This window comes from Bos indicus x Bos taurus, chromosome 2 (genome assembly GCF_003369695.1).
Source record: "Bos indicus x Bos taurus breed Angus x Brahman F1 hybrid chromosome 2, Bos_hybrid_MaternalHap_v2.0, whole genome shotgun sequence".
NCBI lineage: Eukaryota > Metazoa > Chordata > Mammalia > Artiodactyla > Bovidae > Bos > Bos indicus x Bos taurus.
The window spans coordinates 121,917,256-122,028,765 of record NC_040077.1 but is presented as its reverse complement, the minus strand read 5'-3'; the positions used below and the strand labels follow the sequence as shown (position 1 = coordinate 122,028,765).

At 42.7% G+C, this 111,510-nt stretch overlaps 3 protein-coding genes and 1 long non-coding RNA gene across 7 annotated transcripts; 2 read left to right on the top strand and 2 right to left on the bottom strand.

Moving 5' to 3' along the window:
* Positions 1-19,608: 19,608 nt before the first annotated feature.
* SNRNP40 (small nuclear ribonucleoprotein U5 subunit 40) lies at positions 19,609-45,478 on the bottom strand. Its single transcript, XM_027517856.1, has 10 exons — positions 45,233-45,478; positions 42,278-42,407; positions 40,534-40,627; positions 38,663-38,828; positions 37,501-37,623; positions 29,430-29,550; positions 27,140-27,222; positions 26,002-26,063; positions 20,644-20,747; positions 19,609-20,111 (listed from the first exon to the last, which is right to left on the bottom strand). Exons 1-10 carry the CDS (start codon positions 45,374-45,376, stop codon positions 20,062-20,064), a joined length of 1,077 nt encoding a protein of 358 aa, XP_027373657.1. The 5' UTR covers positions 45,377-45,478; the 3' UTR covers positions 19,609-20,061.
* Positions 45,479-45,594: 116 nt separating this feature from the next.
* ZCCHC17 (zinc finger CCHC-type containing 17) lies at positions 45,595-97,349 on the top strand. Of its 4 annotated transcripts, XM_027517807.1 has the most exons (9): positions 45,600-45,697; positions 53,987-54,087; positions 54,288-54,408; positions 63,158-63,215; positions 72,309-72,409; positions 73,842-73,933; positions 81,645-81,745; positions 83,720-83,865; positions 96,439-97,349. In XM_027517807.1, the coding sequence occupies exons 3-9, from the start codon at positions 54,343-54,345 to the stop codon at positions 96,598-96,600; spliced, it is 726 nt and encodes a 241-aa protein (XP_027373608.1). In that variant the 5' UTR covers positions 45,600-45,697; positions 53,987-54,087; positions 54,288-54,342; the 3' UTR covers positions 96,601-97,349. The 4 variants fall into 4 exon arrangements, with proteins under 4 accessions (XP_027373599.1, XP_027373623.1, XP_027373608.1 ...); XM_027517798.1 differs by lacking the exon at positions 53,987-54,087 and having other exon boundaries at positions 45,595-45,697; XM_027517822.1 differs by lacking the exons at positions 53,987-54,087; positions 96,439-97,349 and adding an exon at positions 94,559-95,668 and having other exon boundaries at positions 45,595-45,697.
* Positions 97,350-98,010: 661 nt separating this feature from the next.
* Positions 98,011-105,819, bottom strand: FABP3 (fatty acid binding protein 3). Its single transcript, XM_027517835.1, has 4 exons — positions 105,460-105,819; positions 101,812-101,984; positions 99,819-99,920; positions 98,011-98,328 (listed from the first exon to the last, which is right to left on the bottom strand). The coding sequence occupies exons 1-4, from the start codon at positions 105,530-105,532 to the stop codon at positions 98,275-98,277; spliced, it is 402 nt and encodes a 133-aa protein (XP_027373636.1). The 5' UTR covers positions 105,533-105,819; the 3' UTR covers positions 98,011-98,274.
* LOC113877604 lies at positions 105,706-109,037 on the top strand. Its single transcript, XR_003506776.1, has 2 exons — positions 105,706-106,069; positions 108,256-109,037. It is a non-coding gene; the product is annotated as an uncharacterized LOC113877604 (long non-coding RNA).
* Positions 109,038-111,510: the final 2,473 nt, after the last annotated feature.

Below are 111,510 nucleotides of genomic sequence, written 5' to 3'. Positions count from 1 at the left end.
CTGTTTCGGGACCCACTGAGCTTCCCAGGCTAGGGAACAGGCAGGCTCCCAGGGGCATAAGCACAGAGTTGCCTGATGGCAGAGGTCTGCCCAGGGGGCTGTAGTCCACGTATCCCAGGCAGCAGTGGGGAGGGAGTGAAGGACTTGTCAGTGGAAACTGCCTTCTCCAAGACACCCCCCTTGAAAAGCACTCAAACTCTCAAACACATCCCCAATCCATTTACTCATTCCAGCACCACTCCTAACTTCTTACCGTCGTCTTGAGGACTAGCATCACTCAAGTGGGTATCTCTGCATTATCCTCGGGGGCTTCTCTATCCCATCTGACCTGTCATTATATTCTATGAACTTACCTTCCAGCTCATATCTATGGAATATCTACTAGGTACCAGGATCTCCACTGGGGGATAAGGGGATGAACCGACCTCTGCATTCACTGAGAGAATAGTCTAGAGACAGATTGTCATCAAAACCAGAAAACATACAAATACATAATGACAAATTCTGATAAGTGCCTTAAAAGATAAGGAAGAGTAAAAGAATAAGGAGGCTGTAATTCACGTTTGGAGACCAGGAAAGCCTCCTTTAGGACATGGCATTGATACCCAGATTTAGAAGGAAAGGCCAAGGTGAAGAATAGTGTTCTGGAAAAAGAAACAACGTTTTTTTTTTTTTTTTTAAATTTATGTATTTTTGGCTGCATCAGGTATTAGTTGGGGCACTGCAGGCTTAGTTGCCTGAGTGGCATGTGGGAGCAATCCCCTTCCTTGCAAGGCAGATTCTTAACTATGAGACCACCAGGAAAGTCCCCAAGAATGAATGTTTCTTATTCTTTCACCCTTTCTCCAGTCTCACTAGCACTCTGGACACAGAAGACACAATGACATAGACCTTAGAAGACCTATGCTTCTGGACCCAAGCAGCCTGGCTTCCAGTTGCAGCTCTGCCACTTTTGTGCAGCTTACAGAGTGAAGGACAGGGAAGCCTGGCATGCTGCAGTCCACGGGGCTGCCAAGAGCTGGACACGACTGAGTGACTGAACAACAACACAGAGTGAGCACTCAAATGCATAAGTTCTCATATGACTGGTGAGATAATCTGTGGAGTCCAGTGCAAAATGAAAATGCAAGGCTCCTATGGCTCATTAGGAATGAAAACACAGCAGAGCATGAAAACAAGCACAGGGTGTGTCCCACGTGATGCAGAGGACACATGCCCCCGAAGCCAGCCCTGTCTTCTTCCTGGATTATCAGAACGGTCCCCTCACTGGTCTCCCTCCTCTACCCACTTGTCAGCATGCCACTAGGTACTTTAATTTATTGTATTTTTTTGCCACATAGTTGTGGTTTTTTAAACTGCACTATACAGCATGTGGGACCCTAGTTACCCAACCAGGGATCAAATATGTACTCCTTGCATTTGCACTGGATCACCAGGGAAGTCCCAAAGTTAGAGTGTGAAGTCGCTCCATTGTGTCCGACTCTTTGCGACCCCGTGGGCTGTAGAGTACAAGGCTCCTCCATCCATGGGATTCTCCAGGCAAGAATACTGGAGTGGATTGCAATTTCCTTCTCCAGGGGATCTTCCTGACCCAGGGATCAAACCCTGGTCTCCTGCATTGCAGGAAGACACTTTAACCTCTGAGCCACCAGGGAAGCCCCATTTGGGAAGTCCTAAGCACACAGCATTTAAGAGGGAGGGGATGTAGGTATACATCCTATGGCTGAGTCATGTTGATGTTTGGCAGAAACCAACACAATACTGTAAAGCAATTATCCTTCATTTTAAAAATAAATAAATTTAATTATTTTTTTAAAAACCACACAGATTATTGGTAGATTTGAAATTATGTAGATGGGTGAATGAATTGGGAGATTTAGATTGACATACACACATTCCTGGTGGCTCAGATGGTAAAAGAGTCTGCCTGCAATGTGGGAGATCCAGATTCAATCCCTGGGTTGGGAAGATCCCCTGGAGAAGGAAATGGCAATCCATTCCAGTATCCTTGCCTGGAAAATCCCATGGGCGAAGGAGCCTAGAAGGCTACAGCCCATAGGGTCACGAAGAGTCGGACATGACTGAATGACTTCACTTTCACTTCATGTATAAAATAACTAATGATCACCTGCTGAATAGCACAGGGAACTTACTTAATGCTCTGTGGTAACCTAAATGGGAAGGAAATCTTAAAAAGAGTGAATATATGTATAAAGTTAAAATGTGAGTTGCTCAGTCGTGTCTGACTCTTTTCAAACCCATGGACTGTGGCTTGCCAGGTTCCTCTGTCCACAGTATTCTCCAGACAAGAATACTGGAGTGGGTAGCCATTTCCTTGTCCAGGAATCTTCCTGACCCAAGGATCGAACCTGGGTCTCCTGCATTGCAGGCAGTTCCTTTACCATCTGAGCCACCAGGGAAGGAGGAATAAATGTATACATATAATTGATTCACTTTGCTGCACAGTAGAAATTAATACAACACTGTAAAGCAACTACGTGTGTGTTCAGTCATGGCAGTCGTGTCTGACTCTTTGCAACTCTATGGACCCCAGACTCCTCTGTCCCTGGGGGGCTCCAGGCAAGAATACTGGAGTGGGTTGCCATTCCCTTCTCTAGTCAAGTAACTATACTCCAACAAAAATTAATTGTAAAAAATTTAAAAAAAAAGAAAGAAATTATGTGAGGTGAGGTTTTCACTTAGAATAATAAGATAAGAGTGGGTTCTTTTCTCAGCCATGCTTGGCAAATAACAGCTGTGTCCAACCAGTTTCCATGACTAAACAGGCCTCCAGGAGTCTGGGAAGTCCCTGAAATAATACACAAATCATCATCTGAACAGATGTGTCTTTTTCTTGGGAGAAGGTCCACAGGTTTCATCAGATTCTCCAGAGTCCATTTCCTACAAAAGAAAAAGAACCAGCCTGGCAAAGTCTTAGCCCAAATGTAACGGTTCTCTAGCAGATCCTCTCTGGAGCCTCTTCCACATACAGCATCTGCCAGTTCCCTCGTGACACTCAACAATGCAATTCAATAATAATAACAATAATAGCTTCCATTTATTGAGTGCTTGCTTTGAGCCAGGTACTTGACATACACTATCTCATTTACTCCTAATAACAGCGGATTCCACTGGGGCTGTGACCTGTGCTTGCCAGGCTCTTGGCTGTATCACGTTATGCCTGTGACACCCTGCTCAAGGACAGACTGACTGACTTTTAAATCTGTCCTATGGGACCAGGACTGATGGCCTGACATCAGCAGAACTAGCCTCTGCCCTGGGTCATTCCATTTAGACAAAGTCTTGCCCACACCGCACACATACCACACCATCACTTACTTCCATGTTTTGCGTGTGTTGTTCTGTCTAGAATGCATCTCCCATCTGATGCTCAGGCTGGAGGCGTCCTATTCAAATTTCAGCTCACTTGTTACTCCCCCCACCCAACCCAGACCTTCCTTAACACTACGGCCTCAAGGAGGCACCCTCCTTTGGGATGACCAGTGTTATCTCCATGACACTTTTTACTGGGATTTACTGTCCTTGTTTGATTTTGTTTCCCCCCATAGACTGTGAGCTCTATGAGGACCATGTTCAGTTCAGTTCAGTTCAGTCGCTCAGTCGTGTCCAACTCTTTGCGAACCCTGTACCCCAGCATGCCAGGCCTCCCTGTCCATCATCAACTCCCGGAGTTTACCCAAACTCATGTCCATTGAGTCGGTGATACCATCCAACAATCTCATCCTCTGTCATACCCTTCTCCTCCTCCTTTAATCTTTCCCAGCATCAGGGTCTTTTCCAATGAGTTAGCTCTTCGCATCAGGTGGAATTTCAGCTTCAACATCAGTCCTTCCAATGAACACCCAGGACTGATCTCCTTTAGGATGGACTGGTTGGACCTCCTTGCAGTCCAAGGGACTCTCAAGAGTCTTCTCCAACACCACAGTTCAAAAGCATCAATTCTTCGGCGCCCAGCTTTATTTATAGTCCAACTCTCACTTGACTACTGGAAAAACCATAACCTTGATTAGATGGACCTTTGTTGACAAAGTAATGTCTCTGCTTTTGAATATGCTATCTAGGTTGGTCATAACTTTCCTTCCAAGGAGTAAGCATCTTTTAATTTCATGGCTGCAGTCACCATCTGCAGTGATTTTGGAGCTCCCCCCAAAAATAAAGTCTGACATGGTTTCCACTGTTTCCCCATCTATTTCCCATGAAGTGATGGGACCAGATGCCATGATCTTAGTTTTCTGAATGTTGAGCTTTAAGCCAACTTTTTCACTCTCCTCTTTCACTTTCATCAAGAAGCTCTTTAGTTCTTCTTCACTTTCTCCCATAAGGGTGGTGTCATCTGCATATCTGAGGTTATTGATATTTCTCCTGGCAATCTTGATTTCAGCTTGTGCTTCCTCCAGCCCAGCGTTTCTCATGATGTACTCTGCATAGAAGTTAAATAAGCAGGGTGACAATATACAGCCTTGACGTATTCCTTTTCCTATTTGGAACCCATCCGTTGTTCCATGTCCAGTTCTAACTGTTGCTTCCTGACCTGCATACAGGTTTCTCAAGAGGCAGGTCAGGTGGTCTGGTATTTCCATCTCTTTCAGAATTTTCCACAGTTTATTGTGATCCACACAGTCAAAGGCTTTGGTATAGTCAATAAAGCAGAAATAGATGTTTTTCTGGAATTCTCTTGCTTTTTCCATGATCCAGCGGATGTTGGCAATTTGATTTCTGGTTCCTCTGCCTTTTCTAAAACCTGCTGGAACATCTGGAAGTTCACAGTTCACGTATTACTGAAGCCTGGCTTGGAGAATTTTGAGCATTACTTTACTAGCATGTGAGATGAGTGCAATTGTGCGGTAGTTTGAGCATTCTTTGGCATTGCCTTTCTTTGGGATTGGAATGAAAACTGACCTTTTCCAGTCCTGCGGTCACTGCTGAGAGTTTTCCAAATTTTCTGGCATATTGAGTGCAGCATTTTCACAGTATCATCTTTAAGGATTTGAAATAGCTCAACTGGAATTCCATCACCTCCAAGCTTTGTTCGTAGTGATGCTTCCTAAGGCCCACTTGACTTCACATTCCAGGATGTCTGGCTCTAGGTGAATGATCACACCATTGTGATTATCTGGCTCATGATCTTTTTTGTACAGTTCTTCTGGGTATTCTTGCCACCTCTTCTTAATATCTACTGCTTCTGTTAGGTCCATACCACTTCTGTCCTTTCTTGAGCCCATCTTTGCATGAAATGTTCCATTGGTATCTCTAATTTCCTTGAAGAGATCTCAGGTCTTTCCCATTCTATTATTTTCCTCTATTTCTTTGCACTGATCACCAAGGAAGGCTTTCTTATCTCTCTTTGCTATTATTTGGAACCATCACTATGTCATAAATTATCTCTATATCCCACAGAGCTTGGATTGTGTCAGGAGTCAGCAAATACGTGGTGAAAGAATATTTCTGCCTCAGACTGTAGCATATCCATGCTCTTTACCACCTGGAAACCAGGATGTTAAGGGGGAAGGCAATCTAATTGTAGAGACAGAAACATCTTTGGCAAGAAGTTGCGGGTGTTAGGAGCTGAGGATGATGTCAGGAGGGGTTTGGAGTAGTTGACACAAAAGATGACTAACCCTTGGACTAGGGAAAGAATGTGGAGGAAATAAAGCAGGATTTAGAAATAAAGGACAGAGATGATTCAGAATATACCCACGCTTCCGGAGTGAGAAGGCAGGATCATGGTCAGCCTCAGAGAGAGATGAATCAGGAGCAGCTAAAGTGAGGAAATTTCTGAGGTGTTACATTCTTCCCTTGACCTAAAACAAGCCTAGATGCTGTGTTTGAATCTTCCACCATTAGTACCTCTGTGGGTTGAAACACTGAAGGTTTCTGAGAAAGTTCATTCACATGATAGAGGAAATGTTATTAATTTTTCCCTCCAAGTTAGAGGACTGAACATGCTCACCAATTACAGTTTCTGGGGTGTTTTCTGACACCAACCAATTCTCCAACACCAGCTGATGGTCCAACAATGTAATCCTGACACTAACTACCCAGGTTGGCACAGACCCACAGCATCAAGGTTCAGTCCCACAAGACTGCCTCTCCTTCAGACGCTAGTTGCAAATCTCTAGCCTCACTTACTTTTGACCAACCAGCTATACGGTGGTCTCCCCAGGACTTCCTTCTCAGGTTGGATAATTTGTCTATGAACAGTGCATAGAGTTCAGGAAGGCACTTTGCTTACTTTTACTGGTTTATTATAAAGGATACTAATGAATGGCCAGATGAAGAGGTGTATAGTGTGAAGTCCGGAAGGGTCCTGGGCACTTCTGTCTTTGTGGAGCTGGAGTGCACAACCTTCTCAGATGATTCACCAACTTGGAAACTTCTCAGGATCTCAGTGTTCAAGAGTTGTTATCGAGCTTGGTCACTGACTACTGCCTCTCCTTCCTGGAGCTCAGTGAGAAAAGAAAATGAAGTCGCTCAGTTGTCTCCGACTCTTTGCAACCCCATGGACTGTAGCCTACCAGGCTCCTCCGTCCATGGAATTTTCCAGGCAAGAGTACTGGAGTGGATTGCCATTTCCTGCTCCAGGGGATCTTCCCGACCTGGGGATCGAACCCAGGTCTCCCGCACTGCGGGCAGACACTTTACCATCCGAGCCACCAGGGAAGCCCTGGAGCTCAGTAGGAGGGGCTAAAATTTCAGTCTTTGGTCACTTGGTCTTTCTGGTCTGTCTATGGGTCTCATCCTAAGCCACCTCATTAGAATAAACTCAGGTGTGATCAAAAGGGACTTGTGAATAAGAAGAGACACTCCCTATCACTGAGGGCACTGCAAGAGTTTTAGAAGTTTTGTGCCAGGACTAGGGATGAAGACCTTAATATGACACAGTAACTAACACCTCTTAAGCATTCTGCGCAGGCACTGTTCAGAGCCACTTCCATGAATTAACTCATTAAACCTCACAGGAGCCCTTTGAAATGGGTACTGTTATCACCATCTGCAGTTTCTAGGAGACGGAACTGAGGCTCAGAGAGGTTAGATCACCTGCATGATATAACAAGAAAGTGGAAGAATCAGGATTTGAATCCAGGCAGAACCTACTGCATTCCTTATGGTTTTCAAATTTTTTAGCAGCAGACTCTTCTCTTCAAAAGAAATCATACATTTCTAAAACTAAAAAAAAAGAAAAAAAAATAATGTGGGAGCCCTCTGGTTGTATGGAGAAAGAGGACTGGCAGCTTGCTGTCTCAGTTTGCTCTCTCATCTTGTGAAGGCCCCAGATCAGCACCTCGAGCCAAAGTCTGTCAGGAACCAAGTGAAAAATCCACCGGCTGAGATGATCTGCAAAATGCCTTTTTTGAAGAGGTAATACATAAAGAAACGGAGATCCCTGGAATTCCCTCACAGTCCAGAGGTTAGGACCCTGCGCTTTCACTGCCTAGGCCCAGGTTTAAGCCCTGGTCAGGAAACTAAGATCCTGCATAGCCATATGGCTGCCAAAAAAAAAAAAAGAAACAGAGAACCTGAAAGACAGAAGGGCAGAGAGGTTGAGTGAGTTTTTTTATGTCACACAGCACATTAGGGTAGAGTTGGATCTCAAGAACTCCAGGTCATTTCCATTACAGTGTCAGGCACTGAGCTAGGAACTGTGGAATCAAAGATGAATCAGGTAGCCCTGATAATCCTTGGGCTAAAGTCTGGAGGGTTAGCACCCTGGCCTACAGCATGACATCGTACAATGCTTATTTCCCTAAACCCAGCAGCTTCACCCATTTGCCTTTCCTCTCTGGGCCCTGATGGCATCTGAGTTTGTGACTCTTGGGCCTGTAGGTGAGGCAGACAAATAAAGATTATTACGAGCGATACACAGAATAGCAAAGTGCCAATGAAGTACAGAAAATTAATAGTGGAAAAAATGACAAACTCTGCTTGGGTACAGGCAGTGATGGAAAACTTCGAGAAAAGCTGATGCCTGAAATGTGGGCTGCTAGAGAAAAAATAAGTCCCAGCACAGAAGTGTTCAACAGCAAGTTGTGTTTAGGAGATATGATCCCTTCTCTTTGATTTCTACACATACTTTTTACTGCCTGTTGCCTCCTTCCTATCACCACTCCTTTCCAACCAATTTCCTGAAAGGAAATTGGGTGGAGGAAAAAAGAAAAATCTCTGATAAGAAAGAATGGTTGAAAAGAAAGGAAGAGGAAGAACAGGGTGTATATGAACAGGCAGGGTCTAGGTCAGGAAACCCTAAACAGCTCTGACGGCAGTAAAGCTTATAGAAAGTTGACTTTCCTTGTCTGGGCCCAGAATCCTAGCACAGAATCTGCCAACAGCCAAGACTAATCTCCCTTTTCACTAGCCCTTAGAGGCCACATGGGCTTTCAGTTAAAATCTGCCCTCAGGCCAGCTGAGCTGGGGACATTGAGAGATGGCAGGAGGCTCTCTCCAGTCGGCCCCATAATTCCCTGGGCCTTTATTACGCTGTGCTGGGTTTGCCCAAGGGCCAACTGGGGATAGGAAAACAGACGGGGTCAGCTCAGGCCTGGCCCCTCCTGCAGGTCCCAAATGCTCTGATGGGATTCTCAATTCCTCATCATTTTCCATAAGCCTTCAACTAGACAACCTTTCACAGCAAACAATTCACTGAATTCTAAAATTACCATCTTAGGTAAACAGCATGTAAAATCATAGAACAGTGGAGTTGGAAAGGACCACAGTGGTCCTCTGATCGAACGGCTCCCAAATGTTAGTGTGCAGACCACCTGCACCTCGATCAGGGCCCCACACCAGCTCAACTCCAACCAAATCTCTGCAGGTGGGACCTGGTTACAGAATATATTCCCCAGGGATTCTGATGAGCAGCTCTAACTATCTCAATCAGTACAACACAGACATTCCTGTCAAATGGTCACCCAGCTTCTACTTGTATACTCCAGAGCGGAGGACCTCTCCACCGTTCTGTATGTGGACAGGTCTGAATCAGCTGCTTTCTTTGTTGAGTGTAAATCTGCATTCTTATAATCCACTTGTCTTGGCTCTGCATTTTGAGGCAACCTCAGGAGTGGCTGACCTCCTATGCAGAGAGTACCAAGAGACCTTTGCTGGTTTCCTTCCCATAAAATGAAGCCCAAAGCTGACCACCTGGTTTTTAGACTCCAACACTTCCCAAGGTTTCTCCTCATCTGTCACTCCCCAAATAAGCTGTTACCATCACCACGCGCTGTGTGTCATTTTTGATCACATCAGTTTGTTGTCTGCTGCCCGGACAGTACTTAATCCCCCTCTCAGATCTCTCCCCCTCAATCTCCCATCTTCCTTTAAGATTCACTTAAAGCATCATTTCCTCAGTAAAACCTTGCCTAAATTCTCCATAGCCACTGCCTCCTAGTTTGCAGGCGTACCTCTGACAGTATGTATCAGACTGAATTTGAATTTCTTATTTATATTTGTCTCTAAAACCAGAACATGAGAAGACAAAGCAGATATAAACGTGGCACATCTTCCTGGGGCGCCGGCTTTACCTGCTTTCTCATTTAACATTCATTATTGTAAAACCAGCACAGCTATATTACGAAGCAGCATACAAAATCATATACATTTAAGTAGTCAGTTTCACTGGGGGAAAAATATGGGGGACTGTTCTAGATTAAGAGACACTGGAGAGAGAGAATACCCCAAAGCATAAAACTTGATTGATTCTAGATTGAAAAATTAGCTATAAAAGATACTTTAATGAGGAAATTTTAATATGATCATTAGATGATATTATGGAATTGCTGTTAATTTTCTTAGATGTGGTAATTGTATTGTGGCTGTGAAAGAGAATGTTTTCAGGAGATACCTACTGGAGTATTTAGGGATATTTGGGAGTAAAGAATTATGATGACTGCATCTTATTTTCAATAGTCATTGAAAGTTTTTTTTTTAATTTGTTTAATTGGAGGATAATTGCTTTACAATGTTTTGGTTTCTGTGGTACAACAGCATGAAGCAGTCATAAGTATACATATATCCCCTCTTGAGCCACGCCTTCCCTATTCTACCTTTCCAGGTTGTCACAGAGCACCAAGCTGAGCTCCCTCTGTTATTCAGCAACTTCCCACTAGCCATCTATTTTACACATGGCAGTATATGTATTTCATAGCTACCAGAAGAGATGATTGAATCTAGGTGGAACATATATATATATATATATATATATATATATACTAATATTTCAATTTTTATGTTCAGAACATTTTTAAAAGTTGAGGGGGAAAATCATACATTTTTGTAGTTTCAAGGTGAAATTTCAAAGTTATTAATTTTAGGAGTTCTTCATTCCTGCTCCAGTTCATTCTCCTCTGCCATTAAGGCATTTATGTGGATAAGTTTGAGAAGCATGATTTTTGTTTCTCTCCCCACTGTTCTGCCCTGTGAGTCTTCAAAGATGAGGTTATGACTCGGTCATTTCTGTATTCTCCGGGCACAGCACAGGGCCCACCACAGAGGCCAGTTGAATTAATGTTTCCTGAATGAGCAAAACCTCTAACTTAATTCGCATGTGACCTTGTGTAAAGGATATATTTTCAGTTTCTCCTTCTGCAAATGAGGTTGGATTAGATGACCTAAGTACCCATAAGGTCCTTTCTGGCTCTAGTGCTTTTGGATGCTATACTTTGAAGGAAAGTCACAGGTAATTTTTCTGCACAAAGCCAATTTCTAATGGACTGTTTCTGCCCAATAGTCAATTAGACACAGATGACCACAGTGGGTCAACTTCTGCTTCCTGGCCAAACTTGTAAGTTTCAGCTTACTTGGTCTCTGGTTCCTCTGCCTTTTCTAAATCCAGCTTGAATATCTGGAAGTTCTAGGTTCATATACTATTCAAGTCTAGCTTGAAGATTTTGGACATTACTTTGCTAGCACGTGAAATGAGTGTAATTGTGCAGTAGTTTGAGCATTCTTTGGCATTGCCCTTTTTTGGGACTGGAATGAAAACTGACCTTTTCCAGTCCTGTGGCCACTGCTGAGTTTTCCAAATTTGCTGGCATATTGAGTGCAACCCTTTCACAGCATCATCTTTTAGGATTTGAAAAAGCTCAGTATTGAAATTCCATCACCTCCACTAGGTTTTATCCTAGTGATATTTCCTAAGGCCCACTTGACTTCACACTCCAGGATGTTTGGCTCTAGGTGAGTGATCACACAGTGATTATCCGGGACATTAAGACCTTTTTTTGTATTCTTGCCACCTCTTCTTAATATTGTCTGCCTCTATTAGGTCCGTATTATTTCTGTCCTTTATCAAGCCCATCTTTGCATGAAATGTTCCCTTAGGATCTCCATTTTCCTTGAAGAGATCTCTAGTCTCCCATTCTATTGTTTTCCTTTATTTCTTTGCACTGATCACTGAGGAAGACTTTCTTATCTCTCCTTGCTATTCTATGGAACTCTGCGTTCAGATGGGTATATATTTCCTTTTGTCCTTTGTCTTTAGCTTCTCTTCTTTTCTCAGCTATTTGTAAGGCCTCCTCAGACAACCATTTTGCCTTTTTGCATTTCTTTTTTGTGGATGATTTTGATCACCACATCCTGTACAGTGTTACAGTTTGATCACTGATCATTGCCATACAAATTGCCTCCATCCATAGTTCTTCAGGCACTCTATCTAATCCCTTGAATCTGTCACTTTCATTGTACAATCATAAGGGATGTGATTTAGGTCATACCTGAATGGCCTACTGGTTTTCCCTACTGTCTTCAATTTAAGTCCGAATTTTGCAATAATGAGTTCATTATCCCAGTCTTATTTTTGCTGACTGTAGAGAGCTTCTCCATCTTTGGCTACAAAGAATATAATCAATCTGATTTTGGTATTGACCATCTGGGTTCCAAATAGGAAAAGGAGTTCGTCAAGGCTATATATTGTCACCCTGTTTATTTAACTCATATGCAGAGTACATCATGAGAAACGCTGGACTGGAAGAAACACAAGCTGGAATCAAGATTGCCAGGAGAAATATCAATAACCTCAGATATGCAGATGACACTACCCTTATGGCAGAAAGTGAAAAGGAACTCAAAAGCCTCTTGATGAAAGTAAAAGTGGAGAGTGAAAAAGTTGGCTTAAAGCTCAACATTCAGAAAACGAAGATCATGGCATCCAGTCCCATCACTTCATGGGAAATAGATGGGGAAACAGTGGGAACAGTGTCAGACTTTTGTTTTTCTGGGCTCCAAAATCACTGCAGATGGTGACTGCAGCCATGAAATTAAAAGATGCTTACTCCTTGGAAGGAAAGTTATGACCAACCTAGATAGCATATTCAAAAGCAGAGACATTACTTTGCCAACAAAGGTCCGTCTAGTCAAGGCTATGGTTTTTCCTGTGGTCATGTATGGATGTGAGAGTTGGACTGTGAAGAAGGCTGAGCACCGAAGAATTGATGCTTTTGAACTGTGGTGTTGGAGAAGACTCTTGAGAGTCCCTTGGACTACAAGGAGATCCAACCAGTCCATTCTGAAGGAGATCAGCCCTGGGATTTCTTTGGAAGGAATGATGCTAAAGCTGAAACTCCAGTACTTTGGCCACCTCATGCGAAGAGTTGACTCATTGGAAAAGACTCTGATGCTGGGAGGGATTGGGGGCAAGAGGAGAAGGGGACGATAGAGGATGAGATGGCTGGATGGCATCACTGACTCGATGGATGTGAGTCTGGGTGAACTCCGGGAGTTGCTGATGGACAGGGAGGCCTGACGTGCTGCAATTCATGGGGTCGCAAAGAGTCGGACACGACTGAGCGACTGATCTGGTCTGATCTGATCTGGTGATGTCCATGTGTAGGGTTGTCTCTTGTACTTTTGGAAGAGGGTGTTTGCTATGACCAGCGCATTCTCTTGGGAAAACTCTGTTAGCCTTCACCCTGCTTCATTTTTGGCTTACCTCATAGCTCAGTTGATAGTCTGCCTGCAATGCAGGAGACCTGGGTTTGATTCCTGGGTCAGGAAGATCCCTGGAGAAGGAAATGGCAACCCACTCAGTATTCGTGCCTGGAGAATCCCATGGACAGAGGAGCCTGGCAGGCTACAGTCCATGGGGTCCCAAGAGTTAGACAACTTAGTGACTAAACCAACACCACCACTGCTTCATTTTGTACTCCAAGGCCAAATTTGCCTGTTACTCCAGGTATCTCTTGAGTTCTTACTTTCACATTCCAGGCCCCTCTGATGAAAGGGACATCTCTTTTTGGTGTTAGTTCTAGAAGGTCTTTTAGGTCCTCATAGAACAGTTCAGCTTCAGCTTCTCTGGCCTTAGTGGTTGGGGCATAGATTTGGATTACTGTGGTATCGAATGTTTTGCCTTGGAAATGAATGAAGATCATTCTGTTGTTTTTGAGATTGCACCCAAGTACATTTTGGACTCTTTTGTTGACTAAGAGGGCTACTCCTTTTCTTCTAAGAGATTCTTGTCCAGTTAGATATAATGGTCATCTGAACTAAATTCACTCATTCCCCACCCCTTATGACAGAAAGTGAAGAGGAATTAAAGAGCCTCTTGATGAAGGTGGAGAGTGAACAAGCTGGCTTAAAATTCAACATTCAAAAAACCAAGATCATGGCATCCAGTCCCATCACTTCATGGCAAGTAGATGGGGAAACAATGGAAACAGTGACAGACTTACTTTTTCTGGGCTCCAAAATCACTGCAGATGGTGACTGCAGCCATGAAAGTAAAAGACGCTTGCTCCTTGGAAGAAAAGCAATGACAAACCTAGACAGTGTATTAAAAAGCAGAGACATTACTTTGCCAACAAAGGTCTGTGCAATCACAGCTATGCTTTTTCCAGTAGTTGTGTATAGATGTGAGAGCTGGACAATAAGAAAGGCTGAGCGTCGAAGAATTGATGCCTTTGAACTGTGGTGCTGAGAAGTCTCTTGAGAGTCCCTTGGACAGCAAGATCAAACCAGTCAACCCTAAAGGAAATCAACTCTGAATATTCATTGGAAGGATTGATGCTGAAGCTGACTCTCCACTACTTTGGCTACCTGATGTGAAGAGCTGACTCACTGGAAAAGACCCTGATGCTGGGAAAGATTGAAGGCAGAAGGGGACGACAGAGGATGAGATGGTTGGATGGCATCACCGACTCAACGGATATGAGTTTGAGCAAACTCCAGGAGATGGTGAAGGACAGGGAAGCCTGGTGTGCTGCAGCCCATGGGGTTCCAAAGAGTCAGACATGACTGAGCAACTGAACAACAGTTGCTTCTAATGTGCATTCAAGGTTAAAAGTCACCAAGCCCTACACTGTGGTGATAAGGTAAGATTTCCAGTTGGATTTATGTCTTGGCTTTGCCACTTATCAGCTGGTTGGTCTTAGTTGTTACTCCTCCTCTTTGAAAGTTTTGTCCCAGATGTAACAAGTGAGATAAACCACATAAGCCAAAAAGAACAGTTACATAGTCAAAGACAACTATCACTAAGTAAACAGAAGTCTGGATGGCTCTCCCAGGAAAGATGAAAACTTTCTGAGACTACAGCAGTGGTTCTCAAACTTGCATCAGAGTCAACGAGTGTGTGCACGCTAAGTCACTTCCGTCGTGTCCTACTCTTTGCAATCTTATGGAGTGTAGCCCACCAAGCTCCTCTGTCCATGGGGATTCTTCAGGCAAGAATACTGGAGTGGGTTGCCATGCCCTCCTTCAGGGGATCTTCCTGACCCAGGGACAGAACTCTTGTCTTTTATGTCTTCTACACTGGCAGGAAGGTTCTTTACCACTAGAGAATCACCTGGAAAGTGAAAGTGAAGTCACTCAGTCGTGTCCAACTCTTTGTGACCCCATGGACTGTAGCCTACCAGGCTCCTCCATCCATGGGATTTTCTAGGCAAGAGTACTGGAATGGGTTGCCATTTCCTTCTCCAGAGGATCTTCCCAACCCAGGGATTGAACCTGGGTCTCCCACATTGTAGGCAGACGCTTTACCATCTGAGCCACCAGGGAAGTCACCTGGAGGACTTGTTAAATCAGATTGCTGAACACCTTCTTACCCTGAAGTTTCTGATTCTGTAGGTCTGAGGCAGAGCTCTTGAGTTTGCATTTCTAGTACATTCTCAGGAGATGCTGATGTTAATGTTTGAGACCATAATTTGAGAATCATGGCTCTGGAGCAGGGTTTCAACAGCATCACTAATAACATTTTGGAGCACCTACTTCTTTTTTTGGGCTTCTCTGGTGGCTCAGAGGTTAAAGTGTCTGCCTCCAATGTGGGAGACCTGGTTTCGATCCCTGGGTCAGGAAGATCCCCTGGAGAAGGAAATGGTAACCCACTCCAGTATTTTTGCCTGGAGAATCCCATGGATGGAGAAGCCTTGTGGGCTACAGTCCACGGGGTCACAAAGAGTCGGACATGACTAAGTGACTTCACCTTCACTTCTTTTTTTACAAAAATAAAAAACGTTTACTTATTTATATACTTACATATTTATTTATGGCTGTGCTGGGTCTTCCTTGGACTTTCTCTAGTGTCAGCAAGCCAGGGCTACTCTTCTTTGCCCAGGCTTCTCATTGCAGTGGCTTCTCTTCTTGTGGAACTTGGGCTCTAGGCGCAAGGGCTCAGTAGTTGTGGTGCACAGGTTTGTTACCCTGCGGCCTGTAGAATCTTCCCTGACCCAGTATCAAACCCGTGTTCCCTGCTTTGGCAGACGGGCTCTTAACCAGTGGACCACCAGGGAAGGCCCAAGCACCTACTTCTTTGAGCATCTCTGGCCTCTACTCACTAGATGTGCACAGCGTCCCTCCAGGTGTTGCCAGGAGCCAGAAAGCTCCGCCCGTGGCAAAGGTCATGAGGAAGGCGGCTCGGCATACACAAAGGTGGGATCGAGCCTCAGGAGTCCCCCTGGAAATTCTCAAACATCTACCCCCCAAACCAGAGTCTGCCTACTTTCTGCTTTGTGCTCTCACCTACACCTCTGACTTTACGGGGGGCTGTCCCCCACTACCTCTCTCTGAAAAAAGAGTTAGCTTACAGCTCCAGTTAGTAATTCCTGGGTGTGACAGTGTTTCAACCTACAAACTCCTTTGGAAGTCCTCTAGCCTGTCTGAATAGGTTTTTCCGGCCACATGTGATTGTTCAGAGCCTCCCAACTGTGAGAGGCATGAGATGTTCTAAACTGTCTAAATACAGATTCCTTTGAGCAGTTAAAAGATTGATTAGAAATTGTATTGGTGAAGGGTTTTTCACTTGTTGGGCCAATGTTTGCTGCTAAGTCTCCATATCCCTTACCTACTGTGTCCCTGGCAGTGTATTGATTACATTCAGGAATGTAAGCAGTAGCTTTAATGTTTGTAACCTTGGACCCTTGAGTTAATTCTTTTTCTTGTTATAGCCCACCACACCTTTGCCCTATAGGAATGCAACTTTATCCAATGCTTTTGGAGGGTGGCGCCTGACTAATCACCTTTAGAGAAAAATAAGTTTTCTGAAGAAAGGGTCTTAAAATGTTAACAGGCCAGAAGATGATGCAAATCACCTAAACTTTTGCGTATGGTAAGTTTACAGGAAGAAAGCCTGGCTTACTGCATGACTCTACCCCTTCCCCCATTATCCTCTATGCATAACTTAAGGTATAAAAACTACTTTAGAAAATAAAGTGTGGGCCTTGTTCACCGAAACTTGATCTCCCCATGTCATTCTTTCTCACTTTCTGGCGGAATTATTCAGCCTCTTTTCTCCACTAAATTTCCTCACTGAGCTATCCTTATTCTATTACTCTTTATATCCTTAATTAACATTTAATTAAACAATTGTTTCCTGATCCTTGCCGACGCCGTCCCCACTTCAAATTCCCTAGATCCACCGGGGCTGGACCCCGGCAAGGTGTGATGGTTGAAAATGTCCCAAGACACTGAAAATGTCCCTTGGGTAGCAAAATTGTGCAGAGTTGAGAACTACTGTTCTAGAGGATATAAATTAGAGAAGAATCTAAGAGTGTAGGTGAGTCACGGAGGCAAGTGAAGAAAAGAAGTTGAAGCCTAGAAGAAAGGAGGAGTTTGAGATAGCTCAGGGTTGGTGTGGAGAGGCTGGATGCCCATCCAGGGCTATTTTATTGAAGAAGGATCATTATGGGTCTGCAATTTAGAGACAATTGACCAGAGGGCAGAGGGTAGGCTCATCTGGTCCCACAGGAATAGGGGCTATCTTTTAAGTCTGGTGCCTTCTGTCCTGGGATACAGCTAAAATCTCTTCTAAGGCCAAATACTGTCCTAATTCAAATGGCCTATCCCTAGGATTCAACTGCCTGCAGCCCTAAAGTGCTCAGGGCTCTCTCTTATCTCACTTTCCTATTCACACACCTTAAGATTATTAACAAGCAGCAGATTTTAGGTCTATCAGGAGAAACAAATAACTCTCTAGTTTTGTTGTGAAGAAGTAACTCTGTTAAGAGTCCTAACCTGTCCAAATTCACCTCCCCGACAATTCAGCTCACAAAATTTAACCACCCAGTGAAAAATACAGTTGGCTCCTTAAGTGCCAATGGTATTAAGTGCCAGAGACTGTGGAAGTCATAAAGGGAAATTAACTGAAAACCAGAGATGCCATTACTCATTTGGGAGCAATCTATCTCTCCCAAAGTGAGAATACAATTTGCACCCTCTAGGGATGTTTTACACTCAAAACTTTATTCCCCAGGCTAGGGCCTATTCCCCACAAATTATAACTGGTGCTGCTGTTTCCTGCTAATGGCTTCTATCCAGCCTTTGAAGAAGGCTCTTGGGAGGAGTGAAGAGGCTAAGGTTAGAGGAAAGCCCTTGAAGTCTCCACGGCCTTGGTTCTTCCCAATCACTGCCAACTTCTCAAGGGATTGGTAGGTTTTTAAAAGAGCACTGTCAAGGTTCAAGTTTTATCCCAAGCCAAGAAAGATGAAGGTGGGTTGAGGGAACTAATTCTGAGGTATGTAGACTATGTATCTATAAGGGATTAGTGATAGAGGTGTGAGAAGTAGCTTGCAAACCATCTTTGGCCAAGTCTCTTCTGGCAAAATGCAGAAGAGATATGACATTATTATCATATGTAATAACCACACATATGATTATTGCTTACATCTGAAATCTAAGTCACCGTTCCTTTTGACAATCCCTCTATACTTAATAAACGTTCTAAGCATTCCTGAAGTAAAGAAACCTGTTTCAGTTTATTTAACCAAGTGTTCGTGAAGTCATTTGAGCATGGCATCTTTATGCCCCAATGTTTCTAACATACCTGGGAAACAGTGTTCTGTGGAATACACTTGAGGAAACCTCAACCTGTAAGATCAATTACATGAAGTACAAGCTCTCCAGGATGTGGCTCATACTTAATTTTGCAACTCCCCACCACTAACCATACTGAAGTTCTTTTGGTTCATAAAATACACCAATCTTTCAAACTTACGCCTGCTGTTTCTTAGAATGCACATGTTTTATGCCCACCTGGCAAAGTCCTACTACTCAGTCTCTAAGTCCCAACCTAAGCATAATCATATAATCTGTGAAATCCCCTTAATTGTCAGAAACAATAAAGTGGTTTCTGTTTCCAGTGTACTTTATTCTCTGTATTAGAAGTAATTGGTTTGACAGGTTTATCACCCTGCTGGTCGCTTCATTAACGAGTTAAATCTTGAACATATGCTCAATTAAAACTATCCTCTTTCTTGGACTTGCCTGGTGGTTCAGTGGTTAAGACACTGTACTTCCACTGTGGGGGGGCATGAGTTCAACCCCTGGTTGGGGAACTAAGATCCCAAAAAACCCCCATCCTCTTTCTAACTTTATAATAGATGATTCCGTTTGTGAGCTAAAAGTATAATACCAAACATGTTCAGAACAGGCTGGAGGTGTGAAGACCTCTATATTGAGACAGGAGATTCAGAAAAGAAGACTCCAGTCCCCAGTGCCAGATGGGCTTCATTAGTGCTGGTTTTTGTATGCTGGGCATAGTCACCCTGCAATCCAGAGACAGCAGTAACCTGCCGTGGGGGTAGAAAGTAACTAAGTCTTAGACAATGTCATGGCTCAGTAGCACCAATTTTTAAAAAAGATTTCCTTCTTTTTGGCTGCACTGGGTCTGGTTGCTCCATGCAGGCTTTCTCTAGCTGCAGAGAGCGGACGCTGCTCTCTGGTTGTGCACTGGCTTCTCACTGTGGTGGCTTCTCTTGTTGTGGAGAACGGGCTCTAAGCATGTGGGCTTCAGTAGCTGTGGTGTACGGGCTTAGCTACTCTATGGCAAGTGGGATCCTCCCAGACCAGGGATGGAATCAGTATCCCCTGCATTGCAAGACAAATTCTTAACCACTGAATCACCAGGGAGGTCCTCTCATATTCCTTCTGAATTGAGCCATTCCAGCCAATGCTATTGCTACCGGCTGAGAATGCTGCAAACCTGCCCACTTTAGGAAACCTGAGGGTAGGGATTGCTGCTCAGAAAAGTGCTTTTGGCAGTGTAGACACAGACCATGTTCAGATTCTCTGAAGTTTAAGTGGATTGTATGTATCCCCTGGTCACACCATGCTCTCAGATTTATAGTGATCAAGCTTCAGAGAAAAGACAGCAATAAATTCAATCCACATGGCTTCTGTAAAAAGGCATCTAGTTGGCTTTTAATACAAAATGAGTCAGAGAAACAAAGAAAGAAAACATACAAGCTATTGAACTAAACAAAAACCCGATAAATACATTTCAGTCACGTTCCCTGTCTTCAGCCTAGATTAGGAAACAGGAAATGATGAACCAACCAATGTCTGTCCTTTTGAAGAAACCTTATTTAAAAAAAAAAAAAAAGAGGAAAAAATAAAACAATCCCTAAAATCTGGCATGTGGTTTTAAGAGGCCACTGGAAGCTTGCCTTAGTCATCGTGGTGAACTGGGACACTGGTGGTTTGGAACACAGCTACCTCCTCCTCATTTCTTGCTACTAACAATCTTCATCTGAAGGGAGGATGCTGGCTTGGACATCATTAGATGCCACTTACGCTGTCTGAGGTCTCAGGGTCAAGCAGTCTTGTGGAGTCTTCCATTCCGTATCTTCACTGAATCTCCCCCATGTATAGTCTCTTGTCACTGGATGCTGAGAGAACTGAGGTGAAGAGAACAGAGAAGATAACTGGAAGTAATGAAGGCTCAAGGAGACTTGGTGTTTAAGGGCTCTTATGTCAAGAGGCAATTTTGGTATAAAAGAGCAACTGGATTTAGCTTACATTCCCCTCCTCCTAATAACCATTCACAGGAAACTATAGCTTGGCTTTTCAATCCAAATTCTTTCAAAACCATGAGGGTGGACCGTGCTATGGGAAATACATTATCAGGGTCTAAATCTTGATTTTCCTTGTCAGTCAAGCCTTAAGAAAAAGATCTCAGTCATTCTAGAAGAGAAGAATCAATGTCTATGCTAGTCATTTTGTAAATGTGCTTCTGCTTATTATTCTTAGCCCTGGAAAAAGTTATATTTTCTCAGAAATTCAAGTCCCATTATTTAGCTTAGCTAGCCAATAAAAGGTAAGTTAAGTTCTGGTTTATATCTGAACATTAAGAAACATCATTCTTTTATCCAACTATATCACTGAATCATAGACCTGAAGCAAGTAAACTCCCAGTCAGGACAGACTTACTGATGGGTTCATCGGGGTGGAAAGCCACTTCATTGATGGAGCCAGCATGGCCCGGTAGCTTATACAAAATCCTCCTGCTTGTGGTATCCCAGACGTAGACGAACCTGCAAATATCATGAAGAGTAAGGCTAAGGCATCCTGGAACTAAGGGTAAGGAAGAAGTATGGCTTTTTAAGGGAAGTGGAAGCAACCTTTTATTTAGTGACTCCATACTTACTGAACTGTGCTCTGATGTTTAGAAATTAGGAAAATAGATTACAAATAAGGCATGGATCCTGCCCATGAGCAACTGAGTGGAAAAACAGGAATAGCTAAATTATTGGTATTTTCTAATACAAGCTTCTTAAATAGGAAAGATCACAGAGAAGACAGACAAATGGTTCTTCCTATAGCTCCCACACAGAAATCTTTAAAGAACACCCAGGGACTTCCCTGGTGGTCCAGTGGTTAAGAATCCACCATCCAATGCCAGGACCATGGGTTCAATTCCTGGTTAGGCAACTAAGATCCCATATGTTGCTGCTACTGAGCCTGCGTGCCACCACTAGAAAGGAGCCCACATGCCACAGTGAAAGATCCCGAGGGCCCCAACTAAGACCTGATGCAGACATAAATAAATATTTTTAATAAAAAAGAGCACCCAATATAATTAGGGTGTAGTTAACTTCTTATATACCTAGGAATGTCTTAAACCCAAATATACACTCGATCCAGATCTTGCACTGAATTCATGGGCAGAAAAATACTTAATGCTAGCATGGGAAGGGGCCAACAGATATTAGCTAAACTTATTCTACAGAAAAGAAAACTAAGGTATAGTGACTTCTCCAAGGTTACACAGTTCATCAGTGGCAGAATTAAAATTAAAATTCTTAATATATATTCCAGTATTCTCCTTTCTCTTACTACCTTCAAATGCCTTGCGTCCCTTGCCACCTCTCACTCCCTCTACCCCTGCCAAAAGAAGTTTCTTTGACCTTCAGCCTTGTTTGGGTCATTTTAAGCTGAAAGTAAAATAAATAGATATTATCTTCACATGACCATGCAAAGAAAATATGCTGGTACATTTAAAAGGCTGATGATTTTCAAATAGGTTATACCAATTATTCACATATTTGTTTTGTTCAATCAACACCTAAAGGGTATACTCACCAGTACATGATTATAAAATGCCTAGTTCTGAACATTACATTTTTAGTTTAAAATGAAGATAAAAAAAAAAAAGAACTTCTTAATTACAGTGTAGCTCACAAGGTTTAGGCTCCATAAAGTCAAAGTGAAAGTGAAGTTGCTCAGTCATGTCCAACTCTTTGCGACCCCGTGGACTGTAGCCTACCAGGCTCCTCTGTCCATGGGATTCTCCAGGCAAGAATACTGGAGTGGGTTACCATTTCCTTCTCCAGGGGATCTTCCCGACCCAGGGACTGAACCCAGGTATCCCGAATTGGAGGCAGACACTTTAACCTCTGAGCCACCAGGGAAGCCCATAGGAAATAAATAAAAACTCCATGCAAGGCGGAGGAGAGGGAACCCTGTCTGTCTCTAGACTCCTTGGCTCTAATGCTCAGGTTTTCCCCAGTGTCTTGTCACACACAGTAACTGTCCTCATTAATCCAGCTAAGGCTATGTGGCATAGTGAAAAAGTGTGTTAAGTTCTGGGTTCAAGTCTCAATTCAACTATTTAATAGCTAAGTAGCCTTTAGACATTTACCTAACTTCTCTGAGGGCCTTATGATGGAGTAATGATGGAGACAATGCTGATCTCATAGCTTGGTTGAGAGAAATGAAATAATGAAATAATGTATGCCAAGTGCCCAGCACACAGAATTTATGATAGCTATTGTTATGATGATAAAGTGCCCGTCTACAATGCGGGAGACCCGGGTTGGATCCCTGGGTTGGGACGATCCCCTAGAGAAGGAAATGGCAATCCACTCTAGCACTCTTGCATGGAAAATCCCATGGACAGATGAGCCTGGTAGGCTACAGTCCATGGGGTCGCAAAGAGTCGGACACGAATGAGCGACTTCACTTTCACTATTGTTATGATGAATAAATAGTTATCAAAACAGAATCACATGAAATCAATACACTGAATAAATCACTCACAGCAGAGACTGACCAGTCATTTCATAGTCCTTGATAGGAACTCTTGAAAGGTTTCAAATCTGAACAGGAGTAGCTAGGTGAACTACAAGTAGGGAAGAGAAATTTGCCAAATTCAGGCCAAGCTGAAAAGCAGTTTTCTGAGAAGGATACATTATCCAGGCATATAAAAGCCAGCAGAAGTCCAGATCTCCAAGGGTTTACTTTAAGGCCTCACTTTCCATGGCTGCCAATTAGATGCTAAATTTAGAGGGGCCTTATCCTCTCCTTATTCTGGGATGGCAACATTCGGCAGGAATCAGGCTCCTTATGTAACAGAGCACTGTTGACTTGAGGCTAATTGGTGAGGTGGCCTGTGAAATGTGGCCAACCCTCAGCAGGTAGACAGACAGGCTTTTCCCTAGACCAGAGCCATGCTTCCACATGCAAGGTTTAAAGGAACAGTGGGGAGGGAAAGAGGGAAGAGAGGACACCGAAAGCTAGAAAAGAGCCAGTGTCAGAAACAAACTGCTCAGAATAGCTAGGTAGACATCATTTAAAAGCTTAATCACACAGGAAAGATACAGCTCTACTGAAAATCATGTACAAATACCTAGAAAGGTTCTTACTCTGTCAGAATGTAAGACATCTGAACCGTGGACCTGTTTTTCACGGTCTTCTTTAGAAACCCGGCAACTGAAAATCTTTTAGATTCCCTCTCCAAGGTAACCTGCTAAACCACCAGGACTCAAACCAGCAATGTGGCACAGTTTTACCTGGGTCCTTTCCCCTGCCATAAAATACTCAAATATTCACCCATTTTCCCCTGGCGTTAAACATGCCAAGGAAAAAAAAAATGGATTCTGGAATCTTCTATTCAGAATTGTTCACAGGTCAGAAAGGTGTGGGACAGATCAAAGTGAGGCTTCTTTATGGTTGTGCTAGAGCCCCAAGTAGGAGAAAACTCCAGAATACGCTGAAAGCCCAAGCTAGCCTGGGAAAGGCTTACTGCTTATAAGATGATGCCTGTTTTCATTGAGTAGCAGGAAAATCTCTAAGTTGGGAGAAAGATGGGGTTAAGCAGAAGAGGGCTAATAACGTTTCCCAATGGGAGCTAAACCCAGAGTCTACCATCCGAGTGCCTCGTCATTCTTTTTTTTTTTTTAATAAAATAGTTATTCTTATTTGTTTGGCTGGGCCAGGTCTCAGTTGTGACATGAGGGATCTTTAGCTGTGGCATGTGGGGTCCAGTTCCCTGACCAGGGATCAAATCCCGGCCTCCTGCATTGGGAGCAGAGTCTTAGCCACTGAGCCTCCAGGTAAGTCCCCAGGGCCTCGTCATTATTTACCATCCCATACTGTGGCCCAAAAGCCTGGGCACTTGAACATCCCTATTCAACATCTGACTCCCTCCCAAATAACGTCACCGTAGGCATACCAAATAAAATAGCATCTCACTAAAGAATTCTCTACCTTCTCTGTTTCTCATTCATCATTTAATTCCTCAGGCAGTTTAAACTGATTCAGCTCAGGGTTGGAAAATATCTAGCCCGCATTCTGCCACATCCTCACCAAGCAATCTTGACACTTTTCTCACTGAACTCAGATCCAGCTCTGAATCATTCCCAACACAGTTGGGTATTATTAATAGCTGAGCTGATATGCAGGACAAAATCTGACTATCCTTGAGCTAGGAATTCATTCATGCAATATTGCTTAGAATTGGTCAAGCACTGCCCTGGATTCAGAGATGAGTAAGATTCATTCCCTGATCTCTAGGAGCAAATAATTTAGCAGGGGTTGCCCCACTATATTTGTCTTACTATAAGATGCAATCATGAGAAATGCTGGGATGGAAGAAGCACAAGCTGGAATCAAGACTGCCAGGAGAAATATCAATAACCTCAGGTATGCAGATGACACCACCCTTATGGCAGAAAGTGAAGAGGAACTAAAAAGCCTCTTGATGAAAGTGAAAGACGAGAGTGAAAAAGTTGGCTTAAAGCTCAACATTCAGAAAACGAAGATCATGGCATCCGGTCCCACCACTTCATGGGAAATAGATGGGGAAACAGTGGAAATAGTGTCAGGCTTTATTTTCTGGGCTCCAAAATCACTGCAGATGGTGACTGCAGCCATGAAATTAAAAGACGCTTACTCCTTGGAAGGAAAGTTATGACCAACCTAGATAGCACATTCAAAAGCAGAGACATTACTTTGCCAACAAAGATCCGTCTAGTCAAGGCTATGGTTTTTCCAGTGGTCATGTATAGATGTGAGAGTTGGACTGTGAAGAAAGCTGAGCACCGAAGAATTGATGCTTTTGAACTGTAGTGTTGGAGAAGATTCTTGAGAATCCCTTGGACTGCAAGGAGATCCAACCAGTCCATTCTAAAGGAGATCAGCCCTGTGTGTTCTCTGGAAGGAATGATGCCAAAACTGAAACTCCAGTACTTTGGCCATCTCATGCGAAGAGTTGACTCATTGGAAAAGACTCTGATGCTGGGAGGGATTGGGGGCAGGAGGAGAAGGGGACGACAGAGGATGAGGTGGCTGAATGGCATCACTGACTCAATGGATGTGAGTCTCAGTGAACTCCAGGAGCTGGTGATGGACAGGGAGGCCCAGTGTGCTGCGATTCATGGGTCGCAAAGAGTCGGACACGACTGAGAGACTGAACTGAAGATGCAATGACTGCTAATAAAGGTTAGGTGTATATAATGTGATTACAACCCAGAAAAAAGAGCAATTAGTAATGCCCAACAGGTAAGGGAGAGAGAGGGCCAGGTAAGTATATAGATACAATATAGGTAGATTACTAGGGAGATACAGGAGTTTGGATAATGGAGGCTAGGAAGGAATGTAAGAACAGGAGAAGTTCCACGTGAGTGAAGCACTGTGGTGATTGACGGTGGGGGAGGAGTATGTAATAACACAACATGTATGTGAATGAACTGAAGCATGTCAGAAGAATCTCATGAAGAGAACTGGAGCCAGATTAGGAGTCTGAATTTTATTTCACTGGCAAAGGCAATCTAACAACCAAAAAAACGGTTTACCTTCCAGGTTTAAAATGTATCCAAAGAGGGTAGAAACGATGTATTTGTCCACAAGATCTTTAAACCCTTCAGACTGCACTACATACAGCTTCATCTCTGAGTACAGCTATAACTCAATGTTTGCTCTGGCTCAGAACTGGCACTTCATGTATTAAACAAGAGAAGATACCTGCATAGCTACATCATTCTTTACCTCATGTCCAGTAATCCTTACCTGTCAGCTGAGCCAGCTGCTATCTTGCTTCCATCAGGTGACCAAGAACATCTCAGAAGATTCTATAATGATGAACAGGCAGGAATCCAATGAATACAGTACTGTACCAAATGTATGCACCCCTCTTGATTAGACTATAGCATCACTAAGAGATTTTAAATGCTTAAGTACAGTTTTTTGTTTTCTGGTTTTTTTTTGGGCTGTGCTGCATGGCCTGCAGGATCTTAGTTCCTTGACCAGGGCATGAACCTGTGCTCCCCTCAGTGGAAGTGTGGAGTCTTAACCACTGGACTGCTAGAGAAATCGCCCTCTTGAGCAGAGTTTTAAGTATTCTCTGCAACATATAATCAACAATTGTCTTATATTCTGTGGCCCAAGACAGCCTATTTTGATATATTTCAAACCAAAACTGCTTAATTTATAGTAAATTAACAGTGGACCTGGCTGTAAAATTTTGTTCTGCCTACTAATGGGGGCTTCTTTTGCTCATTTATCTGGATTCTCATTAAAATTTTTATCTTGAAGAAAATAAAAATAAAATCAATTCTAACAAAAGATAAAATTTGATTTATCTTTAAATAAAATTCTTTTATTTTGAAATCAAATAAAAGATTCAGTGAACCTTAATGGATTCTCAAAAGGAAAACATTAGTCTATATTAACAAATTGTCTGGAGCAAAAGCTGCTTTGAAGAGCTCATCTGAGAGTTTTGGCAAAATTTCAGTCTCTCAGAGCTTGGCCTGTGGTTCTTACTGAGGGAAGGGATGTATCTGAGGACTCTAAGAGCTGGTCACTGGGAGGGTGAGGGAGGTCATCTGGGTAGCAGCCACGGGAGTCTGAGTCCCATATGGAACACTGACCTGTGAGAGTCAAAGTTCCCAAAGAATTAAGAAAACAGAAGCATCTTGTTGAAGTGGGAAGTCCTAAATTTGAGGACTCCATCACCATCTGCCTATGAGTGCCTCCTTGCCTATGCTGCTGTCAGTTTTATTTCTGGCAAGAGCAGTTTTGCTGGACAAAAGTGTTACTGGAATGCTGCTCCTTCTAAGGAGAGCTATTAATCTCTATATCCTTAGCATCATCTTAAATGTCTTTGAATCAAATGGACAGTAAAATTCCTCTGCCATGCAGAACTCACCTTTTCAAAGTTGTGCACATTTCCTTGAAATATCTTCACACACCGCTCTTTGGGAGCAAATGGCCGGACATCCCAGACCCGCACTGCAAATTCAAACAAAGAAAACAAAACAGTTATCAGACAGCGGTTTCCTGAGAACCCAGCTGAAACCAGTATCATGTCAATGACAGATGCTATTTAGTGGGTGGAGAAAGACCAACGTGGTACAATGCTATTTAATAAGCCTTTTTTCTTTTACTAACGGGAATGAAATGCATTCAAGTTCCTTAACAGGGACTAAAGACACTGAGAAGGTAGGAAGGGAAAATGTCAAACACACTGCTGGTATTTGCAACAGAAAGTAGTTGAGTGCGATACTGATTTCAACAAAACATATTGCCAATGATTCCTCTGTAAACCTGAGTCCCATCTAGCAAAGTTTCAACATGACAATCTAAACACCACTGACTACTGTGACAATCAATCTATAAAAATCAAACTCAGGACTAAGCTTTTCCAGTTATGCTCACAGGAAAATCTGACAATTTAATTGTAATCAAGGCCAATATAGAAAAAGTGAACTTTGAATCCAGTTCTAGCTCTGCTATATATATGGGGAAAATATCAGGAAAACAGTGAGATTCTCTGTGCTTTGGGTGCCTTTGTAAAATGAGAATGCCATTTGATCTTTTTTTAAAAAATATTTTAAAGGTCAAATAAGATGATACATAAAAGGGCTTTAAGATTGGCAGCAATAAACAATAAAATGAATTTGTAATTTTTATTATATACCTATAATGAGAAATTCTTATTTTTATTTTAAAAACCATTTAGGAAATCTCACCCTTCCTTATAATGACTTCCCTGGTGGCTCACATGGTAAAGCGTCTGCCTACAATGAGGGAGACCCAGGTTCGATCCCTGGGTTGGGAAGATCCCCTGGAGAAGGAAATGGGAACCCACTCCAGTATTCTTGCCTGGAAAATCCCAAGGACGGAGGAGCCTGGTAGGCTACAGTCCATAGGGTCACAAAGAGTCAGACCACGACTGAGCGACTTCACTTTTTTTCTTTTTTTACCTTTCCTTTTAACAAACAATGCTAGAATTAGACAATCAAAAATCTACTGAAATAGGATATAAATACCCACAGTAAGCAGTGGCCACAGCCATTGTTAACTAAAGCTAAATGTACAGTGAAATTTGAGTGCTGTAATTTTACTTGAGTATGGGAAAAAAGCCAACAATCCTTGAAGTTAAACAGGCATAAAAAGGTGAAACTACACATGAAAATTTGCTATTCAGCTGAGAATACAGCCAGAAGGCAAGGATGTTCATTCATTCAGCAAGTATTTATTGAGCACCCCTTGAGGGCTAGGCTTCCCTGATAGCTCAGTTGGGAAAGAATCTGCCTGCAAAGCAGGAGATCCTGGTTTGATTCCTGGGTTGGGAAGATCACGTGCAGAAGGGATAGGCTACCCACTCTAGTATTATTGGGCTTTCCTTGTGGCTCAGCTGGTAAAGAATCTGCCTGCAGTGTGGGACACCTTGGTTCAATCCCTGGGTTGGGAAGATTCCTTGGAGAAGGGAAAGGCTACCCACTCAAGCATTCTGGCCCAGAGAATTCCATGGACCATGGCCTGTCCAGTCCATGGGGTTGCAGAGTTAAGACACAACTGAGAGACTTTCACTTCACTTTGAGGGTTAGGCACAGTTTTCATTACAAAATGTTAGTGAAAACATTTTAGTATACCAGAGGGGCATTTCCAAACTCCTTCAGTATTAAGCATATAATCCAAGATGTCATCTTCCTTTTCTGCTATGGAAAACACATCCTCCCACCCAACAACTCAAAAACAAGTGAAGAAAGGACAAGTGTGTTAGTGTAAATCCAGAAATCGAGGTGTTTTAATGAGGACCTCTTGTCACATTGATGCTTTTGGAGTAGGGAGGGAAGATAGACTGGCAGAAAGAGTACAAGTGAGATATCAATAGGTCTGTTGATCATCTGAGCTTGGAACTCTCTACATTATCAGTATAGAAACTGATGCCCAGAAAGAACAAATGCTATGTGTAAAGATGTTCAGGGATTAGATGGAAGATTTGGGACTATCATCATGGCTTCTTGACCATCTCTTCTAAAGTTTTTTCTATTACAACCTGTTTTCCTAATTGCCCTGGTGGACACCTGCAAGCCATCCTGGGCTCTTTCCTTGGACTCTCTTTTACCCCAGCACATATTTCGAGCACCTAACGCCCATTTTATTTAGGGTCTACAGCGACTGACATGGAGAGGTTTCCTTTCCAAAGTTACCTGTATTGTCCATTGCATTGGACAAGAGGTAAGAGCCTTCAGAACTTAAACTCAGGCCAGTCACTGAATCTGCATGACCTCTCATCGTGTAGGTCAGCTTATTTTGGCGCAGGTCCCAGACCTACAGAACAAAACAAGGTGACACTCCCAGAAATCAAACTGTGAATAGCAAAGAAACAGTTATTAAAGAGTCGACCTGGGAAAATTGGCATCCCCTCTTAATCTGCCTCTGGGCCAAGCACTACTTTACCACAAAATATAGAATTTCTATCAAAGAAGGAAAAACTCCTGTCTTTCTAAAAACAGAGTTAAAGTTACTAAGTTTGGCTAGAAAAATATAAACTAATGAATGTCAAAATATTAACAAAACATAAGAGGATTTAAAGAGGTTATTTTCAATTCATAACAAAATGTATTAGGAATTAAAAAAACAAAGTAGCTTTTAAAACACAATCTATGATTCTTTTTAACTAGAAACAAACTATTACAAACAACTATATAAACACAGTTAAATGACTTCATTTGAAAAAGGCATTTTGATTGCATGTAAAATGTACATAACACAGTAATATGCAAAAACAGAGGTTTAAAAATGTTCATTTAATGTCATAATACATATACACACATACGATGGAAAACCACATTAAAAGAAAAATAAAGTTTAAGTTCACGGTTTTCTGGTTAGGAAAGCTAAGAGAAACACTTCAGCTGAAAATAACCTAATGTCAAACAGAAAAAAATAAATGGTTTATTAAGTTATGGCTCATAAACACACTGTAACACTACGGGCGCTTATGCTAGACTTTGAAGACCAAAGTGGAATGCATGAGGGTTTAGGGCCAGACTGAATCAGTCACTGCAACTTAATGAGTTATGTATTGTATTATTGGGCCACTAACCCTTCTGAGCCTGTTTCTGGCCTGTAAGATGGGGATAACATTGACTTTTTACGGCTTTTGTGAGGATTACAGACAGAATGCCTGGTACACAGCAGGCCCTCTAATTGGTTGCTATTATTAAGCAAATCCTAAAAACATTCTGAAGATCAAATGTAAAAATGTTTATAAACAAACTATTATTAAGCAAATAAGAAAAATATAAAAGTTATTTATAATTACATAAAAGAAATACATTAAAGGCAACAGAAATGGTCTGGAATGTCATGTGGCAAAAGAACAGCAGTTCTGTTAAGGTCACTGTTGTTATACAAAATTTCATCCAAATTTGATTTAATATTGCCACAGTTTTTCTAACTTAAATTTTCCGCTGTCCCTTTAAGGCACTTTCCTCATCTAGAAATGAGTTTGTCAAAGCAATACATACGGCAGACAACTCCACTTTCCCCATCAATAACTCATTCATGTGTGGAACCCAGCACACTTTATACACAATGATTTTTGTGTCAGGATGTTTGCTGCCTCAATAATCAGGAAAGCTTGAAGTGGCTGACATTTTTTGTTCAAGCCATTGTTCCTTCTCTTCAGAGAAGGCATTGTTGAAACCTTTAGCTCTTTAGGAGAATGAAATTCATCATCCTTCACAGCACTTGGGAGCTATTTCCAGACTTTCCACTTTGGGGCCTGCACACGTTGTTTTGTATACCCAAAATGTATCCGGGATTTGCCAGAGGAAGAGTGAGTAGGGCAGTAATTTAAGCAAAATATTTTGCAGATGTCCTAATCAGCTGTTCAGTGATTGTGGCAGGCACTGTTGGAGATAAAAGAAATGTTGTTCTGTTCTCAAGGAGCTAAACAAGTGACGAGAGGCCTGCACAAGGGGCAACAGCCAAGAGGGCAGAGGGATTAATGTTGCCATGGTACACGGATGGGAGTGAGAAAGGGAAGGTTTCACAAAGAATAAAGCACTTGAGCAGGGCATGGAAAAAGAATTTACTGATTTATTCCCATGACACGCAGTTTGTGGAATCTTAGTTCCCTGATCAAGGACTGAACCCAGGTCCTTGGCAGTGAGAGCAGGGAATCCTAACCAGTGGGCTGCCAGGGAATTCCCAAGAAGTACTTCTTTATTTAGACAAAGTAGAAGGTTATTCCCAGGCAAAGATGATGCATGAAAGCAGAGGGACAGGAAAAAATTGCTGGGTTGTAGGGAAATGGGCAGAGAGGAAGCAGACAATGCCTGAGTGATAGGCAGGCAAAGGCCAGCTCATGAAAGGTTTTGAATGACTGGCTTGGACTTTACCTCCCTCACTGGGGAGCCACAGGAGGGTAGAGTAGTGGAATGAGTTGATCAGATTCTAGAAAGAGCCTTCTGGTCCAAATAATTGGAAAGGATGAGAACACAGATGGGACTATGTTAAAAAAATAAATTAAAAAAATTCACCAACTGACCTCCCATTCTGACTAGAGCTCAAGATTATAAGAAATGCCAACCAGATCTTCAAGCCACCAAACAGAAGCACATTTTCTTCTTTTATTCATTTTCCTCTGACTCCACAATCCTATACCCAGGAAGAAAATCTCAAGAGCCTAACAGGAACTGTGTGTTTGTTCACAAATATAATCAGAATTTGCTCACTCCAGATTTTAAGAGGGCCTTCCATTCCCTATTTGTTCCTCCTGTCCCAGAATAGGCAGTGCTCTCTGAGAGACTGAGAAGCAAACAAAAACCAGGCTCTTCAGGAGTACTTCCTAACGTAGTAAGGCAGTGCAGGGATTTGTCAAGCAAGCTCAAGAGTGGTAAGCCCCTGTCTGCTTAAAGGATACTTGTTAATTGAGTAGAAGCAATATGATAGAGTTGTAAGACTACTGGCCCTCTGGAGAGTCCTGGCTCTACCACAGACTATTTGATCTTGGCCAAATCACTTAACCTTTTAGGGCTTTGCTTTAGTCACTGTACAATAAGAGAGATGACGAGATGTCTAAAGTCCCTTTCAGGTTTGACATTTTCTGAGTCTATTTCTGATGGAAAAGGAGCCTCCCTTTTGCATTTTAAAAAGAAACTTATGAGGGCCTGCGTACTATTCAGAGTCTTTCTGGGTCCAAGAACAGTTACTCATCCCTAAGCATGTCAGAACAGGATGCTGTTAAATAGGGAGAAGACTGAAATTCTATGGATGGTTTCACATTCCTCTAGCATACCCCTTAGTTATACAGGAGCAAAATAAAATAACTAAAGCAACCTAATTTCAAATACCATCTTTATTAACTGCTATCATCAAAAAACAATCTGACAACTGTATCCAAAACATGAACTATCCTTATATTTGCTAACACACTGATTTTCATCTAGAAATCTATTCTAAGAAGTAATTAAATATGGAAAGCTTCACACGCAGATATATTGGATACACTGCATACAGCAGCATAATTTGTGATAGTGATACATATGAAAAGCCTGTGCAGCAACGAAGATCCAGGACAGCCAAAAATACTAAATACATCGCCTGCCCATGCAGGGGACACAGGATGGATCCCTGGTCCAGGAAGATTCCATATACCATGGAGAAACTATGCCCGTGGGCCACAACACCTGAAGCCCATGCGCTCTAGAGCCTGTGCTCCACAACCAGAGAAGCCACTGCAACGAGAAACCTGGGCACAACAAAGAGCAGCTCTGTTCACCACAATTAGAGAAAACCCGAGCATAGCAACGAAGACCCAGGGCAGCTGGAAAAAAATTAAAAAGATATGTCTGAGCTCATACTTAGAGAAAACACTAAGCCAGTCATGGCTATATCCAATGTTGGGGATTCTAGGCAAAGGACTAGCCACATATATGTGTGTGTATATATATCCCGTATGTGTGAAATCTAAACTATGCCACAAGTAACCTTATTTACAAAACAGACTCACAGAGATAGAAAACAAACTCATGGTTACCACAGAAGAAAGGGAATGGGGAAGGTATAAATTAGGGGTTTGGGATTAGCAGATATAAGCTACTATATGCTTCCCTGGTAGCTCAGCTGGTAAAGAATCCACCTTTAATGCAGGAGACCCTGATTCGATTCCTGGATCGGGAAGATTCCAGGAAGAAGGGCATGGCAACCCACTAGGCTATCCACTTCAGTACTCTTGGGCTTTCCTGGTGGCTCAGTTGGTAAAGAATCCACCTGCAATGCGGGAGACCTGGGTTTGAACCCTGGGTTGGGAAGATCCCCTGGAGGAGGGCATGGCAACCCACAGGCTTCCCTAGTGGTTCAGACGGTAAAGAATCTGCAATGTGGGAGACTCGGGTTCAATTCTGGGTCAGAAAGATCCCCTGGAGAAGGAAATGGAAACCCACTTCAATATTCCTGCCTAGAGAACTCCATGGACAGAGGAGCCTGGTGGGCTACAGTCCATGGGATTGCAATAAGTTGGATATGACAGAGTGACTAACACACACATTATATAGAAAACAGATAAACAATGAGGTCTTACTGTATACCACAGAGAACTATATTCAATATCTTGTAATATAACATAATGGGAAAGAATATGAGAAAGAATACATATGTATAACTGAACACTCTATTTTATACCAGAAACTAGTACAACATTGTAAATCAATTATACTTTAGCCAAAAAAAAAAAAAAAAGCCTACAAGGCTATGATGAAGAGTCATTAAGTGCTGTACTCATAGGACTCTATTTATATATTTCTCATATTTGAGATAAATTTGGATTTCAGAACAAAATTGGTATATATCAACAAAGACTGAGATTAGCTATGTGAGGAAAAAACTGATCCAAGAGAAGGTACATATATGTATCTGAGAAGACATGGAAAACCTTCAAAACCTAAAAAGAAACTCAGTCCCTTCAGAACTAAAGTACAACTGAATATATTTGTTTATGAAAGTTAAAAGTGCTAGTCACTCAGTTGTGTTCAACTCTTTGTGACCCAATGGACTGTAGCCCGCCAGGCTCCTCTGTCCATGGAATTCTTGTCCAGGCAAGAATACTGGAGTGGGTAGCCATTCCCTTCTCCAGGGGACCTTCTTGACCCAGGGACTGAAACCAGATCTCCTCCATTGCAGGCAGATTCTTTACTGTTTGAGCCACCAGGGAAGCCTACTTGTTTATAGAAGGTCCCAAAACAGAAATTTAGACAAAGAGCCCAGAATAAGCCACACTATTTGTTTTAAGAAGGACTTACTAGCATGAGATTATTATTCTTAGGCTCGTCTATCCCCACAGTTATGAAAAGATCAAAATTCTCATAGTTTAAAAAGTCAGTCTCAGATGGTCATACATGGTATGATTCTATTCATATGATATTCTGGAATAGAAACTATAGGACAAGAAAGAGATCAACGGTTTGTAGGGATTAGGAATGAGTAGAGGGTTTGATGCAGAACAGTACTATAAAATTTTTCTGGGTGATGGAAATTGTTCTGTCCTGTCTGTGGTAGTTACATGAATCTGCATAAGCATTAAAATCCACAGAACTGTATACTAAAAAGAGGTTAATTTCATATGTGTCCCCAGTCACTCAGTTGTGTCCAACCCTTTGCAACTCCATGGACTGTAGTCTGCCAGGCTCCTCTGTCCATGGAATTTCCCAGGCAAGAATACTGGAGCGGGTTATCATTTCCTACTCGAGGAGATCTTTCCAACCCAGGGATTGAACCTGTGTCTCTTGAGTCTGCCGCACTCGCAGGAGGATTCTTTACCACTGTGCCACCTGGGAAACCCAGGGGAAAGGCTACCCTGACTGGGAACTGAACTCTGGCTACAACAGGGAGTACACCAAATCCTAACCACTAGACTACCGGGGAGCATCTAATTTCACAGTAGGTACATTTTTATAATAATAACTTAAAAGTATGAAAATTACCATGGCTAGATGACACCAGTCCACCTCCAATGTATTAGAAGCTGTCTAGTGATTCTAATGATAGTGGGTTCCCAAACTTCACTCAGGGAAATAATGCATTTGCTGTTGAGGTGATCTAATTAAGCACCCACATTCTGACTGTAGTCTCCAAAGAGTCATAGGGTGGAAAAGGGACGTGAAGTTGAATTTTGGAAATGGTGAATTTTTAGGTACTCCAAATGGGGATGCTGAGTAGCTGGCTGTATATATGGGTCTGGATCTGAAGATGTGGGTTGAGAACATCGAGTTATCTGCATAGAAATGACAATTAGAGTCACAGAATTAGATGGGAATTGCCCAGGGAAAGGAATATAATAAGAGCACTGAGGAAAGAACCTTGGGGAATAACAACATTTAAAAAATGCATAGACAGAATAGCTTGCAGATGTATCTGACGGCTATGCCTGATGAAAAGGGTAGGGAAGTATACTGTCAGAGCAAGTTTAAAAAAAACAAAGACTAAAAGGATCTACTAGATTTAGTACCAGGGAGATCACTGGTGACCTTGAAGAGAACAGTGTTAATAAAACAACGGAGGCAGAGCCAGACTGATGAGCAGTGGTCAGGAGACATGGAATCGAGAAATGAAAGGGAGATAAGGCATTAAAGACAGTGAGTGTAGAAAATATTCAGGGGATTTCTCACAGGTAATAAGAGCAAGACTCTGGGCCCAAACCCTGGGTTTTGAATCATTGGTAAAATGGTATTGTGTGTGTGCTCAGTTGCTCAGTCCTATCCGACTCTTTCCAACCCTGGGAAGCCCATTAACAGCACTTATTTCATAGGTCCGTTGTGAAGCTTAAAAGAATTATAACGTAAAGCTCTAAGAACAACAGGTGGCACAGTGGTAAGCAATTCACCTGCTGATGTAGGAGATGCATGAGATGCGGGTTTGATCTCAGGAAGATCCCCTGGAGTAGGAAATGGCAACCCACTCCAGCATTCTTGCCTGGAAAATTCCAAGGACGAGGAGCCTGGCAGGGTCCGCAAAAGAGTTGGACCCAACTTATGGACAAACACGCACAGCATACATTGAGAACAGTGCCTAACACACTTAAGTGTTAGAGGATGATGATAACAGTATTATGATTGTAACCACTATCACCATCTTTAAAGAAGTTTGGCTGTAAAGGGGAAGACTGAAAGGGCAATAACAAGACAACGTGGAACTGAAGGCAGACTCTTTCCCCAACAAGAGAAGACCTGAGCATGATGAAATGCTAATAAGAAGCAATACAGTTGGTTAAAAGGATAGGATTTGGGAGAACTGACAGCATAAGGTCCCAGAGACAGGAAAGAAAGGTTGAAATCTTTCCATTTAAGGGACTACCTGTAGATAAAATGACATTCCATCCATAGTAACAGCAAAGGAGGCAAGGAGAGATGGGAGTACAGTACGATTTCTAGGTAGAAACAACATAAGAAGTTGAGTATTTACCCAATAATTACTACTCTCATGATAAAGCATAAGGTAAAAGTCTTTGAAATACCTAAGGAAGCCAATAAGTAAAAGCAGAGACAAACGGAGTCGCTGCCCCCTCCCCCCACACCTTTCATACTTACTGGCACCTGCTATGTCCAGAAACTCTACTCTACTGCTCTACTGCATTCGGCTCATTAATACCCAAGACAACTCTACGCGATAGATATTGTTAACCCCTACTATACACATAAAACAGAAGTTGAAAGAAGTTAAAGAACTAGCGTGAAGTCACAAAAAATTAGAGAACAGTAGAACTGAGATTAGACCCCAAGTCAATTACTTGAAAGCTTGAGCTATATTATACTATCAAGAAGTCTATTGCCTCTTTTCGTCAACATCACTACCTTCTCACATTCTTAGCTACGGATCCCCCAAAACTTCCTTTCTATAGTTTCAAAAACAAAAACACACTGAAAGATTAGGGTACAGAATCACAAACTGATTTATTGCTATCTCAATGAAGGCAATGCAGGTTAAAAAAAAAAAGTTTCAAATGCTGTTACTCAGGGAATACACCCTTCATTTTTCAGAGTTCCCACACAGGGACTTCTCACTTCATATAAACTGCCTGGTCCCTGATGGACAGGGACCATATAAGTTGTAATGCAACCCTGACACAGAAGTCAATAAAGACAAGACAGAAAGAAAACAAGTTCTAGTTTATCTTTCACTTAGGTGGTATAAAGTGCAAAGTTAAGAAGTTGGAAAGACTTACCTCTGTAAATGGAGACAGGTGAAAAGTAAATATAACATAAACATCTAAAATACCTTGATATCATTGTCTATTCCACCAGAAATAATCTGATCACTTGTATCATTGAAAGTCACAGCTAAAACTTGGTAGGTGTTCTGAAATGTCTGGATGGCCGCTTTCTTGCGGATATCCCAAAGCTGAAAAAGAGGACAAGACAGTCTAACATCACTCTAAGAAACAACTGCACAGTACACCCATAAATCTAAGGACTGTGGAAGTGAAAACATCAGTAAAGGGACCCTGTTCAGAAATTTGTCTGATTATCCCATCAACATGGTGAGAACTGACTATAATTTTGCCAATATATCTGAATGCTGGTAGAATAAATCACTTTGGTTATATTTTCAGACTTCTTTGTTAAAAGTCTGAATACATGTGGTTAATTAAATGCCTTTAGAGTGGACATCTTCACCATGTTTATTAGTTCATTTGTTCTACACAAAGGATATTAGACCAGTGTTTTGAAATTGTAGACCTTAATTCATTATTCGGCTACGACTTACATTAAAAAAAATATATAGAGATACATATGGAGAGGAGGTTACATCAGTGAAAATGGCAGAGTACTGAGTGCCCAAAGATTGTCCCTCTACAAAAGCAGAAAACTGGCAAAACTCTGTCAGAATCAACTGCATCAGAACTCTAGAAACTACAGTTTACAGCAACCAGGTAAATACTCACTGAGGATGAAAACCAGCTGGGTCCTAGTAAGAGGGCTTTCTAGCACTTTAACTTACCCTGGCTCCATCCTCACTCAGCAGCTTTGAAAACAACATGTACTGGCCTTTTTATACACTGACTGAAATTTCAAAACATCCTTGTAAGACATGTATATTACTGTCACTAAAGACTGGGAAACTGAAGATCAGAAAAGTGACCTAAAGTCACATAATTAAGTAAACACTAAGTCAAGAATCTAATTATTCTTGGATGGTGGTCTACTTTATTCCAAGTGACAACTGTTCTACATGGTTGTAACAGTCTGTAGGATTCATAAAAAAAGAAAAAAACCTCAACTGCTTATTATCTGAAATGTATTTTAAAAAGAGTCTGTTTTGGGAAATGTGTGATGAAACAAAGTTGTGGAGAGAAGGGTATAGCATAGGTGGGAAGACAAGGTAAGTTTCACATTTTGTCGCCTCAGAAACCCTCAACACAGAGACAGACAACACCCACCTTGACTGTACCATCGTCACTGCCAGTGCAAACAAGCTGGGGGCCCCTCCTGGCTGGGTAACAGGAGTTCACAAAGGAAGTATGCCCCTTCAGTCTTTTAACCCTCTCGCCTGTTTCACTATCCCACACCGCCACAGTTTTATCTGTGGATGCTGAGAAGAGCATACTAGAAAGCAAGAGGAAGAAAAAAAAAAAGTGAAGACAAGGAACAGCAATCTGTCTTCCTTACTCGTCAAAATGCACCCGAGTCTTCAAGATCACTAACATGCTGTGCTCTGACAGTTTGGCACCTGCTTCGGGAATGTCTCACCCAATGTACCAAAATCCTAATAGTAGTCTAGACCCAGTTATAAGGTCTACTCTAATAAATGTAAAAAAAATTTTCCCTTTGTCAGTCCCCATGACATGTTGTACATCTAATACGGCAGTCTTCTCAATCTTTCCCTCCTCTGTGATATACTACATTTCACACATCCTTCCACTTGAAAATGTATAATCACTCCCTGCTGCAGAAGTAAGACAGATAGTAGCAATTCCTGGCTCAGTAAATCTAACTCTTTCTCTAAAAATCAAAGCTTTTATTTTGCCTCTGAGAATGACTTCTAAGTTATGATTGATTTTATAATGATTTCTTTACTCAAACAGGAAAACCACACAAGGCTATGTACCTAGTTATTCAAGGAACTCTAAAATAGAGGTAAGAGCTGTAAGACAATAAATGTTTACTGAAATACTGAATGGGATTAATTAATTTTGTAGAATTACATTTTTATATAATCCATGGTTATTATAAAGTTATTCAATTGTTAAAATATTTATAATAAATGTCATAAACATAATGAAAGTTGAATAATGTTAAGGGTAAAAACAGCAGACAAGATTATGTTGTATAAGAGCTTTTTTTTTTTTTTTTTTGACTGTGTGGCTTACAGGACCTTAGTTCCCCAACTAGGACTGAACCTGGGCTATGGCAGTAAAAGCGCTGAGTCCTAAACACTGGACTGCCAGGGAATTTACACAAGTAGTTCTAATACATACATAAAAATCAAACTGTTTTGAATAGGAAAAACTCTTGAGAAAAATATACCATAATATTAACAGTGATTATCTTTGGAATGATAAAAATGTAGTGTATTTTGTCATTTTCCTGCTTTTTTTTTTAGTTTTCTTGAAACAGATTGTTTCATTACTTTTATAATACAAAATAATTAATTTCTACAGAAGGAAATTACATATTATGTCTTAAGAAAGAAAAAATTTTCTGGCTGTTGAAATGTTAGATAGATATTATAAATACATACATGGAACAATGGGCTTCCCTGGTGGCTGTAGTGTATTTTGTCATTTTCCTGCCTTTTTTTTTTTAGTTTTCTTGCAACAAATTGTTTCACTACTTTTATAATAAAAAATAATTAATTTCTACAGAAGGAAATTACATTTTATGTCTTAAAAATGAAAAAATTTTCTGGCTGTTGAAATGTTAGATATTATAAATACATACATGGAACAATGGGCTTCCCTGGTGGCTCAGACAGTAAAGAATCCATCTGCAATGCGGGAGACCTGGGTTCGATCCCTGGCGTAGGAAAATCCCCTAGAGAAGAGAATAGCTACCCACTCCAGTATTCTGGCTTGGAGAATTCCATGGACTGTATAGACCATGTGGTTGTGGATGTGACTGAGTGACTTTCTTATGGAGCAATAAATACCTTACTTGGGGTGACAGTGATAGGATGATAAGGTGGTTGTTCAAAATGCAGTAATTTTTGATACCACGATCTTTTAAGAGAAAACTCAGGGATGAAATATGAAAGGATGCCAAGAAGAATTAATATAAGCAGCAGCCGTCATCCACAATGCAGAATACTCACCTGCCGTCTGTGTTATAATGAAGCTCCATCACTGCTCCACTGTGTCCCTTCAATGTAGCGTAGTTATCACAGTCTCCATAGACATTCCACAACACTGTTAGGGAGACAGGGGCTCTGTGAACATTACTAGGCAAAAGAAAACTATTACTGGCCATGGAAAGGGTACTTAAGAATTCACTAGAACAACAGTTCTGAAATTACACTGCTTTGAAACACTATTAATTCTATCAACAATATCTTCTTTACATTAGAACAAAAATAATGCAGCGTTTTCACATTTCATAAAATAAAAACATTTTAGATAATGGATATAATTTTTTAAATCTTAAGTTTTCTTCCATACTTTTAAAAAGTTGGCACTCACAGCTAGTTGTCTCCTATGAGTAGAAGCAGACTGCAAAATGATGGTACTTACGGGAAACTTTGGAAGCTGCAACTGACTTGAAAGTCACATGGTAATGACTTTATACTATATTTACTTAGTGTACATGTACTAAATACCTATTCCAAGTGCTGGAGTAAAATAAGGTAAATGAATAGAGACAGTTCCAATTCTTAGGGGGCTTGGTCCAACACAGAGTGAAGTTTGATAAGTATTATTAAGGAACACTATATACATAATAAGCTACTTAAGAGTTACTTTCCTGCAGATAAAACTGCTTCTAGTTTGTTTGATGAAATTAAGTATATCAGCAGTTAAAGTATGTTCAGCTAAGATCCCTAAGCCTTCTAGAGACTTGGCCACCAGTAAGTTTAAGGAACACCAAACTAGAAACTGAAATCAAAACAGACATCATTCACCCTGCTGCTGCTGCTGCTAAGTCACATCAGTCGTGTCCGACTCTGTGTGACCCCATAGACGGCAGCCCACCAGGCTCCCGTCCCTGGGATTCTCCAGGCAAGAATACTGGAGTTGGTTGCCATTTCCTTCTCCAATGCATGAAAGTGAAAAATCAAAGTGAATTCGCTCAGTTGTATCCGACTCTTCGCGACCCCATGGACTGTAGCCTACCAGGCTCCTCTGTCCATGGGACTTCCCAGGCAAGAGCACTGGAGTGAGTTGCCATTGCCTTCTCCGTCATTCACCCTGAGGCACAGTTAACAGAACGGAGTCAAAGGACCCATTTCATTTCACAATGTGGCAAATGATGCCAGAGGAAGCATCAGATGCTTCTGTAACCTTCTCTTTTGCTTTTTCTCATGACTTCTTCAATATGATTTCTACTTATTTTCCCCAAATGGGTGTTTCTGACTGGAAGCTGAGAATCTGGTAGCAGATCCAAATAAGAGACAAGTACATTATCCAAGTGAGTTGCCATGTTAGGATTTCCTCCTTCCTGAATGCTAAGATTCTGAGGCTATGGATCAAGAGAGCCTCATATCTTTGGGGGAAAAGTTCTCTCTCCTCATTACTCTCATTAGCCTTAAAGTGTAGATCTTAAAGTTTAGGCTTGCTAAATCGGCTTGAGATTTGCCTCCATGAAGAGGAAATTCCCAAACTAGAGCAACTCACTTTCCAGCAGGTGATATAACTCCTACTGTATTTACCACATGGACCCTAAGTTCTATATTCAAAATCATTCAGTATTTTCATGACTCTATTTTAGCTTATTAGCCACACAGTTTGTTATGTGACCAATTTAGATTGATACCTTTTATAGCACTGAAAGTTTTAAAAAATAATCAGTATAATTGGCAGTATTGGCAGACAGCAATTACTCCAGATTCAAAAATTATGCCTTACATATCAGTCGGTCAAATCCTGCAGATGCTAAGGTGGATCCATTGGGGTGAAACTTGCAGCAATACACTTCCCCTTCATGTCCTGAGAGAAGCATGATTGGGGCTTGAAGGGAGGAACATCTTGGAGGACCCTGAAAAAATGAGAAGTACAGTGTAGTTATTACATACAAAGGAGACTGAAAAGTTGGGGAACCGGGAGTACTGGGAAAGGACAATGGAAACAATGATGGAGTGTATTTCTCCTGATTTAGAGAACAGCAACTCTTCTCATATAACTTATGCCTCCAATTTGATACTCTGTTGCTGAAGTTTCCAGTGTCTGTTACACTAACTCTCTTCCTTCACTTGCTCTCCCATAGCCAAATTTTAATGGCTCAAACATGTTAAACTTATTTCTGCCTCAGGATCTTTTGTTGCCCCTGACAGGAGGCCTCTTCCCTGAGATCTTTCTGTGTGTGGTTTCTTTCCAGTGCTTTCTCTCATCTTTCCTGGAACACTCAAGCCTAAGCAGCACCCTACCTCTCTTTTGTATTTGATCAACACTACTGTTTTCCCTCAAATAACTTATCACTATCTGAAATAATGTTTCTTATGTATTTGTTTAGTTTGTCTCCCCTGCTCTGCCATGAGAAGGGCTCTGTAGTGCAGGAACCTTACCAGTTTAACATTACACTGTTTTCCCAGTCTCTAGTTCGTTTAATGAATGAATGATTGAACTAATGTTTCCAACAACCCTGCAGGGTACAGGTTACTGAAGAAAGTAGTTTTGATTATGGTCTTGGATATTAAGACCAGTCTCAGTAGTGGGCAATTCAAAGAAACCCGGGCTGATATTCTCGTCAGACAGAAGTACACTATTAATAATCTGCAAATCTCCTTAGCAGTTTCCAGCTTACTCATTTACTCAAGAAATACTGTGTCAGGTACTGTCCCAGGCACTTAGGAAACAGTATTGAACGAGATAAAAAATGAAGCTTGTGTTCTAGTGGGAAGGACAGAAAAGAGGGAGGGTGAGCAGAAACAAGTAAAACATATAGACGGTGGCATGTGTTATGGAGAAAAACGAAGCAGCAATGTAGGTGAGCACAGGGTATGGCAATTTAAAATGGGCTGGTCAGGAAAGTGGAAAAGTGTTATCTGAGCGGAGATTGGGAAGAGCTGAGTGTAAACCATGTGGACACTTGGAAGAAGAGTATTTCAGTAGAGAGCAGAGCAAATGCAAAGACTTTGTAGGAGGAGCGTGGAAGCCACTGTGACTGGAGAAAGGCGAGCAATGGAAAATTGGTAGATTAGAGAGGTCAAGTGAAAGAGGGCAAAAGATTGTCAAGACTTCAGTTTTACTCTGACTGACGTGAAAAACCATGGAAAGTTTTCAGTAGGGGGTAATATGATCTTATGTTTAGAAGGATTTCTCTGGCTACTGGATTGAGAATAGACTGAGCATCCATAAACAGAAACAGGAATACCATTAGCATCCTACAGCAATAATGCCAGATGAGATAAGTGAAGTGAAAGTGAAAGTGAAGTTGCTCAGTCGTATCCGATTTCTTTGCAACCCTGTGGACTGTATCCTACCAGGCTTCTCTGTCCATGGGATTCTCCAAGCAAGAATACTGGAGTGGGTTACCATTTCCTTCTCCAGGGGATCTTCCCGACCCAGGGATAGAACCCGAGTCTCCCACATTGGAGGCAGACACTTTAACCTCTGAGCCACCAGGGAAGCCCTAATGTCTTAAATCAGGAGCTAGTGATGGAAGTGGTAGAAAGTGTTAGTCACTCACTCAGTCATGTCCAGCTCTTTGTGACCCCATGAACTGCTGCCCGCCAGGCTCCACTGTCTATGAGATTTCTCAGGCAAGAAAAAAGGAGTGGGTTGCCATTTCCTTCTCCAGGGTACCTTCCCAACCCAGGAACTGAACCTGGGTCTCCCCCGTTGCAGACAGACTCTTTACTGTCTGAGCCACCATGGAAGCCAGGAGGTGGAAGAAGTGGTAGCAAGTCTGGATATATTTTGAGGGTGGTGCCAACATTTGCTGACCAGCTGGTTGAGGAGTTGTGGGGGGCAGGAAGACATATATTTCCTTAGCTGAGCCTAACAGGATACAGGCAGAGGTATGATCACCACCTCAATTTTACAGGAAATGTAGTTAAAGAGCATGGATTCTGAGTTTAAAAGCTGTTCCTGGCGGTTTAGTCACTAAGTCATGTCTGACTCTTGCGACCCCATTGATTGTAGCCTACCAGCCTCCTCTGTCCATGGGATTCTCCAGGCAAAAATACTGGTGTGGATTGCCATTTCCTTCTCCAGGGATCTTCCTGACCCAGGAATCAAACCCAGGTCTCCTGCATTGCAGGGAGACTCTTTACCAACTGAGCTATGAGTCGTCTACAAAATAGGATAATATTTCCTAACTCTTAGGAAGTTACCGAGATTAATAGAGTTTTCATTTACACAGCACAAGGGCTCAATGGATGGTAACTATTCTTTGGTTATTATTAATACCAGTGCAGAGAAACACAGCGAAAAGCAAGTTTCCCAAGTCCCCAAAACGAGCCAGCGGCATTCATTTCCCCCCTTTCCTCGTTCATTCATTCATTCATCCATCCAATCTTCCAAGTTTTCTGAACGTTTATCGTTTATTCTACACTGGATCCCTGGAACATTTAAGAAGTCAAAACCCTGGTCCCGGTTTTTAGCTCAAGATCCTTAATTCTTAATTCTAACATCTCCTCATAGGGCGGTCAAGACGCTGAAAACGAGCGTCAAATGGAGAAACGCAGGGAGAATCGCCGGGTGTACGCCGCTTTTACTGTGTTTTTCTGCTTTAACTCATAGGAGGGAGAGTCCCGCTCCGCCCGGGAGTGCGAGTTAAGGGCCGCGCAGGATCACCAGGTGCAAGCGCTGAGGAGAGGAAGATGAGCTGAGGGCCGAAGGCCGCCTGCTCCTTATACTCACCGCTTGCAGCAAAGCTCCCGGCGCCGCCTGCTGCTGCCCGGCTCCAGGGCCCGACCCTGCCGCTCCCAACAGTAGTTCATGTCGCTGCCGCTTGACTGGGACCAGTGGCAACTCTGGGCCCTTACGCTTCTGCTGTTCTATCATGGCGGCAGCCACTCTCCTCAGGCCGCCACTGACCGCGCCGACCCCCTCAGGTACCTCACGATTGGCTCGGACTTAGTCTTTCCCGTAGAACTTCCGGCCGATAGAACCCAATCGACTTCCAATATACCTCTCAGCACCGCCCCCTGAGAAGTTTCCTGTTATTGGCCAGTTCTTTCTGACATCACTGGAGTACGAATTCAGGATTGGTGAATGGAGCTGGAGTCCCGCCTAGGCGCGCTGTGTCTTGTGGGTGGACGCTCACTGACTGGGTTTTGGTGTTTCGCGCAATGCTGCGAGGGGAAGACCAGAAGCTGACAACGAGTAAGTGTAAGGAAGGTCGGGGGGCGGGTGGCTGTGGGATCTGGAGGCGGCGCCTCCGTTGTGTGGTCTGAGGCTGGCTCTTCTCAGCTGCAGGTTTGATTGCAAGGGGCAAAGGGGGGCCCCGTGTTCCCAGCTCTGGTGTGTAGTAGCCTGGGTTCCAAGCCTAAGAGACGCGGGTTCGATCCCTGGGTGGGGAAGATCCTCTGCGAAAGTGCATGGCAACCCACTCCAGTGTTTTTGCCTGGAGAGTCCCACGGACAGAGGAGTCTGGCGGGCTACAGTCCACGGCGTCGCAGAGTCAGACACGACTGAAGCGACTTAGCACATAGCCTGGGTTCCCTTTCTAGCCTGGAGCAGAGTTTTGGGAGCCTCTGCACCAGCCTGGGGCCCTCAATGGCTGACTTCTTCAACAGTGCCTTCCGTGCAGAGCCCTGGCCCAGGCGGATCCCAGGGAGAAAAGGCCCATCTCCTGGCCTCCATCAGGGCCCTCTCTGACTGAAGAGGCGGACTTGTCACTGCCATGATTCCGCAGCCTTTACTAGCGCCTCCTCAGTGCCCCTCATAAAGATAGAGATGAAGGAAATGTCCGACTCTTGGCCTCCAGAGTACAATTTTGTTGAGAAATTCGGACTCAGACCTATGAACTAGGCCTTCTTCTCAGTCGTCCAACTAATATTTATAATACAGAGCACTGGGGAGACATTGTGAACCAAACATGGTCCCTGACTTCAGAGCTTTAAGTCTGGGATTGGGGGGAAATAAATGCTCACCAGTGATCTCACTAGGAAATGGGAAGTACGGAAGTGTGTGCTACCTAGGAGAGGTACGTGGTGTTATGGGTGCCTGAATAAACAGGAACGCTTCTCTGAGGAAAATATGCCTGAACTGATAGCCTCGGGGAAGAATTATAATTAGTTGGGTGAAGGGAGGAAGGCAGAATGTTCCATCTAGAACAGCATGTGCAGAAGTCCTGTGGCAAATGCGAGGAAAATGAGTAAAAGGCACAAAGAGGCCGTTGTGGCCAGCACAGAGAGTGAAGGGGAGTGTGGTACAAGATGAAGCTGGAGGCGGGTAGAGGCCAGACTTTGTAGCTTTTACTTTAAGATTAATGGGCAATCACAGGGTTGTGTGTGTGTGTGTGTGTGTGTTTGCTGGGTGGAGGGGGTGGTGGCTTGGGGAAGGCAGCTTGATGCCTCAGGTTTAGTAGTATGAATAGATGCAGAAAGAGCACTTTGTTGAGAGTTGCTGGCAGTGAAGACTGGGGTATTGGTGGAACTGAGAGCCAGAGATTTCCTGGACTCCTTTGCACCTAAGATGAAAATTGAATTTAGAAGTGAGAGGAGGAGGGTGAAAGGTGTCCCGTTTTGCTGGTAAATAAAGCAGAGGCTTTTTGGTTTTGTGAGTTTCTGTAGTGAGAGCCATAACTTTATTATCATCGTAAAAACTGTTGTTTTGTGGGTTAGGAGTTGTTCCTGGGAAGTTCTACCAATACTTCTTATACCCGTTCCAGTGATTTTGTAGGTCACATAATACCTGGCAGTAAATCCCTTTCTGCTTAACCTAGTTAGAATGGGTTCTGGTATCTGCTGCACTCCATCAGGGTAGAGGTGCTGCTGGTTAGGTGAGTTATAAAGACAGAATTAAAGGGAAGTTAGGCTGTTGTTTGAATGATGGACTATGGAATCTAAGCTGGATAAGGAGGACTGAAGAAAAAGGAGAAGGCTGATAGATTGGAAGAAAATAGTGGCTTAGCAATAAAGATTCTGCCTGCCAATGCAGGAGATGCAGGTTCCATCCCTGGATTGGGAAGATCCCCTTGAAGGAGGAAATGGCAACCCACTTTGGACTGTATAGTCCATGGAGTTGCAAAGAGTCAGACACAACTGAGTGACTTTAACTTTCAGTATTCTTACTGGGATAATCCCATGGAAAGAGAAACCTGGTGGGCTGTAGTCCTTGGGGTTGCAGAGAGTTGAACACAACTGAGTATGCAGGCATGCATGCTTATGAGGTCAACAAACAGTATTCTCTGCTAGAGGACTTCCATTTATCACTAAAGGTCTACTCAGTTGTCACCATTTCAACTTTTAAACTTCCTTGTTTCCCCCAGGCCCTTCTTCTCTTTCTTGTTTTCTTAATAATTTGAACCTAATCACTTTTTTGAAGCACTGATCATACTGCATTGTAATTGTCACCATTATCCTTACATGACTAGGAAGTTTCTGAGGACAGAGATGGTGATGAAAAGGATGGTTTAGTAGCAAGTATGTGTGTCTCTTGGCACGGCCTAAGGTTTGTGTCTTTCAAGCTATGAATTTGGGGGCTTCCCTGGTGGTTCAGGTGGTAAAGAATCCACCTGCAATGCAGGAGACCTAGGTTAGATCCCTGGGTCGGGAAGATTCCCTAAAGAAGGAAATGGCAACCCTCTCCAGTATTCTTGCACGGAGAATGCCATTGACAGAGAACCCTGGCAGGCTACAGTTTACAGGGGTCACAAAGAGTCAGATAGGACTGAGTGACTTATGCTAGCTATGAATTTTGGACAAGTTACTTCATTCCTTTAAAACAGAGAACCTACTTTGTCGAATTGTTATAAGGATTGAAAGGAGGTTTATGAAGTGCCTAACACAGAGCCTGACATATAAACATCAATGAAGGTGCTGAATTGATAAATTAACTAACAATTTAAAATCAAGTAAAATTAAGTACGTCAGTAATTCAGTTGACAGTTAAGCCTTTCTATGTGCTCCATACTGTGGTAAGCACTGACGATTTGAAGGATATGATGATGTGCAAGACAAGGGCATGCTTAGAAGAATTTCACAATCTAGAAAAAAAAAGAAAAAAAAATTAGTAAATAGGATTTGAATCCCATCTCCATCATTCATGGTTTTGTAATCTTGAGCCAGATCAGTAAGGCGACACATGAAATGAAGTTCCAAAGTGGCCATATAGTATCTTTCCAATTTAATATTCTATGAACTTCTTATTGCTTGAGAGATAGGAGAAGAGGATGTGGTTATTTTTTTCCCCAATTGCAGGCACATGGAAAAAAAGCCTGAAAAGTTAACAAAATTATGGAGGTACAGTACAAAAAACACTTTTTAATGAATCACTTGCAAGTTAAGTTGCTGACTGTTGCCCCATCACCCATGAATTAGTTTTCCTACAGACAAGGACATTCTATTGTATAACTATAATGTAACTTCTAAAATCAGAAAATTCGCCTTACGTAACTACCTCTAACCCTCATGCCCTGCTCTTCCATCCTTGGGCACTGACTTCCCGTTGGATTACCCCAATGTGCAGACATACTCATCATCCTGCTTCTCCCTGCACTGGGTTGCTCTTCTTCGCAAATTTCCTCTTCACCCAGCATAGGCTCTAACTTCACTCTGGGCTACCGTTCCCCTGCTACACCTCCCATTCCCATTTCCATTCCCACACTGTATTTTTCTTGCTGCCCTTTGTTTTGGGAAGGAGGTGGCGAATAACTGGGTCCCTATTGCTTCCTTATTTATTATAGTTGTTTAAAGCAGTCAATGAAACAATTAAGGGAGATTTTCTGTCTTTAGAACTATTGCAAGGCAACTCCAAATGGTGTACCTCAATCCTTGTCAATTTAATAGCTCTTTTAAGTCCACAGATTTGGTCTTATTATCTATCTCAATGTTTTATAAACTTTTTAAAAGCAACAGAAATGTTTTTTTCCAAATGAAATGTTACATAAAAGCTTGATAGGTAAACCAGATCAAAGCAGAATATACTGTTAAAAGTAGGCCCCATCCTATAAACCGCCCCCGACTCCCATAACACATCCCAAAGCTGGGAGGGCAATAGGAATCAGCAATAATCGAGTGTTTAGGACTTCCCTGGTAGTCCACTGATTAAGAATTTGCCTGTTGATGCAGGGAACATGGGTTCTATCCCTGGTCTGGGAACTTAAATTCCTGAATGCTGTGGGGCAGCTAAGCCTAGCACCCTAGAGCTGGTCTTCCACAATAGAAAAGCCACCACAGCGAGAAGCCTCTGCCACAGCTAAAGAAAGCCCGGACCCAGCAGGGATGACCCAGTCATAAATTAAATAAATAAAACATTTTTTTGTTTTTTAAAAAAAGATGATCAACATCTACTTAGTTACTGGGGCAAGGCTCCTTGCTTCCCAACTGCTGGGGTGGGACCTCTCCTAACTCTGATTTTTTTTTTGCTTGTGCTCCCTCATCTTTAGTATGGAGACTCTCTTTTGGTTGGTTGGCCTAGGCCCTACTTTTTTGAGGCCCCTAGATATCTCAGAACAGACTTTTTAAAGATGAACTTGAGTTATTGAGAAGCTTCTCGGTAACTACCATGCCTCCTTAGGTAGATTTTTCCCTAGGTATTTTATTATTTTTGATGCGATTGTAAAGGGAATTGTTTCCTTAATTTCTCTTTCTGATCCTTCATTGTTAGTGTATAGACATACAATAGATTTCTGTATATTAGTTTGTATTTATATTAATTTTGTATCCTTCAACTTTACCAGATTCATTGATGAGCTCTAGTAAGTTTTCTGGTAGTGTTTTCGGGATTTTCTATGTATAGTATCATGTCATCTGCAAACAGCGACAGGTCTACTTCTTTTCCAATTTGGATTCCTTTTGAATAACCATTATAAAACCCTAGGTTTCTGCAGAATATAATTTGAAAAAAATCTAAATGCCATTTTAAAAAATGGCAACCCTTTACAGTCTTGAAATTGTAAGCCTGTTACTGTTGTATAATAAGATTTCTCAAAAATGCATCCCAGTTTCCTGCTTGAAGAATTTCATAGGGTTTCTCAAGCTACTGTTCTAAAAAAGGAGCAAATAGGAGAGCTTTAAACTTAGCTGTTCATACTCTTATCACGGCAAAAATCTGTCAAAAATAACTTAAGATTGTATAGCTCTTTCTGTGACTTTTGTTTAGAGAAGAACAGTTGATAGAATAGGTTGTTTGAATTTAATTTAATGTCCTAGCTGCTGATGCCTGTATGGAGTCTGTACCTCAGTACTGCCCCAAGAGTTGAAGGGATAATTGAGGTGTCTTCATAGAGTCATTGGCCTCAGGTTAATAACTTTTGTTTTAGGATATGAGGTGAGGAAGCTGGGCAGAGGGAAGGGAAGGACTAGAGATGATACTGCATAGCTTGGAAATTGGAAGAGGCAGGATCCAATCAGGCTGTGATGCTTAAATGTAAGCTGTTTATCAGCCATTTCTCAAGAACTGACAAATCAGTAATAAAACTCACCTCTGGCTGACCTAAACAAAAAAGGGCAAGTTTATTATAAAGGACATGAGTTGTCTTATGGAATTCAAGGACAGGCGTGTTCCTGGGTATTGGAATGTTTTAGAACTAGGGTTTGGAAGGCTGACAGAATATTCTTTCATTTTTAAGTGAGACCGTTCAGTTAATGGATGGTCATTGTAAATCAGGAAGAGTTTCCAAAAGAAGGACCTGAAGTAGATGGTCATTGTAAATCAGGAAGAGTTTCCAAAAGAAGGACCTGAAGTAATCATCTGAAAGTATGGGGGTGTGCTCAGGGTTCAGGAGAAGACGAAGTAACTTGCTTATGAAAACTCAAGGAAAATAGTTTCAGGTCTTAATGTATCAGTTCAGTTGCTCTGCTGCTGCTACTGCTAAGTCGCTTCAGTCGTGTCGGACTCTGTGCGACCCCATAGACGGCAGCCCACCAGGCTCTGCCGTCCCTGGGATTCTCCAGGCAAGAACACTGGAGTGGGTTGCCATTTCCTTCTCCATTGCGTGAAAGTGAAAGTGAAGTTGCTCAGTCGAGACCGACTCATAGCGACCCCATGGAATGCAGCCTACCAGGCTCCTCCATCTATGGGATTTTCTAGGCAAGAGTACTGGAGTGGCTTGCCATTGCCTTCTCCGGTTCAGTCGCTCAGTCGTGTCCAACTCTTTGCAACCCCGTGCACCGCAGCATGCCAGGCCTCCCTGTCTATCACCAACTCCTGGAGTCCACCCAAACCCATGTCCATTGAGTCAGTGATGCCATTCAACCATCCCATCCTCCGTCGTCCCCTTCTCCTCCTGCCCTCAATCTTTCCCAGCATCAGGGTCTTTTCAGATGAGTCAGCTCTTCGCATCAGGTGGCCAAAGTATTGGAGTTTCAGCTTCAACATCAGTCCTACCAATGAACACCCAGGACTGATGTCCTTTAGTATGGACTGGTTGGATCTCCTTGCAGTCCAAGGGACTCTCAGGAGTCTTCTCCAACACCGCAGTTCTAAAGCATCAATTCTTTGGCGCTCAGCTTTCTTCACAGTCCAACTCTCACATCCATACATGATCACTGGAAAAACCGTAGCCTTGACTAGACGGACCTTTGTTGACAAAGTAATGTCTCTGCTTTTTAATATGCTATCTAGGTTGATCATAACTTTCCTTGCAAGGAGTAAGCGTCTTTTAATTTCATGGCTGCAATCACCATCTGTAGTGATTTTGGAGCCCAGAAAAAGTCTGACACTGTTTCCACTGTTTCCCCATCTATTTCCCATGAAGTGATGGGACCGGATGCCACGATCTTAGTTCTCTCAGTGTTGAGCTTTAAGCCAACTTTTTCACTTTCCTCTTTCACTTTCATCAAGAGGCTTCTTCTTTGCTTTCTTTGCTTTAGTTCTTCTTTGCTTTCTGCCATAAGGGTGATGTCATCTGCATAACTGAGGTTATTGATATTTCTCCCGGCAATCTTAATGTATAGGGAGTTACAAAGAATCAGACACTCTTATGAGGCCAACAAACAGTATTCTCTGCTAGAGGACTTCCATTTATTCTTAAAGTTCTACTCACTTGTCACCTTTTAAACTTTCAAATGTCCTTGTTTCCCCCAGGCTCTCTTCTCTTTGTTTTCTTAATGAGTAAGTGAGTGAAATTACTCAGTCGTGTCCAAGTCTTTGTGGCCTCTTTGTTTTCTTAATACTTTGAACCTAATCACTTTGTTTTTTTTTTTTAAAGCACTGATCATACTGTATTGTGGGCTTCTTAGATGGTGCGAGTGGTGAAGAACCTCCTCGCCAATGCAGGAGACCTAAGAGACGCGAGTTCGATCCCTGGGTTGGGAATATCCCCAGGAGGAGGACATGGCAGTCCATTCTAGTATTCTTGCCTGGAGAATCCCATGGACAGAGGAGCCTGGTGGGCTATAGTCCATGGGGTCTCAGAGAGTCCGACTTACCATTGAAGCAACTTAGCACAGCACACGGCACAGCAGCGAATTATCCTGAAAGAGCCATGGTTAAGAGCCACTAGGTTGCTGGTTTCTTCTCTGTTTGAAACCAGAAAGCTGAGCAAGAGTACCTCTAAGGTCTCTTCCAACTTCAGAGTTCTGAGACTTGATACTCTGGCAGCATCAGTATCACCCGGGGAGCTTGTTAGAAATGCCCTTTCTTGGGCACCACCCTAGACCTACTGAATTGCAATCTGCGTTTTAACATGATTCATAAATAATTAAATAAGTTCAGTGCATCCAGCAATGGGATTATTATATAGGCATTTTAAAAAGATGTGTGTATTTGTGTATGAATTATTAAAATATAGAAGAAAATGGCTACTAATTAAGATTAATTAATGGTTTCATGATTCCATTAAAAAACCCACTTGTAGATATAAGAAGTCTGAAAGGATATAAATCAGGCTGAATTAAAGATGATTTTCTTTTCTTCATTATTAATGTGTTATATGAACTTTTAAAATGAGCATGCATGTTTTTAATTTCATTAGGGAAAAAAAGTAAGCTATACTCTCTTTTTGAAGTCATTTCAGTGCCTAGTGTCATTTTTAAAAGGGCTCTCCAGGTGGTACCGTGGTAAGGAATCTGCCTGTCAATGCAAGAGACACAGGTTTGATCCCTGGGTCGAGAAGATCCCTTGGAGTAAGAAATGGCAACCTGCTCCAGTATTCTTGCCTGGAAAATTCCATGGGCAAGGAGCCTGGTGGGCTACAGCCCATGAGGTCACAAAGAGTCGGACACAACTGAATGACTGAGCACAGCACAGCATCATTGTTAAAAGCATGGACTGTGATGTCAGGCAAAATTTAACTCCACCATTTTCTGGGTTTTTGACATAGACCTATTAAGTTGACCTCTGGAAGCCTCGGTTATCTCATTCATGTATATGATAATTAATTGAACCTACATCTTGAAAATTTTGAGGATTAAATGAGATATTGGATGTGCACAGAGCCTGAACATAGTAAGTGCTTGATAAATGTTAGCTCTTATTACTATTATTATTCCTTTTTTTTTACAGGTCCATTCATTGCTTCCCTCCCCCACCAAAAGCCTTCGCTTGGCAAAAGAATAGCAGTAATAACAATTAAAAAACAAAAAACAATAGGCTAATTGCCTTGGGTAAGTATCAAATTGAAAAGGAGTAAGATCAAGGTTTCCAAAACTCCTCATAATTACAGTGGACAAAAGAGGTTTGAATAAAAGTACATGGTGTTAACTCTAATGATATTATTCTGTAGGGAGAACGTGTAGATCAGCAACACTTTTTTGTTTATACGGATATGTCTCTAATTGTTGCTTGTTTTATTTCTTTGTGACAGAACACTTCAATTAGCTTTAGCAGAAGAGAAATGGAGGAACCATAGAGCATTAAGGATGAATTCAGGAAGACCCGAGACCATGGAGAACTTGCCTGCTCTCTATACTATTTTCCAAGGAGAGGTATATTCTTTTGTCTTTGAAATCCTACCATTTACATTAAGCATAAATTAAGGGTGAAAAGCTGCGGGGTTTGGAGTTCTTGAATACTTGAGAATGCCTTGAATGTTACAGTTTAAATGGGGAGTACTAGTAGAACATCTGACTCCCACATGTACCTCCTCTAAGCTCCAGACTTCTAACTGCAGACTTGACACATCTTCATTTGGATACCTCATAGCATCTCTGATTTAAGGGATTTTTTTTTTTTTTTTTGGTCATGCTTCATGGCTTGTGGAATCGCCGTTCCTCAACTAGGGATTGAGCCTGGGCCACTGCAGTGAAAGCCTGGAATGCTAACCACTAGACTACCGGGAACTCCCTCTAATTTATGTTTTAAACTGAATTTTTTATTTTCTCAAGAAATCTGTTCTTTCATTTTTCCCGTCTCAGCAAAAGCACCCATTATTCATTCAGGTACTCATGCTAGAAATCCAGGCAACATCCTTGATTTCTTTACTTGATTTGATCTTTTTTTCCCTCTCTCTCCAGTCTTTAGCAAGTCCTATCTTTCTACCTCCCAAATATGTCTCTGGTGTCTATACGGACATCTTATGGCACCCCATTAGTTTAAGTTTTCCATCTCTTCCTAGCCCTTCCTGGGTTCTCTACTTCTTTTGTACTTCCCTTCCAATCTGTTTTTCCACATTGTAACCAGAATAACGTTTTATTTATTTAGTTGGCCACAATGCACAGCTCACAGGATCATAATTCCCCAACAAGGGATTGAACCTGAGCCCTTGGGAGTGAAAGCCTAGAGTCCTAACCACTGGACCACCAGGAAATTGCCCAGAATGTCATTTTAAAAACAGATTGGACCAAGCTGCTTTCTTGAAGCTCTTCTCGGTTTCTCACTACAGTTGAATATATCCAAATTTGTTTTTATGACCCTTAGCCAACTTGGCTTCTGCTTACTCTGGCGGTGTCGTTTTGTTCTACTCTATTCATTGTCTTGTTGTTGTTGTTGTTTAATCACTAAGTTGTATCCAACTTTTTTGTGACCCCATGGACTGTAGTCCCCTAGGCTCTTCTGTCCATGGGATTTGAAACTCGGATTCAATCCCTGGGTTGGGAATACCCTGGAGAAGGGAATGGCAACCCACTCCAGTATTCTTGCCTGGGAAATCCCATGGACAGAGGAGGCTGGCTGGCTACAGTCCATGGGTTGCAAAAGAGTCAAGACATGAATTCGTGACTAAAACAACAACAACTGTTTGTCTAGTCACTCTGGTCTCTTTATAGTTTCAAATATTCTTAAAGCCTGCTTCCTTCTCAGGACTTTTGTACATGCAGTTGTCTCTAACCATCCTGCTTTCTCACCAACTCCTCATTTTTTAGGTCTCAGCCCAAATGTCATCTCTTCAGAGATCTTTTTCCCACCATAAATAAATGGCTTGCCTTATATTTATTTTGTACTTGTGTAAAGTCTGTCTTCATCCAGTTCAGTTCAGTTGCTCAGTCGTGTCCGACTCTTTGCGACCCCATGAATCGCAGCACGCCAGGTCTCCCTGTCCATCACAACTCCCGGAGTCTATTCAAACTCGTGTCCATTGAGTCCGTGATGCCATCCAGCCATCTCATCTTCTGTCGTCCCCTTCTCCCCCTGCCCCCAATCCCTCCCAGCATCAGGGTCTTTTCCAATGAGTCAACTCTTTGCATGAGGTGGCCAAATTATTGGAGTTTCAGCTTTAGCATCAGTCCTTCCAATGAACACCCAGGACTGATCTCCTTTAGGATGGACTGGTTGGACCTCCTTGTAGTCCAAGGGACTCTCAAGAGTCTTTGCCAACACCACAGTTCAAAAGCATCAATTCTTCAGTGCTTAGCTTTCTTCACAGTCCAACTCTCACATCCATATAGGACCACTGGAAAAACCATAGCCTTGACTAGACGGACCTTTGTTGGCAAAGTAATGTCTCTGCATTTTAACATGCTGTCTAGGTTGGTCATAACTTTCCTTCCAAGGAGTAAGCGTCTTTTAATTTCATGGCTGCAGTCACCATCTGCAGTGATTTTGGAGCTCCCCCCAAAAATAAAGTCTGACACAGTTTCCACTGTTTCCCCATCTATTTCCCATGAAGTGATGGGACCAGATGCCATGATCTTAGTTTTCTGAATGTTGAGCTTTAAGCCAACTTTTTCACTGTCCTCTTTTACTTTCATCAAGAGGCTTTTGAGTTCCTCTTCATTTTCTGCCATAAGGGTGGTGTCATCTGCATATCTGAGGTTATTGATATTTCTCCCAGCAATCTTGATGCCAGCTAATGCTTCTTCCAGCCCAGCGTTTCTCGTGATGTACTCTGCATAGAAGTTAAATAAGCAGGGTGACAATATACAGCCGTGACGTACTCCTTTTCCTATTTGGAACCAGTCTGTTGTTCCATGTCCAGTTCTAACTGTTGCTTCCTGACCTGCATACAGATTTCTCAAGAGGCAGGTCAGGTCAGGTGGTCTGGTATTTCCATGTCTTTCAGAATTTTCCACAGTTTATTGTGATCTACACAGTCAAAGGCTTTGGCATTGTCAATAAAGCAGAAATAGAAGTTTTTCTGGAACTCTCTTGCTTTTTCCATGATCCAGCGGATGTTGGCAATTTGATCTCTGGTTCCTCTGCCTATTCTAAAACCAGCTTGAACATCTGGAAGTTCATGGTTCACGTATTGCTAAAACCTGGCTTGGAGACTTTTTAGCATTACTTTCCTAGCGTGTGAGATGAGTGCAATTGTGTGGTAGTTTGAGCATTCTTTGGCATTGCCTTTCTTTGGGATTGGAATAAAAACTGACCTTTTCCAGTCCTGTGGCCACTGCTGAGTTTTCCAAATTTGCTGGCATATTGAGTGCAGCACTTTCACAGCATCATCTTTAAGGATTTGAAATAGCTCAACTGGAATTCCATCACCTCCACTGGCTTTGTTCATAGTGATGCTTTCTAAGGCCCACTTGACTTCACATTCCTTAGAGGATGCTAAGCTCCATGAAGTCAGGGCCCTGCTTGTTCTGTTCACTGTTGTGTAGTCTCAGGTAGGTGAGTAGAAAATGGAAGGTGCTCAATACACCTTGATGACTGAATGAATGATCAACCTTTGAGGGAGAAGGCATTGTATTTGTTTAGAGAGCAGAGGCTTTGGAACCATACAAAACCTGGATTCCAGTCCTACCTCTTTTACTTACTATGTAATCTTTGAGGTTGTCACTTAATTTCTTTGAGCCTCAGTTTTCTCATTTGTTAGATGGAGATAAAAACAACTTTCATAGGATTGTGATGATAGTTAAATAAACTATCATGTATGAAAACACAATGCCTGAGATACAGCAATTCATTAATGTTATCTCCCTTTTTATAAAGCAAACGAGATTGTTTTCAGTGTCTTATGAGTACCTATTTTAACTATGTCATTCTTATGGCATTCATACTTTCTTTATGATAGTTGACAAAAGTTTTACCACCTAATAATGTGAGGCCTTTGAAGACAGACTTTGTGACTATTGGTTGATTATAGATAAATGTGGTTCTAGACTTCTATTAAGTGGATTCCAACTTGTAATGTACAAGTCAAGGTAGAAAGGATGATAACATTCTGATAAATAGCAAGCAACTGCTCTTCAGAACCTCTGTCCTTTTTCTTTAGGGCATATGGTATCCCCAGATGTCAGTGAGATACTAGAGCTCAAAAAGAAGAAATTGTAGCTCAGGAGATAAAACTGATTTTTCTGATCATGAAGGCCTCACTTGTGAGGTATTGCACAAAAGGGAGAAGAGCTCTTTCTACAAACTGACTCAGATTTGTAATAAAGTGTCTTCTAACCTTTATCTTTTTATATGAGATGAGGCTTGAATTAGTGTAGGTTTTATATTTTATTGGTCAAGGATGAATGGGCTAGAGTAGTGTTCAGAAAGAACTTTATAGTTGTAATACTAGAACTATAGTTCTAATATTTCAGGAACACATTTTGAAAAATGCCTAGAAGTGACTGGTATTAGAGAAAGAGCAATTTCATGATAAATTAAAAAGAAGAAACTTCAGAATATTCATCCAGCAAACATTTATTGAGTGCCTAATATTTATAAAGAAGTATTTCCATTAATGTAAATAACGGAGAAGGCGATGGCACCCCACTCCAGTACTCTTGCCTGGAAAATCTCATGGATGGAGGAGCCTGGTGGGCTGCAGTCCATGGGGTCACGAAGAGTCAGACACAACTGAGCGATTTCACTTTCACTTTTCACTTTCATGCCCTGGAGAAGGAAATGGCAACCCACTCCAGTGTTCTTGCCTTGAGAATCCCAGGGATGGTGGAACCTGGTGGGCTGCCGTCTGTGGGGTCGCACAGAGTCGGACACGACTGAAGCGACTTAGCAGCAGCAGAATTTACATTAAAATTCAAAAAAAATTTGTAAACCCGATGTATGTCAGCACTTTCACACATTATGTGTCATTGACTTTCTTTGAAGAAATTGTTAATCCCATTTTATGGATAATGAAACTTCTTAGAAGTTAAATAATTGCCCTGATGGTTAATAAATGGCAAGTTCTAAATCAAGTTCTCCAAATCTGCAGCTGGGTTTGTTCAGTTGTTCATCAATGTGTGGTGGAACCTAAAGGTCCATAAGAGAACTCTTGTTGAATTGGGTGGTGTAGGAGGAAGGTAGATGGCAAACTTAGTTGTTCTTCCATCCTCTGTTTGTACCTCTATCATGACATTTATAGTCTATCTTGTACTATGGTTTCTTGTGTATATGTCTGTCTTCTCCACAAGAATGTGTATTACTGGAGAACAGAGGCTATGTTTATCTCATGTATCTTGGTAACTAATTCAAATTTTTTAAAAAATAGGCTGAGCATCTCTTTTTTTTATGTTGTTTTTATTTCATAGTGCGTGATGTTGTATCTTGCATACAAGTGCTTGGTAAATAAATGTTTGCGTTAAATTTGAATCTAAGCATTTTAGGATCAGTTCCCTTTGAAGAAACTGGTGGTGTGCCCCATATTCTAGCGATTCTTTTAGCAGGCTCAGCATAGTTGGGGGGCCCATTGACAAGATTGCTGACAAGCTAATATTCATCCTTCTCTTGTCCTCTGAGAGGCATCTTGGTGTCAGAGTCCATTAAGCATAGTAGCGGATACAAGCATAGCAAAGAGATTTGGAATTTGGCTTAACCCAGCCATAGCCAAAGAAATGCTGAAGCAAGATTGGTGTTGGTAAATTGAAAATAACATTGGACTAGAAGTCAGAGAACTTCTGTACTTGGTCCTGATACTTTCTAACTGTGTGACTTTAGACAGATAACTTATGTCTCTGAGCCTCAGAGTCCTTGTTCACATTATGGGGATAACTACTTTTAAGGCTGATGCAATGTCTAATCTGAAAACAATAAATTCATTTTACCCAAGCCCTGAGTTCAGTTGAGATAATTACTGAATTTTCTCCCCTGAGCTGTTTGATTAATTGTTCTTGGGACACCAGGCAGACTGTGTAATCATCTAAGGCAGGTGCCATTCTGTTAATTTCAAGTCTGAGTGCACCCTAAGAGACACAGTGATGGAAGCACCTGGTGTTAGAAATGGGCAGGAATGTGTTTTCCTAACTAAACAGTTGAGTGCATCCATTCTGGAGCACATTAACCTTCTCTTTTGGGATAGGCCAAATTAAGATCTGTTATGATATTTCCACAAAAGATCATAATGTGACAGTGAAGTTTCAGGACTGAAAGGTGATACTGTTTTTACAGCAGTAAGGTGATTTGGGCTTCAGTTTCCAGATACTGCTTTTAAGTTGTTTAGATAATTATGCCCTTAAATAATGATGTTACACAATATGAATCATTTCAGCCCTCTATCTAGAACCCTGGGGCAAAAGCCAGGGTGCCTTTAGTTGGTCCAGAAAGAAGAAGGGATTTTCTTTTATTGTAGCTAAAAATATTAAGTTTTATCTTCTTTATCCATGCAGCCCTTTTTACAAAGAACAACGTGCTTTGTGAACTTGGATAAGTACTTCATGTCTCTGGTCTTCACTTTCTTCATTTGAAAAATGGCAGGATTGGATCAGCTAATCTCTTAAGTCCACCTTGCCTTGATTTTAAGTACAGTATCTGCCTCATTGACCTGTTTCTTTGAGAATACCTGGTTTCTACACCAACATAGTATATTCGTCATTTTAAAACAGGAGTTTAGAAATATTGGTTCTTAACCCATTCTTAATGCTATATCTTGGACAGTTAGTTTAAGTGCCCATTTAAGAATGAGGAGAGTGGAAGTTTTTATCTATTTCTATCCTAACATTGAAGTGAGTAGTGATAATATTTGGTGAACTATGAGGCACTGGATTACGACGAGTCAAAGGATCTAGGTTCTGTGCCTACTGTATCTAAGGTAATTGTTTTGCGGTTCCAGTAGTCACTCACATTTTTGTGCTTCAGTGTTTTGGACTTTAAATTAATAGAAAGCTACAATTTATTGAATGTACTTTGGATGCCGGGTACTAGTACCTGATTTGTTATTTGCAGCAGCAAAGTGAGTACAAATGGGAAAGCAAGTTGTGTTCAAGATTCCACAAGTAAGAAGTGGCAGAGCTGGGATTAGAAGCTACATCTTTCATTTCAAAGCCTGGGCTCTTCCTTTATCTAAACTGTTTTGCCTCATCTGGAACATGGGGGCCCACTATATATACTCCTAAGATTGTTCCAGGAGCAGATAAGATAACAAATGTCACATTGCTTTTGGCTGTTAACAGTTTTATAGTTAAAGGGAACCCATGAGCAGCTGTAGTGTCATTAAGAACTCCCTGGATTCAAATTACAGCTCTGCTACTTATTAGCTTTGAACATTGTATATTCGAACACTTGGTCTCTCCATGCATCAGTTTTGTCATCCATCAAATGAGAGTAATAATAGTCCATCCAACATTATATGGTGTCATGAGGATTATGTAAAGCACTTTGAATAGTGTTTTGCATGTAGTGAGTATTTAGTATATGTTAGTGAATAGAGGTGCAGCAAAAATTATCTTCCCCTTTCCCTTCTTCCTTCCCCTTGTTTTAGTTATGTTTAAGCATAAACAGTGATTGCCCAAGATGAAACAACCAAGTTTAAAGTCACTGGAAAGAACAAAGTTTATGTGTGTAACATTGTATTGAATATTTTATAAATAATAATGAATTTAGTGATAAATACAGTATATAGTGGCAACTTTAATCCCAATCCACAATTGGAAGCAGGGGGATAGAGGATAGAGGGGAGGAAAGCAGTGGAGGTAGAGTCTGAGATGATGATTTCTTTGACAAGGCTTTTGGGCCTTATGTTTCTGTTACCTATGGCCTGCATATTACATAAATCCATCAAGCCTCTTTTGTTGTTGTTATTCAGTCGCTAAGTTGTGTCTAACTCTTTGCTACCCCATGAACTGCACCACGCACCAGACTTCCGTGTCCTTCACTATCTCCCTGAGTTTGCTCAAACTCATGTCCATTGGGTCAGTGATGCCATCCAATCATCTCATTCTCTGTCGCCCCCTTCTCCTCTTGCCCCCAGTGTTTCCTAGCATCAGGGTCTTTGCTAATGAGTTGGCTGTTTAACTTCAGCATCAGTCCTTCAAATGAATAATCAGGGTTGATTTCCTTTAGGATTGACTGGTTTGATCTCCCTGCTGTCTAAGGGACTCTCAAGAGTCTTCTTTAGCACCACAGTTTGAAAGCATCCATTTTGGTGATAGACCATGGAATCACAAAGAATGGAACATGACTGAGTGACTAACATCAAGCCTCTTACTTCTCCATTTTAGGTCGACTCTGCAAAAGACAACTCTTTGTCTGATTATATCTTTTCAAGTTCTGTCAGTTGTTGTCTGTGTAATGACTTTTTTTAAAATTGTCTTGATAAAACCCAAGACTCCGGGTTGGAGTGAAATAGAGCACAGAGTCGGACATGACTGAAGCGACTTAGCAGCAGCAGCAGCAGCAGCAGAGCAAGCTATATGGTCTTACTGGTTCAAAGTTTAGGAAAAAGAGATGCCTCACATGATTCATCCCAAATTATTAAACTTCTCTATTTGGATCGGGGACCTCTGTTCCAGGAAATATAAACTATAACTTTATATGGATGTGAGACTTGGACCATAAAGAAGGCTGAGAGCCAAAGAATTGATGCTTTCAAATTGTGGTGTTGGAGAAGACTCCTGAGAGTCCCTCGGAGAGCAAGGAGATCAAACCGGTCAATCCTAAAGGAAATCAACCATGAACCTTCACTGGAAGGACTGATTTTGAAGTTGAAGCTTCAGTACTTGCAATGAACCGACCCACTGGAAAAGACCCTGATGCTGGGGAAGATTGAGGGCAGGAGGAAAAGGGGACGATAGAGGATGGGATGGTTGGATGGTATTACAAACTCAATGGACATGAATTTGAGCAAACTCAGGGAGATAGTGAAGGACAGAGAAGCCTCGCAAAGAGTTGGACATGACTTAGTGACTGAACAACAAGTACCATCATATCATCTGACATAACTCCAGTCTCACCAGTGTTTTTATTAGAATCATACATACCTGTCAGTTTAAATCTCAAAAAGAACAGAAAGAATGTTTGACAGAATATCACTTTTAGGCAGTTTTGCAACAGACACAGGCAGTCAGTACCAAGTGGAAATTCAAAGAGATGAGGTTAAATTCTACAGGAGAGAGCTCATTTGTGTGATAAAGATTCTTTTTTATGTTTTTATAGGTTGCTATGGTCACGGACTATGGAGCCTTTATCAAAATCCCAGGCTGTCGGAAGCAAGGTGGGAACCAATAACTTGAAATTCAGCACTCTCATTTGGCTCTGTCTACTTTCACCTCTAATTATAAGCTCTAATTTTTTCAGATAGTAGTTTGTTTTTGTTTCTAGTGTAAAGATACAAATACAGACAGTTGATTAAAGTTCACTTTTAGGAAGCCTTAACTCTGAAGAATAGTGTTTTTCTGACTTCTGGGGAGGGCAGGGGGCATAACCATTTGTGTTCACTTCTAGAAGTAACTCTTCCCTAAATTTCTCCTGTGATCCTGGTTGAGTCACTTGACCTCTTTGGACTTAGGATTTGGGGGAGAGCAAGCTACTTATTCTCTGAGACCAGCATTGTGAGTTTTCTAGTATGTGGCACAGGGAAAGGAAATAGTATTGTAACCAGTACAAATTTATATACATCAAATGCTTTAAATTTTCTTCATAATTGATAGATCTATTGAACATTTTTAGAGAATCATTTTTGTATCTATATCTTATTTGTTTCTCCAAATAATCGTGTTAAGTAGATTCCATAGACTGGTGACCTGCTCAGAATGTTTGAGCTAGGTTATAGCATGGTCAGGACTAGAACCCAGGCCTCCTGATGCAGATGTATTAAAGATCTTAATGTAAAAGATGTACATAGATATATTATTAAGAGAAAATATAGAAGAGTATTTGACTACATAAAAGTCAATCTAGAAGTATATTTGACTACATAAAAGTAAAAAACATAATTGCAAACATCATCATAAGCAAAGTTAAATGAGAAAAAAGAATTTGCAGTCCATATGACACAGGACTAATAGAAAAGAGGAAAGTAGGAATGGGGCCAAGGATATGAAAGGATAATTCATAGGAGAAAAAACAGCAGTTGAACAATAAATATCTTAGAAGATGCTCATTCTCGATAGTGATTAAAAATATAACTGTGATATATCCATACAATGGGATACTGCTCTGCAATACAAAGGAATGAGAATCAAGTATCAAAATACGCAATGATCTAGATTCATTTCCAGAGAATTATACTGTGTGAAAAAAACTAATCCTGAAAGATGACCTGTTTTATGGTTCCATTTATATAACATTTTTAACAGTTTTATTAAGATATAATTCACAGATCTACATTTCATTCAGAGTGCACAGTTCAGTAGTTTTTAGTATAGGCACAGAATTTTGCAGCCATCACCACAATCTAGTTTAATATCATATTTGTCATACAAAAGAAACTCTGTACCTATTATTGGGCTTCCCAGGTGGTACAGTGGTAAAGAATCTGCCAGGTTCAATCCCTGGGTTGGGAAGATCCCTTGGAGGAGAAAATGTCAACCCACTCCAGTAGTCTTGCCTGGGAAATCTCATAGACAGAGGAGCCTGGTGGGCTACAGTTCATGGGGTTGCAAAGAGTTGGACACGACTGAGCATCAGCATGCTTAGGTGACAATAACCTATTATCAATCGCTCCAAATTGCTTATCTCCCTCTCCCCCTTTTAAGGCATGTTCACATATGCCTATGGCTTCTGAGGTAACTCAGTGGTAAAGAATCCACCTGCTAATGCAAGTGCTGTGTTCCGTCCCTGGGTCAGGAAGATCCCCTGGAGGAGGAAATGTCAACCCACTCCAGTATTCTTGCCTGGAGAATCCCATGCACAGAGGAGCCTGCTGGGCTAAGGTCCATGGGATCACAAAAGAGTCGGACACAACTTAGTGACTTACGAACAACAACATATACTTATGTATTTTAAATGTCATTGTGTATACTTAGAAGAAAGTCTGAAAGAATAGTCAACAAATTAGCCATGGTCACCACTGGGGAGCTTGGTTTGCTAAAGGAGAGATGGAAAGAGAGTTTTCACAGTTTGTGTACAGCAGAAATTAAACACAACTTTCTAAATCAACTATACTATAAAATTATTTTTTTTAAAGGAACTTTTGCTATTTGTAGTTAAAAAATTTTTTGTTGTTGTTTTACAAAAGCTGACCTTGCCTTTAGCTTTGGAGACTACTCTGCTGCAAATTGCATCTTAGCTAATTAGAAATAGCTTACTGGTAGTTTCCAAGCTGCTGCTGCTAAGTCGCTTCAGTCGTGTCTGACTCTGTGTGATGGCAGCCCACCAGGATCCCCCCTCCCTGGGATTCTCCAGGCAAGAACACTGGAGTGGGTCGCCATTTCCTTCTCCAATGCATGAAAATGAAAAGGGAAAGTGAAGTTGCTCAGTCGTGTCCAACTCTTCGCAACCCCATGGACTGCAGCCTACCAGGCTCCTCCATCCATGGGATTTTCCAGGCCAGAGTACTGGAGTGGGTTGCCATTGCCTTCTCCAGTTTCCAAGCTAGCAATCAGCAATCTGTAATAAAATTTCTCCTTTCATGTTGGCTAAGATTTAATGACATGAAACTAATCCTCATCCCTGTATGGTATGCACCTCTTTAGATCTGAAGACAGATTTTCTTGTCAGTGTACTTGCCATAGCCACCAGTACCTGAAAGTCCCATCCTTACTTGAGCATTTATGTGACACTTTGGTGACTGTGTGAGGATTAAAAGCCTGCCAGCTTCCAGCAGTTAGTCCTCAACTCACTTATATCCATACCCTGTCAGATGATGCCTCTGATCGTAGCTGCCAGTTTACAAGTGAATCTGTCAGTCTAACAACTGTGCTGAGATAAGCTTGAAGGGAGAGCTCAGGGAGCCAAATCGTTAGATGGAAACTCCATGAGTTCTAATCCTGGGCACTTCTGTAGGTTTATTTGGTAACTTGAGCAGTTGACTTTTCCACAGTGTACTTTAGCTTCTCTGCCCTTAAATGGAAGAAGATTATTAAGTCCAGTCCTGAGAGGGCTGAGTTATGAAATAAATGATCTCTAGATCTTAACATCTGTCAGGAAGGTAGACTCTAATTTGAGTTATTTTTCTCAGATTTCTGTTTTCAGAATTTTTAAATCACTACTGAGTTAAAGACTGGTTCCTAGTATTCAGATCTAAACTAGATTTTCTTTCCCCTCTTATAGTATTGTCTGATAGAACTTTCCACAGTGATGGAAATGTTCTTTATCTGATGTGCTGTGTAACACCAGCCAGTTCACCAGTTCTCCAGGCACCAACTGGTTGGAGAATTGAAACGTTTCTGGTCAATAATGTTTGGGTAACAAAAAACATATTAAATATGTCTCCAGTCAATACTTTGCTATGAATCAGGAGTTCTCTCGACCTCCCCTCTGTGAGTTTGATAATTTGCTAAAATGGCTCACAGATCTCAGGAAAACACTTTCCTTTTGTTTGCCAGTGTATTATAAAGGATGCAAGCAGGAACAGCCAAACGGAAGAGATGCACAGGGCAAGATACAGGAGTGGGGAGTACACAGAGCTTCCATGTCCTCTGGCATATTGCCCTCCAACAAGTTGATGTGTTCAACAACCCGTAAACTCTCTGGCTGTCATGCTTTAAGGGTTTTTATAGGGCTCAGTCTCCAGCCCCTCTCTCTCTTTCCTGGAGGTCATTGGAGCTGAAAGTTCCAATCCTTTCATCACTTGGTCTTTCTGGTGACAGCTCCATCCAGGAATTATCAAGGGTCCCCAAAACAAAGTCCCCTCTTTAGCATAAACTCTAGTATGATCAAAAGAGGCTTATGAATTACAAAGACACCACTATCACTAGGGAAATTCCAAGAGTTTTAAGTGTTCTGTGTAGGGAGCAGGGACAAAAACCAAATATATTTTTATATTGTACCACATCTGTTGTTTAATACAGTAGCCTACTGACTTTTAAATTTTGTTTGTTTTGATTAAATTCAAACTTTAAACATCTGTAGCTAGTGACTATTGTATTGGACATTGCAGCCCTATATGTTTATGAAGTTCTTTCTTTCTCTACTATCCTCTTCCCACCAGCACTGAACTACAAAATTTTGAGAGTAGAGATTATTCACTGTTGCACTTTTAAAGTGCCTTGCTTGTGGTAGAAGTGCAAATATTTTTAGCAGTGAATTCAGGTTTAACAAATGATTACTGAGTTCTATGTTTTGGTCACTGTGTCACGTGGGAACAGAGATAAGAAAACATAGTCCCTGCTGCTCTCAGATTGTTCACAGTCTAGAGGTGTAAACAAATTACAATGTAGTATAATAAAATGAGTGAAGTTTCAGTTAATCCACTGAGCTGTGTAATAGTTAGGCTACTGGGATGAGTCAGGGCCTGCTATAGTGCCTGAGATATAATGGATGTTCAGTGAATTTTATTAAATGAAAAAAATAAATCCTAGTCCTAGCTCTGCCACTTACTAGCTTCTTGACTATAGCAGGTTGCTTGAGCCTTGAACCTTGAGTCCTTGAGCCTTCGTTTCCTTATCTGTGAAATGGGGCCATGTGTGTTATTTTTAGAGTTTCTTGACTTACAAGATCATGTCTTACTCATCCTTGGATCCATTTTTGCTTATAGTATAGTGGATGTTTAGTAAATGTCTGAATGAATCCCTAATACCACAAGATAAAGGATGTGCAAGCACTTTAATTTATGTGCCTACATTATTGTTATAAATCGCTGATTGAAGATACTCAGTTAGCCAAAAAAGTTCATTCTGGGTTTTTCCGTAACAAAACCCAAACGAACTTTTTGACCAGCTCAGTAATTTAACTTGAAAAGTCTAGAGAGGAAATTCATATGTCCCAGAGGTAAAGGAGACCTTATTTTGATGTTTTTTGGCTGCAGCTGACCTCTAATGGTTTGTAATTTTTACGTTTTTCCTTTATTGTCAGTGAAGTTTGTAAAATTAATGGTGAACCTAAAACAGTTGGGGGAATATTTTTAAGGGAACTGTAATAGGCTAATTCTGTTTTTTTCATGTGGCAGTTAAGATTCTAGCTCTTTCTAAATTGTCAGAATTTTTTTTCTTTTACCAGCAGACACTCAGTTGGGAGTCATTCTGTTTAAGTATCATATTGGGTTTATTGAATATTGTGATGGACTTGATATGCCCTTTGGGCATTTATGACTTAATGTCAGAGATCCAGATACAGACTGCTTCCTCCATGTAACACAATGAGCAAAGCATTTGTGTTGATTTCTGTTTTAGAGCCTTTGCTAGAAAAGAATTAGATGTGTTTCTACTGTTGCAGGTCATCTTTCTCTTTTTAATTGAAAAGATAACAGATTGATAATATAGAAAATAATGGAGAAGTATCAATATGATGTCAAAGACATTTGAAGTGCATTTCTTTATCAGCTCTGTCACTTTGGACAATTTACTTCTAGACTATTTCCTCATGTGAGTCTATGTCAAAGGGCTAATGTAAGGAAGGATTAAATGGATCTAGTGAGGTATCCAGTATGAACTGAGGGAGCCTCATGTTTTATTTTGGTTTTCTACCATATATACTTAATCCAACTATTGGTGGTGTGTGTGGTTAACAGTGAAATACTTCCCAAGAATTCAGGCTGAGAATTAAACTAATGATGAATCCCCTATACAGAGTATAGGATTAGCCACAGATAGAAATATACCAGGTAATTGCCTGTAAATCTGTGACTGAAGAGATGGGAACATTTAAGACTTCAACAAGGTAATCTGAGTTTAATTCCAGGGAAAAAGAGTTGGAATGAAATTGCAGTTTAGTAGACTGAAATCTGATTGTATCTTTCTACTAGGAAGAGATTATATGAGTAGATATCAATCTCTGGAACATAGTAAAAGAAAGCCTGAGAGCCTGAAGTTGGCAGTGTTTATCTTACCTTATTAAGGAAGAAATGAATCTGATGATAGGAACTAGAGAGATGGATTCTCTTATGAGGAAGTCCATCAAACCTTCATGGACAGGAAACACCTCTCAAAACATTTGTTTCCCTTTTGTTCTTATTCTGTGTTGAAGCAATTTCCAATCATTAATCTGATTTTTAGGTATATGATACTGGGGTCAGTGAGTAGTTTTCCCAAATAAGGACTTGGAACCTTCCAGGTATAAGAAAAGTATATCTTCCACTGTAAGTTAATAACTTGGTGAATTGTGTGTATCTCTGAACCAATCACTAAATTGACAGTCTGATTAATGTATTTTGGTATATAAGCATCTGTACGCTGAAGACTCCTACACTTTATTTTCAATTCATACCCCTCCTCTGATCTATGGACTTAGATATCCAACTGCCTACCTGACATTTACATTCAAGACTATGGGCTCGACCATTTCTCTTGTTTAATTCATCCAATAAGTGAAGGAGATAAGCCATTAAGTTTCAACTATAAAAATCCCACACACCAATATAACAATTTTTGTATTCCCTTTTCATCTGTGTCCATGAGACATAGTTTTACATAATTTCAATCATAGTGTACGTATCATGTTTAGATTTTGTTTATAAATATATATATATTTGGTTTTTATAGTTAACATTTTTTATGGTTAAAAATATTCGTGCTTATGGAATAATAAGAGAGAACCTACCAAAGCAAATGATCATTATTACCACACAGAGATAGGTGCTGTGAACATTTCAGTGCATTTCTTTATAGTCACATATGTACATAGAAATGAACATACTGAAATTAAGATTATACCCTGTGTATACATTTTGTAGCTTTTACACTTAATGAATGTTAAACATTTTTTTGTCTTTTAAAATACTTTTTGTAAACATTTAAATGGCATTAGTTTATCATTCACATGTATCACATAATCATTTTAAATTGTTTATAATTTTTCATTATTAATGCTCTGCAAAATGCCATATTTAAGAGATGCTTGGGCCAAAAAATATCCTACTTTGGAATCACATAGGAGAACACATGGTTAACTCATTCTTTCTTTGTGGTACTCCAATAAATAGACCTGTTTCAGGAAAAAAATATTCTCTCAAGTATATTAGGTTCAACATTAATTTCCTTCACAACTTCCATTTGCAGTTCAGGAAAAAAGTGAAGTTTAGAATTAGAGGACAGTTGGAGCCAAAAAGATGTCAAAATGAAATGTTTCCCTTTCCTTTAGGGCATCTGAATTTCCTCTGGGTTTTCTAATTAGGTTACTCTGCTCATTACTTGATCACGAAAAAGAAGAGAACCCAGATCCATGAATTTTATCCAATTTAAAGATTATATGATGGTCTAAAATTTTAAACATGGGTTATATTATATATATAAAGCATTTTAGCTCTGGCAGTATTGGAAGATAGACTGTCAGCCTCCAGAATCAGCTGAAGTAGGTCTGAGAGACCCAATAACCACAACCAGTGAAAGGAGTGGCTTCCCACAGGAGCTCCAGACACAGATGGCAGATACTTTGTTACAGGCATGTGCTGACAACCTTGTGTATGCCTGTGTGTAAGAGAGATTGAGAATAAAGGTTAGTGATTCTCTCAGGAAACTTCAGGGAGTGCAAGTTTTTTGGACAGAAATCTTTGACTTACTACTTTTTCTTTAGATTCCAGGTTTATTTTCATTCAGAATAAGTGTTTATTATATTAATTTCCCTCAGAATAGAGTTTTCTCTATTATTAGAACATTTGAAAATAAAAAAAATTAACCTGCAATCCTATACCCTAGTCTAACCATTGCTATAGCATTTTGGATTATTCCTTTCTAGTTTTTGGAATCTGTTTTAAGCATTTTCATTATTTAAATGAGAAATGCTGTTTCCTACAGTGCGTGGCACATAGTAGGCACTCAGATATTTGCAAAAGAATGAATTATTGATATATTTTTACATAATCTTTTGAACATTGTTTTTAATGGGCTGTCAAGTAGCTGTACCGTAGTTGACTTAGCCATTACCCTATTGCTGGATATTTGGTTGTTTCTATTTTTTTCACTGTCTTAAAAATACATTGAATATTTTTGATGTAAATCACTTTTCTAGGTACATATAGATTTTTCTAAGTATAAGTTTTTTTCTTAGTCTCAGAAGTGATTACGGGTCAAGTTAATTATTAGAACTCTTGGTTCCTAGGGACAGAAATGCAGGAGAAACATTTTGTAAATTTCTGGCTAATTTCCCTGGGCAGTGTAAGATATTAATAAATCTAGCTTCCACCAGGGCTGGATCCAGTGCTTAGTTTATGCCTTCAGGGCTTTGTCTCTTGTTTATGCAGGCTCTTCTTTGCTTCTGTCTGGCTGATTCTTGCCACCTGGTGGTAAAGATGGGCATTGGTAACTTCTTGTAGTTTATAATCCTGACAAAAGTCTTGAGAAAGATTTGATTTAGCTAGTATCTTGTGTCTGTCCCTGAACCAGTCAGTTGCTGTGGCCTGGGGAATGAAGTACCTTGATTGACTATGCCTGTGTCATATCCCCACAGTTGGGGGTTAGATCAGCTCCAACCAAACTACAAGGACTGACCAGATTTTTTTAGAATGTAAGGAAGGTGGTTCTCCCAGAAAATGACCTTGGATAGACAAGGAAAAGGATGTCTATTAATTTTATTAAATATTTCTATCACTCTTGATAGCCATTGCTAAGTGATTTCTAAAACTTTACGTTAGCTTCAGCAGTATTTCTTATTTTACTATATTTATATCAACACCGGGTATTATTCTCTTCTAAATATTTTGCTAATTTAATAGATTAAAAATGGCAACCTTGTTTATTTTTACTTTTTTCACTTATCATAATTATTTTTTATAACTAATTTAAATGGCTGCTTACTCTTTTACGAAAGATTTATCATAATTTATCAAGGTGTTTTCCAAGTATTGGTCATTTACATTTTGTAATAATTTTTATTTTTAACCTTTGTAGATAATACTGCAGGCATTTTTATATGCCATAAATTTTTGCCTCTGTTGAATTTTTCTTTTGGAAAAATTCAAGTGGTGTTTTTTTGCATCAAAGGTATAAACATCTTAATGCCTTTTATTTTCAAAGAATTGTACCAACTTGTATTTTTACCAGTATTATATAAATATAGCTGTTGTATCACGTCTCTACTCTATAATTAAGCATTATTTTAAAGAATATTTGTTAGTTGATTACGTATAAAAAGTCATCTCAAATTGTTTTAATTTGCAGTTTTAAACCAATGAAAACTTTTTCAGTGAACCCCCAACTCCCACTGCCTCTTTACTGTGTTATTTAGAGTATGTGTATGAGTATGCCCAGTGCGCTTTTCTTCTTGTTCCCAGGTCTGGTCCATCGAACTCACATGTCATCCTGTCGCGTGGATAAGCCCTCTGAGATAGTAGATGTTGGAGACAAAGTGTGGGTGAAGCTTATTGGCCGAGAGGTAAAGTTCTGTGCAACTTTAGCTGGTTAGAAACTATTAAGTAAAGCCGGGATTTTCTAAGTTTTTCATGGTGATATTTCACAAGTGTGTATATGTTGTTAACTGTGGCTGATAATCTGACCTGAATTTAAACCTTTTGGCCATCTGTCTGTCATGCAAACTCAGAAGGACAGTGTGAGCTGTAATTAGTGTGGTCTAATAATTACTTGTTTATAAGACTTCCCTCCCTGTAGTTCATCCAAATGATGGATGTGGAGGAAAAAAAAAAAAAAAAGAACCAAAAAGAGAGAAGAAAACTTAAATCTATGAGCCTGTCTTTAGTAGAAAACTTCAAAATACACTTCAATTTGGACCAAAACAAAAAAGAACATAGAGTTTACATACATTTTTAAACATACATAGAGTTTACATTTTTCGTAATACCTGACACCAGGCTATGTGAGGAAGAGTGAGAAAATGCTGGAGGACCCTGTTAACAGCAGCTCACTTGAGGGTCTGGGGGTCTCTTCAGACCACCGGAGTGATGTGCATGCACACTGAGACCTGCTCTTCTCCCAGAGGATGGCAGAGGAGACAGTCCTGAAAGAGACATTCAACAATGTTTGAGTGCCTAATATATACTAGGTCTGAGGGATGCAAGAGTTAGTAAATCAGATATAACTGACTTCAGTGGTGATGGAACTTGTGTAGAATATATATTCTATACAAGAGGAGATAAATAAGTAAGCAAACTAAAATAATTAAAAATAACTACAGGTTACAGTAAGTGCTATATAGTAGGGTCAAACGATGTGGAGGTTGATTTAGATAAAACAAAACAGACTTTTGAAGGGGTGGTGGTTGTATATGATCTGAGACCCAAAGGAAAAGGAGCCAGTCATGTGAAAAGTTGAGAAAAGCATATTGCAGGCAAAGAGAGTAGCTGATAAAGACCGCAAATTGTAGAGGCCTTCAAGTGCTGATGGAAGCAAAAGAAGACCAATGTGGCTAACGACTGTCTTCACATTTAAAGACACTGTTAGTTGACTTCATGTTTAAGAAGCTTTTAGACAAAGTCCAAAAGGAGATCTAGTCCACTGGAATGTTCTGAAATCCATTCTATGCTCATGGATCTCTGAACCGATTATTACACTGAACTATATTAAAAAAAATAGCTTTAATTTTTTGCCTGGTTACTTCCACAGGCCCCGGATTTCTGAGCAATTATTTTTGTCTTTCCCCTAAGGAGGGTCAAGAATGATAAGAAAACCATTTCCTGAAATGCCTTGCCATAGAATTTGCCTGTTATGCTTGTTAGTACCCAAAATGTTGACCGTTAGAGGAATTCAGTGTTAAATACATGATAAAAACATCCAATTCTTAGATAATTTTAGACCAGCAGTCCAAATGATGTACTTTGAGCTTTTGCCAATTTTCCTTTTGTGTTTTTCAGATGAAAAATGATAGGATAAAAGTATCCCTCTCCATGAAGGTTGTCAACCAAGGGACTGGAAAGGACCTTGATCCCAACAACGTTATCATTGAGTAGGTAAAAGGTTTAGAAAGGTTAAAATAACTTTTAAAACCACAGAATGATATAGTGAATCAGGCCCACCTTTAAACTCCACTGTTTGTAGACTGTGATATTAATAAATTATGTGCTCTTTGGTTTTTAGAGGTAGAAAGTGTTATGTGTGTGTGTGTGTGTGTGCTTAGTTATTTAGTCGTGTCTGACTCTTTGTGATCCCATGGACTATAGCCCACCAGGCTTCTCTGTCCATGGGATTTTCCAGGCAAGAATACTGGGGTTAGGTAGCCATTCCCTTCTCCAGCGTATCTTCCTGACCCAGGGATCGAACCCAGGTCTCCTGCATTGATGGCAACTTCTTTACCATCTGAGCCACCAAGGAAGCCCAGAAAGTGTTGTAGCAAACACTAAGATGAAATGCAAGCATGCAGCTCCTAGCATAGAAGTTTCCTTCCCTTATTCTTTTTCTGCAGCTCCTAGCATAGAAGTTTCCTTCCCCTTATTCTTTTTCTGCTTCTGCCCTTTAACCAGTTAGCCAAAAAGCATTCATCATGAGGTACTTGTTAATTGCCTTTCCCCTAGCTCTGGGACTGAAAAAAGGCAGAGACCACGTACAAGGGACAACTCCAGTGGGGTTTTAGACTCCTGCATCTTGGGATGTGCTGTGTCCTGAACACAACACCTTACTTTCACTAGCTCTTCTGACTTTTCATTTAGGAATAGAAGATTTTCTGTGTAGGATACTGTCTGGTGATACACAGAATTTGCTGTCTCAGAATCTTTCTTGAATACAAGCATAGCTCTGAGATCCTGTGGTTTCAGTTCCAGACCGCCACATAAAGCAAATGCCTTAATAAAGTGAGTCACATGAATTTTTTGATTTCCCAGTGCATACAAAAGTATACTGTAGTCTATTAAGTGTGCAATATCAGTGTCTAAAAAGCAATATATATACCTTAATTAAAAAATATTTTATTACTAAAAAGTGCTGAAATGATGATAATAGTAGCATCAGAGATCACTATAACAAATGAAATAATAATGGTGATAAAAAAGTTTGAAACACTGCCAAATTACCTTATTTGATACTGAGACATGAAGTGAGCAAATACAGTTGGAAAAATAATGCCAGTAGACTTGCTCAATTCAGAGTTGCCTTCAAATTGTAGAAAACACAGGATCTGTGAAGCTCAGTAAAACTAGGGTGTGCCGGAGAAGGCAATGGCAGCCCACTCCAGTACTCTTGCCTGGAAAATCCCATGGATGGAGGAGCCTGGTGCACGGCAGTCCATGGGGTTGCTAAGAGTCGGACATGACTGAGCGACTTCACTTTCACTTTTTACTTCATGCATTGGAGAAGGAAATGGCAACCCACTCCAGTGTTCTTGCCTGGAGAATCCCAGGGACGGAGAAGCCTGGTGGGCTGCCGTCTATGGGGTCGCACAGAGTCGGACACGACTGAAGCGATTTAGCAGCAGCAGCAGCAGCAGTGATTTCTAGGGCTTCCCTGATAGCTCAATTGGTAAAGAGTCCGCCTGCAATGCAGGAGACCCCAGTTTGATTCCTGGGTTGGGAAGATCCGCTGGAAAAGGGATAGGCTACCCACTCCACTATTCTTGGGCTTCCCTGTGGCTCAGCTAATAAAAGAGTCTGCCTGCAGTGCGGGAGACCTGGGTTTGATCCCTGGATTGGGAAGATCCCTTGGAGAAGGGAAAGGCTACCCACTCCAGTATTCTGGCCTGGAGAATTCCGTGGACTATATAGCCTATGGGGTCGCAAAGAGTTGGACACGACTGAGGGACTTTCACTTCACAAGTGGTTTCTAATTAGGGGTTCCTAGATCCTTAATATCCCTTGAAGGAGGCTGAGGGGTTTATGAACTGTTTTCAGTGTTTCAGAAAGCCAACTAAAATCATATGTTTATCCTCAGGTTAACCATGACATTATTTTGTTGCTTCTTACATAAAATATCACATTGTTTATTTCATGCTAATTTGGTGCTCTTAGTGGCCATCATGTTATTTAATTTTTTTAAATAAGGAAAAAAAAGTGTTGTTTGAGTGGGGTCTGGCAATGCAGTGTTTGGAAGCCCTTCTGAAAAAAAATAATTTTGAATATGAAGGACGGGAAGTAATATTTATTGAATACATATTATATGTCAGACTTATGCAAGGTGATTCATGCACATTAATGTGTCTAATTCTTATAACAACCTGCAAAGTGGGTGTTATTTCCATTTTACTTTATTTTCTTAGTTTCTAGCTTGATACTTGGTAATAACTTGCCGGGGATTGTGTAACAAGTTATGGTGGGTTGAATCCAGGTCTCTCTGGTGTTAAAACTAATATTGTTTTCCCCACATGATGCTTCCAGGTGTTGCATGTGACTTACGGAGTTTTTCATATTATTGTAGTTTAGTCTGTAAATGTTGACAGGTTTGTAGGGCTGATTTTTTTGTTTTTTGGTAGGGCTAATTATTGACAAATACTTTACATTTGAAATTTTTTATAATTCTGAGCCCAGAAATGTTAGTGTGATTGCATTGTAATAAATTACTTCTGCTCCAAAGAATCCTGTCTATACAGACACATTAAAAAGCAGTGAAATTTCCTAAAGCCACTCTTATAAGGGTAAAAATACAAAACAAGATAAAAGAGCTGCATCTGTTTCTTACAACGAGGGAATAAAATTGGAAGGAAGGGACCCCTTGGTTTTATGTTGTACATGTTTCTATGTATGGGCTATTTCTAGTAATGACCAAGTGGCTGAACAGTAACTTTTGTTGTAAACTATTTATAGTCTGCATCTAGGAAAGAAGCATGGTGTAGTGGAATGATGACAGGTTTTAGAGTTAGACTTGAATCAGGAAGAGCCCTAGTTCTGCATGACCCTGAAGAGGTTACCTAGCCTCTCTGAACCTCAGTGAAGGTATATCTTCACTGTACCAAGTGACTGGCACCTACATCTTGGTGTAATAGAAATGATGGTATGGTTTAAATGAAATTTTGTTTAGAAAGAACCTTAACTTAGAAGGGAACGGAAAGGCTGCCCACTCTAGTATTTTGGCCTGGAGAATTCCATGGACTGTATAGTCCATAGGGTCACAAAGAGTCAGATATGAGTGAGAGACTTTCACTTTCAGCTTATTGTCTAATCTATAGTAGAAATTTAACATATAACAACTACATGTAGTTGTTGTTTTAAAATATTTCTTCATTTTTCCTCTAGTATCTGAGATTATCATACCTTTTCTTTTGTTTTTTATTTTTTGGCCATTCTGCATGCCATGCAGGGATCTTAGTTCCCTGACCAGGAATCGAACTCATGCCTCCTGCCGTGAAAGCATGGGGTCTTAACCGCTGGACTACCTGGGAAGTCCCCCACACTCTTTCTTTTGAAAAATATATAAAAGCCATGAGGCAGAGGCCACATCTTATCTTTCTTGTCTCACATAATGCTTGATGTTTAGTAGTTGTTTAGTTAGTGTATCCATTTACTTATTATTTGACAAATATTTATTGGGCTCCTATTCTATTTGAAGTACAATGGCAATACCAAGGTTTCTGTCTAAGGACCTTACTGCCTAGTGTAATGAAGTAATTATGCAAATAACTTTGATACAAGGCTGCTGCTGCTACTGCTAAGTCGCTTCAGTCGTGTCCGACTCTGTGCGACCCCATAGACGGCAGCCCACCAGGCTCCCCCGTCCCTGGGATTCTCTAGGCAAGAACACTGGAGTGGGTTGCCATTTCCTTCTCCAATGCATGAAAGTGAAAAGTGAAAGTGAAGTCGCTCAGTCATGTCCGACCCTCAGCGACCCCATGGACTGCAGCCTTCCAGGCTCCTCCGTCCATGGGATTTTCCAGACAAGAGTACTGGAGTGGGGTGCCATTGCCTTCTCCTGATACAAGGCAACATGTAATAAATATTAAAAGAGTGGTTTAAAGGAAGGATTCTAGGAAACATCCTGAAGAGGAAGAGTTGATATCAGGCCTTGATGGTCAAAGAAGAGGGGACAGTTGAGCTAAGTCTTGAAGACTAGGTAAGATTTTGTCAGGCAGCAGAGGAAAGTATTCCAGGCAGAAGGAACAGTTTGAGGAAAGGCATGAGGCAGGAAAGCATGTGGCACATTCAAGAGTCTTGTTTAAGGAAAGAAGAGGGTATGCTTAGGTACAAGAATGTAGGGCTTGAAAGATAGTTTGGAGTCAGATTGTGGGCAGCTTTGCATATCAGTCAAAGAATATGAATGTTTTTAAAGCCTTTGAGTGGGAGAGACTCTCCAGGTACCCCATTCTCTGGCTTTACCCTTTAGGCTCAATATCTTCATGTTGTCTCCAGCTGCCCACAGCTTGACAACTACCTTTCATTCTCCATCAAAATCTAGTGGTCTTATATTTCATTCCCTCAGGCCCCAAAGTATTGAATATTAACAAGGTCATCTAATAAGTGAATCTGCAAATGGAAAAGGGCTAAATACAGTTTCCAGTTGGGTTTAACCAGCATAGTATAGTCTTTAGAAAGAGAGTTTATGTATGACCACACTGTAATTATCCGTTTACAAATATATATATATATATATCTACCATGTCCTATCACTTTACTATACTCCTCACATCATTAGTACTAGTGTTTGCTTCTTATTAGTTAAACTTAAAAATGAAAGATTAATCCAACTATGTGTGCTGGAGACCAGTAAATGAATTATTACTGTTTAAGTGAAATGTACTGAAGCCTAAGCCTTGATGGCAATAAGGACAGAAAGAGAGTGAGTGCCATATTTGTTGAATTGAGTGTTAGGTGGGACGTATGATTTGGCTTATGGTGTGTTTGAATCCACAGAGGATTGGAATTGATTATAATGAGGGTTTGCTTAGGCTGCAACTCACAGCCACTTGAAACTGAGCTCTACAAATGACATCTGAAAGCAATGGAGTTTTTGTGACTGTTCAAGTTATGTCCCCAAGAACCTGCCTTGTTTTCTTAAATTTAATTTTATTGCAGCGAGAACATTTAACATGAGATCTACCCTCTTAACAAATATTTAAGTGTATAATACAGTATTGTTGACTATAGGTACAGTGCTGTGCATTAGATCGCTAGAACTTACTCATCTTCCTTAATTGAAACTTTATATCCTAGGTAAGTAACTCACTATTTACTTCTTCACGCTCCTCACCTTGGAGTTTGTTCCTCAAGCTTCACTCTTTGAATGGACCCTCTCCTGTGACCCATACCAGACAGCTGACCTTCTATCATTTGAGTAAGATTCTTCTAGGGCACAAGCTAGGGATATGAACAGACTTTAGAACTTAAACCATATGCTTGTGTGGTCTGTCCCAGCTGGGAAGCCACTAGTCACATAGGTGATTTAAATGTGAATTATCTGAAAGTAAATAAAGTTTACCATCTAATTCCTCAATCACAAACCACATTTGAAGTGCTCATTAGCCATAGACACAAAGTCAGACGTAGTCAGCAGTACAGACATATTTATAACTTTACATCTTTGCTTTTTTTTTTTGACAACAGTATGCTAGATGGTGTGCTGTCTGCTCAGATATGGAAAAGAATTTAACATAGACTTTACTTTTCAAGTCCTGGTTGTGATAAGGTTGTTGTTTAGTTGCTAAGTTGTGTCCAACTCTTTGTGACCCCATGGACTACAGCACTCTAGGCTTCCTTGTCCTTCACTATCTCCCAGAGTTTGCTCAAATTCATGTCCATTGAGTTGGTGATGCTATCTAACCATCTCATCCTCTGCAGCTCCCTTCTTTTGCCTTCCATCTTTCCCAGCATCAGGGTCTTTTCCCATGAGTTGGCTTTTTGCATCAGGTTGTGGAATAAAGGGTGAGGCAAAATATAAACAAATTGGTAAAATAAAGTGAGTAGTAACTTTGCCTGTGGTAACAGGGAGCATTTTATAGAAGATGCGATATTTGAGCTGAACTTTGAAGAATGAATGGGATAGAATATGGTGTATCTTGATCCTCTTTGTTTCCTTTCTTGAGCCCACATAGCCCATAAAACTTGACTATAATCTGTGAAGTGAGTAGCTTTGTTCTGCTTTGATTAACCTGCATTGCTTTGGGTAATGTGGCTCTTTTTGCACAATATTTCTCTACTTTTGCTGGACTCTGGAGAGACCCGCTAGTGAACAGTTGGAAAAGCCTAGGTGAAGTCAGAGTTCAAAGTTAAAGACATTAAGGTAAAGAAAAATATTTTGGATAAAGAACAAAGAAATTTCAGCAAGCATCCATTGATGTGTTGCTTGCCAAGCCCTGGGCTGAGGTGCCAGGGAACCAAAGACAAGATATTTTTAAACAGGCCTGGATCTAGAAAGAAATAACTATGTGGTGTGATATGTGCTAGGATTGAAGTGTATATAGGATGCAGTTTGAGTCTGAAAGGAAGAGTGATCAGGGATGATACTCTTCAGTTAAACATTGTCTAAGAAAACTCTGTGTAGGTCCTGTGTATTATAGTAAAGGTAGTAAAAGCTGAGACAGCTGGGGCACTTCGGCTCTGCTGGTAGCAGTGCAATTGGTAAACACACTGTATGGCAGTGTCTACTGAGACAGATGCCCTGTAACTCAGTAGTTACAGTCCTACCTGGAATTAGGCATTTCCCAAAAGAAATGCACGTACATATACAAGTTCACCAAAAGACATGTGCTAGAAAGTTCGCAGAAGCACTCTGATAGTAGAAATCACTCAAATATTCATCAACGGAAAAATGCTTTACAGCAATGAGAATGAATGATCCACAGCCACACACAACACTTAGATGGATCTCACAAAGCAGTGAAAGGAGCCAGATACAGAAGGGTCCTTGCTCTGATTCTCTTGATATAACTTAGAAAAATATGTAAAACTAGTCTGTTCTGTTAGGAACTAGAATAGTGGTTGTTCTTGGAGGAGGCACAGTGGCTAGAGCGGCTTCTGTGGTGTTGGTGATGTTCTGTTTCTCTGAGGAATGATTATGTGGATATTTCAAATTGTAAAAAATCAGTCAAGCTGTATACTTGTGAGTACTTTTCTGTGTGTATTTTATTATTTGATCATATATTTAGAATTTTTTAAAAGTGTTATGGGACTATGAACAAAGAGATTAATTCTGGCTGAGGGACTTAGGGAGGAGAGTTTGATAGGAGGAGCAATAACTGAGCGGAGCCTTGAAATGTTTGGGTGTAGTTAGGCGGTGAGGTGGGAGTAAAGAGGGGAAACAAAGCATTTCAGGAAGAGGGAGGGGCCTAAGCAAAAGCAGTGAACCATCTGGGGAAGGTAAAATAGTGTGGTTTGGCTAGAGCATATTGTACAAGTAAAGGTGAGGCCAGAAAAGTAGGTTAGAGACAGCCTATGAGAGGCCTTGAATACCAGCATAAGAAATTTGGACTTGATTTTTTAAGAAATCTTTGATGGTCACCGGGAGTGACCTTGTAAGGGTTGCAGGGGACCTAGCAAGGTGAGTAATTGTATCTTTATCCCCTGTGCACGAGTAAGATGAAATCTAGTCTTATTCATAGTAATTAATTCAGAGCCTTGTCCTGAATGAAAAAACTGTCTAGTTCATGTTGTTGCTTTCACTGCCTATCTCCTTAGGCCCAGTGCTTTTCCTTTCTCCCTTCTACCCGCCAAAAACAAAACAAAAAACCAACATAGAGTATTAGCTAGTAATATCTGTGGCCACATCTCTTAAGAGGGCCAACAGTCAGTATCATTTCATTACAGGCAAGAAGAGAGGCGGAGGCGGTCCTTCCAGGATTACACTGGGCAGAAGATCACCCTCGAGGCTGTCCTGAACACCACCTGCAAGAAGTGTGGCTGTAAAGGTAAGGTGAAGCCTCTGCCCTTTCAATTTTATTCTCCTTGTGGATGAACCCTTTACAGGATGAGGGAGGCCACCTAGTGTGCCTTTAGATCACCCTGGGTTTTAGCCAAGTGTTGGCCTCACCTGCTTATCTGCTGCTCCTACTAGACTCACATCGGAGTTCATGACTTGTTGCTTTTTCTGTTTCCTTTTCTGAATGCTGGCCCTGCCGGGTACTACACTACCACCACTACTCCCCTCCCTCGCAGGCGATGCCTCCCTGGGCAGGGCCCCCATGTACTATGACAGGAGGGGTAAGAGTGTTGGATTATTAACAATCTAAATTTCATCTCTAAGGACCATTATTGTTTGGTTGCAAAAACTAAGTGACTTGGAAATATATTCCTTAAGGATCCAAGTCAATCCTTTCTTGCTTATTTTACCTTTCTCTCTCTAACTTCTGAGTTCTGAATACAATATTTTTTTCATAGTAAAGAATAGTCTAGTCACTTCCTTTTAGCTTTGTTTCCTCAAGTTTCCTCCAGTCCTACTCAAATATTAAAGAGCCCTTTCAGCCTGACTTCCCTTGTTGGAACTATAATGAGAGGGATTGCCATCTTCTCATTTTCAGAGTGACCTCAATTTGTCACCAGGTCTCCCTAGCCTTTCATCTACTTTGCTCTCTTGACTTTTCTACAAGTGGTAGCAGATTTGTGTCCTGGTTGAGGTTGTGGGGTTTAAGTCCTGATTTATCATTAATGTAGAGGGAGGAAGGGAAAAATGAAATTGAGAGAACAAATACTTCCTTACAGATATTGTGGGATTGTTCCAGATATTTGGAAAACTTTATGCTGTATTCTCCTTCCAGGCACTATTCAGCTTCTGGACTCTTGAGTTGCAAAGTCTTATAGTTTACACATAGCTTTTTGATGATCTCATCAAATTCTTTGTGCCCCTAAGGCAGGGCCTACAAAAAGCTCACATAAAACCAGCTGTGTAGCGTCTGTTAAAGGGCCCCTTAATAGTAATGTAGGCGCAGGGAGAGTGAGGTTCTCTTACCTTCAACTTGTTTCCACCAGGTGTTACATGAGGCAGAAAAGAATAATGAAAGATGGAGTTTGGCCCAGGCAGGCCAAAAGTGGTTGGTTTGGGTGCAACAGAAAGAGCACAGGGCAGGGAGACATGAGACCCAGGGTAAGTTTTAGTTCTGCTGTCTGTGTGACCTTGAGGTACTTCTTTACTCTGGGCCTTCATATCTTCTGCAAATGCAGTGTTGGATTTGATGATCTCTCAGGCCTTGCCGGACCTGACAGACTGTGAATGTTGACTGCCCCTAGGTGACTTTGCTGTCTCTCTATGTGTTAGCTTGAATTTGAGTGCTGTGTTCTTGCCTGCTGCCTAAGAGCTATCTTCCTTTAGGGCTTCTTTGCCTGCCACTTGGCTCCCTCTGGTAAATATTCTGCTCTCTGGAGCAGCCTTTCATTGTCAGAAATAAGTTCCAGATAGACCTTTAAAACCAATGCAGAGTACGTGGGTTCAATCCCTGGGTTGGGAAGATCCCCTGGAGAAGGAGATGGCAACCGATTCTAGTATTCTTATATAGGAAATCCCACAGACAGAGGAGCCTGGCGGGCTACAGTCCATAGCTATGGTTGCAAAAGAATCAGACATGACTTAGCAGCTAAACAACAACAATAAGACCTTTAAAAATTACTCAACCCAGTTGCAAATGAGGGCAGCACAAGCCTATACCCTCACATTCTTTGCCATTTCCAAAGCAGTGCCAGTGTTTCCCACAGCTCTAGGACCAGCTGCCTGTCTAGCTCTGGTTGAGTGAGCAATGCCGTCAAGCTGCTCTGAATGCAGTAGCTGCTGTGAATGAACTTAGTAGTACCTCCTGAACCAGCCAGCCCTTCAGGAGCTTCTGGGGAAGATCCACCTGCTAAGGGGAGAGATCGCTTCTTCCCTCCCTACTTTTTCTACTTTTGTTCTGCAGGCCACTTTGCAAAGGATTGTTTCATGCAACCAGGTGGGACCAAGTATTCTCTGATACCTGACGAGGAAGAGGAGAAAGAAGAGGCAAAGTCAGCAGAGTTTGAAAAGCCTGACACCACGAGAAATTCTTCTAGAAAAAGAAAGAAGGTGAGTGCTATCTTGCTTTTATTTATCATATTTTTTTGAGTTTTAAAATAAAAATATACTTTTTGCGGAAATTTTAGAAATACTGAGATATGTAAAGAATGTTAGGATCTCTTGTAATCTTTCCACCCAGTGAGACTCTTAATATTCCTATATTTTTCTAGGTAAATATATACATAGATAAATATATAATGCTCTATGTAATTGTATATATATATGATATGATTTGTATATCATATCACGTATATATATATGATTTTCACATATATATATGTGTTTACACATAAACGCACAATCATCATCTTGCTAGGTATAGTTTGTATCCTACTTTTTTCATATTTATCAAAAGCATTTTCTAGTAACCTAAAGTGTTCTTGTGCGTGTTAGTTGCTCAGCCGTGTCCGACTTTTTGTAACCCCATGGACTGTAGCCTGCCTGGCTCCTCTGTCCATGGGATTCTCCAGGCAAGAATACTGGAGTGGTAGTCATTCCCTTCTCTAGGGGATCATCCCAACCTAGGGATCAAACCCAGGTCTCCTGCATTGCAGGCAGGTTCTTTACCATCTGAGCCACCAGGGAAGCCCTAAGTATTCTTAAAAACTTGATTAAAGAGCACCATACGATACTCTACCCTATGGCTAAATGATGGTTCATTTAATTGTATTTTTTGTGGGATATTTTTGAATACTTCAGCCTAGTCTTTGGCCAAGTCTGTTATTCCTTTCTTTAGATAAATTCCTAAGTAAGATTGCTGAATAAGGGCTTTAAGACTCTCTATACATCTTATCAAATTGTCTTTCTAAAAAGTACTTATTTTGCACCCAGCAGTGCATAAGAGTGCCTGTCTCACTGCGTTGTATCTTCCGTCTATACAATTCATAAAACAGACATTACTGTAGTGCAGAAAAAAACCCAGTGCATTTGTAGCATACAGCACAGAGAGGAAATGGGAAGAAAAAAAAACACAACTATGCTATAATTAGGTCAGAAATAGTTGTTCTCATATAGTGTAGTGTTTTTTTAGTTGTGGCCAGTTATTAAGTTTTGGAGTTTTCTTTGGTTTTGTTTTGTTTTAAAGCTTTAGCAAACTTTTATTAAGTGGTCATTTTGTTCCAGGCATTGCAAACCTAGGAACATAAAAACTCTGATAAAGTCCTTGCCCTCAGTGGGCGTTATTTAAAAATTTAAGTATTTTCTTCATTTTTTGGACAAGGAAAAAGGCCCATTGTACCATTATTAAGAATTAGCCCAATATATGGGTGATAATTTATCAATCTGTATATTCTTTCCCTGGGTGATCACATCCCTTCTAAGACTTCAGCTGCCCTGACAACTTTGACATCACTAAGTAATATCCCAGTGGTACCTCAAACTCTGGCTTGGAGCCAGTCAGACATAGTATAAGACCTTTCTGTGCTATTTGCTAACATCAGTAACTGACAAAGTAGGATTGTTGTGGATCTTTGATAAATGTGCTCCTTGCAGAGTGATGCCCAGCTTCTCAAATTAGATATAAAGCACTGATAAGTTTTTAATTAATGTTAACTGTCACGACTATCATGAGTTCTTCTTTGGCCCTCCTCCCTATACACACACTCCTACCCCAAGCCCCATAAAAACACAACCACTAAAACCCTTGTTGCTTGTATTTCTAGTTTTAATGACAGCAATAACCTTCCAGTCTCCAAGAAAGAAACAATGTGCAATTAATTTTTTCTCCTTTCTATCCTGTACATAGTCAGTCACCAAGTCCTGTCTGTGGTGCCTTATAATATCTCAATTCTCTTCCTTCTTCCCCCTCCCACTACTACTGTGTATTTTTTGCTCCTTACCTCTCTCACTTATATTCAGACTGTGAACTAGCCCAAGGAGATTTAAAAAAAAAAATTTTTTAAAATATTTGGTTTCCCTGGGTCTTCCTTGCTGCATGCAGGTTTTCTCTAGTTGCAGTGAGTGGGGCTACTCTTGATTTGCAGTGTGCAGGCTTCTCCTGTTGCTGAGCATAGGCTCTAGGTGTGTGGGCTTCAGTAGTTGTGGCACAGGGGCTCATTAGTTGTGGCTCGTGGGCCCTAGAGCACAGGCTCAATATTTGTGGCGCATGGGCCTTAGTTGCCTGTGGCATGTGGAATCTTCCCAGACCAGGAATCGAACCCGAGTCCCCTGCATGGCAGGCAGATTCTTGTCCACTGTACCACCAGGGAAGTCCCAGCCCATGGAGATTTTTAAAATACATGTTTCCCTTCTACCTCTTGAGTACCAAGTTCACAGGGCCTGGGTCTGGACATCTGATTTTTTTGGGGAAAAAAAAAACAAAAAACCCTTATCTCACTGCTTGACTCTCTTTTGCCCTCTGCTTTAACTCTGAATGTGGACTGCTCTGAGGCTGTGGCTGTTGTATTTCTCTCTTCTCTTCTGTAACTGTTGTTGTTCAGTGGCTAAATCTTGTCCAACTCTTTGCAACCCCATGGACTGCAGCACGCCAGACTTTCTTGTCTTTCATTATCTCTTGGACTTTGCTCAAATTCATGTCCATTGAGTTGGTGATGTTATATCTTATCTGTCATCTCATCCTCTGTCATCCGCTTCTCCTTTTGCCTTCAGTCTTCCCCAGCATCCTGATCTTTTCCAGTGAGTCAGCTCTTTGCATTAGGTAGCCAAAGTATTGGAGCTTCAGCTTCAGCGTCAGTCCTTAAAACGAATATTCAGGGTTGATTTCCTTTAGAATTGAATGGTTTGATCTCATTGCTGTCCAAGGGACTCTCAGGAGTTTTCTCCAGCACCACAGTTTGAAAACATCAATTCTTCAGTACTCAGCCTTTATGGTCCAACTCTCACATCCATACATGACAACTGGAAAAACCATAGCTTTGACTCTGCAGACCTACAGACCTTTGTTGCCAAAGTGATGTCTCTGCTTTTTAATTTCTGCTGTCTAGGTTTGTCATAGCTTTCTTTCCAAGGAGCAAGTATCTTTTAATTTCATGGCTGCAGTCACTGTCCATAGTGATTTTGGAGCCCAAGAAAATCAAATCTATCACTGCTACTTTTTCGCCTTCTGTTTGCCAGGGAATAATTTCTTTCTGCATTGCTTTGTAGTTTTCATTATTGTAGAATTATTACTAATGTAGAATTATTACTATTTTTGCCTCCCTGGCTAAGTTTATTCCTAAGTATTTTATTCTTTTTGATCCTATTATAAATGGAATTGTTTTCTTAATTCCTTTTCAGATTGCTAGTTGTTAGTGTATAGAAATGAAACTGATTCTTGTATGTTGATTTTGTATCCTGCAACTTTTCTGAATTCATCGATTAGTTCTAATAGTTTTTTGTGGACTCTTTAAAGATCTTTTACATAAAGATTATATCTATAGACAGATAATTTTACTTCTTTAGTAGAGCTTGATTTTAAACTGAATTCTATTTATATGTTGCAGGGATTTTTTTCATTCTCTTTTAACCTTTTAGAGTTTAAATGGTGTTTGTCAGATTCCTAAAATGGTTCTGTGGTTTTCTCACTGCTGTGGGTCTTTGGGTGTTTTTGTGTTGCTTAATACAGCTGGTACAATTAGTTATTGCTTTGTTTCTAAAGCTGCTTTGAGATGTGTATTTTAGTTCTCCAAAATAATTATTAAGGATCTGCTAGGTATGAGGCTCTTTATGACCTGCTTAGTCAACCCATTATCCAACCTTCCGTTGCTCTTCACTTAGTAGAGAAATAGTCTGATGAACGGTGGCAGTAACAGTCATCATACCTACTACCTTTTAAAGTGCCTTTGTGTATATGAACTTCTGACTCATGAGTCCTCTTTGATTAAAAAGTGCTTCTAAGGGAATTGACACGGTAAAATCTCCCCCCTTGGTGCCCATTGTTTCTACCAAGAAAGCAGCTAGCACCATTGTCTTCGCACCTTGTCGTTAATCCCTTCATTATCTTTTATGCCATACATTTGTTTAGTATTTAAAATTTATAAAATATCTTAATTTTTTTCCTTTTCCTTTTTGGGGGCACTCTGCATGCCATGTGGGATCTTAGTTAACCGACCGGGAATCAAACCGGTGCCCTCTGTAGTGAAAGTGCTGAGTCTTAACCACTAGACCACCGGGGAAGCCTTGTACAAAAATCTAGTATGCATTGGTTTAATTCAGTGCTATACCTATTCATGACAGTTTTCATCCCAGTGTCTGAAGATTGCAAGTTATTTTTTTGGCCGTAATTAGAACAAGAGGAACCTCTGTGTTGCAAATGGAAATGGGCCATGAAGAGGCTAGTAAAATAGGTATAGAGGCTTTTACAGTGAAGCCCTGGATACTCTTTCCATGAACCTGTGGTCTGTGCTTTGCTAGCCTCTTTCACTTATCATATACCATCATGGGTCTTTCTAAATCAGGCTCTATTATGAGGAAGCATCTACCTTGGGGTTGGCTGCCCGCTTATTATAGTGAAGTTTAGCTATATTTGATCCAGAATATAATTTTCATCTTTTGATTCGGCTACTATAATTACTCTCTGCTGTACTATATATAGAAAACAGAAATAGAAAGCCATCCCTTGGCTGCAGTGCTGGCTCTGTTCTATTATCCAGAGAATTTCTGGTGCCTACCTTCGAGAGAGGTTGCCAGTCCTGGGCCCGATCTGCTGGAGCACAGAGGGTCATCCAGTGTAGTCCACTCAAAAGCCTTCTATGATTCCCCTTTTTCTATGGAAAAGTCTGAGTTCCTTTAAGACTTTTCATGATTTGTCCAACATCACAATATCATCTCTTTACCAGTCCCTTCTGTCACATACTCTACTCCAACCTCATTCATTAAAAGAATTTCTATTATATGCCAAGCTCTGTTCTAGTCATTGCAGGTACAGTAGTGACCAAACAGGTAAAATTCATGGCACTTTCTTTCTAATGAGGGTTACAGACAATGAACTTAGTAAGTAAATACTAACATTTCAAGTACTGATAAGTCCTGTGTGTTGTGTGTTAATCTGCTCAGTTGTGTTTGACTCTTTGCGACCTCATAGACTGTATCCCGCCAGGCTCCTCTGACCATGGGATTCTCCAGGCAGAATACTGGAGTGGGTAGCTAGTCCTTTATCCAGGAGATCTTCCCAACCCAGGGATCAAACTTGAGTCTCTAGCACTGCAGGCAGGTTCTTTGCTGTCTGAGCCACCAGGGAAGCCCGATAGGTGCTATGGATAAAATTAATTTGGTTATGAGAGATAGGGAATGGTAGAATGGGGTAAGGAAATAGGTGACTTCCCATTCTAGACAGGACTTCCCATTCTAGACTTCCCATTCTAGACTTCCCATTCTTCGCATGAGGCTTTTCTCAGAAAGCATCATTTGAGTTGATCTTTGAAGGAAGTGAGAAAGCAAGCTACTCAGAGAAGTGGTGAGTGAGCCCTTCAACAGGTATGATAGCTAGGTATTGGGAATGAACTTGGCCTTTTTAAGGAACAGCAAGGAGGCCAGTATAGGAAGTGAATGAATTAAAGGAAACCAGGGCCTTATATGAGAATATGAGGACCTCAACTTTCACTTAGAATGAGATGGTTGTCATTAGGGGTTTTGAGTAGAGGGATGACATGATCTTGGAGAAGGCAATGGCACCCCACTCCAGTACTCTTGCCTGGAAAATCCCATGGAAGGAGGAGCCTGGTGCACTGCAGTCCATGGGGTCGCTAAGAGTTGGACACGACTGAGTGACTTCACTTTCACTTTCATGCATTGGAGAAGGACACGGCAACCCACTCCAGTGTTCTTGCCTGGAGAATCCCAGGGACGGGGGAGTCTGGTGGGCTGCTGTCTATGGGGTCGCTAAGAGTCGGACACGACTGAAGTGACTTAGCAGCAGCAGCATGACATGATCTGACTTCTCTTTTAAGTGAATTATTCTGGCTACTGTATGGAAATGATGATGGAAACATGAGAGATGATGGAGGCTTCTACTAGAAGTAGAAGTAGTGGAGGTGGTGAGAAGGGAGTTGAAGTGTGGATATATTTTGAAGGCAGAGCTGACAGAATTTGTTGAGTGATCAGATGTAAGATAAGGAAGAGAACAATTGAAGATGACTGCAAGGTTTTGGGTTAACTGAGCTAAGAGAAGGAATGCAGAAGTAGGTTTGGGAATGGAGAGCAGTTGGGTTTAGTTTGAGTTGTCATCAGTGAAAATGGGAGAGAAAACTGGAGGGGCAGGAGAGTAGGTTTGGGAGGGGTAAGGCATAGAAGCCTATCAGGTACACACATGGATGTGTAGAGTGAGCAGTTAGATGTGTAGTTTTGGAGGTCAAAGGAAAGGCTCAGGTGAGATATAAATTTGGGAGCCATCTATAGATAGATGGTATTTGAGTTCATATATGAGATTGCCTGGAGAGTAAATATAGGGAAGAGAACAGGTTTGAGGACTTGAGCCCCAGAGTGTTTCAATTTTTAGAGGTTATGGAGCAAGGGAGTCTGAAAAAGAACAGCTAGGGAAGTTGGTGGAGAGTGAGAGAATGTGGCGGAAGTTAAGTGAGGAGTGTATTTTATGGAAAATCAGATCAGATCAGATCAGTTGCTCAGTCGTGTCCGACTCTTTGCAACCCCATGAATCACAGCACACCAGGCCTCCCAGTCCATCACCAACTTCCCGGAGTTCACTCAGACCCACGTCCATCGAGTCAGTGATGCCATCCAGCCATCTCATCCTCTGTCGTCCCCTTCTCCTCCTGCCCCCAATCCCTCCCAGCATCAGGGTCTTTTCCAATGAGTCAACTCTTCGCATGAGGTGGCCAAAGTATTGGAGTTTCAGTTTCAGCATCATTCCTTCCAAAGAAATCCCAGGGCTGATCTCCTTCAGAATGGACTGGTTGGATCTCCTTGCAGTCCAAGGGACTCTCAAGAGTCTTCTCCAACACCACAGTTCAAAAGCATCAATTCTTCGGTGCTCAGCCTTCTTCACAGTCCAGCTCTCACATCCATACATGATAGACTGTGTCAAATGCAGCTGATCGATCAAGTAAATGAGGCCTAAGGATTAACCATGAATTTGGCCGTGTGGAGATCATTGGTAACTTTGACAAGACTGGTTTCAGTAGAGTGGTGTTAACCAGCTTAACAATTTTAACCTGGTTAAAATTGCTTAGGAGGGTTTTGTTTTGTTCTTTAATGGGAACTATAAGAGCACATTTGTTTACTGCTGGGAATGAGCCACTAAAGAAGGAAAATTTGATGCAGAAAAGAGGGGACAATTCTTGGACTGATGCCTTTGAGTAAGAAAGAAGTGATGGGACCCAGTACATGGTAAATAAGCCACATGGGAGCTTTCAAGCATTTACCTTATCTGTCTTCCCTCTGTCTGGAAGACCCTCACTTCCCTTCTTCCATCAGCATTACCACCATACTCCACCTGCCAAAGCCATATTCATCTTTTAGAAGTACAACGCATTACCTATCCTTCATGAGACCATTCCAGATTCCTCAGATATAATTGATTTCTTTCCCTTATGTGTCTGTGGTATGTTGCTTGTACTTTTCTTACATCACTTCCATGGACTGCCTAGTATCTTAATTAGTGTTTCTCCTTGATTAGTGTGTACCTTGAAGGCTTCTGATCCCTGATTTCTAACGTCATTCAAGTATTACAAGAGACAAATTAGTAGATATTCCTGGCTTATAGAAGGTACTCAACAAATATTTGTTGAATGAGTGTACTGTATGGTTATAGGGAGTTAGTTATTCTTTCCCTTGTTTGACGAGGTTAGCTTAGGTTTGGAGGAATGGCGCCAGTCACTACTACTGAGCTACTAAATGTGTTTACTTTGCATCTGCTACTATGGCTTTAGCAGGTACTCTGTTTGTCTGAATTATATTAAAAATCTGTGTGTTCTTATCTCCTAAGCAACATTTCATGTAACTATGGCTTTCTAAAATGCTTTGTAGGTAGTAAAGTTCAGTAAATATTTGTGAGTTGATTAATAAACCTTTTCCTTCCAGTCTTACCCTTTACAAGCTTTGATAAATTGGGTCTTATAGGCAAATTCTAACCAGGAATCACCTTCCATCCTACTGTACAGAAATTCACCCTGGAGAATCAGTTTGAGAATCAGATTTTCTCTTGAGAATCAATCATTTCTCAAGAATAAGAGAATAAATAACCAGTGCTTTCTCAAGAGTGGTTCTTAAGAATAAATAGAAAAAGACTTCCCTGGTGGCACAGTGAATAGGAATCTGCCTGCCAGTGCAGGGGACATAGGTTTGATCCCTGGTCCGAGAAGTTTCCACATGCTGTGGGCAGCTAAGCCAAGGTGCCACAACTACCGAGCCTGCGCTCTAGAGCCTGCAAGCTGCAGCTGCTGGAGCCCACACACTCTGGGGCCCACAGACCACAACTAACGAGGCTCTGTGCTGCAACTACTCAAGCCTGTGCTTGGCAGCAGGAGAAGCCACCACAATGAGAAGCCTGCGCACCGCAACAAAGAGCAGATCCTGTTTATTGCAACTCGAGAAAGCCTGGGTGCAGAAACAAAGACCCAGTGCAACCAAAAAGAGAAAAGAATAAAAAAGAATATATGCTTGCTTGCTTGATTTCTGGCCAATCAGTGCCTTTGGGTTAAAAAATGCTAATTTAGGTGCTGCCTTTAATATACTGCTACTGCTAAGTCACTTCAGTCGTGTCCGACTCTGCGACCCCATAGACGGCAGCTCACCAGGCTCCCCCGTCCCTGGGATTCTCCAGGCAAGAACACTGGAGTGGGTTGCCATTTCCTTCTCCAGTGCAAGAAAGTGAAAAGTGAAAGTGAAGTCGCTCAGTCCTGTCCGACTCTTAGCGACCCCATAGACAGCAGCCCACCAGGCGCCCCCGTCCCTGGGATTCTCCAGGCAAGAACACTGGAGTGGGTTGCCATTTCCTTCTCCAATGCATCAAAGTGAAAAGTGAAAGTGAAGTCACTCAGTCGTATCCGACTCTTAGCAACCCCATGGACTGCAGCCCACCAGAGTCCTCCATGCATGGGATTTTCCAGGCAAGAGTACTGGAGTGGGGTGCCATTGCCTTCTCCACCTTTAATATACACGGAGATATAAAAAACATCTCATTTGCTCAGTTGTGTCTGACTCTTTGCAACCCCATGGTCTGTAGCATCCTAGGCTCTTCTGTCCATGGGATTCTCCAGCTAAGAATACTGGAGTGGGTTGCCATTTCCTCCTCCAGGGGATCCTCCCAATCCAGGGATCGAGATGTCTCCAACATCTCCTGCGTTGGTAGGCAGATTTTTTACCACTGAGTCATCTGGGAAGCCCATGTGAAGAACATCTGATTTGGGGCCCAGTCTGAGTTGAATCCAGGTTCTACCACTGGGCAAGGCACTGTATCTCAATAAACCTTTCTGAAGTTATAATTTTCTTTCCTGAAAATATAGAGATGATTATACCCACTTAATAGGTTTGTTGTGAAGGTCATGAGGTATGTGTGCTAAGTGCCCAGCCCAATATCTAGAAAACTAGGTACTCAGAAAGTGTTAACTGCTGTTATTTCCCCTTTCTCAGTTTTTGTTTTTATCTCACACTAGTTTACTGCTATCCTTCTTCAGAACTATAGAGAATGTGGCTGGACTAACTGTTTAGCACAGGGTATGTGCTTTTCCGAGAGAGTGGTTTTGAGGAGTGGCTTCTTCCCCTGTCCTTCTGGCCTGTCTGCCATGAGCTCACACCCCTGGTTCACTACCCTTTACCTTATGCTCCTCTTTCCCATTGAATGCAGTTGAGGAACCAGAAGCTAGTTTTACCTCTGACTTTCCATCTTCGCCTCTACCCCAACTCCCAACTTTCCTCTTGAACTACAACATATGAAGTAATTTTTGTTCTCCAGCTCAAGATTATAGACACACAATGAAAATGGTGCCAACCTGCTGGAGGACAAGATTTTCTTTGTTCAGGGTGCAAAAGAGCCTCTATGTCAAGACTGAGGTCTAGAAGACCATTTTCTTGAGTCCTGCTTGCTAGCTAGAGTCATGCCAGGGTTCTCTAGTGATTTGTTCTTCTCTGTCCTCCTTTTGAGCATTCATCATTGAGAGAAAGCAAAGTACAAATAATGCCAAACTCTGGATTAGAAAGTTTAATGTTCTTGTCTTTGCTGTGTGTGCTGTGCTTAGTCGCTCAGTCATGTCCGACTCTTTGCGACCCCATAGACTGCAGCTTGCCAGACTCCTCCATCCATGGGGATTCTCCAGGCAAGAATACTGGAGTGAGTTGCGATGCCCTCCTCCAGGGGATCTTTCCAACCCAGAGATCAAACCCAGGTCTCCAGCATTGCAGGCAGATTCTTTACTGTCTGAGCTACCAGGGAAGCCCAAGAATACTGGAGTGAGTAGGCTATCCCTTCTCTAGGGAATCTTCCTGACCCAGAATTGAACCAGAGTCTCCTGCACTGCAGGCAGATTCTTTACCAGCTGAGTTACCAGGGAAGCCCTGTTCTTGTCTTTGGTGTAGCTTAATTCACTTCTTTCAGTTGTTTTCACCTCTGTAAAATGGCAATAATAATTCCTGAATTTTGACCTTACCAGATTAATATTACTAAATATGAGATGTGGAAAGCTAGATAAACTAAAGTGCTATTTGGTTGTAAAGTAGTATTGTTACTCTCCTTTCTCATTTATTTATCCAGGGTGGGCCAGGCTTGGGGGAGTTGGTGCCAGACTCTGCACTTGCTTATTTACTTTTTCAGGACTCTGTCCTACCTGAGGGGCAAAAACGGACAAGGCTGCCAAACCCATATAGCCTGTGATTGGTGTCCGTGATCTTGCCATCCAGGAGATTGCAACACCATAAGCCAAATCATGGATCTGCCGACTCTCAGCTTCTCCCAGCCATGGTTCCTACAGCTTGGTAACATGGGCCTGGCAAGCTTCCCCTCTTTCTGCTCCACTGGAGACTCCAAGAAAGAATTTTGGTTTAATTTTCTCTTAGAACTTTGGCTTATCTGCTGTAGATACTTGGCCAGACTGTCCGAACATCCTGGGAATTCTCTAATAGTATGATATTTCTGGCTATCACTGAGTACTTACTGTGTATCAGGCACTATAGTTAATGACAGTTCTTACTATGTTTAATCCTCATAGCATCTTTTGAAGTGGGTATTTATTATTTGTAGTTTACTGAAAAGAAAACTTAAGTTCAAAAAAGTTAAGTCTTGTTCTAAGTCACATAGTAAGTGGCAGAGTTGAAATCTGAGCCTAATTCCATCTTGTTCCAAAATTCTTGTTCTGACCACCATTTACCATGAGGCCTCCCATCACTGTTCAGGAACAGGGGCCATGTGCTACAGAGAAAAATTCAGATTTCCAGTCAAATGATCTAAATGCATATCCCAACCCTACCTGTGTGATCAGGGGCAAGTGATCAGCTTCTCCAGCCACAGACGCTGTCTCTTTAAATCTTCATCATGGCGTGTGACATAGGTGCCGGTCTTATCTCTGTTTTACGTTTGAAGAGACTAGGCCACCCTGAGGTAAAATGACTTGCCCAAGGTTACATGAGAGTAATATAAGTGGCAAAGCCAGAATTCAAGTCTGGGTGTAACACCTGGTTCTGTGTTTGGTCCACTGTTTTCTCACAGCCCGCTCCCAAGACCTGGTCTGTCAGGCAGACTTAACAGCTCTCGGAATGCTGACTGGAAGCCTATGGGAGGAGCAGCAGCCTTGTCCTCGTCTACTCTCTTTTTTCCTCCCATAATCTCTTAGAAACCTTACCAAGGCAACATGCACATGTGCAGTCCAAGGAAAAGGTTCATGCAGTGCTTAACAATTGCTCTGAGTACCCTACAGAAGCCCACAGGTCTGTCTCATTCTTTGTGTGCATTTGTGCTGTTAGTTTGGCAGCACGGTGGGGTGGGTCTGGAGTGTTGAGAAAGTTCTGTATCAGTTTACTCTTGTAAGGTTGGTTGTGAAAGTTAGAGATGATAAATATTCAAGGGCAGCAGGTAGGGCCTTATTAATTGATGCCTGTTATTTCCCCAGGCAGCTGGGTCTGATAGAAACCAGCCTGGGAGTCAGGAGTTCTCAATCTATTATTCTCTTATTCTCGGACGTGTGAGGTACTGTCTCTTGAGAGACCAGGTGATCTCTAAGGACTTGACTTTCAGCATTAATATCTTGTGCTTTTTAAAAATGAAAGTAGTAAATGCTTATTTTAAAAAAATGAAAAAGGACAGTGAAGGGCCCCAGCTTCCCTGTATTCAGTTCATTCCTGAGCTAACCCTTGTTGCCTGTTTGTGTCGTTTTCACTGTTTTCTGTGATTTTAAGTATATTCAAGTATGTTAAATATGTGTATTATAATTTACTGTGCAAAATATTATAATTTATATATGTAAATGTATATTACACATGGTATGTATATATGTTATATACCTTGGAACTTAGAATACACACTGCATTATGACTTGATCCTTTTCTATTTGTTTTGAGCACTTTTTCTTGTTAGTACTTAAAGATTTTATTATGAATGTTTTCTAATTTATTGTTATCCCCTAATGATTACATGCCATGTTTTTTTAAAGCAAATACACACATATAATGTTGAGTTCTTAAATTTTTTTTTTTTTTCAGGAAAAGAAGAAAAAGAAACATAGAGACAGGAAGTCATCTGACTCCGACAGCTCAGACTCTGAGAGTGATACAGGCAAGAGGGCAAGACACACGTCAAAGGACAGCAAGGCAGCAAAGAAGAAGAAAAAGAAGAAGAAGCACAAGAAGAAGCACAAGGAGTGAGAACGGAGCGTAGAGAGGGTGGTTGAGAGAAGGAATCCGGAGCCTGTGCTTTGAAGCCCTGGCTCCTAGAAAGACTCAGTAGTAAGAATATGGCCTCCCACCCTCTTCTCTCCCATGGGAGATGGCGTCCCCTTGTGTCACAGGCAAGTCTGGAAGTTAGGTATCAAAAGCATCTGCCTGAATGAGTTGTTCCCTTATCACTCTTGGGCCCTTTGCAAGTGACCCCTGCAGCTCTCCCATTCATTCACCCAACTTCATTCGGCGGGAGGTCGTATTACCCTCTCCAGCTGCCACTGCCAGAGCCAGATTCCCGTACAGGAGTCCAGGATAGAGCCACAGGAACTGCTGTGGGGGTGAGTCTGGCTGTAGTTGAACAGAGTGATTGGCCCCTGCCTATTGGCCTACCTACCCTGGCCTGACTGGTGGATGGTCTCTGTGACATCCAGCACACGGGCAGAGGGAGACTGGCAGTATGAGGGAGAACACGGTAAGAAGTGGTGCTCACTTTCTCCATCCCCCCGACATGATTCTGCTATGTTAGAAGTGACAGCCAGTGGTCACAGCCAGAAAAACATTGTTTGCAGTGACTTAGCTTGCTTGTGACATTCCCGCAGACCACTGAACCAGACAGCTCGAGCTGAAATCATTGCTTTACTTTGTATTTACTACAGTGTGAGTCAATTGGTTCCATTTCAGGTTTCTGCTTAAATTCCTGGTACTAAATGGAAGTGTGTCTGGTTTTAAACTTACTGAGAGTCCTTATTAGTATAATCCCTCTTCCTGTAAACTTACAGACTTAAAAGTCATTGAGGCTGCATTAGGTGACAGGAAAACATTTAATATGTCACTTTAGACCTTGGAGAGCGGCCCAGCTAAGGTACAGAGCCAGAGGCACTAGCAGGTCACAGCCTTCTTAGGAGATCACTTATAAGCCCTCACTTCTGTAATGATCGGATGACCTCTCCCCCAGGGCTGACTGGAGAACCAGTAAGAATTTGTACCCATGAGTAATGGCCTGGCACATGTGCAGAAGCTCAGCAGTCATCTTGGCCAGTGGGCATTTTCTCCCACCACCACTGGCACAAGCCTGAAGAGAGTCCACAGCATTCCACAGAGAAGAGCAGCTGTCTAGACCCCCTGGCATTCAGTGCAGGGTGGGCCAGGGGTGATGGTTCAGAAGTCCTGTCACTGAGTGATTATTCCAGGTTGGACTAGCTCATTTGGACTTGGGAGGGGGCGGGCACTGTGAAGGCAGGGTGTAGGTACAGCTGTTTTATTTTTTGTACATGTAAGGTGATCAGCTGTCACTGTCCCTGAGACTGTCCATTTCAGTCTCATCCAGTGCTGCTTCCTGAGTAGCAGTCTTTTCTGCCTACTCTCTGACACACACAGAAACTGAGAATCCCAGAATCATGTCACCAAAGGCAGAAAGGCAACTGGGTGGCCTTGGCTCTGCTTTATTGACCTCAGAGCACCCTTTGGATGCAGTTAAAAAAACAAACAGACACAATGAGAACGGAACTGGATCCAGGCTGGTGCCACCTGACCCCAGGAGAATTTCCCCAGTCAAGGTGGATTTATACAAAATGCCAGAGGAGAAAAATGAGGCAATCTGGTGCCGAGTCCAGGAGTAGCCCACTGGCAGAAGAGCAGTCAGTGGAAGGAGAGGGCAGGTCATGCCTGTTTCTCGTAAGTACGAGTGCAAACTGCAGTGCCATGGGTGAGTGTCTGGAAGAAAGACAGTCAGATTAGGGCAAGGGCATGGGCATGGAAGGTATTGGGAACGCTCCATTCTGATGGGGAGAGCCCTCTACTACTTCATGATAATAATTTTCATTTACTGCCTACCTACTATGTGCCAGGTTCTTGACAGATTTTTTTTTCCTAATGCTTATACCAAGTCTTTTTTTTTGGCTGTGCCACATGACATGCAGGATCTTAGTTCCATACCAGGGATTGAACCTGGACCACGGCAGTTAAAGTGCTGAGTCCTAAGCACTGGACTGCCAGGGAATCCACCCAAGTCTTTAAGTTAGGTATTGTAATTCCTCTTGCAGAGATTTTGGAAAATGAACTTTCAGGGAGGAAGCAACTTGGTCAAGATCCCAGAGTGTTTCTCTTTCCCTTGTACCATTCCTTTCCATCCTTAGTGCCTAAGAAGGTGCCTGGCACATAGTAGATAAAAAGGTGAATAAAAATGTCCAGAGACTCTTGGTAAAGGACTATCTTAGGCCACCAATTCTCCATTCTTTCCCTAACTTAGGGTGGTGCCAGGGCCAGAGGCCAAAGCCCCCATCATCCTTCCAGGCATCATACAGCCAGGCCCATGGTTTCACTATAGCTTGATTGCCCAGCAAGTATTTAGTTCTGTATATCACGTTCCCACCAGAGCCAGGTACCTCATTCTAAACTGCAGGGACCCCTGCCCTGTGTGAGTGCAAGAATGCAGTGAGCAGGTTACACTGACCCAAGAAGGTCTACAATGAAGATGCTGAGGTGAAAACCTGAGACCCTACAGAATAAGGAGGCAGAGACCACAAGTGACTGCTGTCTCTACCCCTGGGGGGTATTCAGTCAAGGCTACATTCTTTGAGTGTGGTCCTTAGACAGATCTGACAGCCTGGTTGTTGCTTTCAACCCCGGCCTTCATCAGGTACTTGCAATAGGTCAGGCATGGAAAGCAATGAGAGGAGGTGAGTGAGCCTGGAATGAAGTAGAAAGGACTGTGCTGTCAGGGCCCAACCCATCACCAGCCTGTCCCTGCCCAAAGGGTTAGGAGATGGGAGCCTTTCCTACAGGGCACGAATCACATTTGGCTGTGCTTTCCACCTCTCCCTGGGCAAGGCAGTGGGCCCATGCGGAGGACGAAACGAAGGCTGTAGAGTGTGCCTACTGTAGTCCTCCCACACCAGCGAGGCTTTGTGCTCTGCAAGCACTCTCTCCTTCAGACTTCCCAGCAGTCCTACAAGGGTGTCGTTATTAGTACCCACTTTACAGTTGGAGAAGGTGACTTGTCCAAAATCATGCACCCTATAAGCTGAGATTTATGCAGAGGCATGTACAAAGCCCAGAGCCACAGTATTACGAGTCCTAATACCACCCAGGCCTGCCTCCACCCTCCGTTGGTCACAGGGCATGACCTTGGCTTTGCACATTAGGCTTAGCTGAAGGGACAGTAGCAACCAATTGGGTAAGGCGTCAAAGTTAATCCATCTTACCAGAATGAGTTTCCCGTCAACCATTTCCCGCACAAGTGATGTCTCTTGTCCATTCCACTTCTGCACGTGGACAAGTTTGCCGCCATCCAGCGTCACGATGGACTGTGGAAAGAGGGTAGAGGCTGAGCTGCGATCTGAGCTAGGATTGAGGGGCAAGAAGAGGTCTGGTCACCGGGGCCACAAAGGACTTAGCTTCTAACCCAAACTACTGATGGTGTGAGAGCCAGAGCTCAGCCAGTCCACCTCCAGCCCAGTCCCATGAGACGTCTACTTCACCACTGCTGCTTGGCTGGAAGAGGGGCCTTCAGCTGTTGGGCAAGAAGGGAGAAGCAGGCAGTACAGTGAAGTCAGACAGCCTGGCTCTGAGAAGTGCCACCAGCCTTCAAGATGGGCACTTATCCCATACCCTGGGTGATGCCCACAGCCCCAGTCCCTCTAAGATATAGGAGCGGGGTACAGCCTAATCCCTGGGAAAGACCAGTGAGGAGGAATAATCCTGAGACTCCTGGTGGTGATCACACATAGTGTCTAAAAGAACCTTGGGGATGTGAGGTGTTGGAAGATTAGACTGTCCCATCCGTATTCCTGTGCCCCCTGGTCCATATCACATATGGCCTCTCCCCTCCAGCTGATAAGTGAGCATCAACTGCCAGGTACTGGGACTGGGTGTCCTTGGGGTGTTCCATAGCTCTGGTCAAATGTCCACTTTGTCTTCTGGGTGCTGCCAGCCTATGTCAGCTGGCTCTCATCTGGCAAGTCTTCCCAGGTCTCTCTAGAAATCTGGGGGCTTTAAGCCAGGCTGGGGGACCCTGATGGACGAGCAGATCTAAAGAGGCTGTGTGTATGTGTTTGGGGCTAGAGGGGTGGTAGGTGTGCACCCTTACCACCCCTTCCTCCTCATTCCCATTCCTCTAGTTTTTGGTCCATTCAGCAAGTTTTTTAGCCGAGGCATCCCAGAGAGCTACTATTGTGTTTAATTGGGGTTCTTGCCCTTCAAGAAGATAGGCTAGTTCAAGGAGGTGAAGGTTTATGGTAGGGTAAGCACTTCTTTCCAAGGTGGGCTGTGATTTGGGGGTACCACCCCCTCTATGCTGCCAGCTTCCTGTGTGATCCTGGGCTGGGCTCCAGCTTCCTCCACAGGGAGGATACTAGACCCTCTCCTGTCCTCAGGGGCAGCTGTGAGGAAGAGGAGATAGGGTCTAATGGAAAGGTGCTGCTGGAGGAACACCTTGTCGAGGGCAAAACCCCTTTGTTCTCTCTCTCCCATGCCTGGCTCGGGCTGGGAGGCCTGAGGCAAGCAGCCAAGACAGCCACCTGCAGACAAGCTGCCAAGAAGTCCTGAGACTGGACGCAGATGTCCTCTTCCTCCCTGGAAGGAGAGGGGCGGAGGCTTGGCGAGAAAATACTACAAACACACCAAAGACAATGCTCCATCCAGAAGATAACTTTTCTTCCCCGTAGGCTGGCAGCACTAGAAATGGTTTCTCAGGGTCACTGACCAAACCCGGGAGGTGGAGGCTGAAGAAGCATCTGAGTAGGTCTCCACCTCTTGTCCTTCAGCTGTCTCCTCGGCTCCTGGCAGCCAGGATCACCTGTTCAGTTGAGGACCCTGACTTCTGGGCATTGTTCCTAAAGTACTTGAGGTCACAGCCATGTCCACATAACTTCCCCGCCATCTATGGAAGGGGAAGGAACGCCAGAGCTGTTGCATGCCATGTGCAAGGTCACCCAGCTGGAGCTGGTGTAGACGCTGAGGTCAGAATATCCTGGCTCTGTGCAGTCCAGTCCCACAGGCAACAGGTAGATGCTTCCCAAGAAGACAGGGAAGAGAACAAGAGGACAGGACTCATGCCTTTAGCACTTGGGACATCCCAGCACCCCACAGGCCGGCTTCAATCCCCCACAACAGCCCACCCCTCAAGGTGCAACAATAGGGTGACGCCCTATTCCCCTTCAGGGCCTTCCATCCCCCACAGCCCCTTCCTCAACTCACCTTGACTTTCCTGTCATCTGCTGTGGTCTCATCGAACTCGACTCCCAGCTTGAAGCTGATCTCTGTGTTCTTGAAGGTGCTTTGTGTTTTTATGATGACTGTGTCCCCATTCACTTCGATGATTGTGGTAGGCTTGGTCATATTGCCCACCTGCCTGGTAGCAAAACCGACACCTGAGGGCAGAGGGAAGGGTATGAGCATGAGCTGGAGTGAGAGGCGAAGTACAAGGGGCTCAGTGACCAACTCAGACCAGAATGTTGGGGAGGGAGAAGAGGCGGGTGAGAACCTTCAAAGACGTTACATGGCTTTTTGTAATTCAGTTTTTCCCGTTAGCTCTGTGCAGTAAAGAGACATTACTGATTCCATGAGACATGAGAAACTTAACGGACAAGCGTGCCTTACAGCAAGTTAGTGGCAGAGCTGAGTAGAATAAGCTACTATTAAGTGCCTCCTGTGTGGTAAAAACCACACGTTTAAGTCTCTCTCAGTTCTTCCGGTCTCCCTGCAGGATTGATGCTAGTATCTCTACAGATGCAAAAACTGAGAGTGAGGTGAAGCCCAGGGTCACAAATCTGGGATTCAAATCCAGAATGTTTGACTGCAGAGCTCACTTTACTGCTCAGCTAAAAAAGGCTGGAGCCCAAGGCTCTCGTCCAGGCCACCTGAGCAGCTTTCCAAGCACAGGCTGAGGGAGAAAGAAAAGAAATGTGGACTTTGCCTTCTGGAACCTATGGACAAGGACTTTCTGCTTCTGAAAGTTTTTGCTCTGAGATGCAGTGGTGCTCATTCCCCATAAATGATAACAAAGACATTTTCAAAACCTCTTATCCATAATCTAGGAGATAGGCAGGAGGGGGTGTTAGTCTCAGTGTTCAGTTTTAGGAGAGGCCTGAAGTGGTAGGCAGTCAGACCTCCAGTCCCCCCCTCCTGTGGGGACTCCCCTCTGGGCCTCAGCAAGTCTTCCCCAATGCTGCAAGAGAGCGTGGAACAAACAGCCCTGCAGGTCATGGTTTCCCTGATATGCCTTTCGCCTCCAATTTCCCCTTCGAACAGTCTCTGATGAGCTGTTCTCCAAGAGCAGAGGCTTTGGTGAGGTGGTGGGTGGAAAGTCCCTGGATATGCCTGGCTACATGGGTGGTTTTACTTAATGTTTATAAAAGCTCTGAACAGTTGGCTTTATTATCCCCAATTTACAAACGAGGCTTTGAGAGTGAAGTACTGTCCAAAGTGAAAGGATGAGTGGTTTATCTAAATTTGAATTTAGGCTCCAAAACTGTTCACTGTTCTCCTGGGCCATCCTGTCTCCCAGCATGCACTTCATCTAGGTCTGAGGCCGCCAAGTGTGCCTGAGATCACTGACACTAACTAGGCTGGGCCTCTTCGTCCTCTGAGAACTTTTGGTTTAACATAAAAGAGGCTCAGGCACCCTTTGCAGCTGAGCTGCTGCTGGCCCACCCTGCCTGGCCACTGAGGGTTTGGCCTTGCCCCCTGTTATCAGGGGCTTCCCAGGTGGCACATGGTAAACAATTTGCCTGCTAATGCAGAAAATGCAAGAGATGCAGGTTCAATCCCTGGGTCAGGAAGATCCCCTGGAAAAGGAAATGGCAACCCACTCCAGTATTCTTGCCTGGAAAATCCCAAGGACAGAGGAGTCTGGTCGGCTACAGTCCATGGGGTCGCAGAGTCAGACACGACTGATCACGCACCTGTTATCAGAGTAAGTTAGGCTAGTCCCACTCCCCAGCACACAGCAGGACCTTGTCACTGTGCAAGGAGCTCTGTTTACTTAGGACCTACCCAGAGGTGTGGAGTGTTTGAGGAAGGAAGGCACTGTGGAGTCAGTGAGGGACTGAGCTAAGAACAAGTTACAGAATTAGGAGACCCGGGAAGAGATGGATTCCACTTAGAAATGAAGCTGAAGCTATTTACTGAGAGCTGAGGAGGGTCTTTTTCTCCCCTTCGGCCTCTCATTTTTTCCATCTGTACAAACAGGATGGGTGGATTCTTAGACTTAATCCAAGTTGGGGCAAAATAAGGGAGCAAGGGTGGTAAGGATGGTGCAACTCACTTCAGGGACCTAGGTTTTCAGTTCTAATGTCTGCTAGGAGAGACTTTGGGGATTGGGGGGTGTGGAGCTAGCTCTGGGCATCCCATCTTCCCTAAGAACTGCCCTGGGCCTCCTACTTCTCTTAAGAATTATTGCCTTCCTGGAGTCATTGGGTATACTGCTTAGCATAGAGGGGCAGTTGAGCACTTTGGCCTCAAAAGTCAACACTTGTCCTTATTTCAGGGGTCAGGAACAGGTGGCAAGTGCCTGGGTTCCACCTTGGTTAACTACTGTAATCCAGCCGTCCCCTGGGAGGAAGGCATGGAACCTAGCTCAACCATCCAGTTTTCCCCATCCCAGCTTGGGGAACTGGGATAATCTCATAGTTGGAGATTCCAGAGAAGGGATATGACCTTCTCCCTCTAATCCATATCAGAAGGGGAAGGGCTGAGATCAATGATGAATTAAGCAGTTCTTACTACTCCCACCCCCAGGGCCTATAGTGGGAACTGCTCTGAGTTGTTGGGATTTAGAAATCTAGATATTCATATCAGCTCTGCTGTGGAACTGATTTGACAAGTTTCTACTCTTTCTGGATCTTGGCTTCTCCTTCTGTTGAACCAAGGCATGGGGATCTCTGGAGTCCTTCTCTGCAAGATTCTTTGAATCTTCATTCTCCTCCATCCTGGCACCACACCCTCCTAGGCCAACGACCCTCCCTGCTGTTACTAGGTCTTGGCTTTGCTTAAGGCCTCTTTGCTGTACCCCCTAACCAGATACTTCTCCAATGAGCAGTTATCCTTGGGCTGCAGCTGATGATGGGGCCTCTTGCCCTACCCTACCACTAGGCTGATTGGTGAGAAAGGGCAACCTCCAGCAACAATCCTTTGCCCTAACTAACCCAACAAAGAGGAGCAGGGGTTCTTGCTAACTCTGCAGGCCCATCTTACCTCCTCCTCAAAGCCTGTTCACAGCTGTTCCCCCTTCCATCTTTCTCCTGGGGACTTACCTACTTTAGACCTTAGGACGCTTCCCATCCATTCTATTCCCTTTCACGGTTCAGTTTCCAGTTCCTAAACTGCCCATGCTTCTTTTCCTCCCTCCTCACCTTCAATCAGTGCTCCTCTTTTACCCACACCCCTACCTCCAGATCATAAGCCCTACTTCCTCGAAAGTGCCTCCCTGCCCCCACCACCCTCCATCAACCGACACAGCTGCCCCCTGGCGCCTCCTTGCCTGCGAATTTCTCTGACCAAGTTCAGATCGTTCAAGTCCCCTCCCAGCATTCCCTGGCGGTCCAGTGGTTGGGACTCCGCGCTTCCACTGCAGTGGGGCAACGTTCATCCTGGGTTGGGGAACCAAGATCCCACATGCGCCGCGGGGAGGCAAAAAAAAAAAAAGCCCCCTCCCAACAGGCCTCGCATGCCCTAGCCCAGGCTGCCACCTTCTCCGCGTCCCCTGGCTCCCCAACCTTGACCAGGAGGGATGCAGCAGGCATGCAGGATCTAGCCAGGGCTAGAGAACTGCTCCGATCGGGCACGCGGCCAGCCCTCCCCAGCACAGCATCCATCCCAAAGCCCAGCATCCCGAGCCGTCCTCACCGAGTGACTTCATGTAGTCATCGAAATTCTTGCTGTCCACTAACTTCCAGGTACCCACGAAGGCGTCCACCATGGTGAAGCTGGGCTAGGTTGGGAAAGACGACAGAGAACGCGTACAAGGACTCTGGGACCAGCAGCTCCCAGCCCGCGCTGCCGCTTTAAAAGGCCCCTGTGTCACGTGACGGGGCGTGGCCCACACCCCCGCGCCCGAAATAGGAAGCCCTAAGCAGGCCCTTTCTCGTCCGGGGCTGGTCGCCCATCCCCCAATGCTCCCAGGGGCGAAGGGGCCCCGGTGGCACCCAGTTTGCCTACGTCAGCGCGGGTCCCGGGCTCCGTGTCCCTGCCCCGGGCTGGTAAGCCCTGCTCCCTTCCCTGGCCTCAAGGCGCTCTTCGGAATCTGAGAAGGAAGCAGTTGGGGGGGGCACGGTGCCCGAGAGCTGGGGCGCAGGCCACCGACATCCGTACCCTGGTCCCTCCCGGAGCTTGGGGTCAGAACAGAGATGAGAAACCAGAGGAGAAAGGAAACTCCCCCTTGGGCATGATGCCCACGCCGGGAAAGCGCTGGCCGACTCTTGGCGGCGCAGGCATCATCTCGATCTTCATTTTACAGGTGAGGGGAGCCGAGACTCAGCGTAGGGCTGACAAGTTCGCAGGAAATAAGGAGACGGTGAGTGGGGAGTCCAGGTGGCGAGCCTGGTCTAGCTGGTCCCAGAGCCCGTGCTCTCCCACCGCTCCCCACTCTGCCCGATAGCGGGGAGAGGCACCGGGGTCAGCGTGTGCCCTCTGCTCGCCCCCGGCAAAAGCGTGACCCTGTCCGACGCGCCGCGTCTGCCCCACACGTGCTCGCCCCTCCCTGCGGAATGTCTACCGCGCGCCTTTCCTCCCAGCTGTCCAGCTCCCCCTCTACCCTGCCCGTGCGCCAGGCTTTTCTGACCTCTGCGCACAGCTCCGAGCCTTTGCTCCTTGTCGGCCGTTGCCTCCTCACTCTCCTTCCGAAATTCCGTCCTTTCAGCCGGCTCTTCAAGACTCAAGGACAGCTCTGTTCTGCCTGACTGCCACTAGGCTCCCAGCTGCCGTCCTTTCTTTGACCTTCCACCGGCAGGCAGCCTTCCACAGGCAGCCTACACTTTCAGAGACTGGCCTTAATCTACCTTGTTCGACACTACAGTTTCCAAAGCACTTTTAATGATAAGATCCACCTTGTGTTGTTTATTGCATGCTGGGGGCTTTAAGTGCATTGTCTGATTGAACTTTTAAAACCAAGTTCCTGAAGTAGGTGTTATTGTTATCATCCCTTTTACAGAGGAGCAGACTTGAGGTTTAGAGGAACCCTTCCTTTTTTTAATCCAACAGTTATTAAAGCACCTACTTTGTGCCAGGCCCTGGGCTAGGCTCTGGAGAGACAACTGGGAACATGACAAGCTTACGAAGGAAAACGCAAAACAGAAGGGAATGGTACCCAACGGCACTTGAGCCAGCAGAGATCCGCAGGGTGGGGCCCAGGAGCCCTGGGATCCCTCCAGCTCTGCCACACACATACAGTGTGGCGGGCCACCTCCCTGGACCTCTGCTTCTGAATGTGGAAGTGGAGAACATCTGCCTCCCTTCCCCTAACGTTCTGGGAAGCAGGCCAGGGAGGAAGAGCCCTTTCTCCCCCAAGTTCTTGGTTCTGTTGGACAGGTCCACTTGCCAGAACTGAGCAGGCCTATTTCTGCCAAAGCTGCAGGGACCCGCCTCAGGGCTGGGCACAGAGCCCCAGTGACCTCACTGCCGGAGCAGGTGTAGGAGGAGGAGGGGATTGAGCTGGTTTCCAACTAAAGGTCACAACCTTTAGACACAGGGCCACCTCCTCTCTCAGAAACAGAGTGGCTGGAGAGCCAGGGACCAGAGCGCTCTCCCTACATGGTCCTTATGAAGCAGTGTTGGAGAGCTGGGGTGGGTGAACAGCTCCTGGCAGATAGATCTGGGTTCCAGTTCTGATTTCAGTGGGTGCTAACTGTGTGGGTGTGGGCAATTCACTTAAGCCACACTGAGTCTCAGCTTCCTCTCAAAAATGGGAGAAATGACAGTGTTTACCACACCGAGGTGTAGGAGGCTCTTAAATGCTAAGCAGGGTAGACTGAATCAGTGTTCAATGCTGCTACTGTTATTATCATTATAGGATAATGATTATCTCCATGGTTAGTGCTGGACTGGACTTCTGAGACCTGCTCTCAGCTCTGCTGTGACCTGCCGGGCCACACAAAGCAGATTGTTTTGCTTCTCTGATCCTCAGTTTTCTTATTTATGAGACAGGATTAAAAACTGCTGTAGCTGTGAGGAGGGGGCTCTAGAGATCTTCAGAAGTCTTTTGCATCCTCTCGTGGGCCCTAAGCTGAACAGCACGGTGCTTTGAGAAACTAGACAAACCCCAGACCCTTTATTCTCGAAGCTCTACCCCCATCTTCACCCGCCCCGTGCCCCACCCTCAGACCTGGCTCACTGGAATTGACTCCCAAGCCACACCCTGTCTCCTTAACTTTTATTCTCCCTCCTAGGTGTGTGCAGCTTCTCATCCCTCTGATCACCTGCATCCTCCCCGCCCTCTTGTGCTCACTACACTGGGGGAAAGCGGCACAAGGGGAGGGAGTATGTGAGCTCTGTCCCTTTTCCTGTCCCCCCTACCCCGTTTTGTCGCCCTTGGTAAATCCAGATGTGGATTTAACATCTAGCAGGCAGCAGGAACCAGTCCCTGCCAAGAGCAGCGTCACCCCAGCCCTCGCCCTATAGTGATGTCACTGTTCTGTGTTTCCACAGCAACCACAGGCTGGAAAGATGGAGAAGAGGAGAGATGAGTAACCAGGAGAGAGCCAATGAGATGGGCTGGCAGCACCGGATGATCCGTGGGGCCATGGGAAGGCGGGCGACGGAGGCCTACTCAGCATCTTCAGCTGTTCCCTGGCCCTCCCTGCCATCTGGACGCCTCCGCTACGCTAGGGGATGTGCTGCTGGCACAGGAGAGATGCGAGAGGTAGAGGCCAAAGAAGCTGAGCTCGGAGGCTCCAGTGACCCAGGATATGGAGACCCTCCCTTTACCCCGTCAGGGCCTAAGTCTGTGGATGCTGACCACCCTCAGCCCACCCCCAATAACTGGGAATTTTCCTCTTTGGCTAGTTATGGTGGTGGGGTTCTCTGCCTCTGCCTGCCATGAAATCAAGTCTTAGACAACCTTTCCCTCCACACCCTCATACCCCTCCCTTGGTGCATGGTCTGTTCAGAAGCAGTATCTTTGGGAAGAGGCCTGGCTTCTAAATCCCAAGCCTGCCACTTACTAGCTAGAGACCCAGAACTAGTGCCTTCCCCCTTTTGAGTCTCCTTTCCTCCCAAATGGAGGGAGGCCATCTCCTTTTCTGAATTGTCATGAGGATGGAAAGAAATAACAGATGGTAAGCCTCACACACCATGAATGGTGACCCCTCACCCCTTCTCCTTTCTGGGTCTCCTCCCCAAGGCAGTTGACCCAGCAGTGCTCAAGAATAAACCAAGGCTCTTTGAGACCCATAGGAGAGGATCCAAATATATCTATTTCTCTTCTCTGATGTCACTGGGTGCCTTCAGATGCTGCAGAGGAGTTTCCTCATCTCTCCCTTTCTGTCTTTCTCTAAATAAATTGAGCATTGCCTGTGCCCAGCACTGTGCTGGGCTCAGTGGGGACCCAGGGGGAACAGGAGAGCCACAGCTCTGCACTCCCTGAACTTACAGTGTGAGAGGGACAGCTGCCACAGTGGGAGGAATGGAGTGTTCTGTCACTAGGAAATCGCTTCCTTGTTCCCCTAGAGTTCTAGATACTGTGGGTCTGAGAGAACAAATGATGGCGGAAGACAGAGATTTACTCAATACTGCTTTGCTTTTGAGAAACTGCTGCCTGTGGCAGAGTGCTCCCTGGAAGGAGAACAATGGGTTTTCTTGTGGGAGGTTGGGTGGGGTGGGGTGGATGGGCTGCAGCTCCTGGTGGAGGGCAGTCACTCTTCCTTCTCAGAAACTGGCCGTCCTCCCTGTTGCTGGTAGAATCAGCCCAAACTCTTTTAGCCTTATCTCATTTGTCTCATAAATCTAATTTATTACTTAAGTGCTGCTCTAGGGGGGATGCCTGGCAAATAGTAGGCGTGAATGAATGACTACTGAACACTGAGGGAGTGAGCGTATGAACGCATGAGTGAGTGAGTGAATCTGTTTGCCTCCCCAGCTTTAGGGTCTCAGGAGTGAGACTCGCTTGCATTCCTCTCCTGCCCTTGTTATTTATCTACTAACCGTGGCCTCAGATCACCATCTCTCTGGGTCTCTTTCCCCATCTGCAAAAAGCAGGCCCCACCCAGCTGACCTCCCAAGGACTCTGGGAAGATAAGGTAGGATTGGGAATGCAATTACAAAGGTTAATTATTTCTCTTCTCAGCCTGCTTGGAGAGGCAGGCCCCACAGCGCCCATGCTGTGGCCCCTACACAGCAGCCAGTCTGCCCTTTTTGTGCCTTGAAGGGGCGCCATGTTTCTCGCTTGCTATCTGCCTAGAATACTCTTCCATCCCAGGCCCTGCTCTTTTTTATTTTATTTCCTAAGTTTTATTTATTTGGCTGCACCCAGTCTTAGTTGCGGCATTACAAAATCTTCAGTCTTCATTGTGGCCTGTGGGATCTTTTTTTTTAGTTGCAGCATGTGGGATCTAGTTCCCTGACCAGGGATTGAACCCAGGCCCCTGCATTGGGAGTATGGAGTCTCAGCCACTGGGCCACCAAGGGAGTCCCAGGCTCTGCTCTTTTAGTTAATTCCTGTTCGCTTTTAAGCTTAATTTTCTTTGCCTCTAGGAAGCCCTAAAGCTCCCTATCGTAGCACTTACCCTACTTTCATGCGATCCTTTTGCTTCAGAACTTGTCTTCCTCTTGGGGCTTTCCAGGTGGCGCTAGTGGTAAAGAACCCACCTGCCAATGCCAGAGACATGAGAGACTCGGGGTCGATCCCTGGATCAGGAAGATCCCTTGGAGGAGGGCACGGCAACCCACTCCAGTATTCTTGCCTAGAGAATCCCATGGACAGAAGTCTGACGGGATACAGTTCATACAGTCACAAAGAGTTGGACAGGACTGAAGCAACGAAGCACGCACACACACCGTCTTCCTATTAAGCCAGAAACCCTGTGAAGGCTCCCTGCTGTGCCCACAGGGCCTGGTGCAGCGACGGGCAGGGCTTTATAGAGTAGACAGATGATCTCTCTCCAGCAAAGAAAGCCACTTGTCCCCGTCAGTGTTCTCTCTGTTTGAAAAGCCCCCCTCCTACCCCCACCTCGTCTACTGCTCTCAGCTTTCTTCCTGCCAAAGTATCCCATCTCCTCTCCTCTTTCTTTTCTCATTCCATTCCTGAGGACCATTTCCGGTGGAGAGTAGGGCCCCAAGTCTTCTCAAGGGAGAAGTGCCCTTTTGGACACATAGGTGTAGCCTGAGTCTCTTTGGGGACAGGGAGGCTCCCAGGAAATAAACCAGATCCCGGACTTGGGGCTGCTCCTGGCTCCTTCCCCAGATTACTCCTCTATCAGATGAAAAATGTGCCTCTGAAAAATTACAGATGATTAAGATTGGATTAAGTAAAGTACAATTAGGTAAGCCTAGTGCTTACAAACAGCACCTCACACCACCCTAAGTTCTGGGTCATGTCCGAGTGCCATGTGACCTGGCACCAAACAGGTGGTTCAGTGGTCACTCCCTCGAGCGCACTTCATTTAGGAGTAGCTTGCCCAAGATTCTGGGAAGTTTCAGCAGCTCCAGGAGGCCCAGGGAACCTGGTTGGTGCAGACATGTGACCACTGTATTGCGTCCTTAGGTGAGGAGATCTGGCAGGCCATGGCAGGGGGCCTGGCAGGGAGTTGCCGTTGGCCTCGGGAGACTGGGGCCAAGCGTGTTACAGGAAGCAGATACAGAGCCAAGGCTGTCAGCCTGGCTGGGCCTTTTTTTAGGGGCCTGGGATCCTGGGGTTGGCTGGGGGTCAGTGAAGGGCAGCACCCCTGGGCTCTGTAGTGAACAGAG

Excerpts from the sequence above, each read along its gene's own strand:
- FABP3 (XM_027517835.1), bottom strand. The coding sequence starts at position 105,532 with ATGGTGGACGCCTTCGTGGGTACCTGGAAGTTAGTGGACAGCAAGAAT. Across the intron at positions 101,985-105,459 it reads TGACTACATGAAGTCACTCG|GTGTCGGTTTTGCTACCAGG; the intron begins GTGAGGACGGCT and ends CTCTGCCCTCAG. Across the intron at positions 99,921-101,811 it reads CAGATGACAGGAAAGTCAAG|TCCATCGTGACGCTGGATGG; the intron begins GTGAGTTGAGGA and ends CTCTTTCCACAG.
- SNRNP40 (XM_027517856.1), bottom strand. The coding sequence starts at position 45,376 with ATGATAGAACAGCAGAAGCGTAAGGGCCCAGAGTTGCCACTGGTCCCA. Across the intron at positions 38,829-40,533 it reads CATTATAACACAGACGGCAG|TATGCTCTTCTCAGCATCCA; the intron begins GTGAGTATTCTG and ends CTTGCTTTCTAG. Across the intron at positions 27,223-29,429 it reads CAATGCAATGGACAATACAG|TGCGGGTCTGGGATGTCCGG; the intron begins GTAACTTTGGAA and ends TTGAATTTGCAG.
- ZCCHC17 (XM_027517798.1), top strand. The coding sequence starts at position 54,343 with ATGAATTCAGGAAGACCCGAGACCATGGAGAACTTGCCTGCTCTCTAT. Across the intron at positions 73,934-81,644 it reads CCCAACAACGTTATCATTGA|GCAAGAAGAGAGGCGGAGGC; the intron begins GTAGGTAAAAGG and ends ATTTCATTACAG. Across the intron at positions 83,866-96,438 it reads CTTCTAGAAAAAGAAAGAAG|GAAAAGAAGAAAAAGAAACA; the intron begins GTGAGTGCTATC and ends TTTTTTTTTCAG.